Source organism: Motacilla alba, chromosome 5 (assembly GCF_015832195.1).
Source record: "Motacilla alba alba isolate MOTALB_02 chromosome 5, Motacilla_alba_V1.0_pri, whole genome shotgun sequence".
NCBI classification, from domain to species: Eukaryota; Metazoa; Chordata; class Aves; order Passeriformes; family Motacillidae; genus Motacilla; species Motacilla alba.
Window position 1 is genome coordinate 45,207,729 of NC_052020.1, and position 144,179 is coordinate 45,351,907.

At 38.4% G+C, this 144,179-nt stretch overlaps 3 protein-coding genes across 9 annotated transcripts in view; 2 read left to right on the top strand and 1 right to left on the bottom strand.

The window, feature by feature from the left end:
• Positions 1-3,348: 3,348 nt before the first annotated feature.
• EFCAB11 (EF-hand calcium binding domain 11) lies at positions 3,349-52,803 on the bottom strand. The gene is made up of 5 exons (XM_038139280.1): positions 52,795-52,803; positions 52,044-52,109; positions 49,095-49,098; positions 44,081-44,171; positions 3,349-3,448 (listed from the first exon to the last, which is right to left on the bottom strand). Exons 1-5 carry the CDS (start codon positions 52,801-52,803, stop codon positions 3,349-3,351), a joined length of 270 nt encoding a protein of 89 aa, XP_037995208.1.
• Positions 52,804-53,196: 393 nt separating this feature from the next.
• On the top strand, positions 53,197-96,075 carry TDP1 (tyrosyl-DNA phosphodiesterase 1). Of its 4 annotated transcripts, none has more exons than XM_038138789.1 (16): positions 53,197-53,281; positions 54,051-54,601; positions 56,113-56,156; positions 56,784-56,839; positions 58,805-58,901; positions 59,998-60,032; positions 61,119-61,211; positions 62,713-62,883; positions 64,467-64,545; positions 67,333-67,518; positions 68,270-68,318; positions 72,888-72,954; positions 77,844-77,951; positions 79,465-79,567; positions 88,175-88,289; positions 95,599-96,075. In XM_038138789.1, exons 2-16 carry the CDS (start codon positions 54,055-54,057, stop codon positions 95,670-95,672), a joined length of 1,824 nt encoding a protein of 607 aa, XP_037994717.1. In that variant the 5' UTR covers positions 53,197-53,281; positions 54,051-54,054; the 3' UTR covers positions 95,673-96,075. The 4 variants fall into 4 exon arrangements, with proteins under 4 accessions (XP_037994717.1, XP_037994716.1, XP_037994715.1 ...); XM_038138788.1 differs by having other exon boundaries at positions 53,207-53,285; XM_038138787.1 differs by having other exon boundaries at positions 53,208-53,322.
• A 4,419-nt stretch (positions 96,076-100,494) lies between these two features.
• Positions 100,495-144,179, top strand: part of KCNK13 (potassium two pore domain channel subfamily K member 13) — a 56,590-nt gene continuing 12,905 nt past the window's right edge. For 2 of the 4 annotated variants that reach the window (XR_005257203.1, XM_038139047.1), the window contains exons 1-2: positions 100,495-100,965; positions 104,991-105,053. Coding sequence is in view for 3 of the 4 variants with exons in the window: in XM_038139047.1 (XP_037994975.1) it covers positions 100,626-100,965; positions 104,991-105,053 (403 nt within the window). In the remaining variant the exon portion in view is untranslated. Of the gene's footprint in view, positions 100,966-104,990; positions 105,054-133,650; positions 133,728-144,179 lie in introns of all 4 variants that reach the window. The other 2 variants (XM_038139049.1, XM_038139048.1) reach the window with 2 other exon arrangements.

A 144,179-nucleotide genomic window follows, 5' to 3' on the forward strand; every position in this document is an offset into this window, starting at 1 on the left:
TCCTTTAAAAATAAATTACAGATTTCAACAGCTACAGGGAACTGCAGAAACCCCAGGGGAACAAAACAAATATACTTTGATAGCATTTTATGGTTATATAATCTATTTGCTATAAAATGATATGATGGCAATTGGCTAAGCATATAAAGGATACATGTGAAAATAATTTAAACAGATGATCACAGATGATTATTTGGAAAGTAAATATTTTAAAATGGATACTTTTAACAAGGAAATCCTGTTTGTTAAGTAATTGAGGTGTCAGAAAACAAGAAAAAGTTTACGTAGTAAGAAAGCAAATGTATCCCACATTTTAAAGGCAGTATAATATTCTGGCAAGTAAATCCTGAACATCCCCTGTTCCATAAGGTACATGAATAACTATTTGTTAGAGAGCAATGGCTCTTTAGCTACTGCAACTCTTTTTTTTTCCTGTTCTGGAGGTTCAGACAGTTATGCCTCCCAGGGCCAAAGATGGCAGCAATCAAACAAAAAAATTTTATTATCTCGGCCCATGTCACTTTCATCATTGATGTCCTTACACTCTTGGAAATGTTGCAGATAAGAATGTAACCTGCTAATGAGTGAATAGTCTTGTTTTATATCACTCTTGTTAAACTGAGTTGTCAGAGTTGCAGCTTGTAGGTTAAGGTTGATCATAGCTCTTAGCTCTGCCAATCCTTCCATGCTGACACTTGATGTTGAGCTCTAACACCAGCAGCAGAAAACAAAAACTGAGGAGCATGTAGCCTCTTTCAGCCAATAGCTGGGTAGCTATTGCTTTTGTTTCTTTCCCAAACCATTAGGAAGAATAGGCTATCACTTAATAAATGTCACTCCTAATTTTATCCGGTTTTAGCCAAGGCTGAAGTGTTCCTGCAGTTTGCTAGCCAAAACCCAGACAAGCAGTAGCTAGTAATTAATTTCCATTCTATATTCAAAAGGAAGAGTGTCACCATGGCCTACTCAGTTCCACTTCCCTGTGGTCATCCTCAGTTCCTTTCTGTCAGTCCCCATGGAAAGAGAAATGAAGAGTACTTATCATCCTTTAATACAGATCTGCACTTTTCTAAAAAATTCCAACATGGTAAAAAAATGTCATTGGCCTCTCCTGGAGTTTATGTTGACTCAGCAATTCAAGTCCATAGCACCTTTTCAATTCCTCGAGAAAATGAGGATTGAGAACACATGAAAATAAAGGAGATGAGAGCGCTTTCCTCTCTAGAGTTCCTTGCCATATATACAAGATATATACACTACTCACTATTAAAAGCATACAAAGATCTTTCTGTTTGGTAAAATATTTAACAAGATATTATGCATGTACAATATAGCATATACATTGTCAGCTATTTCGACATCAAATCACACATATAGTAGAAATATAAACAGGAGGCCATAGCATTTTTAATGACTCCTTATGAATGAAATAATTATTTTTTAAATAAGTAATATAATAAATAATTATAAAATAATATACCACAGTAAGATAATACTGCATGGATTTAGTATTTAGGACAGGTACAGGGTCTGGGCACCAAAAAACTGAGGCCTCCTGAACAAAAAAATACAGTCTAGGTAATAACACAGCAAGCTGTCATACATTTTCTCATGACTGTGCATAGACCTGTAGCAACTATCCCTGTGGGATAATAATTCAATCTCCTGCATCTCAGAAGAGCATGTGATGATATTGCTAATTAACATCCATGGTGATGATTCTCTTATGAAAACATTCATCTATAGGGAAATGGCATTTCTAAGGCAAAGCTCCAATCTATTAGCATGTCTTACCATCACCTTTCAAAGGCAACACCAGTTTGCTCCCACTGATTAGCACATAAAGCATATTTGAGTTACAGTTCATTTCATCTAGCAGGTACCTGGTTTTTATATACAGAATCAGGTATATCTGCTGATATACTCAGAGTCTCCAACTTCCTCTCATTATTTACATATTACCTGCCTTGGAATTATAGAAGAGAAAGATTCCAGTTTCACTGTACCTAGAGAGAAACATACATGTAACAGGAACAGAAAATACAGATATAATTTTATAAATACTTCACCTGTAAATTGTACTCTGGAATGCCTCACTGAAATTTGAAAAAAATTGGAGACTCTCTTGACTTAAGGGTAAAATTGGTATTCTCTTCCTCTTACTGATCATTATTACTATTTTGCTATTTATTTTCAGCAGTATTAAGTATATGCTACAGACTCTAGGCTCTCTTGAGGAGAGGATTGCTTCTGGGCAGTTTAAAAAAAAAATCTCTACCATAAGCAACTTAATAACTGGCAGGTAAACAGAAATGAAGCCATGGCATGGGGCATATGATCAGAGACAGTACCCATAATGAAAACCCTATTCTCTGTTACTATTAATATGAACATGAGACAATATAGGCAGTGATCACAGATAAAATAAATAGAATTTTAAAAAAATCTCTCTTTATAGCACAGCTTGGATGAGTGTATATAAAGTTACAGCAGGTAAGAACATCTCCCAGTTACTGGACAGAAGAGACTGAGAGAGAGAGAGAGAGGCAAAGACAACTTCATAACCAATGAAAGCTTCTACCTTACACTGTCCCTCAACTATTGGGAAATTCTGTCACCTTGCTAGTGTACATTTATCTGTGTATCTCCAAATTCTTCCCTAAAAGTCAGCTGGAGGTTTGAATACACAGAATTTTCAGCCTGCAAGACAGAGGTCCATGCTTAAAAAAATTAATTTTTAAATCTATTGAAAAATAAAAAAAAAAAGCCAAGTATTTATGCTTGCTTCCTTGCATACACAGTTCTTGGTAATTGTTCAGAACTAAATAATGTAGTTAACTAATAAATGTTAAATTAAACCAAATGTGTAATATATAAAAAAGAACCATACATGTATGTAAAACAGTAAAGGGGGGACAAATATGCTACTGATAAAAAAACCCAAAACCAGCAGGCATTTTCTACCATAAATCCAATATATATCTTTCCATACATGTGAGATATTTTGGTCTATTGAAAAAGTGAACAAGTAAATTTCACAGTAACTGGAAATATAATTGATCCTTTTTTGTCTGTTGAGCCAAAAAGAAAAAATACAGAGTTCCAGTTCCTAAGTAGTGTGATTGTGAATCAATTGAGATTTCAAAAAATTTAAGCATTCTACACACATATACACATGTAAATTAATACACCCAACTTGTCAACAGTAAATCTTCAAAGGCTGCTCTTCAGAGCTGCACTTACAGTCAAAGTTCTTAAAATGCTGGCTGAAACAAATGAAGTTTCATTGATTTTTAAATATCTTGAGATCTGAAGTTTTCACTTTGTCTTTTTACCAGAAAGTATTCCTTAGGCAAAGTACACTGGTGATACTTCATCTTGTCCATACTTCATTGCAGATTCAAACTCTTTGAAGCTGATGTAGCCATCAGAATCCTGATCGACTTCTCTGCAAGGGAAGAGATTTGGTATTTAAAACCCAAAAGACTATGCAAAACAGACATACTTAACTGTAGATATCCAACACCAATATTGTTTTTGAAGAGCTCAAGAGTCCTAAAATTTGAATTCTGTACAAAGAAATTATGAAGTAAAAGAAGTTTTTTGTGTAGCGCATCTATATGAGGAGTCAGTTTTTAAAAAAGTATAATTATATATATTAAACAGGAGATAAAAGTTAATTACAGTATGACCTGTGCAAATTTAGCACTTCTAGCACTAATTTAGATCCTACACCTCATGCCTAATTCCCCAAATTCAATCACCTGTGGCAGAGACCCTCAGAGTTTCATAGTACAGCACGCTAACCAAGACCTCTAGGCCTTAAGATAGGTCAAGCTGACATTTAAAATTTCCCCAAGTGCCCCATGACCTTCCACAAGCTGCAAGCTTATGTTGAAACAAAGATTATGTTAACAGAAGACCTACTTCTTGTGACTGTAAGAAAAATAAGCTAATTTGTATGTTATTATATCCTAAAGTGAATATTCCAATAGTCAAAAAGATCTCTGAAGAGTAAAAGCTGTTAATATTTATTTCTGAGACAGAACCTGGTAGAAGACAGCCATTCAATTAATGACATTAGCACACAGGGCTAAGTTTATTAAATACACCTGGCAATATTATTTGATGCAGTGATAAATTAAGCTGACAAAATGGTATTAATGGTATTCTGTAAAGTATTTGTCTTAGTTCTCCATAGCTTTTCTACTAGAAATACATTTGTACAAAAGTTAAATAATTTAGAAAACTGATTAATTGTTGGATCTCAACATTCATTCATCATTTAGAAAAATATTTCATTGGCTTATACCAATGTCCAGACCATAGCTTTATTCATAATCTAATTCATAATAATTAATTTAATTAATAATTAGGTTTTAGTCATAATTTAATTCAAAATGGATTATTATTACTGTCAACTATTACAGATGACATCAACATTGCTGGAATTATAGTGCTGCAAGCTTTGCCATCTCCATTAGCATTGAATGGTGGTATTCCTGCCATCCTTGCAGCATGCAAAATGGGATGTAATACATCTGATGTTCTACACAGACTAAACTAAAAATTCCAGAATGATCCATGCTCTTTAGCAGAGGCACATTCTATTATCCATTGGATGCTCTGGAAATTTCAAAGAAATTCTATACTGAAGAAGTAGCTTCGTAATTCAGTTTTCAACAAAGCCTTACACAAAGGGATAGGATGTCCTGTTTAATTCCAAAAACACCCTTGAGAAAAACCTACTAACATTTAAAGAAAATAATCTATACACAACAGCCCAAAATGCAGAAATTCAGTTTGCACTATGTCCTTCCCTTTTCCCTGAAGAAGTCCTACTTAGATTAAAATTTCATTATTTTCTCCTTCAATAAATATTATTAATCTTAATTTATTTCAGCAATCCCCCAAACTATCAACTTCCCCCTTTTGGGAAATTTTAACATTGTTTGGTAAGATTCTTCTCATCTGTTGGCAATAAACAATCTGTACCAGTGCTTAATTTCACTATCAATGAACTATTAACCTCTTGATCAGACAAAGCTGAACCTCATGGTGCAATGATGAACTTTACATGGCCATAAGTATACAGAATGACAGCCTGACGTCACAGAAATATTGAAATTAAATTCCTTCAGCTCACTGTTGGCTCTGGCATAAGACTAAAACATGACAACCTTCTACTGCTTTTCAGGTAAGGACAAGTTTGAGATGTGGCCACCCTTAATCAAGTCTTTAGGGGAAACATGATAGCTGGAAATAGACCAGTCACACAGTTTCTTGATGAAAAGGATCCTTTAAAATACCACATATCATAATACAATGAAATGTAAGCTTATTCACCAGTGAAGGATGAATGCAGGTTGTAATTAGAAGATGGAGATGCTGTCCTGGAAGCAGGAACTGAAAGGGCTGAGGAGTCACAGAAAGTAATCAAATGAAGATCATCTACTCTGATGCTTTACCTAAGACTGTGAATACAATCCTTGAATGTATAAGCAGGATAATATCTAAATCTAATGCAAGAGTGATTTTATTTCAGAATACATTGTTACGAAAATTAGGAAGGAATTACTGTGTCTATTTTCTGGTGCCTGTACTTCAAGAAGGACACTGAGGAACTTAAAATAATTGAGAAAAAAAATTAACAGTAACTATACAACTTCCAAAAAACATGTCTAGCATATTAAAATACTCTGTGGGGAAAAAAAAAAAAAAAAAAAAAAAAGAGGTTGAAGAGATTGAAGGACTGATCCATTCAAATCAAGACTATAAGCATCTCTCTAAGAAATGTACTTTGAATAGTAAATATCTTTTTTATCTTTACAAGGAATGACATATAGATAGGTGCAAACTGAAGCCAAAGCTAGAAAAACTCTGAACTTAAATAAGAAGTCTTTTTTTAAAAAAGAGGTTGATGGGCTATTAAAGTAACTTACCAAGGGGCCTGGGAAGTGATAATTCCTTTATTTACCTTCCCTTGGTACATTCAGGAGTCTCTAAACCACACATGTATGTCTGCAGGTCATTATGATGTATATTTATTGAATGAATTTGTCTAACAGCTTTTTGAACTGTTGTGAAGCCCACGGCCTGAACACCTGCTCTATGATTAAGTACTACCTCTTATTTGTTTTGAACCTGTAAGTGATTTGATGCTCTTTATAGTTGAAGTGCCCTTCTCAGTGACTCTATGTGTCAAAGAGTGTATAAAACGCATCTATGTTTAAAGATCAACCACTGAAGAAATTTTTAACAAAAAAAAATTGTTATAATCTATGCTATTTACAAGTAAGTCAGATAATTCAAAGAAATATTACAAACTTAAATATCTGAGTGATTGCACAATAACCACATAGCAAAATTTGTTTTTTTTAATATTACAATGAATTTTCAGAATTTAGCACTGTAAGATCACTTCATGAGTGTTCTAGAAGTCAATGCTGATAACCTGGCTAAACTGAATTTAATTGGGGTTTTGCCATTAATTTTCAGAAAGCAAAGGTTTCACCCAAAATATCTGAGTTATAGCCAGAAATAAAGCAGGACACACACGTTTAATGTTTGGAAGCTGCTCTTGAAAAATGGCCCTCAACTTTACATGGTGTTTGTTCAACACCCTGAAAGCCACTAACTGACTCTCTGAATTAAGAGTCACTTTCTGAATAGCCTTTCAGCAGAGATTAGCAAAATATGTTGGGTGATAAGAAAATGACAAATAAAGTGGTAAGTACTTAGCTGCTGTAATCTGAAGAAATCCTACATTTATTTAAAAGTTGTGGATTTTTGGATTCTTGCCAAAAGTAATCTGAAAGCGAGATGGCCTTGGAGTGTTAAATTTTCATTTTCATTTAGCTCAAGCAAATGATAAATTCATCCCTGTGATTATGAAAATACCATGTCACAGCATATTGATCTTTATTTCACAGGTCACTATTCATTTGACACTCTTAGCAAAATATACTGAGATATTTCAAGGTATGTAGTGCCTCAGGTAGGCTGTCTGATCTTACACTGAAAATTGATTAATAATCAGCATCTCAAGTTACTGACTGTGAGATATAAATTATTCTCTTATACAATTAGGTAATTGAAGTCTTCCAAAATCACCTAAGTGTATTTTCATAGGAAACTGGATTAGATAAATGGCACTTTATTTCTGACAGGAATATTTTAACCATAAATCCGAATGGAGTGAATTAATAACCTAAAAGACTGGTGTTTAATATAAGCTGCCTTTTGAAGTTTTATGTTTATTAGTTCACTGAAATAAGTACTTATTAGAAAGGAATGCACATTCAAATAGAGCCTAGCCTTTTATTTTATAAACAGCTGCATATATTCATCAGTCACTTCTGCTTTTTTCCAACTAACCCCACAACAATTTACATATAGTCAGATCTTCAAGTTCCTGAAATAAAAGCATAAATACAGAATCTGGCCAAAATATTTTTTCTTTTTGTATGGAAAGACTCTCTCATAGGCATTATCTCTTAGTCATGCAGTTAGAAATATACTGTATTTATCTGATAAATAATACTTTTTCATTAATCCATATCAGTATAAAACATGCCAAAATATACAGGAGATATTGCAATTCTACCCTGTAATTATCTTGGATAATTCAGTATCTGTCCTAAGTGGTAATCAGAGAATTAAGCAATCTTTTCTATTACTTAAAAAGAAGAGCAGTGAATGCAGTGCAGAGCCAGCAGAGACTGCCTTTCAGTTGGCTTTCAACAGATTTGCTCAGTAGAACAAGTCTCTAAAGCCAAATAAGAGCCAGGATAAATTAAACTGTGCTCAGATCTCTGATGCCATGGTCATACACCAGATATTTACAAGTGAAGAAGGTAACTTCAAACTAGCTTAGATTTCTCCACTATGCAAACATTCATAGCAATCATTAATTTTACTACTAAAGATGGATGGTCCTTACTTTGACTTTAAAGAAACTGAAGCTGACCTTGGGAAGGAAGTTGTCATTTAATGTCTTTTATGCAGGCAGAAGTTTTTATAGAGATCTGTGAGGAGAAAATGTCCCATATATCACATAAATTACATACAGGAAGACAAATATAACATAAGGGATATACTAATGAGAATGAAAATGTCACGATTCTTTCTCAAGCTATTTCTATGTGAGTAATGGTTCATTTTGGTTACTACTAAAAAAACCCCAAACAAAAGAAAAGACTATTTCTTTATAAGTCTTTAAAATGGCTGCTTGGCTTTCCAAATAATTTCTTGTCTAATGTATGACTTAAAACCTGTAATGATACATTTAAATTGGGTAAAACAGCATTACAAGTTTCCATAACTAAATCCAAAATGACTACTTTCTCTTTAAAAGTCATAGAGTTTGAAATCGGAGGAATTTCATATGGCTGCTTCTAAAAACTTTTGGTTTCCAGTTAACTGAGGTATTATGAGAAACAACAAGTTACAGAGAGAGGCCCCTACCTTCCACACACAGTGCAATTTATCAAATGCCTACATGTGAATGCATAATACCTGGCCTTTTAAGCTTTGCTATTTAACAACCATTTTTTTAAGCAGAAGAAGGTATAACAAGATATATACCATATGTATAAGTAAATTATTTCTGCAGCAGTCTATGAACTAAGTGATTTTCTTAATTGCCCATATTTTTTTTTTCCACGCTGAAGGGCTCAGCAATATTATATACTAGTCCTCCTGATTTAGAGACAGAAGCATGCCAAGCACACAGGCTGAGTCTTCAAATAATGATTTCCCTGCAATTTACATTTCCCTGCTTTTAGGACATGCCATGAATAGCAGAGTTTTCTCCCTATTTATTGTAGGCATGCAAATGAGATTAAGCATTCATAAATATTTCTATCATAATTCTCCAAAATCTATATACATCAAGTTCCCTGCTATCTCATTATTTAGGTGTATACAGTGAGTAAAGAAAAGTTGTGCATTTTCTTTAAATTATTTCAGGAAACTGCTAAGGAGTGCAGTTTCCTGAATTAACACGCTAGATTGTATCTGAACTGCTTTTGAGTAGTGTGAGCCATTCAGCAGTACTGCCTTGTTGCTTTCACAATACATTTATTGTCTCATTAAATATTTTCCACGTTTCAAATGCTATGGATGATTTAGGCCTGGAGTCCTTTTTCCAAGTGTTTCTGCTTCTGCTGCCCCCAAATAAGAAGGGCATGGAACTGTTGGATCAAGTCCAGAGAAGTTGAGAAGTGGACTGGAGCATCTCCCCTGTGAAGACAGGTTGGGAAGGTTAGGGCTGTTCAGCCTGGAGAGGAGGTTGTGTGGAGACCTCACAGCAACCTGCCAGTGTCTGAAGGGGCCTACAGGCAAGTCAGAGGTGAACTCTGTGTCAGAAACTGTAGTGATAGGGCAGGGAGTAATGTGTTCAAACTGAAAGAGGGGAAATTTGGGTTAGATATATGGAAGAAATCCTTTACTGTGAGGGTGGTGAGATACTGGAACAGGCTGCCCAGGGAAGTTGTGGATGTTCCATCTCAGGATGTGTTCAAGGCCTGGTTGGTTGGGACATTGAGCAATATTGTCTAGTGGAAGATGTCCCTGTCCACGTCCAAGGGGTTAGAACAAGATGATCTTCAAGGTTCCTTTCAACCTGGCAATTCTATGATTGTATGATTCTGGACATAGTTCTTTAATGCCTAATTTCAAGTATAATGATGTCTCCCTTCCGCTCTTCTGATCTGTCCATGATAATCCAAAGTCCATTTTCAATTAAAATAATTTTTCTCATTGTATAATTTAATGCTATCTAAATTGAATGTCATAGGGAGCAGCCTACTCAGAAAACCCATGGTGACTTCACAGGGAGAAAGGATCTAAGAATCCTGCTGCCTTTTTCACTAATTTCAAATTATGTTAAATTTTGGTCTAACTTGTATTTTCAAGGAAGTCGAAATACTGAAGAAATGCTACTTACCTTGTGATTCAGTGATTTTCCTTTACAGTTTCTCCACAATTTCTGACACTCTCTTTCCTCTGCTTCATTCTGAAAGTTTGGATTTGATTTCCAAGGGAACCAGCTTTCCTGTTAAAACTTGTATCATTCATTGTATGTAGCCCAGTGATAAAATTTTCTAAATCATGTTTGTTTTCTGTATGAAAATTCTGTTTTTTTCAATATTCATTTTATTTTAGAGCCACTTGTTACAACACTCTCACAGCTCTCCTTGATGCACTGAGCTTCAGAGTAATACAGATATATGATACTTGGCTCTCATATTGTTGGTTCTTCTTTTAATTTATTCCTTGTGACTTGAATTATGCCACAAGGTCTGTAGAATACCACGTTGTCTGTCTGCCGTGATGCAGAAACCTTGCCTCCCAAAAAATCATCTGGAAATAGAAATTCCTGTTTCCATCATGCCCTTCTGACAGGACCATAGTGTAGGTCCACAGAGTTATTACTTAATATCAAAGAGCTATTGAACAAGAACCAGAAACAAAGGTTAAGAAGAGATAAAATGAAGAATAAACCAAAAATGTTTAGGAAAAAAATGAGTTAAACAATATAGCCTATAATGTACAAATATTCAAGCTAATATCTTTAAATAAATCTTAATCACTATACTTAGGTCAAAAGAACATGTAATTCCTCAGCTCTTCTCACTTCACGAAGTGCAACTGCTTTAAAACCATCATACTTGGTGAGAACTAGATGCCTGACTAACTTCAGAGCTTTTAATTACTCAGTAAAAGCCCTGAGGCTGATTCAGAGACTGACTATTTGTTCCATGTACTGACTTGGCTGATGAGGAAAAAAAAAGGAATTTAAAAATAAAATCTTTAGACATATATAAAGTATTTAATATTTTTATCCTTTTATCTCTTCTGAATAGATTTATTTGAAAATATGAAATGCTTCACTTCATGGTTTACATAGTTAACTATTTTTATCATTAGTATTCATCTACTGCTGTTGCCTAAAAGTTCCAGTCAAGCTTGAGGTTACATTTAACAAGGAACCATAAAATACAACAGACAGAACTTGGGAAAGAAATGAGCACATACCTATAAGAAAAGACATGAAAAAAATCTAATCAAAACCAGATGAGTAGATTAGTACATTGAAGTGTTGTCTAACTTGGAACTTATTTAAAACTTCCTTAAATTCCAAGTGGCAAGTGGTCACCCTGCTTTTCAGTGCTGCCAGAACTCTAAGACTGCTCACTAGACATCACTTTGCTGAGCCCAGGGTCCACCGTTTGACAGCATTTACCTCACTCACCCAGCTTTGGAAGACTCAGAGGAGGGCATGTACCCACCTAAAGCTCCGGTTTGAGCAGATGATCACCTGCAATCTCCCCATGTTCCCTGGAGAAATGCAAATAGTTAAACATCATCAAGCAAGTAAATTCAGAGTAGCTAGACAGTGTATAATTTTTGCCTCCTTCATATCTTAATATATTTTATTCTAGCACTGAAAAAAAATACTATTCTCTGGCTGACTTGCAGACTATAGGAAAAAAAAAACCACACACACACACATATATATTTCATGTTTAGCCTTACTATTTAAAGCTGCACTCTCAGATCTTGCAAGCCAGGTAGAATCAGAAATGAAAAGATTCAAATAAAATGTGTGCTCTGTAGAAGAACAGAGCCCTGCTAGTGGTACAATACTCATTCCTCTAAGTCATTTTTGAGACAATGTTCTAGAAGGGACAAAGTAGATACTCTGTGACACAGGATCCTGCTTTTAAAAAAAGATTCAAAAGTTGAGTATTGAAGGTCATGGGCACATGAATAGGCTGAGAGGTGGTCAGTTGAGTTCTCCTATTTGTCCAAGGCTGCAAACCCATGGTGCAAACCATGGGAAAGAAGAGGCAAATGTCCTCTTTGATGAACACTGCAATTTTCTCACTGTCTTAACTGTTTATCTTTCATGAACAGCCTGCTTGGTTCTCATGCTTTCAAATGCACATCTGCTCATTGCTGTGCAGCTGCCATGTTGTAGCAGAGTTTATGCTTCGAGCTTCACAAGTTAAGACAGCACTATAAGCACACATCTGAACCCAACATCACATTCAAAATAAATTCTTGCTAGATCTCAATTATTATATTCTTGCTGCCTACACTTTCAACTGGGTACTACCAAGCACCTGTCATGAACTGAATTTATTTCAGGACATGGGCTAGAAAGGGCATTACTGTCACTGTTAGACAATCCACATTATGAGCGCTGGAGTCTTCCCCCCTCCTTTTAATTCAGCCTCTGTACAACATTTGACACAGCCAATGAACTATAACCAGCATGTAAAAGAGGCTGACTGTTTTGAAACAGTTTATTTCAAGAGTCATAAGCAGAGAGGACCAGTAGGAAAATGTTCCTTGTGGTTCCCTTTTTCTTCAAATTTATTTTAAATACACAGATACTGAAAGAACTAGGAAGATGTCCGGAACCCACTGAAAACACCATGTAGACTGCTCAGTACTTGAGGTCATGGATAAAAAGCAGAAAGTGGAAGCAGAAACTGAGGAAAAGATAAATTACACTTGGTAGCTGGAAGAAACACTTCAAAGAGTTTCTGGCACAGTACCAACTGGCTGATATTATACAACCCCATCTAGACAAGTCAGTCTGCAATTTAGAACTGATCCTGGACATCTCTGTCAATGAAATAGGTACAAGAATTTATCCCATCTTTACTGTTGGTGATTTGGCCTCTGTAGTAAATACTTTTGTCACCTTTCAGCTGTACTACAGCTCAGTATCTTGAGCATGGAGCCATTAGCCCTTGGGAAACTCAAAAGAGTACAGCAGCACATTTCCTCTGCAGCCCAGGGGACTATAAAAACCCCAAATCTGCTTTCATCTTCTGTACTGGCTCCTATGAAATACTGGGTCAAGTTCGATGTCTGTTTGTCCAATAATCCAGGAGCAGAATACCAAAAGGATCAACTGAGAACCTGCAGCTCTATTAAGGACAAAATCTTATTTTGTGCTGTAGATAGAGACTTGAGAGAGAATAGTTTAAGCAGTTGAATGCTGAAAATGTGCCTAACATCCAAAGCATGACCTCTTGTTATTGAGTACAATATGTAATTTTTTGGATCTTAATCTCAGTAACTAGCTCTCTTGTAATAATAATAACAACACAGCAGTTTGAAACAAATTCACAAAAACACAGCAAGTTTTTGCTTGCTGTAAAAGGAGGCAATGAAGGACCATAGAATCACACTTAAGTGTTATCCCTATTTGTTCTGAAAATGACTCAGCTACAAAAATAATAAAGTACATTAAAATATCTGAATATAAGAGAATTCACTGTTTCTTCCAAATGCAGTGGCACTGCCTGTCTTACATGAATACGGATAGTCCAGGTCAGTGATGATTAATCTAATTGTAAAAAAAAAAAAATCCTACAAATGAGAGCAACATATTTTAGAAACTCTCAGGAAAAAAACCACAAAATATTAGGAAAAATAGTAAAAATTTCCAAAACACTTAAAAAGCTTGAGGACCAAAGTGTAATTTATTTTCAGTGAGACAGAATTGTAAATGCCTAACAGACCAAGAAAGTAATACATGTGTTAGGCATTTTTAATAATACCATTTAATATTTATTAGACAGTAACATATTTAAGAATATATAAAAAACGGAATTTCTTGTGCCCCATCTCATGCGCAAAGATTAAATTTTTAAAAGGACTGAAAATCCAGAAACACTACATTCAGCAAAGAATGAATATAAATGAAAATTTCTTGAGGGACATAAGGATCTTAGCAACATTGTACAAATTAGCAAAATAGAAGCCATATAATATTAACCAAAATAGTTGTTTTATCAATAAAAATTGTTCTGTAATCAATTCACGTTAGAAACATTAACAATTATATAATCAAAACGTAACAAAAGCTTTTGAAAACTGGTGCTTATTTAAGTGAAAGGTCCTGTCTCCCATTAAGCCTTCTATGAAACATTAAGTTTCCATTCTCTATGCCTAACTCAGGTACAAAAATATTTTGTAATTTCTTAATTGTATTTATTAGTATCAATATAAGTAAGAGAGTTTGATATTTTTCCCCTAGCATATCAGTACCTGTTGGACAGATTTCTGCTCTGAATGTCACTCAAATATTCCAGTAAGGGAATATTATAGTTACAAGGAACAAGAAGTATATTAACATTAATGGAAAGAAATACACCTGTTTAAACAGCGTTAAAAAGGAGATCAAATACTTTCTAATTCAAATATCTAATCACTTCAAACTGAGTTATCCAGTACCATCTTGAAGTTGATTATAAGATGAAAGAAACACGACAGAGATGATAATCATTTAATCCCTTAAGAACAGCTATTCTGAAGAGCTTTTCACTTTGTCCACAACAGTATTCCAGAATGCTACAATCTAGCTAGAAAAGAAGTATAATGATGAGGAAAATCGTGTTTCCAGCAACAGAACTTTCACAGTAACACCAAGTCCTCCAGAAGAAGCCACAAAGGAAAACGGACCACTTGAACAGATCACAGAGTCTTAATGAATCACAGAGTCTTAGATGAGTGTGTCGATGCAGTCCTTGGCAGTGACAAGTTCATAGCATCAGATGTGGTAAGGATTTGTAGCTTCTGATCTCATGTCACAGAGATTAAAACCTATTTGCCAATCCTGGATGCTGAGGATATATGCACATGGAACTGGTACTGACTGCACATTCACTGATGTGTCCAAATTAAATCCTAGCTGTGGTTCCCCCACTGAAGGTGCAGCAGGTGACACATGAATACACAGCTCTGACTTGGACTGCAGGGAAATGCTGTGCAGTTGCTCAAGAGGGAGTTTCAAGGACCCACTGAGGATGCTGGGCCAAGCACAGCCTTCCAGTCATCTTGCTGGAGTTCCTTGCTGCTCACAGACTGGGATGGAGCCCAAGAGAAAAGGCAGGTCTGGCATGTCCTGAGGTCTGCAGGAACTCTAAGTGTTGTTCCTATGGAACATTAACACTACTTCCTCCATGGTGAGCAGCAGAACACACTGCAGAAATAACTCACTACAGGGAATTCCTTTTCCTACAGTTTAAAAGACCATGAAAATTACTGTGTAACCTTCTTATCAAGTAGTTTTTACTGAGATTGCTTTTACATTTTCAATTTCAATTTTGAAATACTTTGGAGAAACTTGTCTACTACTGTGAAATGTTATAAAATGTTTTAACCAGATGCTCCTTAGTGGTTGAATAAACACAGAACTAACATTGCAATTTAATCAGATTTGCCTGCAGTCTAAAAGAACAGTTTGAAGAAGAAAACTCGTAAAAATGCCACTAAAGCAACCAGCACAGCAACCTTTGATTAAGCTTGACTTCTAAGATCTGCTTTGTATACAGGTTACCAAATATTTATAACTAATACAACTTCTTTTTTGTAATAGTGTATGTGATCTAGGGAAGGCAACATTCAACAGATGGCATTCTTCTCAAACCATAACACAATTTCCTTAAAGAACAAAATAAAACCAATGGAAAAAATGGGAACTAATATCAGTTACTGTGCTACATTAAGGAAACAGTAAACATCATAGAGCTCAGGTTCTAATGCTGCCATGTGTTAACAGCAGCTGGAATTAGTGCGTACCTCTTGAGTGAAGCACAGAGACACAGCTATAATATATTTCTGTTAGTACTTCACTTGGTGGACCTATCACACTGCATCTTCTACCTTCAGATTTACATAGCCAATTTCTTAAACTATGCACTAACTGTAATACTATTTTAAAGATTCGGGTTTGAGTTTTAGACACAGAACTTTTGCTTTATATAAAATGTGACCACTTTCTTACATGCACGATTAGAAAAAGTAAAATGTCAACAAGACCTCTTTTTAAAACACTGGCATTCATATGAGATTTTGTAATTTGTTATGTATTTGGCTGTTAATAACTACGATTTTAATAGATAAGAAAGGTAGTAGGAAAGAGTAAAAATAACAGGATGATGTTTTCAAAACCAGAATCTATGAGACTCAGTGTAAGTTTTCACTGACACTTCAGGGTTTTGCAAAATACATGCACTCCTACCACAATCTATAGAAAACTACTTCACATTTTATGGATGGATGTTCTGGTACAACTGCACCCTCTAACACCATAAGAGGATTTAATGCCAAACCTAACCATTTGCATGGCATCTGAAATGAACTAGCTTTCCCTTTAACCTTATGTATTCACATTTGAAACAAAGAGCCTAACTACAAAAATTGCCACACCAAATCATTGTTTCAGTTTGTACCCAGCCTTTGACAGTTACCAATGCAAATACTTCAAGAAAATATACTAGTACATGTCAATAGTTCTAAGAATGATCTCAGGCATTTAGAGACTACTGTTCTGCTCAGGGCTCATTGGTATGTGGGTCCCTTAAACTCGAAGTGTTCCTATTTTATCACCTAAGTAAAAATCTACTCAATATAACTTCTGGTACTCATAGGTGTAAAAGACCTGAGCCCGTTCTAACTACTATTGAATTTAGAATTTATATAACATGTTTTGTGTTTGCGCAAGCTTCCTTGCATTTTTTTTTCACAAGGTGTTTGTAGTTTTATTACAACAGAAGATAAGTACTACTTTGGAGTTCCTTGACTTTTTTAACATCCTCTCTTTTGTTTAGTTCAATCATGCCTGCTCTAATTCATCTCTTATTTAAGATGACTGATGCCAATCTTTCCAAGTTCTTCTCACATGCAAGTTTGCCCTCATTTATAATAATTTTTCCCTATTTCTGTAATTGTTCCATTAAAAACAAACCCCCTTCCAAGCCAGGGTTTGTGTGGCCTAGCTTGTAATCAAAAAAGTTCTGTATAGCTGAAACCAGTTATCTCAGTTTTATCCAGCCACTGAAGAGAGGGAGAGGAACTTTCTGAGAGGGAATGATCCCATTCTGTGACAGGCATGTACAAGAAGTGGGATGAATCATTCCCCATAAATAATTCTTAAATGAAGATGAGAGATGAGACCATCAGTTTTCCATATGGAGCAACCAAAGGAAAGGAATAACAACAATTTACAACACTGTACTACAAATATTCCAACATTGGTTTTTTCTTGCTCATTTTACTTCCCAACATCTCCATATGTTCCTGATATTGCTGAACACAAGCAGAAATATTAAATGACACATCTAACATCTATGATGGTATGGAGGTAATTTCCTTGGGAGTTGCTGAATTAATTTAGAATTGAGAATGCACATGACTATTGCAAACCTTCTCCTTGGCTATATATAAACCCTAATTCTGTAGGGAGTGGTGTTCATCTCACATTGGGCTAACAATTTCCTTTGCACTGAAGTTTACACTAGATATCTTGATAGACTCACACAGTCTCAACCAGCATATATTATCTGGCATTCTTTACTGAGCAGTAACTTTGTTATTCTCCCCCATTCAGTGAATACATTTATATTAAAAATGCAGGATTTAATAAGATGCCATCCTCCTGTTCAAGTCTCATGTGTGTACACTTCTGTTTTCCACACATAGGCGTGGTCCTAATCCTGAGAGTGCTCAAAGCTTTTATCAACATGGAAACTTGTATGGAGCACAAAGTAAAATGTCCACAGAGGATCTCTAGCATCTTTGTAGAAAGAAACATATTCTTCCCATCCTCAAGTCCCTTTCTGAGTGTAAGTGTGCTTCTTCTCCTTCTACATCGACCAAGGCTAGGTAAAACTGATTTAAATTAAATACATAAAAGCAGAAAGGTACACTGGCTTCCACATGCCCAAAAGTCCCAAGGAAAGCAATGAGATCCCATTATTTAGCAGTGTGGATGTAAAAAGATCATGTGAATAAGGAAGCAGACAATCTGCAATGGTGTATAAGCCCAGAAGATAAGAGGCTGATGTGCATGTCCCAAATTCCGACAGCTGTTTGGATGTGAAGCCAACCATGGACTGTTGGTAATAACAACCAAGGATTGTTGATAATAACCATGGATTGTTATGGGAAAGAACAAGATGTGGCTGGAGAAGGGGCCGTGTGGAGGTAGGCAGCATTTCTCCAGGACAAATGTCCTTGCTCTTGTTCCTGGAGATAAGCGCAACACAGTCCAGTGCAAGCACAGGAATGAGGTCAAGACGTGGGGGGGATCAAGACCACACAAGAGCCCTGAAGCCCTCAGACTCATTTCCAGACAGGTCTAAAAGAGCAGACTGCACATGATAACATTTTGCATAGAAAACAAGAAACATCTCTCCAGGGCAGGGAAAATCTGTCTCTAAAAAGCCTGGGTGGTGCCCCAGGACCCTGGACATCCCATCAGCTGGATTAATACTGGAGCCAGGACTGGTGATCTCCTCTCCTCCTTCCTTTCTTCTCCCACTCTTTGTTTCTTTCTTTCTTTCCCCCTTTTCTAGTACTTCCAGTACTTATTAAGTATTTCTGTGCAGGTAACATTGTTTAAATAATAATTTTAAAAATTAATTATTTTAGAGAAAGATAAACAATCTTTCTCACATATGAATGGCCCAGAAAGCAAATACACAAACTAATAAAAAAAGAAAAATCTGTTTAAAATTTCATCACAGTTCGAAAATATACACTACCTGGTTCTCTTCCATTCATAAAGTGGCATTTGCTTCCCAGTTCCCATTATCATTCTTGATTTTTTTTTTCCCTTCCTCTAAATTAGTATTCATCTTTCCAGACTATTGCTTAAATCTTCAATGCTGTTAAATTCCTTCCTTCCTTCCTTCCCTCCTTCCTCCCTTTTTTTTTTGATGAAGCATACTGCTATGAGGATGAAGGACACACTGAACAGTCACTACACAGTTTTCTAGGTAAGCCTTGTCAGGAGCTACAGATTAGTGCTATAACATGTGAGTGTAAGACACATGTCGTGCCAGAACTGAGGGTCACAACACTCACTGATAGAACTGTCAAGAGGATTCAAGAGAAATCGACAGCAGAATTGAGATTTACAACAAGGAGGGATAAGGAATCATGATCTAAAAGCTTCAGAGAAGAAACTGAGACACTCATCAGCTGAGAGAGAAAGTCATCCAGCCTGTATACTTCCCTACAGAAGAAATTCTCTGAATTCTAAGCAATTTGATATTGAACCTTTTAGCAAGAGATCTGGTTCATTTATTTATCAGTTGTTGCTTTATATGCTTAGTGTTTGGATAAGATTTTTAGAAGGTCTTTATTAAAGCAAATACCTCATTTTGAGGTAGTGAAAAATTCAAGAGAGACAGAAAAGTGATAAATATTCAGATTTAAGGGATAAAATTCTTGACACACAAAATAAAACTGAAAAAGAAGGTCCAATGAAGGATTTATTTTCTCTCAAAATAGGACCCACTTCTGGAAAGCTTATTTTGTTTATATTACCCGGTTTATATTACCAGGTATTCAAACACAATTACAGAACTGAATTAAGAGTATTATTTCACATATGTATAATGGCTTACACCACTTTTTTCAAAAGGCAGAAACATAGTGTTTCAAATGATTCCTTGTCTGACAATAGTAGAATTAGTCTTTTATCTTGCAATGACTTAAAAATCTAAAATTCAACTGGTTAAAGACAGATTATTAATAGATGAATGTGATTAAAACTAAAATGGCTTGCTCTAACCATCTAGGTCCCAAAATTTCCAACCAATAATGCCTCTGATGAAGTAAATTACTCAGTTTGGCTTTACAGCTAATCAATTTTGGTTTTTATCTTAGATAAAACTGCTTTATTTTCAGCAAGATTTGAAGAAATAAGAGCTGCTTTTCCATGGGATAGGTATCTATATATTCATTAAACGTTTTAATGAGCTGATTTAGATAAATGGATGAAAGGCAATGGCTTTGATAATAAAATACTGTTTTACTCTTGGAAAGCATCTCCTTCACTATAACCTTGAATTATATAGTTAAGGAATATCACTCTACATTTTATACTGTTAAGTTACAACAGTATCATTTTATATTGCTTATGTTTGAGATATTTCCACAACGTCAATATATTGCAAATAACACGACATTTAAAAACCTAAATTTCAGTTTAGGAGACTCACTCATAATAAAGTTCTGTGACAAAAAATAAAGGATTAGTCTAATTTCCAAAAATTCACTCCTGGAACACATCCTGTGATGAGCAGTTTACCACTCTGTGGGAGAGCCCAGATGACCACTCATATCTCCCTGGGTCTCAGCTGTGCTAAGGGCTAATTTTTACCTCTCACAAGAAATAAGAGATCAGATACTCCTGTCCATGCAATAATATCTATCATATAGGAATGCTTTTTAATTTTTGTTAATATTATATCTGCTTGAGACAGTGGAAAAAACTCTGATTTTTTTTTCTGTGAGCATTAGCAAATTGCAATCTACAGAGCAGATTAAGTTAGTAAGGGCCTTACTTAAAGATATACTGAATGTATTCCATCCCTCACAGACCTTAGCCCCTTGTAACTAAGAAATCTAAATTTAACAGTAAGGTTAGCTGCTGGTCTAGCTACAAAAAGTAACATTTTCTTTTCATATAGAATTCCATGGTCGTAGATGAAGAACTGAAAATACAATTCCTACCCAGCATCTTTGTGAACCATGTAGAAATGAAAAAACCCCAGACTCTTAGCACTGTATATCAAACTATCCAGAGCTCAACTACAAAACTTGCTTATTGGAGAAAAGCTAGTAGGAATCATCAGATTAGATTCTGGTTGCAAACAGAATGAAATATTTTATTTGACTACTCCCCTCATCAGTCTCACGTGCCTATAACCATAGAGGCAGAGTCTATGAAGGAAAGATGCAAATTTTGCTACTGATTTCATTCAGCATGGCATGATGTTTCTTGCATTATATCTCTCATATGGTAAATTGAAGCCAAAGTTACTTCTTCTGCCTGATGAACAAAGAAAATAGAACAAACCATAAATACAAGAAAAAAGTATAAAGTTGTAAAAAACTGTATCAAAGATTTGGCATAGTACCAGATCATCCTAAGAATGGAACTAATTGTGTACAAAGCCAACATACATAAAGCAAATGATTCCTAGAATGGCAGAAACTCACTAATCAAAAGATTTGCATGATAATCATCCATCTGTATGATGCACCATATGGCAAACAAGACTGTAATTTCACTAAATATGTTTTCCAGGGGAAACAGGTTGCTTGTGTTTTCAACTAAGTGAAAAAAAATCCCCCAACCTAGTCATAAATGGCTGACACACCCAAGTCAGGGAAAACTTTTTATGTAAATATGAGGAAGGCATGGAAAGCAGCATCTTGCAAGAATCACACACTCTGAAAAATATATTTCATGTGTGTAACAGAATATGTAAAAAAAAACAGTTTCAAGAAGAAGAAAAGCAGTGAGCTATTGGCAATGAATTACATGTTCTAATCTTTGTAAGATTTGTAAACATACATAATTCCAAGTTACAAATGTACCAAAAACTGAATTCCAGCTTTGCTTTTCAGAGTTACATCTGTACAAATAAAATGAACACTTCAACATTACTTTCGCAAACATACTTGAAATTGCAGAAAATATAATCAAGATTACATATGTAGGGATAAGAGTCAGAACTCCTGTATCTTTTATGTAAATTCTGAGGATATTAATACTGACAGCTTCTTCAGGAAGAGAATCAAACTGTAGAATATCTATATAAATCATGTACTAGTCTTCCTAAATTTAAATAGCTGTGCTTCACCAGAAACATGAGTTCACTGATTTAATAGTAAACAACAATTTTAGAAAAGCAATACTTTCAATAAGGATTTTAGGAATGCTAGGGAACTGCATGCTTCCTCTTTTTAACCATTGATGAGACAGGTTTTCGGGAAAAGCATTTAAATAGACTATTTTAGGCATTGTAGTACATAAATCCATTGCTTGTCTTTTACAAATTCAGGTGCTTAGAGAAATGTCCAGTCGAGGAAGAAACAGAATGCAGCAATAGCTGAATGGGCCTGTTCTGTGGATATATTTTTGTACATGGGGTATGATGAGTGTGGGGAGGAGTCTCTTGCCTTTGAACAGGAGGACAGGCAAATCTGTTGAAGGCATATAGTCTTAGCTGTTCTGAGTTTTCAACAGACCACTGACTAAGAAGATACAAGAACAGCTGGGATTAAATTTTAAGGAAAAAACCTGTCAAATCTCAAGATCTATGGGATAGATCTTGAAGAACAGGAAGAGAGTAAAAGGTTGCATTGACTAGACCAAATAATTGCAACTACATAGCAGAAATATGTAGGATTCTTTCATTAATCTAGACTTAATGAGAGATCTAAATGGAACATACACCAAAAGCAAGTACCTTATGGAACATGATTTTCATTTCTAGTAAAAGGAAGTAAAAAAAAAACAAACCTAAGAACCTAAGAGATGCTGTGGAGAACATGCTCATTTTGCCTCCACTAATCATGATTTCCAGCATGACAGATCCTCTTGTCAGCTGACCTTGAAAACTCTAGAAACTGCCATAGAAATGAACAAAAAAACAAATTGGAGAGAGCTTCCCAAGCTTATCTAAAGAGAGGTTACTTGAGAACAGAAGTGATTCTATTCCATGTCTTTGGATGAAATCCTGTCCCAGAAATACAATAGGAATTAACAATTGTGATGGAATTAGCCATGCACATTTCTTCACATGTAACAATTTTCATGTGTTCATATTAAAATAGAATCTACTCCAAAAGCAAAAGATTCTGACACTGCTGTGTTGAACACAATTTTGATCAAAGAAACTTAAAAAATGCAACAAAGTATGGAATTTCTGCCATCTTTTCTTACTCTTCATACTAGCAAGTACATTGAACAACTGTCTATTTGGAGGAACTGGGCTCTGTTCAAAGAGATTTGTAATTGGACAGAGGACTCCACCTTCAATTTACCAGATCTTATCTATGTTCTTTAAAATTTTTAAAACCATTAAACCAATTATTCCCCAGTTACAGTGTTAATCTAATTTCTTACAAGTTAATGCCTCTGCCAAAAACCTACCACTTGCAATAGCTCCATGTGCAGTCTCAGCAAAGAAACTAGGGGTAAAAGCCAGGAAAACACAGAAATCAAGCGATAAAATTAGCACAAAAAGGAATTATTTTCTTATTGTTACAATGGGCTCCACTAACCTAGGCTTGAAGCACAAGAAATGGGCAGTGTAGAACAAAACACAGTGGAACTATACCTATAGTAAATAATTCAGTTGAATCAAACATAATTTCATCTAATTTTAGATATGGTCTCTCTGTATGACCATATATTTATGGCATCTCTGTATGCTCATGTGAAATCTTGAGTATCTAAGAGACAGAGATGCCTTGACTTGGATAATTTGAGATTATGGAATTACTTTTAAATATTTGATTTTATTATAAAGAAACAAGAGGTGTGAATTATTTTTCCTTGATTTGTATGACACAAGTTGGCCATGAGCCAGCAGTGCTATTGCGGCCAGGAGGGCCAATGGTGTCCTGGAATGCACTGGGAAGAGCGTGGCCAGCAGGTGAAGGGAGCTGATCCTCCCCTTCTACTCAGCCCTAGTGAGGCCACATCTGCAGAGCTGTGTCCAGTTCTGGGCTCCTCAGTGCAGCAAAGACAAGGAGCTATTGGAGAATGTCCAGCAGGGGCCAAAAAAGATGATGAGGGGTCTGGAGCATCTCTCTAATGAGGAGAGACAGAGGGAGCTGGGCCTGCTTAGTCTGGAGAAGAGAAGACAGAGAGGGAATCTCATTAATACATGCAAGTATCTCAAAGGCTGGTGCCAAGAGGTTGGTGCCAGACTGCCTTCAGTGGTGCCCAGTGACAGGACAAGGAGCAATGGCCACAAACTAAAACACAAGTTCCACCTCAAGACAAGGGAAAACTTGCTTCCATTGAGTGTGGCACAGCACTGGAACAGCTGCCCAGGAGGCCATGGAGTCTTCCTCTCTGGAGACATTCAGAGCTCACATGGATGAGATCCTGCTCTAGGTGACAGTGCCTTGGTTGGATTAGATCTCCAGAGGCCCCTTCCAATCCTAATAATTTTGTGATTCCGATGATAAAATATTGCTAGTGTCTAAAGAATGAATACTAGGAACATGGTTTTGAAACACCTTCTTCTGACCTTTAATAACATTATGTTATTAATTTTCAAAACTGGAGCACAGAATTTTAAGCTGTTACCAGGATCAGCAGAGTCCATAAAAGCTGTACAGTTTCAACCACTTAAAGAATTAAATTGTCATGCTTCTGGGGAACCTTAACATTGCCACTACTTATTTTACAGAAAAAAAAGAAAAAATCATAAATACAAGATAATAATGGGTTTATGTGGACAAGAAATTTCACATATTAAACTTAAGATCCTCAGCCATACCCAGTACATGTAAAAGAAACTGCTTCAGGCTCCATATTTTTCTTAAGTATCTTGCAGAACTCCTGCTACTGACAATGTACCTTTATGAAAGAGTGGATGTGGGTAGGATAATTAGTATTGTCAGGTAATCATGAAAAAATACACACATAAGGCAGGTAGGGGGTTCTAGTTAAAGAAAGTCTTTTTACTGACAGAGTCTTCTGAACTTCTTATATGGTTGCACATATCTATCATGTTCATTTTAATGAGCTCTACAAAAAGGTTACATTTTTGACCTCCAGAGCTCAAAGATCAAGTTATCACAGTTTTACTTCTTGTTAAAAAACTCTGGAATCTATTCATATCATGGGCATTATATGACCAATTGTTATAATGAAAATTGGGGAAATTCTGAAATATGAGTCAAAGTAACATGTTGCCTACAGCTTCAGTGTCCATAATTGATTCATCTTTAAATAATTACCATATCACCTATAACCCTGCCAACACATGTTTTAAGACTCAGGACTCTCTGGAGAAAACTGTGTTTTATTACTAATTGCTGTAGAGAGAAGAAGATGGAAGGAGAAGGCAGCTGACTTTATCTCTACTTCTTCAATGTTAGCATAAAAAAACCAGGTAATTATTTCCTTTTCTGCTGGTCTTCAGTGTTTCTAGGTTTTTTCAGTGCCCACCTTTATGTAACTTTGTAGCAAGACTAACTGCAGGTTAGTTCCAGGTCTCCAATATCAAAACTGCAAACTGCCTAATTTCAGCAGCTATGGTGCAGTAATTTCAGTTTGCACTTTACTTTGCTTTCTGAGTAGAGTTAATGAAGGTGAGGCACACACAGAACGTGAGGCAAAATACAAACCCCCATGTAATTATTTCAAAAAGATGGCAGGAACCATGCAGTAGCTCTGAATTTGGTTTTTTTTCGCTAAAGGACATGGACCCATGCACACTGAGTAACAGAACAATGATGCTGAACGTCTTTGAAAATGGATGTTGTAATGGTTGGTTAAACAGGGGGAAAAAAGACCTGTCCAAGGAAAAGAGAATGACTTTGGGGTCCCTATATCTGTCAACTCTCATAAATTCTGTATTCAGTTTGTTTCACCTACAGATTTCATGTGCTATCTTCTGTATGTCTCACTTCTGTGACTCAGTTTTTGATCTGTCAAATGAGAATTAAACCCCATATTTGTTTTCCTCCTCATTTCCCTCAGCTCTGGTACAATTCCATTTGAGACTATAACAATGTAAAGAACCTGGATACACTGTCATAATTCATATTACCTCTAAATGGTAGTTGTAAAAAGTATGATCTTTCCTGTAACTTATAAAAAATACTAGCGGTACTTTATAATGGTCCAGAAAGTTCAGTTTTGAGCCAAAGATGAATACCAGACACTTCAGAAACTTGTTAACCAAAGAGCATTATTAAAACTATAATTAAATGTCATTCCTTTTGTCCAAGCTACATGAGATGGGAACTCTCAAGGGCACTTATGCTTCATTGCTGGTATGTGACCTTGAATTTAAAGCAGATTTAAGTTGGTTTTGACCCAGATCTGGAAATGAGACATTTGCATCTCACTGGACTGTCTCACTAGCACCACTTACAGTGCTGCTGCTAGGAGAGGTCTTGGCTACATGTCTACATCATCCTGTGAGCCTGCAACAAGAGCCTGAGGAGTATCCTGAAGACATTCTCTGGGAATGGTGAACCATACCTACGGATGTGCTTAGTAGCTGGGTAGACCATTACACACAGCTATACAGGCTGTCTGAGGGTTATCACAGAGATTAATATGTTAATCTGACTAATGACAAGTGTTTCTAAAAGCAAAATGAACTAATTACTTGCCTTCTGCTACTGGAATTGTTGGCCACGTGAGGAAAGGCTGAGATAGCTGGGTTTGTTCAGCCTTGAGAAAAGAAGGCTTAGAGAGAGGACTTTATTATCATGTTCCAGCATATAAAGGATGGCTGCAAACAAGATGGAGACTCCCTTTTTACAAGGAATTACAGAGAAAAGATGAGGGGTACTAGGTACAAGTTAGCCCTAAGGAGATTTCAATTGGTCACAAAAAGAAATTTTTGCACAATGAGACAAATCAGCCCTTGGAATAATCTTCCCAAGGAAGTGGTGGATTCCCCTGTGATGGACATTTAAAAATCCAGATAGACAGGGTGTTGGAACATGTTATCAAGACGGTGATTTTGCCAATAAAGGTTGGACCAGATGACCCATGAGGTCCCTTCCAACGTGGTATACCATGTACATGGTAGAGTTCCTTAAGATAATATTATACTGAAATCACCCTCTTGGAGTAACATAAAATTGGATTCCCATCCAAAACCTACTACTATTCAACTACTTCCTATTCAACAGCAGAAAAATTAGCCAACACATGGGTCCAGGAATGGACACAGAAGCATCACAGTTCTACTTATTCTGTCTTTAGTAAGGACTTTTATAAGCTGCAATTATCACAAGATAGATTATTCCCTCCAAGCAAAGCACATGGCTATGTCTGCTTTAACAAATATATTTTTGAGGAATCTCTTTCTTCTCAGGTTAGAACAACTGTTTCTACAACAGCAAGTTTGTTACTTTTGGAAAGATTTTTACTATAAAAAGAATATATTACCAAGAAAATAAAATGAAAGAGAATTCAGGATTTGGAAATGTTTTAAGTCTAAATTCCTCTTATCAACTCTATAAGAACTAATACTTTATAGAATTTTTACCTTAAACCTAAGACAAAGGTATTTTATTGTGTACCTGTGAAAGTGGAGTCTTGCCCGTGTTTCTTACTGCCCAGTTCAGAGCAGCATTTGTTAACCAATTGATTCTTGATTCAGCATACGCTGCAGTACCAGGGCAGCTGTTAAAATCAATGGAGCTCAGTCAAGAGTGCAGCACTGATTTATCTACGTACAGGCCTACAACTGGAATATATATATTTGTTCAAGATTTAAAGAAAGATTGAAGAGTCAAGATCAGAAGTCAAATCCAAACCAAATAGTCATTATGGCAGTTTTCTATTTGTTGTTTTCTCTTGGCAACAACATGAGTGTGAGCTGGCTAAGGTTTGGTAGCCCAGCCTAAACCCATTTACAACTGACAAATTCTGGCACAAATTCAGATAAAGATTGAATTTATTCACAAGACTGATAAAGAAAGGCTTGGCTTTCTGACCTCAATAAAAGCTGTTAAATCTGAAAACCTTCAGGTTTTCCAACTGAACCAAGTTTTCTATAGAAAATATTATTTACAACCCATCTATGGGTTTGTCTCATTTATGTCAGTGCTGACATTTGGCCATTCTCTCACTATATCCAGGAAAGTTGAAAGCTAGCTCCCAACTCAAAGACCTTTAATGATCCTTAAAGTTTCAATGTTCATACCATAACATTCCTGCACCTTCCAAAAAATGCAAACAAGAGTGAAGAGAAAAAAAAAAAAAAAAAACAAAGCAAAAGAAAAAAAGAAAACACTTTCTTCATCTAAAAAACATTAAAAAGATGACAGATCTTTTACCATGAGATCACCACATTTTACTTGTATGAAATGAAAGAATGACACTCTCTTAGAGAAGGAGATTTATGATGTGCTGATGAGAAGTACTATATAATAAGCAGGTATTTTTTATGAAGTTTCCACTGATCAGGCTCTCCAGAACTATATCTTATTCTACCTTTGATTAACAAATACTCTATCTTCTACTACAGAGAAGAAAAAAGGCTAATATTTGATAGACTTTTAAGAAAACATTCTTAACCATATTTGAAGACAGTTAAGTGAACAAATGCACTATAAAGTATTTTGTCTAAGCATTTGAAAATAAGGCTTTAGAAGAAAAAACATGGACTCATTCTTTGGGGAAGTGATTCAAAGACAGGCAAATTGGATTCTTGCTAAAAAAGAATGCTATTATTTCAAATGCTCATTTCCTAAGTAACTTAAGTAATTAAAACTCTGTGATAATTCTATGTTGCCAAATAAACTTTTATTGTATTTTCCATTTATTATTTTTTGGGAGTGTTTTACATTTTTTATAGTCAATTCACATTTTCAAATTTATTTTTCCTTAGAATAAGCTATATTATAGTGAGGCATTATTACAGAGGAAATTGCTGCCTATTTTTTTTTTCTATCTAATGTTACAGGGAAAAAAATCTGTCTACAAAGAATTTTAAAAAAGTTTCAATATTTTTCTCAACATTCTTTAAATCTGTTTTTTTTCTCATCTTTTTTTGTATTTCTGGTTGTTATCCATACCATGCCATGCACATGCCTTTTTCCTTTAATTACTTTTTTGTACTCAGTTGTTCATCCACACTTTTACTGCCTGTTGCTAAGCAACATGCATAACATTAGGATATACATTCATTTATCTTTGAACACATTCTACTTCCTGTTTGTGTCATTCGTTTCCAGTACTTTATCCCATTCCATCCTGCTGGTATTTCCACATTTTTTCACACCTTGTTCAGAGTAACTTGCCTAAGAATACCCATAGACTTTTAAAAATAATTCCTAAATAGACAGTATGGTTTAGTATGCAATGTTGATGGTATTTCTTTGATTTTTATCTCTATTTAATTAAAAAGAAAGATAATGCAAAAATATTCTGTATGAAGAAATGTATCTGTTAACTTGGACACAGGTGCAAAGTTAAGAATACAAAAAAGAGAAAAACCTTCAAAAATAGACCTGCAGGAAGGGGAGCAGACACCATGAGCTAGTACCCAAGATGGACCTTATTTCATAAAAATGGCAGTCATGGAGGTAGAGAGTAGAGCAAATCTGATGTAGTTAAGACACAGGAGCAAATGTAGGAGAGAAAGCATAGGATGTTTTGGATGAACCAATTGCTTCATCTATTAGGAAACAGAAGACTTTGGTACTGTATGTTTCTTTCAAGACACATGGAATTGGAAACAGGTTAACTTCAGTAAGTTTTCTCTGGAAGACTGCTAAGACTTCCTATAGAGACATCACAGGTGTCTGCTTTCAAGCATTCATATTAACACTAAAAACTGAAAAATCTTGGCCATAAGCTAATACAGAATATGAAAGAAATTCAATCCATCAGCCATCCTTCAGTCTCCTGTAACTCTATTCATTTTTGTTCTCTGACATTCTTTCAGACTCATGGAATATTTAATAAATTTTCTTCAAAAAGCCACTCAAGGTTATAGCAGGCTAGAGAGGGGTTAATATTATCCTAAGGAATTAGCCTTGCCAATAACAGATGCTGCCAGCATCAATCCAATTTTCTCTTCTAGAAAAAAATTACTTAGAGGAGTAGAAACAAGTTGTTTAATGAAGGGAGAAAAAATTCATCTAGCCTTCCACAGACTTGCTTCATCTACCTACCACAATAACATGACTCCTCAGTGACTCCTCACTTTACAATATTTCTGGTTCTCTTCATGCTTCTCACCCTTTTCTTTTTCCTTGTTGTTTGGCTGAGTAAGAGACACTATATGCCATAACTGATTGAAGCTTTAGCTATGTTTTAAAATTATATATATGCAAGAAATTAATAAATACAGGTTTAACAGATAATTTGCTTCTATTTCTCAGACTGAATTTCTGCCTCAGCTGGAAAACAATACATGCTGCTGAATTACAGAAATTTAGGAAGATTTAGCCTCTATTTGTCTCTAATTCAGTTGAAATTAGACAATGTGTTAAAAAATAATAAGGACAGGATAGGCAGAAAGTGGAAATGCATAAGAATTACTTCCCTAGAAAACCAGAATTGTATACAGTGAAAGAAAAAAACAGTGTTAGTATTGATCAAAAATCACCATAGAGAATGAAAAGCCAAGGTGTCTCCCTACTCCAGAGTAGGCAGCATGTTGCAATTTACTCCAGCTATCTGGTCTTAAGTATTTCTTCTACATTTCAGCACATACACAGTCCCTTCACAGGGCTTCTAACTTTGCCTTCAAGTTGGCACTAATACAATAAAGATTGACTTCTTAAATCAATACTATATTCAAGCACTGACAAAAGTACTCTGTGCCCCTCTCTGAAAGTATACCAAATGGCACCATCCGCAGGCAATACACAAGATCTTTAATAAATTGCAGTTATATGATATGTCAGTCATGCATTACTTTTTTGACACAAAGAAGAAAGCTTTAGTCTTTGGCATGGAACTTCATCTCAACCAAGCTTTTCTATTTATTCAAAAAATCTTGTTCCACTTTATACATGGCTTCCTGGGACTAAGAAGTATTAAAACATTAAAAGGGCTGAGGAGGAAGGTAGTAGAAACCAGAAATCCAGAAGTTCCATCAAAACAACAATTTCTCCTAAGATTTTCTCTAATACATTATACCATTCATATGGGAACACGGTTTGGCAGCCCCAGCTTCAGCAAACAAGCCAACCAAATCAAAGGTCCCATATCCCTTTGGCCACCAAAGGTAAATCCCAGCTGAATGTGGCTGGACATCTGCCATCACACTGGATTTTCCTGAATTTTCAGAAGTTTAAATCCACTTAATCTAAATGAACTTAAAAAGTATCAAGAATGCTTCATGATTCCCTATTAAAGCTGCAGTTGTAGATAATATTTTCTGTAACATCTAGAAGGCCTTATACTATTGGCCTGGTTTTGGCAGCAATAATTTTTTTGCTAGTAGCTGGTACAGCACTGTGTTTTGGATTCAGTATGAGTATCATGTTGGTAACACACTGATGTTTGAGTTGTTGCTGTGCAGCTCTTGCCCTAAGCCCTAAGTCAAGGACTTTTCAGTTTCCTGTGATCTGACAATGACCAGGTGCTCAAGAAGCCAGGAGAGAGCATGGCCAGGACAAGGGACCTGAACTGGCCAAAGGGATATTCCATACCACAGAGCATCATGGCCAGTACATAAACTGGTGGAATTGGCTGGGAGTGGCCAATCATTGCTGGGGAACGGGCTTGGTGTCACTCTGTGAGGGATGAGCGACAGTATTGAGCATCACTTGTTCCTCTCAGGTGTTATTCCTCTCTCCTTTTTTTTATTACTATAATTATTTTACTTTGTTTCAATAATCAAACTGTTCTTATCTCAATCTGATTCACCTCCCTACTGGGGGTGGAGTGACCAAGCAGCTGTGGGGTACTGAGTTTCCAGCTGGAATTAAACCATGACAGTTATTAAGTCACCAGACAATGAAGGAGATCACATGACACTAGGAGGCTGCACATGGTATCTTCTTGTTACATTGAAAGTTCATGAAGATTTGAAATAACATATGTGCTAAATGAGCAATAAATGCATATGAGTGCCTCTGTAGGTTTCATTATGCATTCAGTTCAGCAAGATGAGTTCATTTCAACTCATGCCAGTGAAAAAATCTTCATCAAGTTTCATAAAAACCTTTTGATAAAGTTTTATGACATTGTCACCATATTCCTTGACATTAATTATTGACTTCTGGACTTAAATTAGAATTAGTTGTTACCAAAAACTAATTCATCAAAAGAATAGGAAGAAGTTATTTTCAGCTTCTGTGTAAATATTCCACTTCTAAAAGTGCAAATATAAAACAAGATAAAATACAAAAATGTCCACTATTACAAGCCATTACTATGAAGAACTGTTGACATGTAAGAAGAGTATTTTCCAAATCCATTGAAGTCTAACCACAGACACTGCTCAGGGGAAATCAATGATCTTTGAGTACTGATAATATTAGTCACTTGACTTCAGTAGCTACTAAAATTCATACCATCCTGAGTTATCTGAAGGCACATACGTGAGGTATGACTGTTGTTGACTCTCTTCTAAGTGACGGACATAAGCAAAAGGAAATTCACTATGAGAGAGGGCTGATGGTAAAAATCCTGCAGTCCCAAACAGTCAGGATTTTAAATGCATGAGAAACAGAAGAATGAGTCTGTAAAACACTATGGCTGTGCTACGTACATCCATGAAAACAAGCATAGCACATATAAAGCACTAAGATAAACAGAAAAAATAACACTAAGGTAAGGGCCAGAAAAGAAATTAGCTAATTAAGTCTTGTTATTGAAATGCATCTTTGACTCCTTACTGACCATTTTACTAGATGATTTCAGACATGACTCCACTTGAAATGTTTATGAAGCACAGTTTGACAGCATGAAAATGCTTGTCTGAAGAATGTAATAACCTTCAAACATAAGAAGCCAGGAGGAAAAGAACAAAGAGTAGATGTTCTCCTTCTTTCAAACAAAACATAACACGCCCTTTAAAATTACACTAAAATGCTACTGATTTTTTCAGAATTATTATTTTTCCCTATAAAATTAATTTTATTAATATTTTTAAAACCTATTATGTCCCTCAATGGGAATAACACTCATCCTCAACAATTCTAGTCATAGCGCATTATGTATATTTATGCATAAGAAGAAGACAATGACACTATGTATTTACATTCCCTAACTTAGGTAAAGAATTAATACTACATTTGGCATTGTAGTGCATATACCATATTTATGTTACTCAGGGGAAGAAAACACAGCAGATAAAAACCAATAGAAGGAAGAAGAGATTTGCTGCCAAGTTTGTGATTTAGATGTGTAAGACAAACATCTTAGTATTTATTAGATTGAGCAAGACACACAGTTAGTTGCAGTAGATAAGACAAATCAAAGCTATCTGTCAAGAAAACAAGGGCTGTTAATTTGCTCATTTCCCTAGAATTATTTGATTCCAAAAGAGATTAACAGTACTAGGAGTTTATAATCAGGAGACAAAGACACACATAACGCAGTAGACAGACTAACTAAGAATATGCTAAAAATAAAAATTAAAAATCCTTCATACAAGGTATTTATTGAAATATCATCATTTTGCTTTGGTAAATGTACTTACTAGTCAAATTACAGAGATCATTGATCGCTTTCTCAACAGCAAAACTGCATTCTGAATATGGGAATTGGCTTGCTTTCAGCAAGACTCATGAATAGCATGGAGAATAAGACTTTGACTCATGAAGAACTCAAAATAATTTCTTTGCCTGTTTCTGCAGGCCATTTGGGAGTATGAAGTGTTGGGTTGTCTTGATAGTAAGATCTGAATTTGTCTCTGTATGCATTTTTGAGTGTAGAAAAACAACCTCTGCATGTGTCTGAGCAAACCCAGGGCTGTTCTCTACTGCTTGAACAGCATACACATATTCTAATGCCTTCTACTAATTCTGGCAACAGGCTTTCAACAGTCAAGTAATTGATTGAAACATGACAAGTAAAACCTTGATTTTCTTGAAATTGGTTTAAGTTTCCCAAACCAATTATTCTGTAATTCTTATAATCAAGTTCTATAAAAAAATACTTGAACAGATACAAGAGACTCCACAATGGCTAAAATCCACAATCCTATTTACAAGGGAAGTCTTCATGAATTCTGGACTGTTAGCAGCCAGCTGGAAATCTGGAAGGAAAAAAAGAGGGGAATCTCTGCTTCTAAGCTAACCAACAGTCTGGGCATCAGCAATGTGCCTTAAAGCTGAAAGCCTATTGGTACTTGATTATTATCTTAGAGGAAAACATCCTGAAAGAGAAAAAAACCAAATCTAAATTATTGAATGAATTTAGAGTTTGTTAAACACAGTTATACATTCCAGAAATACACCTGCAACACTCATGCAGTATATACAAGGCATATCCCATATCAAGACAGAAAGATTATGTCACGCCTAGTAGTCCTGACAGAGGACCCAGAGCATTGGTGGTATGTCAGATTTTTATAAAAGCTTAATTTTGTCTTGTTAAGATCTATTTGGGTACAAATTTAAGTAATGAGGCCACATCAGATTAATCCCATGCCATATCATGTGAAGGTGAAGATAGAATTGGAAACTTAAACCTTCAACAGCATTGGCAGGATCTGAAAATAAATAAATAATAAGAATTGATTTAGAATGGTCTATGCAGAGAATACAATTTCAGCTGTTGTTCAATTCTAGGATACAGAACCTGAACAGGGACAGTTCCCGACTAAAACGGAATTTTGAGGAGCTAGGGAAAAAGAATGTTTTCCAACAGCAATACAGCAATAACAACAGGGTATCTGATGAGTAAGTAACATACTCCCCCCTTACCCAGCTATCACAGCGGGCATCATCAGATGTTCCAAATAAAGAATAATTATGGAGCAGTTTACTCTCTAACAAATTTTTTTCCTATTCCTAGTTAATAGCCAAAATGGACAGAGAAATAAATATCATTAAAAAAAGTTTTGAATTCATAGGGAGAGGGTGGGATGGGATGAAGAACTAAAAAATTTTAAGACATTAGAAACCAAAGACCAATAGGGTGAGAAATTGCCATGAAAGATTTATTTTGCAAAGGAATAGAGAATTTAGTGTAAACCTTTCCTACAATGACTGCAGTGTAGAAACACATTGAAGAAATCTGACCCAATTTCTGGCTCCATCTGAGAGAAGGAAATCTAGAGTATAGCTATTCTCAACAATGAAGATTTTTTTTTCTCACATTCAGCCAGAATTTTCCCTGTACACAATGCGTACACACTGCCTCTTGTCATGGTGCATCGTCACGTACTGGAAACTGCTCTTCTGTAGTATCAATGCAGCAAGACGCAAGATGCAGCATGCGCTCAAGCAAAAACATAACCTTATTTTTTCTAGGAATCCATGATTAAAAGGGAATCTTCTTTTGAAAATAAGTTTATTTCAAGAGAATTTGAACAAGGTATAAGAGATTTAGAGGAAAAAATCAGGGGATGCATTTCAAAAATTCAGATATTGTCTTAAACTTTCAGGATTTATGGCATTATGCTTTTCAAACTTCTGAGGGAAATATTACAAGAAAAGAAGATAAAGTTATAGATCATATCAAACAATTTTGGGAATAGTTGAACTAGTAACTCCTAATTCCTTGTAATTTGTATGTTATGACTGACAAAGTATCAAGTCTGATGAAATCTTTGTCTAAAGCTTCTCCACAGTTGGGTCTTCATAAGGTCTTGCTTCCATGAAGACTCTGTGGTGTTTGCTGAGATTCATTAACTCATATAATTCCCTTTCCTCTGTTGGGGCACTTGCAGCATCTCTGTTTTCTTCTGTGCTCACCCATTTTTATAAAACTTGCAGAAGTAAAATGATTTCTTTGATCTCAGCTCTCACTGAAACCAGCCAGTAAGCTCCACAGGTATCAGTAAGTGGACACCCATTATTCTATAAGTCTCAGAAGAAGACAGTTAAAAATCCCACAGAAATTCTTGTAAAGTTGAAACAGGAATGCTTTAATAAACTTTGTCCATTTCAGGAATATAAGGATTGCACATAGATCAGTTAAATGCTATTAATAACATCCTTAATTTAAACAAAATACTAATGATGAAGGGACATCATGCAGCTGTGTTATAAAGAATACATGTTGCCACCTAAATTTATTAAATTAAATAATAACTTTGTCACATTAAAAATAAGTGCTGTGTTCAGGTAATTTTTTAAAATAGTTAGCTTAAGTTTTGTTAGGATGTAGTATTACAATATCCCCTTTTTAATTGTGTTACATTTCTGAAGCTGATTCATTTTCTCAAAATGCAGCAGAGACTGCAAGAGGAGAAAAAAATCTAAATCCAAAGAAAACTAGTTAACTATTTGACATAAGACTGTTCTTTTATTATGCCATAGACTAGCTCATTTTTATTTTTGTCATGTTTTTTTTCCCTACTATAAAGGGACCCTGGACTTTGCAAACACTTCTTTGCTACTGCAAAGGAGTTATTACTATTTATATTATTCATACTATTTGTACTATATTATTCTATTGTACTCTCTGTGGGGTTTTGCCTCAGTCTTTAACAACACTGGAGCACCTTGGCCTGCTCAGGCCCTTGACTCAGAGGACCACAAGCATGGGAACAGTGACTTTCCATTTGTGGACACAAAATTGTAAGGGATCAGCTGTATTGGCTGAATGTTCACAGGTACATGAGGCCTGATGGCATTAATCACAGAGTTCTAAAGGAACTGGCAGATATTAGGGCAGGATCCTACTCTGTCATGCCAAGGATCATGGGAGTCTGAGGGGGTCCCTGCTGACTGAATGCTGGTCAATGTTATTTCTATCTATAAAAAGGCTGTGAGGAAAGATGCAGGAAACTACACTTAGTCTAACCCCAGTTCTTGGAAAAATTATTGAGATCATCATACTGGGTGATACTGAAAGGTATTTAAAGAATACCACAATCATCAGGCACAGTCAGTGCAAGTTCACAAGGGGAAAGTCTTGTTTAAACAATTTGATATCCCTCTATGATACAGTCACCCACCTAGTGGATGAAGGGCAGGCAGTGGATGTAGTTTTTCTGGATTTCAATAAAGCCTTTTATACTGTCCCTCACAGCTACCTTCCAGACAAGCTGCCCAACTGTGGAACTGACAATTTAGAATGAGCAGTCTCACTGTGTACTGGGTGAAGAAGCGACAGAAGAGCTGAGCTCGAAGGGTTGTAGTGGATGGGGCTGCATCTGACTGGTGCCCGGTCACCAGTGGTGTGCCTCAGGTTCAATTCTAGGGCCAGGTCTGTTCAATATATTCATCAGTGATCTGGATGCAGGAGCTGAATGCACCATTAGGAGGTTTATTGATGATACCAAACTGGGAGGTGCTGTTGACTCTCTTGAGAAACAGAAGACATTGGCATCTAGAGGGATCTAGATAGACTGGGGCTTTGGACAATGAGTGATGGGAGGAAATTTAACACATCAAAATGCCAAATTCTGTACAAGGACAGAGTAGGGCCAGGCACTTGTACAGACTAGTACCAGGGGGGAGTGGCTGGAGCTCAGCCCAGCAGAGAGGGATTGGAGGTGCTGGCTGGCAGCAGCCCGGTGTGAGTCAGCCATCTGCCCAGGCAGCCAGGAGGGTGAACTCCATCCTGGGGTACACCAAACCCAGCACAAGCAGCTGCTCAATAGAGATGGCTACCCCACTGTACTCAGACATGGTGAGCCTCACCTTGAGTCCTGTGTGCCATTCTGGGCCTCACAATTTAAGAAGGATGTGAAACTCTTTGTATGTGTCTAGAAGAGGACAAAAAATCTGTAAGGAATGTCCTATAAGGAGCAGCTAAGGACTTTGGGCTTATCTGGTCTGGAGAGAAGGAGGCTGAGGGATGACCTCATTGCTCTCTGAGGATGGGAAATGGAGAGGGACGTGCTGACCCCTTCTCACTGTGATCCAGTGACAGGACATTTGGATGGTTCTAAGTTCCATCAGGGGACTTTAGACTGGGCATTCTTTACCAAGAGAGTGATCAAACCCTGCAACGGGTTTCCTAGGGAGGTGATGGATCAGATTTGCAGTCTATCAACATACATCAAAAATTGCATTTCAAATAGAACATGCAGTTTATATTGAATGGAAATCTTTTGTTCTTAATTCTGGAGAAAAATCTGCTTTCAATAACATGTATGCTCTGAAAGAACTTAAGTAATAATTTTCCATTCAGTGTAAAGGTTCAGCTTCAGATGAAAATGAGCATGAGCTGATGTCATCCAATGGCTGTTCAATAGTTTTGTTCAACTCATTTGAAATGAGTTTGGTTGGGTCAGTCTTTTTTCCAGTTTCTATCATCCAATGCAATTAAAAAATCATCAACATCTGTGTGGGTAGTCCCTGTAAAGACATCATCAAACTGAATAAATATAAGCTATTGCTAAAAGAACTGACTGACATTTGAGGCATGTTGGCAGGTGTACTGCTATTACCACAGATGTTAATCACAATAAAAAATAAAAAATCTTTGATGTCTATTTTATAGCTGCCACATTCTAATAGTTTTATTATGTCACAGTTTTATCGAATATGAAGGAAAGTAGCTTGAAAGAAGAGTCCTGATGATATGACCAGCTAAGCATTTCCTATGGCATTAACATATTTTACTAAGTTGTATTACCATGAATGTATTAAGGCAATTGACCACATGCATATCCCTACTTGCAGCAACACAAAATAAAAAGGATTCATGTTAAATAAGAATGGTCTCTTTAAAAACAATTTACGCTGAACCTCAAGGACCAATGAAGGTCAGGGTGAAAGGCAGGAGTCACAACTAAGAGGTGGGAAGCAGTGACTTATTTAAATTTGCTAAAATAATTTTAAATACTTGTTTGGACATACCCTCAAAAATAGAAAAAGCACAAATTTTAAATTTACATATGAACTTAATTTAAATTAACAACTTCAAATATTTGAATACTTATTTCGTTTAGTAATTTTGCTCCAATTAACTATTTAGAAGGGATAAATGTGTGTGGCCCATTGTACAACACTCACATGCTAGGTTTTGCTTTCAAACCTTGAAAAATACATACCTGTACTTATGCAAAAATTTTCTTCAGAAAAAGTGATAAGAAAAAAGGGTCAGATTTTTAAATGAATTTTCTGTGGGATTGGGATAACAGACAGGCTTGGGTTATAACCGCTAAAAGTTCTATTTAAAATTTTTGTTAAGATGATTTAGTGTCAGGTTTATCTACAGTAGTAGTGACAAGATAGGGGCAAGTTTTAACTATTAAGAGGGTCTGCTACAAGGAAGAGTTTTTACAGTGAGGGTTGTGAGACACTGGAACAGGTTGCTCAGAGAACTTGTGGATGCTCCACACCTGGAAATGCTCAAGGCTCTGATCAACCTGGTCTAGTGGAAGGTGTCCCTGCCCATGTCCGGGGAGTTGGACTAGACAATGCTTAAAGGTCCCTTCCATTCGATGATTCTTTGACATCATGCTCAGCAATTAAAGTTTAGAGAACAGACAAGGAAGGAAGGGAAGTTTGTGGTTATAGAGTTTATCTCCCAAAGTAATGATTAGCTGTGCTGCTTTCCAGGAAGCAGCTAAACATCTGCCTGCTGATGAGAAGTAGTGAATAAATTCTGTATTCTGCTTGGCTTGCATGCTCAGCTTTGCTTCACTCATCACAACCCACGAGTTCTCTTGCTCTCGCTCTTCTGATTCTCTACCCCGCCCCACTGTGGGGGCAGTCAGTGAGTCACTGGCTGGGGTCAGCCCACCACAAATAGCAAAGTATGTTGTTAAGTAATTGGATGACAGAATTGGCAACAGAGTTAGAGACAGGAAAAGCAAAACAATACTCATTAGTACTACTACTACCCCAAAAGATACATCTATCTTTAGGTATTAACTGATAAAGTTTTCTTGCAAAGTATCACCACACTTACACAGAGCCTGGGACACACACACTCTTAATTGAAGTGTTGGTTCCCTGTGGAACGAATTATGAAACAGATACTACCTCAAAAAAGAACTTGTGTTGGGGTACAGCCTCTCAATGCAATAAACATTCAATTTGACTCTTGTTCCCCATAACACCCTTAGTATTTTTTTGGTAAATTATGAGGATCTCCTTTTACTTCTCCAATTTTTCCCTCACAAGCGTGAAACAAAGCGGGTATTTTGAGACAGCTGTTGGATTTTTGTACACTTCACAAATACCAGCTAAGGACAGGTGGGACAGTCTGATTAATTTTCCTGTCTTCCTTAGGTGGGATACTGGTTAAAGAAAATAATTCCTAACTCTAGTACCTGACAGGAAATGGTAAGTAAAGATGATGACACAGATGCCTTACATTCTGATGTGCAGTCTGGTCTGCATCTCTTTTTACCAATGTTAGGGCAATGGCATATTATTTTTGGGCATGGGACAAGCTTTTAACCCATGACTGAAAAAAAAAATACACTGACATGTATAGGTAGAGAAAAAATGAATCTTTTCTATCAGATACGGTCCTCAAGAGATAAGCAAAAAGATTTGTATAGGTGATGAAATGTGATAATATGAAAGGCTGCAAGACAGTTGCTTAAGAAACAAGAACAACAAAGGGATAAACTACTGCAGGCATCACCAGAGCTGGAATGACATTGTACTGTGTACTATGTTTCCATAGCAACTAGCCATAGGAAGATGAATGTCTCATATTCACTGTGCTCTGCAGCACATGTCTATAAATCAAACTTGCATAGAAGAGCATAAGATTTCTTTCATGGGGTGGCTCTGAAAAACAGGTTATTTTCTCATTACTAGATAATTACATGAAAGAAAAATGAGACAATTAGGTCATTTTTTTGTATGGAAAGTACCAATACATACAAAAGTACTAATATACCTCTACTGTGAGATACTATCAATCTAAAGGCACAGTAGCATAAAAAGCCGATCATGAATGCCTTCTTTTCTTCCTTAAGATCTGAGTTATGCTTGCTAGCTTTAAAACTGTATGGGAATTTTCTGTCCACTTTTGGTTTGTAAGACATTTTTCATCATTTATAGGTTCATCCACATTTACACGTGGTTGGTTTTCAGCTTACTTCTGTTATTACTCCCATTATCATGCTCTGAGGCTTTAACATACAAATAAAACATTTTTCTGAGCAAATGTTACAGCTAGGACAAATATTTTTTCAGTATATGTAATTAATAATACCATATAATTCAAATATGGCATTCATATTCATATTCATAAAAAAAGGAAAACAGTACTTAAAGAAGTTTTTAAAGAATGTGAATCCCACCTTAAATGACAACATGTTCACTTACAGATGGCCCTTTATCACAAATAGTTGTTGCAAAGGACTTGACACACTTCATATACTTGCAGCTATATGAAGATCAGCAGCACTAGCATAAAGTAACTCTTCTGTGTCTTACCCATTACAGAGAACCCCACCATGGAAGAGCATACCATTTACCTTAGCAGCCTCTTCCACAACTCCTGTGCCCAGAGCGTTGAGTTTCCATGGTTCAATGGCATTCTAATCAGGTGCACATCAGGTGTATAATAAACCCTTGATCATTTTGTTGAATATGACTGCAATATTAGATCAGAAACAAATGTTACTCTACTGTTCAGGCAAGATTACAGTAAGTTATTGCAATCAAATATAAACTGAAAACCTGTCCACATTCTCCAAACTTCAGCAACAGCTGGGTGCAGTATATTACTGACATTTGTAAGAAAACAACCCCTGAGGAGAAAGAGTATCTACATGAATTATTTTATCACTATGAGATGAGATTAGATATGGTCCTCAAGAGATTTTAGTAAATTTAGTACAGCCACTCCAAGTAACAGGCCACAAGCTCTGCAGTGAGTTTGCAAGGACTGAGGCTTTTCAGGCTTTGTCTGAACTTGTTTGACCTGCCCTGGAGATTCTACTTTATCTGTTACAACAGTTCTTTCAAGGACCAGGTGGCTATGTCTAATTTGTTCTTAACTTTATACAGGATAAACATAGCTTTATACAGATAGTAGTAACAAGAATTTCTTCTATGTAAAATTATATATTTATGTAGAGAAATATAGGCCTGGCATGACAGCAGATGTAAAGACATGCATATGGAGTAGTAAAGGCATGGGATGTTAAAGTACAGAGCACAGGCTAAGACTGAAAGACCAAGACTAAAAAATCACTTATGGCCAGTTAAAGACATGCAGACACAGGAACTGGACAAAAATATTTTTATAGGTGACAGGGCAAAGAACAAATATCTGAAAAATGTAGTTTGTGCCATATATTGGAAATTAGAATGTAATGTAGGCTTGCAGACCTCAGAAGAAAGTGAAAACTGGGTGGGCAAATATATTTAAATAACCCAAAGTAGATGCTAGAAAACATGAATATTACACTCCTTCTGGTGAAGAAGTTGAGATAATGGTAATTCACTCTAGCATGCCTGCCTTGAGCCTGTCAGCTTGAGGAGTGAGAGGGACAGTGGAAGATTGAGAGTAACCACAGAGAAAGGGATAGGTAGTAGGAGGCGCATAACAACTGCTTCGAGACATTTTGGTGCATAATATTTTTTTATACTTCTTTTTTTGCAATTATTAAATCAGGACTAAAAATAATTCTTTAATTAGATTGCTAAGATTTTAGTATACAGTAAAGATAAATACTGGTTTAAAGTATCAAGTGGGTCTCCTTTGTAGCCATATAATGACTTCGAGCATAAATGCTCAGTACAGGTAGGTTAGAAGAATAATGCAGAATAATCCATTATTCTTTCTTGCTACATCATATTGAACATTTAAAGATTTTTTATATTAAATATGAATGATAAATAAAAGTATTCCATTTTCAAGCTGCAAGTTTGTTAAAATTAGTTCAACATGTATATATGCCCTTATTATGAGCATTTTGCATACCTACAAATCAACTCTACTTTCTCTGAAAGCTAAATGTCTCTGATGGGGCCCTTCACTCCTCATGCAAATCAATTACTGGTATTATTCCTTCCTTGTGTTCTGCATAGCTCGAATACACTTGTTTTCAATTTTACATCTCAGAATATGTTGAGAATTACATTCCACAGCATAAAATTCCCTGCTCTGTATGGTAAGTAGACAAGCTAAGTATCATGAATGTGCCTTTAACTCTTTTTCTACCTTCCCTCTGTTCTTGCCTTTGTGACACTAGACACAGACTTCACTTATTCTGCAACATTTTACTTAAAGTATAAGAAAATAATGCATGCAACAATGCAGTCCAAATTAAAGGAACCAGTCTGAAAACAGCATTTCCACCAAAGAGAAAATTTGATAAATAAACATAAAAAACCCTTTTCATTTAACAATATCACAGAGCTCTGAATATACAAATTAAACTTTTCCCCCTTGTCTCAATATTTACCTATGTTTTACTTTAGACTCAGAATGCTTTTGACTGTTGAATTCCCCTGTCTTCATCACTGACTGTAATATTGGGAACATCACAGTGCTCACAGTATGCAAACTGCATTTATTCTAGATGAAATTAAACTAAAGGATATGCTCCTGGCATGCACCCAAAGGACTCCACCTTCTAGGGATCATTCAGTCTGTTGACCAGACTAGAATTAGGCCAAGTAACTCCCTCAATAAAGATATTGGGTCCCCATCATAAACTTCTTGCTCTACAGACCTGATTCCTTTGTGCTGTATTAATTGCTAATACACAGATAAATTTAGAACTCACATTTGGTCAGTCATCACATTAAAAAACTCGAAATATCTTCTAAGAGTTGTGCATTATTTTACTTAACATAAATATTTTTAAATTATGTTCAGTCCCAAAATTTAATTTTGATCTCTCTGGTAAAAAGAGGGGAGAATAAGAAATGTGAAAATATATATGCTTCATTTGTTACAACAATCTATTGTACTATAGATTCTGTGTCACAAATACATGAAATTTCTCACAAATATCTGTGACCAAAATATTTCTCATGGCTTTCTTTTCATACAGTCTTAATCCAATTGTACAGATCAATTTAGGACAAAAGTCTTAGCTCTGCTTCCTTCCATAAAGCTCAACATCCAGACTTCTGAGCCAATCTCACCTTGCAAGAAATCTCACCACTAATACATTGCAATATGCACTCCTGTTTAACTAAATTTTTTGAGACAGCTCTTGAACACAGATTTCTTGATTAGAGGGGGAAAATGTAAAAGCAATTAGTTTTAAGCTTCTTAAGAAACAGTACAGGCAACAAATTACCTTCTGTACCTGTTGTTTATTATTTATTGTTTTTAAAATATTATTTATAAAACTTATATTATTACCTTATTTACTCATTAATTTGTGTATATCTTTATTAATAAAGGCACTGAAACAGTAATGGGGTGCTGAAGCTTTTATCTTCAGCTGCATAATATAATCTAATAATTTCAATTAACTGAAACAACAAAAAGACTGCTATCCAGGAATATGGATCAATTTGTTAACCTTACCTGGTGGCTTCAAATATGACTTTTTCAGATAACTTAGAAGAAACAGAATTGAAAGCTCTCTTGAAGTCTTCAAAAGGCAAAAATCCTCTATCTTTTAGATCAAGAATAGGCAAGAGAAAAATAATGTAAATTAGGGTGTTTTTTAAAACTACTTAATACAATGTTTGCATGTAAGCTAATCAATTCCCAGTTTTGAAGTGATGATACACTCTAAGTTACTGCATTAGAAAAATGTTTTCAAAGGCAACTATATAAAGATGAACAATCTAAAACAGATTTTATACTGACTATTCCCTTTTGCCAGTGTGAATTCTTCAAAAGTAATGTGCCTACATCTACAACTCTCTTATTTAAGTTTTCATTTTACTAGTAGACATTTTGAAAAACTGAAAAAATTGAAAATTTCAAATTTTCAAGGCTTTGAAAGTATAGACTATAAGATATTCAAAATTACTTTTCAAATCTACCATTTTCATTGACAACTTAGATATTTTGAACACTGTGTTTCAAATTTTTTTTCACAAATGTTACAATCCACTTATTCAAATTATTATTTCAGTTTAATCCTGCTGAATGCATTATATCAGAGCAATATCAGCTGATGAATCACTTAGGTTATGAATTCACTTCCAGACTCATCTGGAAAATAAAGCATCTCAAACAAGGCTACTGTCGACTGTGTGCAGCAGATAGCAAGGCAAACAGAAGCACAGTGCTTGAAACAGTTAAGTCCTTTGAAATAACCCACTAAAAATAACACTTGAAAAGCTACTTTTAGTTCATGGCAAAAAGCTGAATGCATGCTTATCAGATCATCCCAACATCTGATCTGCCATATGTTTCACTTTCCCTCTTTTTAAGGACCATAGTCCTGTCTGAGATCAGGAAGAAAAAGGCAGAGGATCTGAAAATCCATCAGCTCAGAGGTTCCTGATAAAGTTTTCCCTTTTTCAATTTGGTGATGGGACATCCTCTGTTGTTTAACAGGAATGAGAAAGAATCTCCACATCTACTTCCCAACTAGAATGAGAAAAAAACCTCTCGCTCCTTTGATTTCCCTTCCTTGGTCTGTTATGAGAAGTAAAAAAATCTATAGCAACAACCAAGGAAATTGGTAAAACTTGTGGCATAAATGAGTGGGGAAATATGAGTCATAGAGACACAATGAGAGGCAGTACAGCAAATAGGAGAGGTGAATGGCCAGAGATTTCCTTTAACAGCTGGAGGAGCTACCACAGCAGAGCTACAGTCTAGAACACCGCAGTCCTCTGACCCCGACTTTACTCACAGTCACATCAACACCATCTTTATTGGTCTAGCACTGCATGATTTAACTTTGCTGCATCCAGGACAACTCGTCTTTTTATTTCCTTCAGGTGTTCTGTTTTGCTTAATTGCTTCAGAATTAATATTTCAAATATTAAGAAGAAAAATCCTTATGTTGCATATCAAGAACTGTAAACATTTACCTGCTTCATTACTATATAACTGTGAAATGTTCACTGAGCTCATAAGATTTAACAAACTTTTAAAATAAGGGACCTAGAAAAATGCAAATTAAATAAATCTCCCTGCCAAAAAAAAAAAAAAAAAAAAGCCAGTTTCATTTTCCTCCTTAAAAATATGTACGACTAAGGTCTACTGATTATCAATAGTTTTAATTCTATAAATAAAAATAAAACTGCAATAATAACCTTCAAAGGTAGAGAATAATCATAAAAACATTTCCATATATTAAAATTTTTCTCACATATTTTCTATACTTCAGTATAATACTTCTGTTTACCTCTACTTTTTTCTTGTTACCTGCCATCTTATGTTTCTTTACACTAGAGAGAACCCTGGACTTTTCTAAGCCATTTGCATGCCATGGATAAAGATCCATGCTGCATAAACAATCTATCTGGCATCATTCCCAGAAGCCAAGTCTGAAATTATGTATAACCCCACCTACAGATTCCTGTGAAAACCATAATAAAATTGAGTGTGAAACTGAATTGGTTATTCCTTCTGTATGCTGTATGAAAGACTTGTACATTTATCTTACCTTTATAATGAACAGAAAATAAATTAAAATAAAAATCTACTTTGTAGGCTCTTAATTGACCATTTCTTCTAAATGTAAAATTTCTTCTAAGTAAAATGTAAAATTTCTTCTAAGTAAAACGTAAAAGTTAAGAAACTAAAATCTGACCCCCAAATGTTAAGGCCTCTCTATAAAACATGCAAAATTCCTGATACAAAAATTCAGCAGATGCTTTTTTGGAAAAGGGATCCTACCTCAGCTCAATATGTAAACACAGATTAATATCCTTTTCTCATAACTTCTGATACATGACTTATGTTCATTTTAAACAAATTAGTTTTCTTGAGAAGATGACTGTATCCTACAGGAATTTTTCCTTTATCTAGTAACATAACAAAAGCTCTGCACTTCTTTTTCTTTGATTCATTCATATTCTCTTCTTTCTGCAGTGGTTCAAAAGCACAACTCCTTCAGCTCCACCTGCTGTTTCAATTCAAATCTGTGTACCAGTGTACAGATTTCTGGTGCCTTTTTGCTCACCTCTTCTTGGAAAATCGTATATTAAGAACCATTACCATCTCAGTTTCCAGGATTACACTGTCTTGCTGCTTTCAACTGCTGGGTTCTGTACATGCACCATTTCTATAATAACAGAGGTTGCCCAAACATGCTGAACTTGCCTGCATGAGCAGCTTTCCATTCAATTGGATAACTATGGAAGTGAAATTATAAAAAAGCAGTATAAGCTTTCCAACCATTTATTCCTTCTCTTTCATAGTAACATAAGAGCCCAGAAAATTACAGTATACAATTTTCCTTTTATAGAATGACTCCTATAATAGAGTCCCGCCTATTCATTGATTTGGAGAGCTGCCGATTCACATGCTACTAGAACAGGCTGCAAAGCTATGTCAACACACAAAAAGGACATCTTAAAAATAAAAGCCATTAGGTATTAACAAATCCATGATCCATCTTTTTATCTTACTTCACTATTTCTGGTTCAGACATTCATGTGCTTTTTCTCTTGGAAAAAAAATCCCAAATCATACAATCTTTATTTTGTATTTGATGCCTAAATTAAAGATTTACAAGAAAGGGTGTGGCTTAACGAGCACGTGTTCTAGCATCATAAACAGAATCAGCTTCCATAATGTCTTTCAAATATATTGATATAAATACCTGTGGAGCCATGTGGTAAAAGGGAAGACAGAATTTAGCTACAAAAGTAATGTCAGTTTTTTGCAACTTCATTTTTTTATATGAATAATTTATCCAATAAGACTTGCCACATGACCCCAAAAAACAGAAGTTTGAGTGTAAACTGGTAGTGTCAAGGACAACAAAACCGAAGCAGGACCATAAATTAGAAGCTTATTTATTGAATTGTGGTGCAAGACTCCAGTATGTTCCCAAGTTAATGGTGTATCATTACCAAGAAACTCATAAAAATTTTCATCACTTATCAGCTGGAACACTAAAAATTACTAAATACTTTTCTGTCATTAATGAATATAATGTTGCTATTAAGAAATGCCACTCTGAGTGGCAAGAATAAGTTCAAGCTAAACTAACATAGAAGCACTTAAAGTATTACAAAACTGTATGAAATCTCTTTAATAGCCATGGTCAGCTCATTTACAGAATCAAAGATTAGAATCAGCACCATTTAGGTTGGGAAAGACCCTTAAGATCTTTTAGACCAACTGTCAACTCAGCACTGCCTTGTTCACCACCAAACCATGTCCCTAAGTACTGCATCTATACGTATGTTAAATACCTCCAGAACCTCCACCACTTCCCCAGGCTTCTGTCCCAATGCTTCACAGACCTTTTGGTGAAGGAATTTTTCCTAATATCCAGTCTAAACCTCCTCTGGTGCAACTTGAGGCCATTTCCTCTTGGACTCTTGCCGGTTGTTGGGAGAAGAGACTGACCCCCACCTCCTTTCAGGTGGCTGTAGAGAATGATAAGGTCTCCCCTGAGCTTTCTCTTCTCCAGGCTAAACAACCCCAGATCCCTCAGATATTCCTCCTATGACTGACTCTCCAGACCCTTCACCAGCTGTGTGATTAGGACATATCATACAATAGTAGCAGCTACGGCATTTAAGTAAAAAAATATTTTATTCTAATTAAAATAAACCCACCTTTTTATCCAAAAAAGAAGTATACATGTAGTCCTAATAGAGTCCTAATCAATATCAAAATCTCAAACTCAGTACGTTTAAACAAAGATGCTTAACTTAATAGAAATTTGAGTTCTTCGTACTCAAAGGAATTGTAATATTCAAATCTAACTTCTGGAGCATTGGCACCCACATCTGTTATTTCCTCTAAACAATTAAAGAAATTCCTGGTTTAATATTCAGATTGGAAACCATATTTACTGAAGACTAGCTGGATCAAAATTAATTTGGTAAATCTGTCTAAAAAAACTTCAATAAAAATATAGAAAAACAAAGAGGAAATGCAAAAAATATTCGCATCATTTAGGCTTCTACAGCTTTTCTGAAACCCACCGTATTTTATGCACTATATATTTCCCTTAGTGTCTTTCAGCAGGTTCTTACCTAACAGCTTTACCTGACAGGAACACTGGAGTGATACTTACACATTGATTAGCAAATTTCCAAGATTCACTAATACTAGTGTGTTACCAGGATTCATTAATAGTACAAAGCAATAAACTAAATTACATGATGAAAACAATAAATAAAAGATTTTCCAGAACTTATTTAGGAGGTGACCAAGAGATCCCTGCAAAACAGCTTTAAACAATGTAAGGAACAGAAAGGGAGTATGTAGACAAATAAAGCAGAGAGGTCCACTTTGAGCTTTATTTATATCAGTTTTTGACATGACTGAGTGCTCACGAGTCTAAACTCTTACATGTGTGTTATCAGAGTACAAGACTGCACATAGCTGCAGCACTGAGACAGCCACCTGAGGGGATGCGAGCAGATTCCAGAGCTACCTAAGCTGATACCTCTCTGGAAAAAGGACAAGCCAAACATGATGAGACCACTTCAGCTAAGGCTGCATGTTCCACCATGCCTGCAACATTTCCCCCACGACCATGTCAGATATACAAACAGACCAGGGAGTCCTGTCTAGAAAGCTTTGATAAGATGCGCCAGGAGAGTAGTTGGAAGCAGCCTTGAGCTCAGACTGCCCTTCTCTACTCTGGATGTCAGGGTGTCCTGCTGCTGGCATCTTGTTCAGCAGCAGCTGTCGACCGGCTGGTGTCTTCCTGTGAAGGTACAGCCTTGGGCCAAGGAAAACACTGGATATTGGGGCCTGGCCTCCCAGGAACACTGCAGAGACTGCTTTGAGTTAGATCTAAATGTAACAGTACCAGAAAGGAATCTTCAGCTTGGGAAAGGATGCATTTCAATGACTACAATTCCTGCAGTCCCCTTTTCGTTTGGAAGATTAAATGCTAGCAGCTAGTTAGCTGAATGGTTGCTGAAATATAAGAGCATTTTAGATGACTTCAAATAATTTTGGGGAAAAGAGGATCATTGAACCAAACTGTCAGAGAATGAAAAAACAAAAGCCACATAGACATGATTCCTACAACGTTGCTAGTTCCCAGAAATAACAGTATTTATATCCAGATATACATACTGTATCAGTTCAACAATGAGTTTAATCTCTGCTTACATTTTTCCTAGTTATTTGCCTCAGAAGGTTTAATTTTAAACATTAAAATTACATAAAGTTCAAAATTTCTATTAATAACCACACTAAAATAGCATTTTACTCACAATAAAGCATTGCTATAACAAAATTATTTAGAAAAATCAAGCGGAGTAGGAATGTGATTCAAATTCTTAGAGCCCACCTTTTCCAAGGAAGAGTTCATTCGTGACACCTAGTGGGTAAAGTTAGCATTACTTTCAATTTATAGAAAAAATGCAAACGTGACCAAAAAAAAATGCAGCAACAATTTACTAAAAATTCAGTTGCTTGACTGCAGTTGATGACGCTAAGCAATTGCCATTTCTACTGAAAGTACTATGTTAGTATGCAGTGCAGCTGAAAAACAGTTTCACTTGAAGAAATAATGTATGTGCACTATGTCTTGCAAAAGCAATTAGAAGGACTCTCCGTGCCAGGGCCGTTCTTAATCGATTCCAAAAAATTAGAAGAGCTGTTCCTATAGTCTAGGATTTTGTGAATTTTGACAACAAAACAATAAAATGCTCAAGAACTGAATCCTAGCAATCAACTTTTAATATTGCAGCACCTACATTTGGTTCCTCCCCGGTGCACAGAGAAAGTTGCGTTTCTCAGAACCAGATTAACAACCACACATATGCTGAAAAGAACGCACTCAGGACTTAGTCATCCACAAAAGCAAAACATGTGGCTGTGCTACAAACCTTAGCTAATGCACACTAGCAGAAGCCACAAAAAGAAAAGTATCTGCCTCCCCAGGGACCTTTTAGGGATCTTCACAACGAGCAGTAATTGGGTAAAGGGCAACAGCTGCTGGAATTGGGGCCACTTAAGGAGCTAGCAAAACCACCATAGATGGCAGAATCAGCCCTAGAACAAAGGTTTCTTAATTAATTTTTGTGCAGCTGCACAGACCAAATGGTCACAGTAGTGCCTAAAGCCACAGCAGGTGTGACTTGGCACCTTTTCAGGAAGAAATAACTAAACCTGCATCTTCTGTCTTCCCAGGAGTCCTCTACTTGTATTCCCTTTCCAAGGAGATGCCATCAGCAACTCACATACAGAGCCTGCTCTTGTTTAAATGCCCTAAGCATATTTTGAGTACTCCTGCTGGAAGAAACATCCAGGGAATTTGACAGAACACTTAATTTTTATATGGTAAAAATAGCTAGGAGAAGATAGATAAGGATGAAGCTGAGCATTTTGAGATTCATAATTCAGCAGTTAGGACTCACGTTAGAAGCCTTAAGAATTTTTAGATCTGGCCACAGTTCATTGAGAAAATGTTTACCCATAGCTGAAATGCATCAGAAATTACTACCTTTCATGGTTTACTAAAATATATATTTTTGTGGGTTTTACTCTAAATTATCATAGACACAATTTTATTCACGACCTCATCAAGAAAGTTTTTCTAAAATATGTGTTTAATTTAAAAATAACAATAATTAGTTGCAAGTGGTCATTAGGGAAGAAGATTGCTCAAGTTGGAGAAGAAAGATGATTCAGCCTTTCTATACTTTATATATATAATACACTTTATAGTAGATTGGTCTCATTTATTGACATGGCATGAGAAAGACAGACTCACAGACACAGTGTGTGTATTCAGAAATCTTTTGTGTTCTTCATAGTCTTTTTAAATTCACCTGTACTTATTTGAATAAAAATATGACTTCTAAAACTACACCAAGCCATACAATATCTCCTGTATTTTCCTGTAAGTGTGGAAACACATTATTTCTCTCAATTTTTCTATTCATAAGATTTCTATAGAGCTGTAGATTTACATTTGAGAAGTCATGGCTAAAAATGCCCAGCTATTACCCGAAACTAAAACCAGATATATTTTTGAGAACACACACTCATTACTGGGCGATGTAGCAGTTTCACATTTACTGAAACCGCTGAATAAAGAATTGAATGTACCACTAATAAACACCAATAACAAGCTCAGTAGGTCACTTACTTTATATGTCTTGTACACATATGAAATACAATACAACCTTCTACTCATCACAGTCTTCAACAGAAAAGCCAGGGGTTTGACTATTTTCTTTTGGAATGAATATGCAGAAATTAGAAAATGACTTTTAGGATTTGTGGGTATTTCTGTTTACCACACCTACAGCAATCCACTCCAATTGGTGTACGCCAATGTTCTAAACAGCGAGACATCTATAAGCTGGATCTTCAGAACATAATGAAAAAGTATATATCTTTGAGGGTTTCTAGCAAAAAAAAAAAACATTACTAGACCAACTGTAGAGTCTTCTCTGCTTAAATAGCCTTTACTATCTTCATTGCACAGTTCAAAAACCTACTGAAAGAAAGTGATTTGCATTAAAAACCAAGAAACCTAACCCAGGATTTTTTATTTTGTGTAACTGTTACAGGAAAAACAAAAGAAGCACTTATTGAATCACCTCTATTCGTCTACTCTCTTCCAGAAATATTGCTAATGGGTGAGTCCATCGAGTTTGGGATTTTTAGGTCAAAATAAAATTTTTCATACTGCTACATTTTATGTGCTTACAATGAAAAAGCTTTTTGCAAACTTAGAATACATAGCTCAGACTTCTAGGAAACAAATCACAAGAAATTTGCCTCTACCTTTTTTCTTGAAAAATGCCAGATATCTTTAATTCTCAGTTAAGTCACCATACCGACAGGAACTATGAGGAGAGAGTGTGATGAAAGCGTAGTCAGAAGCCATTAAATTTTCTGAGGTACTTGTAAAAAAAAAAAAAAAAGCATTTCCAGAGCCTATACTTGGAGAAGAGACTACACATACAACATAGGAAACCATCCAGCGCTCCTAAGAGCTCTTCCCACAGAACACCTTCAGCAAGGGCTGAAAACACAGTATCACATCTTACAGTAGCGAAGGGTTTGTCCACAGAGGATTTCAGGGAAAACCGCTATACACAACTCTGCGGACAAGTACTGAGAAAATTCCACAAACCAGCTGAATTTTCAGGAAAGCTTTTCTAAGAGGAGCCTGCCGTTTTCATCGCGTGTTGGCACTTCCAGAATTTGTTAACTGCAGCCACAAGCTTACAGTAAATTAGAGGAACGAGAGCCGAGCGCTCAGTTCAGCGCAGCAGCCGAAGCGCGCTTTGATGCGGCCGCGCTCCTCCTTTGATTAATTTTACACCTGCTTTGCCCCCTCTCCTTCCCGAAGTCCTCACGCACTTATCTCATTAGCGGGGCACTTCAGACACAGTAATTAACACCGCGCCGAACGAACCATTATGCAAATTCCGCACCTGCCCATAACTAACATTAAGGTCCAATGAAGGGCCGTTAGAATAATTCAGCTCCCTGAGACGCGCCCGCTTCGCCGGCGCAGCCCCCGCCGCCGCCTGACCGCCTCACGGCGGCCGCGCGCCACCGGGCGGGGGCGGGGCTGCGCCGGAGAGGGCGGGCCCGGGCCTGGGCCTGCTCTCGCTCCGCATCGCGGGCGCTGCCGGCCGGGCGGCGGGACGGGGAGTGAGTGAGTGCTGGCCGCGGGCAGGGCGGGCGACGGGCCGGTGACTGAGTGAGTGAATGAGTGAGTGAGTGAGTGAGTGCTGGCCGAGGGTAGGGCGGGCGGCGGGCCGGTGAGTGAGTGAGTGAGTGAGTTGAGTGCTGGCCGCGGGTAAGGCGGGCTGAGGCCCCGAGTGCCTGCCGTGGCTCTTTAGTGCCGTGGCCCGCGCGGCGCCTCCCCCGGCCGCGGGCGCTGCTTTCGCTGTGAGGCGGCAGCGGGAGCCGCGGTCGTGGTCGCCCGGCCCTTGGCGCGGTGAGGGCGGCGGCGGCCGGGTTCTGCCGCCGGGGTTTAGGGGGAAGGCGCGGCGGAGGGGCTCGCTGGGGGCACGGGGGTGACGGAGGAAGGCCGCGGTCCCGGGGTGTTCCCGCGGGGGCTGCCGGAAAGCGCCGCCCCGGCTGGGCCCCTTGCTCCTGGATCCGCTCAGCTGGGCGCGCTGGATCACTCAGCCTTGGGGAAATGTGCAGATCACACCTCTGATTTTTAGAATGCTTTCCTATAGGTGCCTCTATCTTAGCCCATTTTCCGTGTGCAGGTGTTCACATTTGCTGCTTCCCGTTTGATGGTTGCCCCCATTGCACGTGTTTCTTTGTTTCCCGGGCGCAGAAACAAGCCTTGTACGCTGTGGAATTTCCCGGAGCTTCTGCCGATTATCAAAGCACAGGTCTTTAGTAATAAACAAATGTGAGCTAGGAAGGGAGACAAACAGACAATTTTTGTTTGGTGTTTTCCTAGGAACATGCTTCAGGAAGGCGCACATGGTAAATGGACAGTATCTAGCAGTGATGAAAGTGCCGAGGAAAATTCTGACGGTGAAAAACCATGTACATCTTCACTGTCGGATGCTGCGTGTGGTGGAACAAGTGGACCACAATATCCATGCTCTGATGCTAGGAAAGCTGCTCACAAGAGAAAAGCTTCTCCCCTGAAGCTCACTGATAAAAGTCTTTCTGCAGAAGCACCTCCAGCAGTAAAACAGAGACCAAGCCAAGAAAGCTCAGGTTGGTGTCTTTCTAGTAGTGATGAAGAGCCTGAAGATCGGCAAAAGCACGTCCACAAAGAAACAGTGAAAGAAGAGAAACATGATGTGTCCAAAGAGCATCCTTTGAATCTTTGCAAAGATGACAAACTCTCAGAGAATCTGAAAGAAGAGGAGTATAATGTAACACCCAGTGAAGCCCAAGATATCTGGGATTTGGTGACTGGAGGCAATCCTTTCAGGTTTTTTCTCACTAAAGTCAGTGGAATTGAACAGAACTATAATTCTGGAGCCCTGCACATAAAAGGTGAACAAGTGGCTTCTACTAGAAGAGGGCTTTTGGGAGAAAGCAAGAGAATGCTTGTTTTTATTTTGTGGGTGTTTTTAAATGCAGATATTTCTTGGTGTTGCTGAGGTTTCATATTCTAAATGTGCAGGTTTGTAGAAATTGGTTCTGTTATCTGGACCTTTCTCTTTTAGAAGTATAGTGTATAAAACGTTATCTGCTGGTACTTTGTTGTTACTTGAATTAGGCTGCAGAAATCTAATATGTATTCAGCCAAGGCAAGCAAGTCACGCTGTTTCTTATTGCTGCTTTCCTTGTGAGCTAGTCTGGGGAAAACCACCTGTGGCACTTTAAGGGGTGCTTTTCCTGGGTGCATAACTCTCTGAGTAGTTGTTTGCACTTGCTTTTGTGCTGCTGAGTGGTTTGGACCTAGTAATTCACTATTACTAGATGGAGTACTTCTGAAGTTCTGTGTCTGGGGTTGATGGATCTGTTTAAATTCAGCTGGCAGAGAGCTGTCCATCAGTCAAGATGGAGTGGAGTCTTTGGTGTACTGTACTGATGCTTCAGGAGCACACTGTTAGTTGTCGTGTGATGTAAGGTGAAAGAGCTTTCTGTATCTGTAAACATCTCTGTAGTTAGAAATAAAATCTTATGCATTGCAAGACAAAATAAGAAACAAGTATTAATAAGAGAATTGTGAACAGAAATACAACAGAAAAAGGCAGAAAAAAATGTAGTTCTTTGAGGTACTAGAAATTACTCAAGACTTATATATACAATTAGGGTGGAACTTTTCCTCGACCTCATGCCTATTAGCACAAGCAGGTGTCAGAGACTTCAGTTGCTTTACTCTAGGATGTTTTTATATGCTTTGTGAATTTGTGGCTTTTGGCCTGTCCTCTCTTGGGAGTCCTGCTAGGTGATTTAGTTAGTGGAGCTGGTAGACAGGCAGTATTCTTTGTTTATTTAACCTGCTAAGACAGATTTCTGTAGAGCTAGGGCATTTCATAATTTGCACATCTTGGAAATTACTTGTAGGGTGTTTTCAAGTTGGTTCTGTGCTTCAGTTGTTGAGGTTATAAATCCCCAGTTGGATTAGTTTTCTGTGTTGCTGTGATTGAACTGTGGATACACATATCCCACAATCAGTCTGCAGCAAATAAATAAGCATTAAATAAGCAAATTAATGAGCCCTTATTGCTGCTACCCTTCCTCAGTTCTTCAAGCCTACTCAACAGGGGAGTGAGTAGTTTAATGTCCCTTTCTCAAAATGGTGGTGGACTTTTCCTAAGCTTTTAAAACTTTTCTTCTTTGAGAGGATTATTAATTTTTGTAAGCATATGATCCTAAATGATTCACAGGAGAATCAATGACTTGAATACTTGGAACAGTAAACTTGTGAATGCCTCTGTTACACCAGGTCTGTGAACAATCTGGCCCTTGTGCTGTGGTAATTATCAAGCTGTTCAAGATGCTGTATGTTTACTTGAAGTCTTTTTTATTTATTTATGCTTTAATATTTTTAATAGATATTTTGTCTCCTCTTTTTGGAACTCTCATATCTTCTGCCCAGGTGAGTTTCCTGTTTGCCAGACTGATTTCACTTGCTTGTTTTACTTCATTAATCTTAAACTTGATAATCCACGCTTGTGCCATGTAGCTGATATTAAATGTTTTCAACTGTTGAACAATTTATTGAAATATAAACACCATCCTATGTTTTGCTGTAGAATTCAGGCAGTTATAAGACTACTTTCTCCTGTTTTGAGGAAAGTACAACTGAGAAGCATGTATTTATGTTCAAATGAGGTTCTTTGAAAGAAAGAATGCCTTGCAATCTAGGAATAATGTCTTTGTTATTGCCTAGAAGTTTTGCTATCATTCATGATATAAACACATGGCAAAGAGATGATCCTTGAACTTAAGCTTTTACATTATGTGCATGTGATTCTTTTTTTCCTGGATGGTAAATTTTATGAGTACTAATGCCCACTTTTGAGAAACTTAAATTCATTCTTGAATTGTTAAAGAGGAATGAAAGAAAGGATATAAAAGCCAAAAATGCACCTGTTTTTAGAATATGCTATATATGAGGTACATAGTAATGTGTGATGAACATAAAAAGCTTTTTGGCTGTAGTTCATTGATATAGTTGTTTTTTTCTTGTTAATGAGTCTGTTTTCTTTTTCTTACATACAAGTTTAACTACTGTATAGATATTGGATGGCTTGTAAGACAGTACCCGCAGGAATTCAGGTATGTTTATTTTACAAAGGTGAAATGATGAAATTTCCAGATCATTTCTGTTCATACAAGGTCCCATTATAATTGAATGTTAAACACTTCTTTGCAGTGCAGATGATTGTTACCAATTTGATATGCACAGACTTATAGTTTTCTTTCTTCTCTTATTCCACAGCTATAGTTCTTTGATTTCTTTACCCTTTTCTAGACTGCAAAGTAGTCAGAGTTCAGGATAGCTGGTTTCTGATTGTTATTAGTTAACGCTGAGGAGGTCCCATTGTAGGCCTCAAAGACATGGAAGTAGATGACCTGTGAAGATGGAACAAGAAGCTTTTTGCCATACAGTTTACTGAGTCAAGAACCAAATAGTGCAAGAGAGAAGAGAAGAATGTAGGAAGGGCACCAGAAAACTGTGTGGAAAGGATTAGGATGATTTCATGGATATGATACAGTAAATTGATGGTTATTGTCATGAAAGCAGATCTTGTTTGATTGAAATTCCTGAAATTTCTTTTCTGATAATTGCAAACTCCTGCAGATGAAGTAAGCATATAATGTGCCTTTTTTCTTTTCATTTTGCTGGAAGTGCAGTAGAATCAGAGTTCACGGAATCACAGAGTGGATAAGGTTGGAAGGGACCACATTGGGTTGAGCAGCACACCATTCCTTGTGGGACCCTCCACTACATGTGTCAGAAAGCTGTCATCAATGCTTTCAAGGAGCTTCCTGTATTGTTTATGCTCTGCTGTGTTGCTTCTCCAGCACATGTCAGGATAGTTAGTCCCCCACAAGAACCAGGGTCTGAGGCTGCTTGCAGTGCTGTAGAAAGCCTCATCCACTTAGTCCTGCTGATCAGATGGCAAGCAGCGAACACCCACAACAGTGTCACTCTTACTTGTCTGCTTTTTTATCCTAATCCATAACATCTTGATTGATATGTTCCAAGTGTTGCCTCATGTAGAGGGCGACTCCACTACTGCACCTTCCTGTCTTTCCTAAACAGCCTGTAGCCCTTCATGACAATATTCTAGTTGTGTGAGCTATCCCGCCATGTCTCTGTAATTGCAGTGAGATCAAAGCCCTGTGACTGCACACAGCTCTCCAGTTTCTCCTGTTTGTTCCCTGTACTGTGGTATGCAGGTGCTTTTTATAGAAGTATTTGAGTGTGCCAGTATCCCAGTGGGAGTGCAAAGGGATGGCCCATAGTCCTGTCTTGTAGTTACGTATTTGGCTGCTTCTACTCTGTGCAGTTATCTCCATCCTGTCCCATCATTCCCTGTAACTGGCAGGAGAGAAGAGAACACAGCTTGTGCTCCAGATGTCTTGACCAGTTGTCCCAAGGCCTTGAGGTCCCTCTCGCTTGTCTGCAGTCTTGTTGCTGAGTTTTCTTGGTGGTCTAGTCTCTTAGTGGACCCCAGGGGGGCAACACACCTTCCTGTGGATTAGATCTGGTTGGCAGGACCAGAAGTTTAGTTTTAGGAAGTGAACACCAAATTACTGCCAAAATAGACCTTCTCCTTTTCCCTCTCAGTGTTCCACCCTCTCTGTAAGATAATAATTACTAAATTGTTTTAGGTCCACATTATATATATATATATATATATATATATATATATATATATATATATATATATATATCAGTGCTTTTGAGAGCTCACATTCGTCTGTTTCGAGCTCTAGGGAGTGAGATTCTTTAATGATCTTGTATTAAGAGTTTTTATTTTGGTGCCTGCTTTACTCCACACTTCCTGTTTCCCTTTTTTTTTTTTCCTGTTACAATTTTCCAGTGTCTATTCTTCAGAGGTTCTGTTGTAGTTACTGCTATTTTGAGTTAGTTAATAAGGCATATTGATTTCAGTGCCATCTTTCTGCTGGACTGTCAGATTTAGGGGCCAGATATCATAGCTACATGAAGGAATGGTTTAGGCTAATTGCTGATTCTCTTGGTGTTTTAATGGTAATCTCCTTTTGTTTAAGGAAGAAGCCATTGCTGATAGTTCATGGCGAGAAGAGAGAATCCAAAGCTGAACTAATTGCACAAGCACGGCCTTATGAGAATATTAGCTTTTGTCAGGTAATTAGCGTTTGTATCATCCTTTGGTTGAAGTTAAGCCTTCTCTTACACTCAAAGTCTTTGTTACTGATGAAAAGACACACTTTATGTGGGAAGTTTTTTGTTACACTTTGAGGAATATCCATACCAGAACCATAGGAACATGGTAACAGTGATCTTGATCAGATGTGATTATGGTAGGCTTCACCCACAAAAGTTTGTACAGGACAGCTGCCCACAGGAATGTCACAGGGCTCACAGAAGAGCTGCTCACCTTCTCCACTAACATGTTCCATTCAAGTTCTTACTGTGACTGAAAAGGAGGTGTTATTTTTGTGTAAAGCACAGAACTTAGTCCTAGTGTCACTATAATCTTAAATCTCATCAAAGTGTTATTATTTCCCAAACATGTTTTACACAAGAAAATGCTGATACAAATAATCTCCATAATACTGTTAAAATTGCTGTGAACACACCTCCTGGCACATGCCATTTTATCTCTGATGTTCTGTTCATTGTTTTGCTGTCCCTAACTGGTGAAGCCATTGGCTGCATTGTGGGGGAGGGTGTGGCTATGGCGACTTGCCAGTGTTTCAGGATTTTGCCAGGTGAAGTATATTAATGATCATGGGTACACTGCTCTTTGTTAGGAGGAGAATTATCTTGGAATTTTGTTCTCTTTGAAACAGTCTGGTAATCCTGAGTTTCCTGTTGAATGTGGACCCAGTACTGCAGGTGTGTCCTCAGTGGTGTTCAACAGTGGGGAAGCATCCCCTCCCTTGACCTGCTGGCAGCAATCCTTCTAACGCAGGCCAGGACTCTGTTAGTCATCTTTCATGCAAGGGCACATTGCTGGCTTCTGTTCAGTGTCCGGCAGGAGCCTTGGGTTATTTTCTGCTATTTCTGAAAATGCTGCTAGTAAGAGAGGCACAATTCTGGAACAGTTCCAGCAAGATTTGCATTACCATTTAAAATCTAGCTTGTGGAAAGTGCATTAGAATTATGGAGAAGGAAGATAATGTATTTTGTGATCTGTCCACTAGAGAGCAGTGAAATTAAACAAAATAAGAAGCAATGCACAATAGTAACTTTTAATGATCAACTTTTAATTTTGTAGGCTAAACTGGATATTGCATTTGGAACTCACCATACGTAAGTAACACTATGAAGTAGAAAGGTCTGAAGAAAAATTGGGTTTCACAGAAATTGTTGAGTCTTAAAGCTTCTATAAACATCTTCTGTTTAGAGATGACAGGGCTGTTCTAGTTTAATAAGACAAATTAGCTATTGTGTACATATGAGATGTGCAGGTTAAACAGTTGAAGTTGAACTGGTCTAAGACAGGTAGACTGCAGGTCCTGGCTCTTAACTCATGCCTTAATACCAAAACTGAAATGCAAACTTGATCAGTCACAGACAGGACTGATGCAACACTGATTTACTGATCATGTTTTTCAGTTCATATGGAGGATTTGGAAATAACTAGCAAATCTGGGGGTCTTCTCAAGAAAAAAAACTTGAATTGGATATAATAGAAGTGTCTCAAAGTGAATTTTGTAGATGGAAATCTACTGATAAGAATAGATCTTATGTTTTAGCAGAGATCGTTTGAGTTTAGTTTGGGTTTCAGATATCCTTTGGGATCACATGGATATGCTGCTGTTACACAGCTAATGAAAACTTGGATATGAAAATTTGAGCATTTTTTTTACAAAAGATACAGATGTGCATGTTTATCTCAGTTACTAGTTTTAAAATTCCTTTGTGCTGTAGCTTGAGTTATGATAAAGAAATATTTTTTTTGCCGTCACAATGGTTAGCTGTATACATACCTTCTTTTAAAATAAAAGTCAGTTTAAGAGGAAGTGACTAGGTTTTAATAAATTCAGTAATCAGTAAAGGCCTTTCAGTGTTCCTTAGTTGTTTTTCTGACTATCTGCAAAGAGATAAGTGTCTAAAGAGCTGTGCAAATATAGGAAGTGTTCTGCAAGTATTCACTTTGTTGTGGGTAATAAGTTGCATGAGATGTTAAGCTGTACTCTGGAATAAAATATGTGGGGATAGTCTAATGACTACCATGGGAGCTTGCAATGCACATGGATTGAAGTCTTAAGTGCTTGCATGATGCAGAACATATTTTGAAAATAATTACCTTGGAGCCTTTTAATGAATTGCTGATTTATCTCCTCCATTCAGTGTACTTGAAATAAATGAAGAGTTCTATATCTTTTTTTAAAGGAAAATGATGTTGCTGCTGTATGAAGAAGGTCTTCGAGTTGTGATACATACATCCAATTTGATTGCTGAAGATTGGCACCAGAAAACTCAGGGGTAAGCAACAATCCCTAGCAGGTAATGTTTAGTACTAAAACACCTTTCCATAGGTGTTTGCTCCTGCTGAAGATGGGATATTAGGTGATCTAGTGTTGCAAGCCTTACATTCTTAAGGTAGAGGTATTCTAAAACAAAAATTTTCGAAGTTGGACTTAGAGTGCTGGTAGCTGTCTAGGTCTGAACTATACTTGCTTTCTCCTATAAACAAAACTATGTTCCTAATTGGCTGATAGTTTAAAATCAATCTGACTGATACAAAATTTTATTATGCTGTGCTGTCTCTTTATGAAAAAACTTTGTAGCTATAAAGTACCATTTAGATAGATCTGAAGCAGCTGTTTAAAACTTGTCGTAATACTGCAAAAATAATGTGGATGTGCAGATGTTCTGGTTTTGTTGTTCTAGGCTATATCTAGAATTTAGTCCGATAAATGTTGGGCATTATTGGTTCTGTAACACAGTAGATAACCTAGTATTCCCCCTGTATCCTTTCCTGGGAAGGAATTTCTTTTCCTGTTTCGTTTTTTAGTAGAAGTCTTAAAACTTAATGACCATCTTAGGACATAGTTTTGTTGAGAGCACAAAAAACAGGATGAAGTGGCAGGTTAATATAAGGGTCATCAAACTCCTCAGTTTTTTGGCTGTTTTTACGGGAGCATTTTTTTTAGTTAGATGACCACAATAAATCAGGGTATAAAATTTCTTCAAACTAATGGAAACTTGCTTTTCAGAGGTTACTGTCACTTTGACATCCACTTTGCTGCCATTAAATATGGCAGGGCTTTGAGGCTTTACTTGTCTGAGACAAGCTCTTTGAGTGGCAAAAATAGACACTGATTTTTTTGCCTTTAAATCTTATGGGTGGCTTTAGTATCTTATGGTAGTTAGCTTTTCAGAAAACTAAGAAGGCATGAAAATACCTACTGGGATACTTAACAAGTTCCCCTACTTGTCAAATATGAGAAATAGATTTCTTTTTTAGCTTTTGCATACTGCAGTGTTATGCAGGATCACAGTATGGTGGTTCTGAATTTCAAAGGGTAGTATCAACACATTGTAAATTTGAAAATGCAGAATCCTTGGTTCCCATGGCTGCAGTAATGTGTGAGTGGAAAGAAATGCTAAATGTTTTCCCTGGTGGTGCCCATCCTATTTTACTCTGACAGAGGTTCTTGAGAGGCAGCCTATTATTGTGGGCTACTCTTCAAATATGTAAACCTTTCAGATGCTTTAATTGGTGGTCTTCTAGGCAGTTCCTCAAACCAGTAGTTTAGCAGAACAGTGTTCTATAGAAAATGTTGGTGAAAGGACTGATGGTTGCTAAGTCTGAGCCTGACCAGTTAGTACAGGCATTTATAGTTAGTATCAAATGAATCCGTCAAGTATTTGTGTAGGACCTTCAGATGTGTTTTACTCCTGTACTAAACCCACATGTTATTAATGCATGGTGTGCTTGTTTATATGGCTGATTTTTTTTCTTTTTTTTTTTTTTTCTAAGAATATGGCTAAGCCCTTTATATCCAAGGCTCCCTAAGGGAGCGTCTGGTACTGCTGGTGAATCTGCAACTAATTTTAAATCTGACCTAATAAGTTACTTGGCAGCTTACAATTCGCCTGCACTCAAGGAATGGATAGATCTGATTCAAGAACATGATTTATCAGAAACAAGGTATATATAATCTTAAGGTTTTTGTAACTTGTGCATGTGGGTTTGGTTTGGTTTTTTTTCCCTAGAAATTAAATATCTGTGTTAGGATCTGCTAGACCTCGTGCTTATTTTGTAAGGTAATCTTGTTTCAGCCTTGAGTGTTCAAACATGACTCTATGTGGTTTTAGAAAATCTCTTTTATGTAGATTATGTCAAATAGACCAACTTCTAGTTTTATAAGCATGCATTTTAAAAGAAGAAAGAAAAGTGCCCCAGCAGCAACTTTACAGAAGGTAGCTATAAAGTAATAAGTACTTGGTTTCATTTGAGCCGGTCTGGCTCAAGTATTTACTCCAGTAATGTTAACAGTGGAAAAAAACTGTGTTGTATAGAGTTTGTCATGTGGTCATATAAGCAAAGGCTACTGGAATGAGGATTTTATTCAGAACAGGCTTCTCTTCGTAAGGCAGAGTTTAATCAATGTACATATCTGCAGAATTTTGCTTATAAGTGGAATGGATTGGTTTTGGTGGGCAATATTGTTTCTAACTGGTCTTGGAATAGTCTTCTCTAATATCACATTGCTGATATTACTTAAAAATAATTCAGTATGCTTAATTTACTTCTAATAAGTAGTTGCACTTAAATATGAGCATTTACTTCAGCAAGTGTAAATCTCCCTGGCAATTTAATTGCTGTTTTATAATCTGAACAAAAATTGTTGGAAAGAAAAGCTGAAAATGGTCACATACTGCGGTGGTAATGAAGACTGAAACCTTGTCTAGATTATACATTAAAAAGTGCTTTTATCTTTACACAGAGTCTTAAATGATTGGAGGGGGTAAGAAAAAAGTATGTACTTTATAATCAGGCGAGCTAACAGGTGCTCTGACTGCATTGATCATCAGCATGAGTTTAAACAGATGAGTTGAGCCCTAGCCGATAGGAATTTATGCATGTGATAGGAAAGAGTCACTTGTTAGGATAAGGATTGCCATTAGATGTGCTGTAGGGGGCATTCAGTCTTGGGTAAAGTTAGGCATGAGATGTATGCAGTAGGGAACAGCAGCTTAAAGCTGCTTGTTTGTTGTGACTCAAGGCAGGTCTCTTCCCTGTTTTCAGGGCAAAGTCAAATAGGTTACTAAACCCCTTAGTAGGAAATGTTGAAAAAGCTGTACTTTGCATCTGAACTCATAGGTGCCCAAATGAAAACTCATACCTGAATCTGCTGATTTGGATGTGGCAGTAGATTGGCTTTACTCAAAATTACGGACCCAGTTATGTGCCAAACGAGCTATTTGTGTGTATTGCTAGTGTTATCTATCTTCTGCTTTTTCACACTCTGAAAAAGGTCTAGTTCTTGTCTCCGCTGTACAATGGCCTGGTGATATATGACAGCCATGTAGGATGCTGATAATACATTATACAGCTGAAAATCCACTCTTTGTATTATAAATCCCATGAGAGACATTAAATTTTTCTGGTTGCACTTCAGTGTTCAATCTTGCTGGTAAGTTTTACTTAAATACCTTGCTACTTTACAAATCAAAGCACTTGAGATCTACAAAAATCTGTTGTTTTTTTTTTTTTTTTTCTTTTTTTAGAGTGTATCTGCTTGGTTCTACCCCTGGACGATATCAAGGCAGTGATAAAGAAAAGTGGGGCCATCTTAGGCTCAGAAAGGTACCAAAACTGTTAACTTTATTGTTAATATTCTTTAAAATGTAAATAGAATTTTGGACAGAATTCTTCAGTTCCTTCCAGTTTTTCCAGCTGTCATCATCATTACAGTTAATGTTAACAATAACATATATAGGCTTGCAACTTAGAACTTAACCTAATCTGTCTACTGATGAAAAATACAATAAAAATGTTTTTATAAGTACATTAGCAATAAAAAGAGATTAACAAGAACTTCATTATTTATTGGATGCAGGGAGAGATGTAGTGACAAAGGATAAGGCAAAGGCTGAGGTGCTTGATGCCTCCTTTGCCTCTAACAGCAGGACCTGTACTCCATGTGTCCAGCTCCCCAAGCTGGAAGACAGGGACAGAGAGTAGAATGAAACGCCCATAACCCAAGGGGAACTGGTCAATGACCTGCTGCAACACTGAAATGTACACAAGTCCATAGGACCAAATGGGATCCACTGAGGAAGCTAGCAGAAGTGCTCATTGAGCCACTTTGAACCATTTATCAGCTGTTCTGGCTAACTGGGGACATCCCAGTTGACTGGATACCCAGGCCATTAGGCCCAGTCAGCATGAGTATGAAAGGCAGGTTCTGCTTTGCTGACCTGATCTCCTTCTGAGACAGCCTAGTGGGTCAGGGAAAGGCTATGGGTGTTGTCTACCTGAACATTAGTGATATCTTCACAGAATTCTCCTGGAGAAACTGGTTGCTTCTGGTCTGGATGGGTGCACTCATTGCTGGGTAGAAAATTGGCTGGATAGCAGATCTCGGAGTGGTGAATGGAGTTACATCCAGCTGGCAGACAGTCACAAGTGATGTTCCCCAGGGCTCCTTATTGAGCCCACCAAGTTAGGGGGGAGTGTTTATCTGCTGGAGGGTAGGAAGGTTCTACAGAGGGATCTGGACAGGCTGGATCAATGAGTGGAGATCAACTGTGTGAGGTTCAACAAGACCGTGTACCAGGTGCTGTATTTGAGTCACAGCAACCCCATGCAGCACTACAGGCTGGGGGCAGAGTGTCTGTAAAGCTGCCTGGTTGAAAAGGACCTGGGGATGCTAGTTGACAACAGGTGGACATGAGCTAGTGTGTGGCCAAGAAGGCCAGTGGCATCCTGGCCAGTGTCAGCAATAGTGTGGCCAGCAGGACAAGGACAGTGATTTTCCTCCTGTACTCAGCACTGGTGAGGCCACACCTCGAGTGCTGTGTTTTGGGACTCTTATGACAAGAAAAACGTTGAAGTGCTGGAGTGTGTCCAGAGAAGGGCAGCAGAGCTGGCAAAGGGTCTAGACCATGGTGCTGATGAGAAGCAGCTTATGGAGTTGGAGGTGTTCAGCCTGGAGACCAAAGGGCTTGGGAAGACCACCTTGCTCTCTACAGCTACTAGAAAGGAGGCTGTAGCTGAGGGGGATTGGTTTCTTCTCCCCAGTAACAAGTGACAGGACAAAAGGAAATGGCCTCAAGCTGTGGCAGGGGAGGTAAAGTTCGGATATTAAGAAAAATTCCTTCAAAGTCTGTCAAGGATTGGAACAGGCTGCCCAGGGAGTTGTTGGAGTCACCATCCTTGAGGATATTTAACAGATGTGTAGATGTGGAACTTTGGGATATGGTTGGGGTGAATATGACAGTATTATGTTAATAGTTGCGCTCTCTTGCCTTTAGAGGTCTTATGTTTATTTAAGCTGTAATGGTAAATCTTCAGGATTGCATATATCAAGTTTCCAGGGACCCTTCTTGTTTGGTTTGGACCCTTCTCTTTTTTTTTGTGTTTGTTTTGGTTTTGTTTTGGTTTTTTGTTGTTGTTTTTCAGCATTTGATGAGGTATTTCATGTCATCTGTTAAATGCTTCTCATAATTGAAGAATTTTTAACCTGCACCTTCTGCTGAAGTGGCATTATTTCAAATACTGTCAGGAATTTTATATGAAAATCTATTGCTGTCTGTGGCAAACTTCTGTGACATACAGAATATTTATGCATCACATTGTTTTTCAACATGAGGTTACTCTTATGGACAATCTTTTGCTCATTAAGAGCTTGTCCTTTCTGGTACGCATTGTCTGATGTTTTTTGCCTATTTAGACATAGAATGAAGAAAAAATGAAACAGAAAAAGCTTGTAAGGGAGAAAGATGATCTTGTGGCAAATGTTTCTGTGATTTTAAAAAGGTTTTTAGTGACAACACAGATAGACCTGACCTGATGATAGTAACATTGATGACTGAAGCCATTAGATTGTGTATTTTCTCTAGAGTGGGGTAAAGGTGGCAACTGCATATAATTTAGTATCTGTTTATATCAATCTGTTTTTAATATGACTTTAAATTCCATTCACAGCTGAAGAACTCCTCTAAAAGGATCATTCCAGTTTTCTCCTCAATTGTTCTTTTTTCCCCTCTTATTGTAGACTTCTTGTCATGGCTTTAGGATACAAGAGGAATTTTATGGCCAACAACCACCAAATATGAAAAATATTTAGTTGTTGTATTTATTGGAACTTCTGAAGCTAATGTTTCATGTTTTTAGAAAGAGCTGCTAACATTCTTTTCACCCATTATTTAATGGTTGGCTTTAGTGCTTTTGGATAAAACTTGTGATGTTTAGTCTTCTCTTGAAGTGAGTTTATTTGAAAAGCCCGATTTTTTTTTTTTTTTTTTTATTGCTAAGTTAAATACGTAGTATGAATGTTAATCTCCTTCTATTATATCAAACGTGATCTCAAACTGATTAAGGTATTCTGTGTGTGTTAAATTCTAAGAGTATTTTAATTCCCCTCGCCAGCTATTGAAGGAGCATGCTGCATCAATACCAGCACAGGAATCCTGGCCTCTTGTTGGACAGTTCTCAAGCATTGGTTCAATGGGAGCTGATGGGTCCAAGTGGCTGTGTTCCGAGTTCCAGGAGAGCCTGGTGGCTGCAGGCAGCGGCTTGACAACTTTCCGTAAATGTGATGTCCCAATTCATTTGGTATGTCTTCTAGATGCTGGTGACCTTTATTTAACACTTAATCATTTGTTTTGGAAATCTTAGTCATCATTTTGCTTTTAACTTTTGGAAGACAGTAATGGAGTTTTCATCATGAAATTATATATATGCCACTTAAAGCCATTTAGTTGTGTGGGGTTTGCTATAAAAATGTACCATCATTTCCATCTGCATGGCACTAGGTTATATGTATCTTCTCATTCTATAGCTTGTCTTCAACTGGGTTTTGTAGATGCAGCTGTTTTTCCTCCTGTGGTGTAACTGAATCCTTAGTCATTAATACCTTTGTTTATTAGCACAATTAAGGGGAGGAGCAGAGAAGTTTGTGGCAGGAGTTTGTTAAATCAAGGAAAAATGATGGTCAAACTATGCCTTTACCACATGCTAATTGCCCCTGCATACTCATATCTAGTATTTGAGGTGTGAGATTAAAATCTCATAAAATAATGTTAAGGACTAGCTTTGGCTGCTGTGGAAGTGACTGAAGTAGTATTACTTGAGACATGCTAGCTAATTTTGGTTAGGTCTGTAAGAGTGGTAAAAATATTAGACTTGCTGTGTTAGTTGCACAGTTGTAGTTGTAGGCTGCAGTGTAAATTTATTACTTCGAAAAAATGAAGCTTTTAATATTTATTTTTTCTCAAGTTTTCTTTAAAGTGTTAGTTTGAAAATTAACACAGCTCAGAATAGATAAGCTGTAATTAAAGTTACCTTTTGTTCTACCTCCTTGAAGGTTTATCCTACTGTGAACAATGTGAGACAAAGTCTAGAAGGCTATCCTGGTAAGCAGATGAATCCCCATTTATTTGCTTTTTGTGATCATGATGTCCTGAAAAATCACTTCAGTGGTTTACGTTAAATGAACATGAAGTTCTCATCTTGCTGGTAATGTAATAGAATAGGTGGCAGTAGAATCTTACTGCTTTTGCTGGAGCTCTGACTCCTGTTGTGATTGAATAGATAAGGTTTTGTGGGCATTGGTTTGTAACGTTTGTCTGTCCTAGCCATGTTCCTGTGTCACTGTATAGGAAAACAACAGCTCCTACCCACTGCTCTTACTCCAGTCATAATTTCATTTTGGCAGAAAATTCCGGTTTGAGTGTGTCAAGTTCTCCTTCTGTTTTGATTGCAGTGTCATTCTGCACATCAGATACAATGGAGGCTAAGGTGTTATTGGTCTTTCTTTTTTAATATTGTAATATACAACTGTTCTGTTCGTCATTCCCATGTTTATTTTCATTAAGTCATATTTGTAAAAGCATAGCCCCAGCCAACCTGAAACAGGAACGGGTACTGTAGTATTCTGATACAGGGAAACTTCTGTTACTCAAAAACGAGTCTTCAAAAGGTCAAGGCAATTGGAAGACATTCATGAGTACTGAAAGAAAAGAATTCTTTTCTGTCTGCAGCGAGGGTAAGAAGAAGGATCTGGGGACCCATAGGCCTACCAGCCTCACCTTGATCCCTAGGAAGGTAATGGAACAAGGAATCCTGGAAATATTTCCAAACATATGATGGAAAAAAGGTGACTTGGAATAGTCAGCATAGATTTTTAAAGGAGAAATTATGCCTAATTAACCTGATGTCTTTCTATGATAAGTGGTTTGATGAACGAGGGAGTGCCCCTGGATGTTGTTTAGCTTACCTTTGTCTTTAAAGACTGTCATCTCCAACATCTTTACAATGATGTGGTTAAGTACAGACTGGATGAGTGGAAAGTGGGGCAGATTGGAAACTGGCTGAGCTGCCAGGCTTCAGAAGCCGTGAGCGTTGGCACAAAGGCCAGCAGGAGGTCAGCCACTAGTGGTGGCATGTGCCAAGCACTGGGTACTGGGGTCGTGTGTTAATGTCTTCATCAGTGACCATGATGGTGGGGCAGAATACACCTATAGGGAGTTTCCAAATAATGCAGACTGGGGAGGAGTGGTTGATGTATTGGATGATCATGCAGTCAGTCAGAGAAACTGTGCAAGCTGGAGAAATGAGCTGACATCAGCCTCCTGCAGTGCAGTCTCTGGCAGTGCAAAGTGCTGAGCTGGGGCAAGAGTAACCCCAGGCACGAGTGAAGGCTGGGGGTTAACCAGGGGTGAACAGCTTTGCAGAAAAAGACCAGAAAGTGCTGATGGTCACTAAGCTGAAGATGAACCAGCAATGCACCCTTGCAGCAAGAAGGCCAGCAGAATCCTGGGCTGTATTAGGAAGTGCATTGCCCGGAAGTGATCTGTCCCCCTCTATTTGGCCCTGGTGAGACCACTTCTGGAGTGCTGTGTCCAATTGTTGACTTCACAGTGCAGTACAGATATGGACATACTGAACCAAAGTACTGCGGAAGGCCACAAAGATGAATAAAGGATTGGAGCATCTGTCATGGAAGTAGAGGCTGAGAGAGCTAGATAATTGTTGGAACTTGGAGAAGAATGCTTTCCTGGGAAGTCTTCTGAGTGTATATAAATTAAGAGAAGATGCAAAGTAGAGGCAGATGCTTTGCGTGTTGACCAGGGAGAGAACAAGAAGCAATGAGAATCTCCTGTATCTCAATTTATCCTTACAGCAAAATTGTTTTCTGATGTTTAAATGGAATAGGTTGCTCATAGAGGCTGTAGAGTCTGTTTTTTAACATACTCAAAACCTGACAGGACACTGTACTGAACAGTGTGCTCTGCTCAACCCTGCTTTGAGCGTGGAGTTACTCTAGATGATCTCCAGAGGGTGCTTTCAGCTTCAACCATTCAGGAATTCTTTGGCTTTGCTGAATCATTAAAAGTGTTCCTGTTCCAAGTTATATAGGATACCTATGCTCCTATGCACAACAGTAGCTTTTGAATTCTAGCAGCTGGTGGATTTTGAACATAGAGCTTTCATGAATGTTTTCAGAAGTTTTTGTCTTTCCTCTAGTTAGTGTTTGGACATACATAGAAATTGCAGCCAGAGAATTTATAGGTATCTGTGGTTCCCAGAATTAAGTTACAGTGTCTTTAAATAATCTGGTTATCTACAGCCCAGTGACTGCTTACTGTAATTTCTTTCCTATTGTGAAATAACTTGGTGTCGTGGTTTAATATAGCTTGATTTCTAATTAAAGAGAAAAAATGCATCAGTTACAGAAGTGATTCTCTGTGGGGACTGCTGACCCGGCTTCCTCCAGACCTAACAGAACCAGTCAGCTGGCTGATTTTGAAAATTGACACATTGTAAAACCACTAAGAAAGCTAGACATGCCTCTGTGAAGACACAGGAAATAAATCAACAAGCCTGGGAAGAGCTCTCTTGCTTCTGGCCTTTGAACAGGTAACTGGCCTGGCTGGCTGGGCCCTGCTCTGCTGCAGCGCTGGCCAGGTCGGCCCATGGCTTGGCTCAGCTGACATTTCTGCCACTGCTGGGCCATGTCACCAGGACTATCCCAGCGCCACAGGCAGCCATGCGCCCGGGATGAGCGGTGGGAGCATCCCCGTGGTCATCGCTGAGGGTGGCCCCGAGGCCAGGAGCAGCCGCGTCCAGGAGGGGTTGCTGCTGGCCTGGTCCAGGAGGGGCCTCGTAGGCAGCAGCCACGGCTATCTCAGCATGGCTCACAATGAACTTGGTTTGCTGTTTTTAGCCAGCTGTGCTGTGGACAGAAGGACAAAAGCAGCACCGGCAGTTAGTTTTTTGTTCTGGAGCCCCACATGAAGGCAAGGCATGGGGTGGCACTGGCAGCCAGCACAGCTTGTGTAGCGCCAGCAGGGACCATGTGATCAGCAGCGAGAGACACAGCGATTCCTCGATTGCAGAGCCTACATGAGACCAACCTTTCTGTAAAAACTGTTTCAATTGATAAAGCTTGAGAACAAATGAACCTGTGAACACCAATTCTCTCCTGAGTCAGGAAAAGGAAAGGGTGAAGACATGTAAAGAAAACAACGTGCGACACGGAGGTCAGTGAAGGAGTCAGTCTCTAGATGGGAGGAGATGCCTTAGTCTTGGGCTGAAATTCTCTTGTAAGGCTATGGTGAAGAGATAATTGATACATCAGACTTCTGTTATTTCCCTGTAACTCATATATTAGGGGGATGTAGCATTATAACCACAGCCATGAACAGAGGCACCTGTGCTGAAGCAAGCAGATGTTGAAGTAGCTGTAATCCAATGAGAAGTTTGAACAGAGAGAGATATGATTCATAAAAACCCTTTGCCCTCAGGGAGGAAGAAGAGGACCTGTTCCCAGAGATGGATGAGAAGAACATCGCTTTTTATGCTCGAATAGCCTATCCTTAAAATAGTACCCATAAGTTGACATGGTCCATGAAAGCAGCTGTGGGAAAGCTGCAAGGTGTGGGAGGGGCTTTGACACTGCAAAACAGATTTTCCTTTCCTGGGTGACTGATTAGCTGTGACATTAAAGCCACGAGAGAACTGTTTCTTGTGGAAAAGTCTCCATGGCATGGCAAGAGAGACTCTTCTCCCTAAGAGAACTGAAGACAATGTTAGAGGTGGTAAACTGACCTAAAGTCCTAGGTCTTGTCTTTTTATGTTGTCAGTGGGAAAGAAAAGACAGTGTAGGGGAAGGAGAAGTGTTCTGAAAGTTTATTCCGATTTCTTAATATTTTTGTTTTAATTATGTTAATAAAGTTTTTTATACCCTTTAAAGTTTGAGCCTGCTTTGCTCTCTTCCTAGTCCTTATCTCACAGCAGAAAATGAGTAAATAATTCTAGTGGGTGAGACCCACTACACTTGGTGAATTACATGACTCTGTGCAAATGAACAGTTCTGTAGACTCCTCAGTTGGTGCATTCCTGAGAGTAGTAAAGCTTTTGTAATGAGTTCTTTTGGTGTCTTCAAGGACATGTTGAATACAGTAGGCTTTGCATCATGCTTTTACTATGCAGCACTAATATAATTCAGTATGCCTGGCTGATTCTTCTTAAATCCATTTCAAGAAATCGCAATGTGCATTAGCCAAAGGCCAAATCAATACAAATATATTTTCATCATAGAAGTTCTTTTTAAAATAACATTGTTTGGGATTTGGAAGGTTTATTCTTTCTTCTGAAAGCTGCTTGGTTTGTTTCCTCTAGTTTGTATGGGTAGTGATTTCAATCTGTTGATATCAAGTAGCATCATATTAAAAAACTACCCATAGTTCTCCCTATATAAAGTTCCTGATTTTCCTAGTGTAAATGTGCTGTGTAGTGTTTAGGAACTTGCTAAATTGGAAAGAACCCAGCAAGTATATACCATTTTATACTACTGGATCACTTAAAAATGTCCTGAAAGTACCTCATGAGGGTAGGACAGATAATTTATTCCCTAAGATGCTTACTGCCTTTAGAATGTACCAAAAAATAAATGTACATGTTCTATTTTTTTCCTTAAGCTGGTGGCTCACTTCCGTACAGTATACAGACAGCACAGAAACAGCTGTGGTTGCATTCCTATTTTCAGTAAGTAGAGCTCAATTCTTTGGGTTTTTTTCTATTTCAGACTGTATGTTTAAAGTTACAGTGCTCTAATGTTTGAGTGGTAAAAGCAAATAAGTGGAAGTGATTACAAGTATGATATTCCTAAACTCCTTAAAATAAAGGCCTTTAGTTCCTTATCTGCTGGGTCTTACCTCCAACAGTTGGTAGAAAACATGCTGTTCATGCTGTTTACCTATAAAAATTATATGGGATAATGTTGCTACTGGATTTAGGTTTCTGTAGACTTTTATATAATGTTTCCTTCTCTGAACAGGAATAATGTTACTTTTTTTTTTTTTCCTAACTTTCAGTTGTATTTCACTTTCCCCACTTGTGCCTCTGTATGAATGGGGTTTCAACTGAGCTGCAACAGGACTAGGAAGGCTTTTTTTGGTGGTCGCTTAATTTTTTTCTTTTAAGTACAGCAGTCCTGCTGCAAAAATTCTCAGTCCCTTGTGGCAATATCTTTTGTTAAAGATGCCTGACATTTTCTGTTAAGAATTTCTATTTCCATATGCTACTAGTTGTGCCAAAATCTAACAGTCTGACACATTCCATGCCAGATGTCTCCCTCAGGCTGAATTGTTAAAAACTTATGCATGTTTAGAGAACAATGGGAAAAGTTGTTTTGCAAAGATAAAAAAAAATTAGTAGAACTTGTAACCTCTTACAAGACCACAACTTCCCATTCCTTTCATCAGAAACTTTTAACTCTTCTGGACGGAAGTTGCTCTGGTAAGCAAATTTACCAAGTAAGATTGTGTTCAGTTGGGTGTGTGTTCAGGGGACTGAAACAGAATTGCTGGTGGCAGAGAGCATCCTCCATTCTAGAGTGAAGGTGATTGCTGTTGTGAACCTTGCTGGTCAATGTCTAAGGAATGGAACTCAGGCAGAAAGCATGTGAGGCTTTGTCTCCTGCCTTTAAACTGTGTCCTCTGAACACATTCAGCAAAGGAAGAAAGCTGCAATCAACTTGCAGCTTTCAAGATTGTTCAGTTGTGATTCAAAAGAAAAAAAGTTATAAATCTGGGGGTGTTTGTGCAGTCTTAATTTAGTTTCTGTAGTCATACCTCATAAAAGTCTTACTAGAAAAAAAATGTAACCTTTTTTCAGTTAGTCTCTTATTTAGTACACAGAATGTTACTTAATAATGATATAATTCATCGATTTATTCCTTTTCACTGAGAAAATGCCCACACAGCTGTCTCCTTGGACGTAGAGGGGCCTGCTCTGGCAGCAAAAGGGCTGTTTCAAGTTCATCTGTGGAATTGGCTGCAGATGGCAGTGGCCCTGCATAACTGCTCTGGAGTGACTACCCAGATGCAGGCCCTTACCCTGCAATAATGCAGGACAGTAGCCCTTGAGGAGAGCCTGCATGGAAACTCTTACCATAGAGCAGGAGACAGACTGCACTTTTTATCTGTGGAACCTGGGACACACAGAAAACAGCAGGTTTCACTAGATGTAGATGCAAGATGAGCTCTTTGAAAGACTTGCTATAATGCAAATCTTTGGGCAGTGGAGGGATTAGAGGACTTTAGAAAATTCTTCTTCCAACAGGAAAATAGTATGAAACCAGCAGGAAACTAGGGATTCTACCAAAGCTGCAAGGAAAAAAACCCAAATATTTTATGCTTACAGTAAAGGAAAATGAATAAGTACTTTTTGCAAGTAGGGAGAGATTAATGGAGTTGGAAGATGGCATCCTGCAGCCTCTCAACTGAAGAGGCAGGATGTCTGCCCCAGGCATGTGACTTCTTACAATGTCTGTGGGCTGTTGTTCTCTTTTCTGCCAGTTGAGTGTGTTTAACCTATAATGCAGCTAAGAGCTTTAATTTTTCAAAAAAGTAGTATGACTAAACTTAATATTGCTTTTACTTTTCTGCTTGTAGCAAATGATGACTAGACTGCTTTGTTAGATTAGCTACTGTGTAAACAGAGTAATTTGCAGAGTTTTCTCTCTGGTATTATTGCTTGTTTTTCCTTCCAGTATTACTAATTTATGAGGATAGATTTGCAATTATTAATAATTTTTGTTAATTGCTGCTTTCAAAACATTTGATCAGCTTTAATAGTAGATGAAGTATTGTATTTTAATGTTCCTTTTAGTTGATTTGCTTTTAATATGGTGTGCCTTATATTTGTGCAGTTACTTTGTCAAATATTTATTTCGAAAGAGTGGAAGAAGTTGGTTTGACAAGAGTTTGACATATGCCTGACAAGTCCATGATGATTGTTGTGTTAGAGCTTTCTGTGTTCTTTAGATTTATAAAGTTTTGAAGAAGTTTTGAGGTTTCTTCTCAGTTTGCAGAAGTACAGTGTTATTCCCCTAAAATCACAAAATATGTGAAACAGAGCATCTACACAGAGATCATAAGTGTTCTCTTAGGTGGAAACTAATGAGTTAGTATGAGTTATTTTAATTTGTCTCAAGCCTTGTCGCCAGTATCTTAAGATAGAAAATTCTTTCAGTATTTGAAGTAAGAGAACTAAATGCTGAAAGAGGTGGTGTTGTAGAAAATTAGTTATTTCTGTCTCTGTTTATATGAATTGTGAATGTCTGTACAGTTAAATTTCTAGGACTGTGATGGTTTAGTCCTGGCCTGCAGCTCAGCTCCACAAAGCCTCACCCTCCTTCCTGCCCCCTAGTGAGATAGGGGAGAGAATCCTAAGAGTAAAATGGGAAAACTTGTGAGTTGAAATAAAGACAGTTTATTAATAAAGCAAAAGGTACTCGTAAAAGCAAAGCAAAATTAGTTGGTTTACGACACCCCGTGGGCAGGCAGGTGTTGGGTCATCCCCAGGAAAGTAGTGCTCTGTTGTGCCTAATGGTTGCTTGGGAAGATAAAGGCCATCACTTTGAATGACCCCCCCATCACCATTTCTTCCCTCAGCTTCATGTGCTGGGCATAATGGTGCACGGTCTGAATGTCCCTTTGCTCAGCTGGAGTCAGCTGTCCTGCCTGTGTCCCCTCCCAGCCTATTTACTGGCAGAGTGATGTGAGAGGTAGAAAAGGCTGTGTGTAAGTGACTGCTGAAATATCTGTGAGTTTGTGCTGTTTCTAGCACAAATCCAAACATAGCCCCATACTAGCCAGTATGAAGAAAGTTATCCCAGCCAAAACTAGCATGCATTTTCCCCTTTGATCCTTAACATGTTTGTGCTGTCTTACTAGGGAAAATATGGCCAAAATATATTTTTCCCTTTCTGATTTTAACTTTCTAAAATAGGAGTTTCAATCACTTTAGATGAAATCAAACTGCAGTTGGAGACCTGCAGGTAATAGATAGAAGTAGTATTACTCTTGCTAAGGCACACTCTTTGTATCTGTCTTCAGATAAGGAGCCAAAAGGCAGTAGACTGAGATAGTATCTCAGAATAAGTGCAGTTAGTGGTGAGGGGAGAAGTTTGTCCCAGGGCAAAGCAGTGAGGTAAATCTAAAGAAAATCAATTTTAAATTCCTAGTTCTACTATTTTTTCTGGTTTTCATTTTTACAATTTTATTGGAGTTACCTAAGTATTTTTGTCCCATAAACTAAAAAATGCTTGTCTAAACTGTCAGTTTTGAGAGAAAAGCTATTAACCAGGGTGGTTGAGTCATGACTCAGCCTTAAAATTTGTATGTATGGGAAGTATGGAGTTTGTAGAGGAAGACAAGTTTAGTCAGCTGATTCTGTATCATATGTATCTTAATCTGTCCTATAGAAAGAGACTTTGATGTGGCTTGCATCAAAATATAAAGAAGTCTAGTTTGCATCAAATGTGCAGAGTGTTTCAGCTCTTGCCCTTTAAGAATACAGGACCAGTTCTCAGAGTTTTTTCCTTGATCAGGGGAGATAGGGTTGTTAAAGTAAATAGGTCCTCACCTATGAAATACAAAGCCTCTTAATTTTAAGTGCACTGTATGTAAGTGTTAGTCCTGAAAGTCAACATAGGTAAATAATTCCAGCCTATCCAAGTCAGTCTGCTCAGGCTTTTAGAGGAACACAGTGCACTTAAGTTTTCCAGAGTTAATTGATTCGTTTTGATTTGTCTATTAAAATAGAATGCTAAGTTAGGGAAGCAGGATTCTAACAGCTGAAACTGGAGTCTTCCTTCAAATCTGTGGAAAGAAATGTCTCTGGGTCAAGGAAGGTGTGTTAAGAAGCTTTCTTCCTGAATTTTGGTGAGGACTAACAGCTGTGAACACAAAGTGCTTCTTAATGCTGTGACTACATAGTTTCAGTTATGTACATGTATTTACTGCTTGCTTACACTTTAGTACTGTAACATTGATGCTGAATTAATCCAGCAATGGCTGGTTATTTTAATCTAGTTTTTTTATATACACATAGATATGACCTCTATTCTCTTAAACCCTCAAATTTCTCAGTGGCTATGGGGCACAGAAGGGGGAAGAGGAAAAGTAGTGGCGACAAACTACCAGTTGCTCCCTGCCTTTATGTCATGGATAATAAATTGTAATAAACTCAGAATTCTGTGAGGTTTAGTTTGGTGCCAAACTCAGTTGCTTGAAGTCATAACCATTGATAGTCTTCAAAGAACATGTATTGTCCAGAAGTTTAGACTTAGTTCCTTGAGTGCTATCTGGAACAGAGAAATGGAAAAAACTTGTTAGGAGAACCTGACACACTGAGGAGAATATCTCTCTGGGTTGGTTGTAAGGAAAAAAACCCTTGCCCTTCTGACTTCTAGTAGAATTGTTAACAGTTCAGTTAAATGTGTGGTATTTTAAGATTTTCTCTAGGAGAAGTAAGTATTGAGTGTGACAAGTATAAGTAGTGTTCCTGAAATCATGGCGCTGTCATATGGTATTTTTTAGACCTCAAAATAAAACCATATATGAAAAGAATTCCTTTTGCTTTTCTAGCAAATGGTCGGCAGAAGTCACGGGTCGAACTCATGCTATACCTCACATTAAGACATACATGAGACTTTCTCCTGACTTCCAGAAGATTGCTTGGTTCTTGGTAACAAGGTAAAAATCTAATCAGTACAGCTCTCACTTAAGAACTTTATAGATGGGGTTTTTTTGTCAGCTGCAGGCCCAGGTGAGTTACTTCCATAACCCACATAATACTTCAATTAGTGATATGAATTTTTGTCCATATTTAATGTTTCTCCATCACATTGCCCCATTTGAGGCTGCATATTGAAATGATTATGTCAGAAACAGTTGATCATCACACTAAAATCTTGTCTGAGTTGTGACTGCCAGTTTTGGGGTTCAACACCAACTAAAGTGATAAATATTTTTAAATTTGGGTTAAGATATGGTGTGCTGCAGTATGAATGTGCTGGTTTCTACAAAATTGGTAGAGTTTAGGTTAGCTGAAGTTGTACTTGGGCTGCCCTACTGTAATGAAACATACAGATACATAGAATTTGGAATCTGATCTTCTGTCAGATTGAGTTGCTTAGCAGTCTGCCTTGAAGTATAAGCTTTATATTTCTGTTGTTTAGTTGTTAAAAAAGCCAGAAGAGGAAGAATTTCTTGACTTGAAGGGAGAATGACTTGGTGTAAACAAAAAACACAGAGATGTTTCAGTTTTTATGCAACCCTATATTCTACAGATTATGATCTGTCCTTACTCTTAAATGCTCAGTTACTTTAATATTATTTTTCTCTTTATATTTGGTCTCTTTAAATTTCACTACTCGTTGATGCTGTTGCTTGCAATAGTGGTAATGATTAGTGTGGTTTTTAAAAGGTTTTAAGTCATTTAAATGTGATGCTGACTCCACCTAATACAGAAATTAATGTTTGCTTTATTTTTTTCTCATGTTTCTTCTGTTCCACCATTTGCTGTTACCAAACAGCATCCAGTATGTCCATCAGAAACATAAGGTGCAAATTTTTTATTGTGGTGTAGAAGTAGGTTTTGACAACAGAATTGCTTATATTTTTGACTCCCAAGTTTATCTTCTTTGTAGTAGATACTGATGAAAGATTAAATACAGCATGGTGCTGAATAGCAAATTGCAACAAAACCTCTTTGATAAGTATTTATTATCATAAATAGATCCAAGAACAAAATGCCAAGAGCAAAAGATACTGTTTAACACTCTGTACTAAAATGTAAAATGCAAACCCACTCTGTACTGGATGTATTGTAACTAGTCCTAACTGAGCTAGCCTTTAATCTTCTTAAGTCATAAAATTGAAGCTGTTTACCAGTACCAAATTCCTTTCTGAAATGTGCAGAGAAGATTCAAAAGTCTGAATTTGTCTTGTAGATCTGTATGACAGAAATAGGCTTGTATAATTATCCACATGTGTTGTATGAATGCCTTTCTACATATTGTCTCTGTTGCTCCCAATGTGCTGTAAAAATAGCAACAAGGAATAACAACCAAGTCACTTTTTGTGAGAAGACTATTCTGATTGAATTTAAGTTCTCCTGCCAGAAGGACATTGCTAGGCTATGATATTTAAATGTTTTCTGCATTGAAGATTGTGCCTCACTAGAATGCTTTGTTTCTCTTCACAGTGCCAATCTGTCTAAAGCAGCCTGGGGAGCTCTGGAGAAAAATGGCAGCCAACTGATGATCCGTTCTTATGAACTTGGAGTTCTTTTCTTGCCTTCAGCTTTTGTAAGTTCTTAGTTCAAGCACAAACCCTTGGATATGACAAACTGAATAATCTGATCAGTAGGTTCTTTTATTTTCAGATAAAAAAGTTATTAGGAAATTGAATAAATTGAATTTGTGAGGTATTCATAGAGTCTTGTTTTCCTACACAGGAGGTATGGATTTGGTATTGCTGTGACTCTTTTCCTCTTACTGACAGGCAATAATATTTTGAAATTGTAACATACACCTAAATGTTATTGGAAAGGATGATCAAATCTCTTCTCTTGTGCTTTTTAAAACTGGGCTGTGAGTGCATATTCACATTGAAGTAAGGTGTGTGTGTTGTAACTTGAGAAATGATTCCTAATGTTGCCCCAGTCGCTGTTGTTGCTCATTCTCTGAAATGCATTTGCAGTCATGTGACTCTCGATATCAAGTTCCTTATTGATCTACACTTGCTGGTTTTTAGCCCTCTATTAAATCCTGTGGTAGAAAGTCCTTAATTGTACATTGTATTTAAGAAAAATGCTTCCCTTCTTTGTTTAGGTTGGGTTTTGTCTTCTCTCTAAAGAGCTGACAGTACCAAAATGTTCCCAACAGCAGTTAGTCTATGATCACAAACCATTCAAACTTCTTGCTGTGTGAAATTTCTTCTTTCTAGGGAAGAAACTGCAATTTTCTCTGAAAAAGTATTTGTATGCTAAAAGTCCTTAGAAATATTTTGCTGATAAAGAGTATTTATTTCCTAGATAATGTTCACAGATGATCACACATAATGTTCTGTCATTTCTGCTGATTAGTAATGTAGTCCCAAATGAATATTTACTAATATTATGGCATTGTAAAAATGTTTGCCTACCCTAACTGGATAATTGATGTCTCCTGAGATTGCATATTAAGACTGATGGTTTCTGAGTGCACCTAAAGAATTCCTGTATCTCACTCTTGACATTTATAATGAGTTTGCGTAGTAGTGAGGTCTCTGATATAATGAACCTCAGAGATGTTTTTCTCCAGCACGGTTTATGGGAAGAAAATGTGTTTATCAAAGAGTGAAACAAGAAAAATCCTACAGCTTCTTGTAGTAGGAAGCATTGCTTTTTATATCAATGAGCTCTAAAAAAAGGAAACACCATTTGTGTAAACAACTATTAATAACAGAATAATGAAGCATTGGGCAAACAAAGCTGTGCAAAAATTTGACTTTTAAAAGCAACTGACCTGAAAGGGATAAATTAATGTTCTTGGAAGTTGGGTACCCCAACTTCCAGTTGGCTATCTCCAGGTGTTGCCAGGCAAAGAATTTATGGTACTGATATATTTGTACCTAGTAAATTTGTTTTGGTACTGACATATTTGTATCTAGTAAATGGGTTTTGTATAAATGTAACTGATCACGAGATGACACAGTCCTGTGACATAATTTGAGTATTCTTGTTCTGGCTTTTCTGTGCATACTTCAAATGGGTAGAAAATCAGGAATATCTGGGTTGTCGTTTTGCCAAGAATGGCCGTACCTGTTTTAGCTCTTGCCCATCTGCAAACTTTTAAAAAACCCCATTGAAACAGTGAAAACCCCTCCCACTGCTACCCCCTCCTCCAAACCCCATGAGAAACATTTGGCTTGCATTCTATCCTGAATCTTTCATTCTACACAGGATTCTCTCTATATGCATTTTTATAAACTCCTTTTAAGTACTGGAAGGCTGAAATTAGGAGTCTTCTCTTCTCCAGGCTGAACAATCCCAACATTCTCAGCGTGTCTTTGTAGGAGAGGTGCTCCAGCCCTCTGATGATCTTTGTGGCCCTTCTGTGGGCTTGCTGTAACAGGTCCATGCTGGAGGCCCCAGATGCAGCACTGCAGGTGAGGTCTCATCAGAACAGAGCGGAGGAGCAGAATCCTCTCCCTTGTCCTGCTGGCCAAACTGCTTTGGATGCAGCCCAGGACACAATTGGCTCTGGGCTGTGAGTGCGTATTGCCAGGTGATGTCTGGCCTGTACCCCAAGTCCTCCTCCACAGAGCTGCTCTCTGTGACTTTTCTCAGTCTATTCTCCTGTCTGGGGTTGCCCTGACCCAGGTACAGCACCTTGCTCTTGGTTTTGTTGAAGCTGATGAGGTTCTCATGGGCTCATTTCTTGAGCTTGTCCAGCTTCCTGTGGATGGCATTCCATCCTTCAGGTGTGTCAACTGCACCACTCAGCTTGGTGTCAAGACAAGCTTGCTGAGGGAGCACTTAGTCCTACTGTCTGTGTTACTGGAGGAGGTGCTGAAGAGCCCCAGTCCCAAGACAGCACTGAGGGACATCGCTTATCACCAGCCTCCACCTGGATATAGAACCATTGACCACAACTTTCTGGCTGTCTTCATTCCCTTAGTTGTACTGGCATCAGTGCTGAGCGGATTCCTTATCCCTTAAACCAGCTCAGACTGGCCAAAACAAAATAGGACAGGTTTCCAAAGTCATTCCATGAACCAGATCAACATGATCAGGTGAGGGCTAATGCAAGGAAGAAGTAGGAAGGACAAATTCGAGGAGCAGAAGGGTAAGTGGGGAAATCGTATTGAGGTACTTTTCTTTCAGCCTGGTTCTGGAACCTAAAGTTTATGGAGAATGATGGTCCATGAAGTTTTGGATCGAAAATAGGAACACATGGCTAGGATCTGGGTAAGAAAACATGATGTGCAGTATGAAGTAGAGCCAAGCTTCCAGACCTTTCCCTTTTTGTCACTCTGGTTACTTCAAAATAGCCATTGTTGGGGTAGTAAAAGGCTTTACTTTATCATATCAAAGGAACACCTCAAAACTCAGTGGTCAAAAGCAGACACTTGAGGGAAAGTATAATGGCCAGGCATTTATGTAGTATTTTGTCCCTGCATATTTCATGACTTAGAGGCCTATTCTGTGAGCATCTCTTGTCTGCTCTTAAATGTCTGTAGGCTTTTGGCAGTCACAGTCTGCTCTGGCTGAGTTCCACAACGTAATAATGTCACATGAAGCAGTTCTGAAAGTTACTCATTTGAAGGTTTTTTCTTCTTGCACTGAAAGATGCAAGAACCATGTGATCCCTAATCATCCTTTTCATACCTCTTTCCAGACACCTTTATCTTTGTCTAGAGTGATGAGTTTTTATCCTGCTCAGTTGTTCCTACAGGGGAGATTTTTTGATCACTTTTACTTTTCTCAATTTTTTTCCCCTCTGTATCATTTGGGTTGAGAGGGTGGTAAGTAGGGACAAAGATTGTTCTTAAAATGCAAATATGATTCTAGAGAAACAGATCCAGATATAAAACGATTACATAATGAGGTTCTCAGGGATCTCCTCACTGGGTCTGTTTGGCCTGCTGTATTTTTACAAAGTGGTGTGTAACAGGTTAGCTAGCCATGGTGTGAATACAATGCTTTCTCTCTACAGCCCTTACCTCTCTTGTCTTTGTGAATTATAGAAAGCTCCTATGCTTTCTATAATTTCTACAGCTTTTAGATGGCTGTACTAAAACCTGTCAGTGTGCACAAGATAGTCTTATGTTTGAGTTTGTGAATTCTCAGAGCACAACTTAATTGAAGCTCATTTAAAACTTGAAAGAATATATAACAGTACATATTTTGGAAGAGAATACTTAGTTCTTCTCCCTGTTGCCTACATATTGATAATTAACTGTGAAGACTGGCAACCAGAAGAGAACGAGTCACCTGATTATCACGTGAATGTGATATCCCACAGTGTATGTGGGAGCAAAGCAGGGAGAGACACTGCAGCTGCTTTCCTTTCTTCACTGATAAGTAAGTGCCTGCAGAGACTCTTGCTAACAAGGAGGCAGTCAAATACTGATACTGGGCTCATGTACATGCAGTCATCTGATACTCAAGTTCCACTGCTTAGTTTATGAATTGCTCATGCATATGCCCTGCAGTTAACTGCATAAAAAGTGCTTCTTTGATAACTTAGTCTGCTTGTCACACTGGTTCATTGTGATTTTAGAATGCTATGTGGCATAGTTTTAAGGGAAGATAACAGAATTGGGGATAGACTAAAATTTTTAGAAACAGAAATGCTTGTTTACAACTAAAGTTATGCAAAGTATAAACTACATGAAGTGCTTTGAAACATAACTGAGTGTTCCTAGGCCTTGAGGGACTCACCATGCTCTAGCTGTCAGAATGCTGATTTAATGCTGCCTGTTTCTGATAGTTCTGTTTCTTTAGGTTATTTCATGCAGTATTATCACAAAGTTCATGACATGTATTCTGGTAGAAGTTAAGACTTAGCATCACAGAATCATTTAGGCTGGAAAAAGACCTTTAAGATCATACAATCCAACCATTAAAATATTCCTGGTAGTGATGGAAGTTGAACCCATTTCCCCGAAGAGATTGGAGCCTTAATCCAGCACCTGGGACTACTTGGCCACACTACCCTGGTGTATTAGCATAGCACACACTTCGTGTCACTTATCTTAAGAACTCCTCTAGCTCTGCAGTTTGTGCCTTCTATTTTCTGCTGAATACAAATTTGGAAGTGGATCGTTCCTCACTTGCTATCAGCTGACTGCCGGTTTTTGTCTTTTTTAAAAAATGCTTCCAGAATTATGCGTTGAGGTTGGGTCTTGGCCTGATGTGCTAATACACATTCTCAGAAATATGTTGAATGGTTGTTCCCAGTATAGCAGCAGCTGTTATCATTTACAGTTTTAGTGTTTAGGGAAAAATCAGCTGATGCTGGCATTAGATCACAAGCTTCTATTGAGTAGAAAATAATGTTTATAAGTAAGATTGTCCTGTGTTTGAACTACATTTCCCTTTCCATCTCCATCTCTGTTTCTCACCTCCTACATCTACACTCTCTTTTTCAACTTGCTCTTTCAGCTGCTGGGGATTCCTTCCCAGAGGCTGAGATAAAGTGCATTTTTAACAGATAAAACCTGTGGTGAGAATGCAATGACCAAAAAGTATGGAGTTCTGGGAAGTATGTTCCAGTAATTATTTTGTTTGAAAAATCTTGGAAGTGACTAATGGAAAGTCTTTTAAGTAAATGGTTCTTCCTAACAGCTTCTGTGTCTGATAAGATGTTAAGGTAATTTGAGCTTGACCTGTAAAATAGTATAAAAATTTGTGAAATACTTGAATCTTTTTAGAGGTTTGTTGAATATGGTACTGGCTCAGTCAGCTTTTAGAAATACAATCTCAGAGAACTATAACAGATGCTATTAAACTGAAAACCTACCTATAATTGCCTACCTAGTGCTATCAAATCCTGCAAATATATCTAGATAATCAAACTCAGACAACTAACAACAGTATTTCAGACTCTGAAGTCTGTATTTGATGTTGAATACTCACTGGAGTGAAGTACTCCTTTGTAGTTGACTCTGGGTCTGGGTGTGTGACCTGGATCTGGATTAGAGATCAGTCAGGCATTAGCATGTGATTTTCAGAACTGAACTGCTTAAATTTTTGCTGTGTTTGAGTAACTGAGACAGGCACCCTCAGTCATAGCTCACCTTAGAGCTGAACCAAAATCAAGTCGTTTAAGCTCTTTGACTGTAATATCAACTTCCAAGGCAATGTAATACCACTTTCTTCTTTGGTTTCTCTAGTTTTAGATTAAGTCTTTCATCCCATATAAAATGGAGTAGGAGTAGGAAAGCTAATACAATGTTAGTAAACCAAGATTTTGTATATAGACTTAAAGATGTTAAGCTTTGCTTCAAGTGTTCACAGAACTGCCGCAAGGTTTTCAAATTCCAGTGTTAAAGACACTCAGACACATACTTTCTAAACCAAGAAACTTTGGGTTTAGATACCTGAGTTTGTCACTGTGGGCTGTCCTTACTTTGTTGGTAGAGGCTGAAGTAGGTTGTGTTTTACACTGTGCTTTATGATAGTAAGAGTTTCGCAAATGTCCAGCTCAGATCGTGCCAGACAGCAGCTTTGTAATTTTGGTGCTGTGGATCAGGCATGTGAAGTTTGTTGTCACACAAGAACCAGCTCACAATACGGCAGAGGAGCCTTCTCTGCTGTTCCTTGTTTCTTCCCTAGGTGATGTAGAAGACAAGAGACGCTCATAGGATGTCTGGGCAACCAAAACTCACACATGTCATATACATGCTGACAATTTAAATGCCACCTTGTGAGTAGTATCTAGGAATACACACCACCCAGACCCTCCTACCAACTGCAACCTGACTGCTGTGAGCTATGAAAAAGTATCTCTCAGCACCACCACCATTTACACAGTTTCCTGTTGTTTGTGAGCTGTAGAATCCCTGGCATATTTCATGTTCTTTCCACTACAGACAGAAGTATGGTTTTTACATTTTTACATGACATTTCTGCCAATCCCCGAGTGATTCAAATTCATTGGAAGTAAGGCTATACAACTTGATTGTTGCATTTTGTGTAAGTAATTATGAATTTTTTCCAGTCGTTTTCAAACCCTTAGATGATTATGAGCTTTTAAAATAATCTTTCATATTTACATTGGTCTGTTTTGAACATATTATTTGTTACCTCAAGGCTAAGCCCCACAAAGTGCTGTAGCCTGTTTTTAATGCAGATTTATCAAAATATCTGACTGAAATTATGTAAGAAAGGGAAGTTCAAACTGGATTTTCTTTCACGCAGTCCTTTAAGCATGAACCTTGTTTGTTTCCTGTGTTCTTTCATTTAAAGGGCAGTGGCTTTTGTCTAGTCCTTGAAATAATATATAATGTTTCTTACATCATAGCCTATAGTTCCCTCTTACTTTGGGTCATGAGACAAAAGATGCATCTATATTCTAAAGGAGATTATTGAACTGACTTGCTAGAACTGCTGTCTGACATTGTCTTTGACAGCTCTCCTTTTTCTAGGTTACTGTTCTCCTTGATAAAGGAAAAAGGCACAAGGCTGCATTGATTTCCATGCTTTGTATGGTCATGTGGATGTTGCTATCTCCAACTTAAAATGATGACATTTGATGGTGTAAAACTCCAGCGAAGAAAGCCTTGCAGTATTGTGTATAGATAGGACTCTTCATTCAGACAGTGTGTGTGTTTGAATACCACGGGATTTTTTGGTAATTAGGACGCTTGCTTGTACTATCACAAAACAGTTATGCGGTGAAACTCAGACTGGTGGACCATAGAGCTTGAATAAAGTCTAAGTTAATAACTAGACATGAGCAGCCCAGAGAACCAGTTGTGTCCTGGGCAGCATCCAAAGCAGCATGGGCAGTAGGGAAGGGAGGGGATTCTGCCCCTCTGCTCTGCTCTGCTCTGCTCTGTTGAGACCCCACCTGCAGTGCTGCATGCAGCTCTGGGGTCCCAGCACAGGAAGGACCTGTTGGACTGAGTCCAGAGAAGAGACAGAAATGGTCAGAGCTGGAGCACCTCTCCTCTGGGGAAAGACAGAGAGAGCTTGGGGTTCTTCAGCCTGGAGAAGAGAAGGCTCCAAGGAAGCTTTATTGCAGGCTTTTAGTACCTAAAGGGGGCTTATAAGAAAGGCGGGGACAGATTTTTAATAGACAGGACAAGGGGCAGTGGTTCTAAACTAGAAGAGGGTATATTGAGACAGATCTAAGGAAGAAATTCTTTACTGTGAGGGTAGTGAAACATTGGCACAGGTTGCCCTGAGAGCTGGTAGATACCCCATCCTTAGAAACATTCAGGATCAGGTTGGATGGGGCTCTGAGCAACCTGCTGCTAGTGGAAGATGTCCCTGTTCAGTGTACAGGGATTGAACTAGATGACCTTTGAAGATCCCTTCCAACCCAAACTATTCTATGATTTTAGAAAAAGTAGTTGTCAGTAATATCTTATAAATAAATAAACTTGATAGCCTTTAAATTTCTAGTTTGTTCTAATCAAACTGTACTTGATTGACAGTAAGCTATTTGAAAGCTTAGAACTAAGAGATTTTGCTTTTGTGTAACTCACTACAGTTGGAATCCAATTTCTCTGAAGAAGTAGCTAAGCAATACCATCTGCCCGAGTTACTTAAATCACTTTAAATCTGTCTACCTTTGTACTGTATTGCATTTTTTTCTTTTTTTTGGTCCTTAACCTTGTTTGACAGTAATGCTGTCATTCTAATATAAGTGTAGTCTTTGAAGTTTTTGTGCAAGCAGTTTCAAATCTTCATTAATTATTTTTGTGTCTGTGGATGATGTTACCCAACATGTCTTAAGAGCACAGACTGAAGATTTGCTTCTATAACACAAAGTGATTTCTAGTTTAGTCCGTGAAACATACTGAGCATCCAGTTAATGTAGTCAGAATAAAACTAAGCAGCAAAGAGAAATTTTAGAAGCTTTTCACTTAGTTAAATATTAAACAGTGAAGGAGTTCACCTAGTGAACATGGAAATAAATTGGTGTATGTGTAGGGGCCTGAGAAGGCAGAATATTTCAAATATGGACCCACATGGCCAAGCCAATGGATGTAATAAAAAGAGCTGAAACAATAGAAATAAGAGAAGCTGAGTTTTGAAGACATGAAGGTGCTTCATGAAGTATCCAATCTCAGTAAAGGAGGCAGAAAGTTTTGTTCATTTAAAATAGCTCACTGAGAAACCATCTGTTGTAGATTGTTTGTCTTTTTCCCCAGAAACTAATTAATCTTTTCTTTTGTATTTTTTCCTTCTTTCATAGGGATTGGACAAAGGTTACTTTCATGTGGGAAGGGAAAAGCTTCCAGAAAGGAAAGATTCAGCAACATATTTTCCTGTACCCTATGACCTCCCACCAGAACAGTATGGAAGCAAAGGTAAGGTGTGACTTCGGAGGAAAAGGAGGCTTGTGTTCTGCATGAAACAAGCTAATTGAGTAACTCTGAGTCAGTAGAATACTGCTGTGTTCCAAAGATTTCTTTTAACTTTTTGTGGTGTGATTGTATGCTATTTGATATCAGTTCCATGTTCTGCTTGTGATTTCAAAGAAAGCTACTATAAGGTTCTTTATGCTAATATTTTCCTTTATTGTTTAAGTTTTGGATCAATAACTTCAGTGCTAGTTTTTATTCCTCTTTTGTGATTCTTATGTGTATTAAGAAAATAGATATTCTTTATGGAGTTCAAAATTTTTTTTTGCAGAACTAATAGGGGAAGGAATGTTGAAAAGGGAGCGTTTGGAAGAGAGCAGGCATGAGCTAAAAACAGTCCTCTGGAAGTGGAATGTGAAAGAAATACTGTAGTGCAAATGTGAAAGAATTGCTGTAAATCAGAAGAAAGAAGAGTTGCTTCTGCTCAATTCTGTATTTCATAGGTTATATTTCATAACACTTGAAGAGGTGTACAAAATTTCAACTGTCTCAGTTTCTGAGATCATCTCTAGAACATGCAAATCAGGAAAATGATAAGAGAGTGTAGCTATGGGCTGATGGCTGAAAAATATAAAAATATGTTTAAGATAATGTTGATGTGCAGCCTGCAGTATTAGGGAAGAGTATTTTTGTCCTTAAAACAAGTGTCAAAATATTGTAACTAATTTTCTTTTTGAGAAGCCTTGATCTAAGAAAGACAGGATCTAGGACAGAGCTTGAAATAGGAGTAACATGGTTTATTGGAACTCAAATGTTTCAGTAAATCTTTGAACTAGTGAATGAGCTCTTAGTTCAAAATGCTCCAAAACTTCCTAAACCCTCTGGAAGAGAACCCTATAAAATAGGGGGGTAAATACATTCTAATAAACAAATTGTTTCTAATTTAATTTTCTCTTTAAGCATATATATTGAGATCAAAAAAGAAACTATTAGCTGATTAATAGTATATAGAAGATAAATGTGTATGCAAGAAAATAAGACAGGTTCCATCTCAGTTGAGACGAATCTAGAGTGAAGCTACATATTATTCTCCCTACATGCCAGTTACATTAATTACTTTAGTTGTTTTGCCCTTTGCTGAAGATTTCTTTCCTGAACAATTCTCACAACTTGTAAAAATGTATTAAGATGTATTTCATTATGTTCCAGTGGGAAATCTACTTTAGCCTTGCTAAATGGGGGCTAAAGCTGTCAAAGCTCATGCTGGAAAAATGGTGAGGAGGCTGGAAAAATGGTGGGGAAATGAGATGAAAATTAGCTTTAATACAAGTTCAGGCATTGTTCAGAAATTGACAGTCCACTTAATTCATAGTTCTGTAGCTGAAGTTTTCAACCACTGAGAGCTGTGATTTTGTTAAGGATGCACAAAAGGATCTTTGACATATCACAAGAACTGTGCTCTCCCTTGTGAAGGGCCCTGTTCACTGTTGCACTGCCACACTTACATGGAAAAGCAAATTACCTTTTTTTTTGTAACTTCGGGTATTCAATGATTGATATTTGTCTGATTTTCAATGAGTAGGAATTGGGAGTATGATGAAATTACATGTGATAAATATTTGTAGTGATTTCAGGAAACCGCATCTCATTTATTACATATAACATGTGCTGGATAAAAGGAAGAAAGACTTCATGGCATATTTGCCTCCAGCTCTGGTAGACTTAGATATTTGTGTTTAACCTGTTACTTAAAGAGTTGAAAGAATTTTCATTTACCCTGCTTTGTGCTAGTGGCACAGTGCTTAAAAGAAGAGATTGGTGTTTTGTCCAGCAAAGCTATAGGAGTTCTTTGTTACTCTGAGCTCACTCACAGAAGGTCCTGTAAGTTCTGGGCAAACTCATATTCTCAGGAGATCATATAAGTTCTGGGAAGATGTCAGTGTATGTGGTCTTCACCTTTCTCTCACTTTTGTTTCTTCTTCTGAGTTCTAGAATACTGCACTACTTTGTCAAGTAGGTAAAATATTTTGGAAGAAATTAAGATAGAAGAACTTCTGGGAAAGTAACTAATATTTTTCAATAACCACTTTTTTTTTTCTAATTATTGTTGCATAGTTGCTTGAAACCTGTGTACTTTCTGAGGTTTGAAAGAGCTAGACTAGCAGCATCCTATATGGATTTTTAGAGAACTTCAAGTGCTTCCAGTGTGCCTAATATGAAGTCTAAGAGAATGTAGTATTTTTCTTAATAGATGACAACTAGAAGCTGGTCCAGTTTCTAGTGATTCTAATACATTGAACAGAAAATATTTCACTTACTTAACATTCAGAAAAATGGTAAATATGAATCAAAGTATGTTTAGAAGTTTAGTTATCAATTTTTCAAGCAAAAAGTGTATATTGTCATTGTAAATCATAGCTCAGGATGAGGAAGCTAGCTAGAGTTGGAACCAATCTCATTTGTTTTGGTCTCAGTTTCCTTCCTTAGCAGAACCAAAAGCATTATTATTGACTGGTAAACCTGCAGTTTGAGATTGAAGCTCTCATAATGCAGCTTGACATCAGACACTGCCTCAGAGGACCTCCCAGAGTCCAAGTGTAACATCCGAGTACACTTGTTGTCCCAGCTGTTTATAATGACTGTAAAGGAATGAACACTTTGCATGAGAAGAAACTCAAGCTACAGAGTCAGTATTTAGTTTGGCCACTTTTGTGTAATGTTATGATTGGGTTGAATACTTGCAGGCCAGAAGGAGCCACTTGACTATCTGATTTGCCAGATGTTACCAGCCACCTTCTTTGAGCTCAAAGCTCATGCTTGGCTAAGGGAGATGTGCTTCAGATTACTAGGTGAGAGCACTCTCATGAGATGGCAAATTCACCAGATGGTCAGTATTTTGCTTCAATAGTTGGTCATTCAAGAATTTTAAAATGCAGTTTGCTTTGGGTATTTTTTTCAGGGTAGATCTATGATGCCCAGTCTAGTTTTGGAACTTAAATGTGATTTGAGCCATCTTGTGCAGAGTGCAGTATTTGTAGCTGAGGTCTGAGGAAATTACCAGTATGACATCCTGACAGATCAGAGTTAAGGTTGCACAGGCGACTTCTGCCTGGGCATTTTTCCTGTAGACTGTTTCTTCACAAATGCTTTAAATTACCAGCACAAAAGAGTTATATTATGCATGATATACATAGCTTGCGTGTTTCCTTGTTGCAGGGAATAACATGCATATTTTACATCTGGCAGTTTTAAAATAAAGAATAAGATCATTCATATTCTGACATGACAAAGGACCTCATTAATTTTTAGCAGATAACATTTGTTGTGTGCAACATGTACAGTATTAACTCTTTTCACATTGCTGTTTTGAGCAGTTGCAGCTGATCGCCTCCCATGGTCAGCTGAACAGCAGAAGGCCATTTGTGGTCAGCAGATGTATATTTAGGGCAAAACATTCAAAGAATTAAAAAAAAAATCTGGTAGCTGACAGTACTACTCAATATCTAGATAAATATATCATATAGATACATCAGTCTCCTGAAGGCCTCTAGTTAACCAACCAGCCAGATTCAGGCTGTCATAATAAAAAACACTATTGCAAAGCTCAATGTATCAATGATACTAAGATAAATGAAACCTATAGACCAGCAGTATGATATGAGAGTTCCTTGGAAGGGAAGTTAAAAATTATCCAGTCTGATATTTGGGAATCATGCACACAGTAGCCTATCTTACTTAGCAATATCATTATAAATAAAATTTCTTTGTGCCTTTAACAGTACTCAGATGTTTATTTTCTTGTAGAATCTTTTTAATGAATACCGAGCTTTTGTTGTATAACGTTTTCATTGTGTAACATTATCTTCTCATTGAGCTCCCATCATCACATCTAGTTGCAGTATTGCTATTATCTCTCTTGCCAATACAAGTTGCTTTCTGTAGTCAAGGAATTTCACTTCATTTGTGATTTAGATATTACACGGTTTACTGACTGAGGAAATCATCTGGTGTGTGGAGGGAACTCGAAACTTCTAATTCATAATATAATAACAATTTGGGGGAGGTCTCAGAAAAGTGCAAAATACTTTTTTTTTTTCCTCATCACATCAGCACTTTGAGAAACAAAGCAAATCCTGTGTTTAAAGCTGCAATACTGGGAATACTGGGTTGTGGTTTTTTCTCTTTTTTTTTTTTCCCCAAACAAGTGGTCATTGTCCTGGTATTCAGAAATCATCACTTTGTTTGTGAATATTCATATAGATCCCACATCTATTCCCCATCTGCATTTCCTCCTTCTTAAGATATTTAAGTATGACTTTTGCATTGAGAGGAACAAGATTATTTCCTTTTCAAATGCCATGCTCATCCAGAGGGAGGGGACAAGACGGTCTGAAGTACAGTGTGCGCCTTTTGCAAATGCTTAAGGAAGAACTTTCCAGATTCATGCATCATGGAGTGAGTTTGCCATGTAGAATGACTTGAAGAAGTCTGGTTATTCGTAACCTTTCTATATATGTGAATACTTGTTGCTTTGGAGCTATCTTTTACAGTTAAGTAGAGGTAAAAATCCAGTCTCTGGGTATAGAATTCAACCAGGAATTCTCTCATCCAGATCTCCACTCACAGTGCAAAAGACACCCATAGGAAGAGGATCACAAAGGTGCTTTCTTTGTGTTTTATACTTTGCTATTCAATTGTGTGTGCCTAGTTTTGACTGTACTGCCATCTGTCATATTTATGAGAACGTGAAGGCTTGAGGTGGCCTGGTAGCATGGATGCTTTGAGTGATACTCGGGTGTTACTCAAAAAGAACTTGTCTTGTTCTCCAGAGCCTCTCTACCTGTAAGTAAAATGTAGTAGTCTATTCAGTTGCAAGAAAATGTTCAAAAATCTGAGTATAACTGAAACAGTGCTCCACCTGAGCTTTCAGACAATGTTTAAGTAGCAGTGGGACTGGAATGGCCCCATTTATTTTACTGAGTGCTGACTCTACTGCTGGAGTTCTGCTGCTTGTAAATGAGGCAAGAGTGAAGCTGTGGTACCAGCCCAGCAGATAACACTAACTCCAGTGGGGTGCAGTTGAGACGACATTGGGGTATCAGAAATGAAGCACTGCTCTTGAAATGTGTGGAAGGTAGGTATGTTAAGGACACTTTAAAAATTGTTTAATGGGGCTTTTTTTTCCACTCGTAAGAAGATCAAAGGAATTAAATTTGAGAAGCTTGGCAGTCATTTTCGTGTGCAACAGTAAACAGCTGCCATCGTATGGTATTTGTGCACAATCATTGTCTTTTTCTTGCTGTTATAGATCCTATTAAAAGTGATGAATAGTTTTAAATTTAATCTGACATTTTATAAATAACTGAATTATAATTTGTATCAGCAATAGTTCTACACATGACTTATTAAAATACTGTCAGCTGTTTTATAAAATCAACAGCATCCCATTAACAGAACAAAGTTCCAAGGACAATAATAGGTACCGTGAGCAAATGTTATTTAGATTGCTACAATTAGAGCTAAATTAGGTATTTAGACCTCTCAGCATGCTTTTAGGAGGTGACTGGAGTTATTTCTGTACATCTTAAGTTTTTCTCTGCCTGCATGTTTTGCTGAATTAAGCAGAGTCACTGCCAGATGGTAGGAAAGTAGGGAAGATAGATACGTCTAAGCTGCATAATGTACTCTTGAGTGACAGATTCCAGTGAATCTGAGTGGGACTGGATTTATTCTGAAGTCATACATAGAGGTCAGTGTTCAAATCTGAAAGTATGTTTATTTGAAATCCTCAATGCTTTTCCCAACATTTGCTTTATTCTGTACCCATTTTTTTAACTGTTAATATTTACTATCTGGCAAGGTATTCTTCTAAAATACAAAAGGTACACATGGCTCTCCAGGAGGAGACTGATAAAACAAGCTTAGGGAAATAATGGTGCTACTTTATTTTCTTTTTAAGAGATAACTCAAAGTCTAGATAGCCTGCAGTTGAGCCAGAAACCTAGAGAGCTTTCTTAGCAGTGCACTGTGACCTAAGTGCTATAGTTTCTTCTCGTTTCTGATGCCTTTTATTTTTTATATGCTTTGAAATCACCTGTCCACTGTAACAAACCAACCAGCTAACCTACTGCTTTCTTCCTCCTGTAAATAGACACGATTTAGAACATTTGCGTAGCTGGGATATGTTTTACTGCAACATACAGAACTACAGTACAAGAATTAAGGACACTCCTGTAGCAAGTAATAATGGATACTTAGTAGCAGTGGTCCCTCTGCCCCATGTTTAATTGCCATGGTACTTGTCACACTGTGCCGTTGTGTACTTTATATAACCCTTCATTACTGATTTTGTCACTTTCTTCTTCTCCTTTCCTTGCTACAGTAATTCTCACTTCCTGTGTTGGCAGAGTTGTCATGGGATCCTGTAAATTTAAAATTGGATAAAAGTAATCTCAATCAATAGCTATTCCTAGCATCCTTGGTAGAATTCAGTTTAATCTATGCATATTACAGATTAATGTCAATGTATTCCTTCAGGGCATATTTTGTACATGGAGATTGATAAAAAGATCTTCATTGAGAAAACTCGGTGAAAAAAGGGTTAAAGGATTTTTCCCTATTTCAGTAGGAGTAGCCTGTAAGGAGTAGAATAATGCCTTGGATTCATAGAACAGCTGCATTTCTGCCACATGTATGGTAGAAGGAAGAGCACAGAGCAGGTTGCAGAGCTAGCAGTTAACTTTTGGTGTGTTGCCTTTTCTCTTTCCCAAGAGTGGAAAGAACTTCTGTATTCTGAGATGTGGGAGGGAGGGAACTGTGTGGTGCAAACCTGTTGCTCATCTGAAAGTGTAATGTTTGAAGAAGTGAGGGGTAAATGTGAACTTTTTGGGGGCCAGGCAGTGTCAATTCTGAATTCTTACTGTCCCTGTGAAAAATATTAATATGTTACAGTACTTATTTATAATTACATTGGGTTAAGAGAGATGCAGCACAAAACTTGCTGGCACTAGGCCATACCAAATTTGGCTGCATTACTGTACTTGTATATTATCTATATAGCTGGTGAGCATGTTGGGTTATAACTATATTTAAAATAATATCTGGGGAGAAAGCAAAGCCTTTTGAAAACCCTGTATCTTACAGTTTAAAAAAAAGAAAATAAAAATGTCCACTAAACTGAAATTGCACGTGTTAATTGAAAAATCAGTAAGAATTTTGACCTTCCTCTTCCCCCAAAGGGAAAAAAAGGAAGAGAACCAAATTTTGCATTTGATAAATTAAATTGTCATGAGTATGTTTCTGTTTTGGTTTACAGATCAGCCGTGGATTTGGAATATTCCTTACACTGATGCCCCTGATACACATGGAAATATGTGGGTTCCATCATAAGTGTTTCCAGTATTCTGTGACGTTCCACTTGCTGACACTGAGCCTGCCATGCTACTTGCAAAAACTGCTTGTTTCTGTTCTGTAGCTATAATGTCTGCTATAATGGCTAATTTGTAGTTGAAACATTAAAATGTTAATGAGGGAGAGATTCTTGGAGCACCTGTAACCATATTATTACAAGTGAACCTGCTTTTTTGAATACCTTTTTATATGCTTTTTCTTTACTGTGGTTCCTAATATGGTTTTCAAGATAACAACTGTTCTCAGGGAGTCTCTCTGCATTTATAGCTGTAATTAATTTAAAAATTACTGTTCTGTGAGACAGTCAATTGACCCCAGTAGCTGGAATAAAAGTTATTATATGTAAAATTCAAATTAAAATAAAGGCAATCTTGATAATATATCCATTGTTCTGTCTTCTAAATGTGTACATTTCAGTTTGGGTTGGAACTTGCATCTTGCAAGTGTACTCCCAGGTATTTTATAAAATTGGCAGCGCCCCATTAAATAGAACACATTGCTTGTATCAAAAATTGTGTGGCCAGCAGGACCAGGGCAGTGATTCTCCCTCCATGCTCAGCACTTTTGTGGCCACATCTCGAGTGCTGTGTCCAGTTTTGGGCCCCTCATGACAAGAAGGACATGGAGGGGCTGGAACATGTCCAGAGAATGATAATGGAGCTGGTTGGAAGGTCTGGGGCACAAGTCTTTCAAGGAATAACTGGAGGAGCTAGGAATGTTAAGCATGGAGAAAAGGAGTCTCAATAGGGATGTTACTGCTCTCTACAATTACCTGCAAGGAGGTTGTAGCCAGGTGGGAATCAGCCTCTTCTCCCAGGTAAAAAATGAGGGGACAAAAGGAGCCTGAAGTTTCACCAGGGAAGGTTTAAATTGGATATTAGGGGAAAATCCTTCACTGAGGGTTGTCAGGTATTGGAACACACCGCCCAGAGAAAGGGTGGAGTCACCATCCCTGGAGTTACTAAAAGATGTGTGGATGTAACACCTAGTGATATCGGTTAGTGATATACTTGGTCGTATTTTGTTAATGTTTGGACTAAATGATCTTAAATCACAGAATCACTAGGTTGGAAGAGACCTTCAGGTTGGAAGATCATTGAACCCATGCCTGAACACCTCAAGTAAACCATGGCATCAAGTGTCACATCCAGTCTTTTTCTAAACACATCCAGGGACAGTTACTCCACCACCTCCCTGGGCGGACCATTCCAGTACTTTATCACTTTTTTCATAAAAAACTTTTTCTGGATATCCAACCTGTATTTCCCTTGGTGCAGCTTAAGACCGTGTCCTCTGTTTCTGTCAGTTGCTGCATGGAGAAAGAGACCAAACTCCACCTGACTACAACCACCTTTTAGGATGTTGTAAAGAGCAGTAAGGTCACCCCTGAGTCTCCTTTTCTCCAGGCTAAACAACCCCAGCTCCCTCAGTCGTTCTTCACAGGGCTTGTGTTTCAGGCGCCTCACCAGCCTTGTTGCTCTCTGGATGCTCTCAAGCATCTCAAAATCCTTCCTAAACTGAGGGGTCCAGAACTGGACGCAGTAAATACTTGTGTGTAGATTCTCTACCTCACATTCAAAAGGAGTCTCCCAAAGATGGAATCTCTTTGAAACTCCTAGCAAAGCAATAGGTTTAGCCTACTCTAGATGCCCATTTTCACATGTTCATGGGGTTTTTTTTTTTTTTGTTTGTTGTTCAAATTAGTTTGTTAGTGTCAAGGTTATGATGTTCCTGAGGAATTTTTGTTCAGTATCAAAGTAATGGAGGGCTGGTTTATTTGGTTCTCTGTCAGGATATTTCATTAGGCATACAGTTGGCTCAGGAGTACATTGCAGCCATTCCATAGCTTCACCAAAGAAAAGCAGTGACTTTTGGTTAAGTGTACCAGCTAATCACCTCTAAAGGAGACCTCTAATTAAAAAGTACTGGCACTGTCAATGAGAGTAACTAAACCTCTGTATGAGTCTTCCAAGTAATGTGATGATGCATTAATAATAATTCTACTCTGACCAGACACTTACTAGTAATCATTATTGGAGTACTCAGTGACTGTTAGCTTTCTAAATTACAGGGCTGTCAGTCAATATTATCGACAGAATTGGTAAATATATTGATTTTTCTTTCCTATTATTTTACATTTGTGCTAAGCCTTACCACCACCAATCTGTTGTCAGCAAATGCCTGCACACACAGACACTAGGGAGCTACTTGTGGTGAGAGGTAGGGAAAGCAGCATGTTCCCTGATGGTGATGTCCAGTGACTGTACTGAGGGTAAAGGCATTGCATTCAGGGCTCAGGCTCGCAAGATGTTCACTGTGATTTGGGGTTAATTTACATGTCAGCAACATGCTTAACCACCTTTTTTTTTTTTTACCTGAAACTAAAAGTTACTTATTATTTTTCTTATGCCAGTGAACACACTGCATTTCTGCATTTCACCTTGCTTAAATGTTATGGATGGCTGACTGATTACACTGTTCCTGTTCTCCGCACACTCCAGTTTTTCCAGCAGCTATTTACTCAAGAGCAGTGGGAGTGGTGACTTGTTTTACAATAAAGTATTCTTTAGAATAAGCCATATTCTCATTTTCTTTTTCAATATTCCGGTCAATATCAACTTGCTTTTGTTCTATCCTTTAATAGGGCATATCCTTAAAAAGCCACCTTCTCAAGAGATCATTAAATCACTGCCAAGATCAAAGTTGACAAGTGAAGGGAATTTGCAATTTTCGATGATCAGTGACAGTAGTACATGTGTCTTTCAAAACTATGCCAGATGATCTTACCTGCTTTAATGCAACAACTATTTCTATGCCCAAGACAAGCACAAAAATGGCTATTCCACACAAAATATGTAAATAAGGAGGAACTCAATAATCTTGAATAATTTGCCTTGGATATTCCTTTGAATACTGTTATTATTGTTCATATTCCTTTGGGCAATCACATTGATGTCATGGTGCAAGTAGCTAAAGGCTCTTTTTACCGCTGTGCTAGTCCAAGCCACCCTTGAACAGGTTTGATGGATGGAGCCATAGGTGTGGACAGAGGGTGCTCACTCAGTTCTGCTGCCTTTGCTGGTTGAGCATGCACTGACTGAGTTCTGTCTTCCTTCTGATTGGCAAAACAGGAAGTATAGGTTGGGTTTTGTTTTTTTCTTCCAATAGGAACTGCCAATAATTTTAAAGATACAGCAGCATTCTTTTATGGAAGCATGTTGTTACCTTTAGCACTTAGCACAGTCTGGTTAGTTTGGCTGGCATCTCATCTTCCTATTTTTGGCTATTTAATGTCTTCCAGTATTGCTGCTAATTTTAATTTCCATGCTAAAGTCTATGCTAAAGACTAATTAAGAGGGAATGAAAACCTGCAGCATGATGTATCACCTATGAATAACAACAAATAGGAAAAAATTAAACACAACTCGCATTTATCCCTGGCTGCTGGTTTACTGTGCAACATAAGAAAAGGACCCATTTTCCCTGTGCCTACTGCTCTAGCAGTTGTCACACAGGTGGTGATCCTCTCTCAAACTGCTCATAGTGCACCCTTAGGGCTCAGACCAATACTCAAATATACCTCAGGCTGTGAAACAATCAATGGCTCTTACATGGAGTGTACAATTATCTGCCATTAAGGGAGATTTCTAAGATCATAGTGTTCATTCCCATTGCATTTTGACTGCAACACAGTTATTAGAAAATGGAGGGGGGGCTAAATGGGAAGTGGATGTTATAGTTCATTAACCTGCTTTTTGAAAAAAATATATGTAGGTTGTCCTTCCCTGGAAAGAATGTGCTTGTATACTAATACTTTTAGCAGAGCTGAATTCCAGCCCCCAATTATTTAAAAGTAGAATTCAGCACTGTAGCGACTATCAGATATTGCTGAGTTTAGCTTTTTCTTCTTATAGTGAGAATGATATTTCCAGCAGATTTGGATCGACAGCTCTGCTCTTTGAACCTGCAAATAACGCATTTTAAAACTTCATTGCAGCTGGAGACGCTGTTTCTGTCTTCCCTAAACAATTTCCCTTCTGCTACTATGCGCTCGCTGGAGAACAGAGATGTAACACGACACCTTGTCGGGAAGGCAGTGGGTAAACCAGACCTGTGGAGAAGGAGGTGCGCTCTTTTGGCAAAGGACGCTAATTTTTATGGCTTTGATGGGAGGGCATATAATCGACTGACGGGTTTCATGCCCGGTTGCCTCGGGCGCTCCTCGGCCCCACAGCCCGGGCCGGGTACCTGAGGGCGGGAAGGGGGCCGGCCCTCCGCCCCTCTGAGGGCTGGAGGCCGCGGGGCAGCCGCCCTGAGCCAGCCCGCCCTGCCCGCTGCGGGCGCTGAGCTTCGGGGCGGCGGCCGCGCCTCTTCTGTGGGGAGCTGCCCCCGGGGGCACTGCCCGGCCCGGCCCGCGGCTCCCCCGAGGCCATGGTGCGGGCGGCCCGGGGGACCGGGCGGCGGAGCCCCGCGGCGAAGGGGGAGGGCGGGGGGCGAGCTGCCGCCGGTCCCGCCTCGTCCCCCCCGGCAGGCAGGAGGCGCCTGGCGGTGCCTCTCCCTGCGCCCCGCTCCGACGTGCTCGGGGCGGGGGCAGGAAGGGGATATGAAAGTGGCGGGGACGGGAGCCCCGAGCGGCAGGCATTGGGGCTGAGGGGCTCTGCGAGACGGGACGGGACGAGCGGCTCCCTCGCCCTCAGGATGCTCGGCAGCCCGAAGCGCGTCCGCCGCGGGGCCGTGCCGGGGCAGCGCCCTGCCTCCGAGGCGAAGGTGCCGGCCGGCTCCCGGGAGCGCCGCTCGCCGCCGCCGGGCTCCGCGGCGCCCTGAGCCCCGCGGCCCCGCGTCCGGCTGGCGGGCGGCGCCGCGATGCCCGGCGGCGGCAGCAGGGCCCCGACGTAGCGCGGCGGCGCGGCAGCCCGGTCCCGCGGGCGGAGGATGGCGTGTCGCGGCGCCTGCTGCTGCTCCAGCGCGGGTCGCCTCAACGCGGACAACGCGCGGTTCCTCCTGCTGGCGGTGCTGATCGTGCTGTACATGCTGTGCGGCGCCGCCGTCTTCTCGGCCATCGAGCTGCCCACGGAGCGGGAGGCTAAGGAGCGCTGGGAGGAACGCCTGGAGAACTTCACCCGGCGCCACAACCTCAGCCGTGCCGAACTCCGGCACTTCCTCCGGGAATACGAGGAGGCTAGCGTGGCCGGCATCCGCGTCGATGACATCCGGCCCCGATGGGATTTCACCGGCGCTTTCTACTTCGTGGGCACCGTCGTTTCTACTATCGGTGAGCGGCGGGACGGGCGGGCACCGGGGCGGCGGCGGGGCCAGGGCTGGGGGCCCGGGGATGCGCTGTTCCTCTCCTCCTCGCGGGCTCACAGCGGGCTCGTGTCGGTGCCCGGGCATGGTCCTGTCTCTTCGCTGCTCCTGTTTTTGCCTTCTTCCATCAAAAAGCCGCTGCCGCGGGCGCGCCTCTCGCGGGAAGCGCTCAGCTCTGGGAGCGCCGCGGAAGCCCCGGGCAGCCCGGCCGGCGCTGGGGGCCGAGCTCCGGGCAGGCAGGGCAGCGGACGCAAGGATGCTCTTCGCGGGTGTCATTCGCCTGCGCGGATCAACTTGTCCTCGGGATACGGTGGTAGACTTTGTGACAGACCATTCGCATCCAAAGCCGAAAGCTTTAAACAGTCCTGTATGTCTTTACATTCTGGGCAATGTTATAGAAAATCTCAGATCTGGTGGTTTCATAGGCTGTACGCTCAGGGCTCTTTCTGAGGATCGTCTGGTCTTAACAAGAGTCCTTAAATAGATTTTGTGGTGTCCAGCTGCAAAGTGTATAACTTGGAAAGATTTGGTTTCAAACCACTCGGCTTTTTGCTCCTTCAGGCTTTTCAAGACAGAGCCATCAAGTCGGTGGGCACAGTTTATTTCACTTGTGAATAAACCCAAGTTTATTCAGGCTGAAGGAGCCTTCAGGGGAAGGTGATACTGAATAGAAATTGCGAGCAGTCTGACAGGTGTACATTAAGATGAAAAGGGATAGCATCAGGAACTGACATAAGCACCCCAGGGAGCCAATGGGTGTCAACAGAAAGGCTTCATTTAGGCATCTGCAGATAGCTAAAAGCCTCGGAGGAAGGGAGCTTTCTTTAGTTAAAGACAGGCAATCAGTATGCAGTTATCACTGTAACAAATGGGATCACTGAATCTTAGTAATGATATAGCCAGTTCACATCGGTCCCTCTCCATGAATGAAATATACATGGAAGTATGGTTATTTAATTCTTCAGGAAATGTCCACTAACAGGGTGGGTTTTTGGTTTTTTTTCTGAAGAGGAGATTAGAGATGCCTTGCTCTATGTGGGATATATAAGAGTTTGCCCTGTCCTGCAGCACACTCCTCTCTAATACTGAGATTTTTAAATCTGGGGTTATTCTATTAAAGATGTCATTGGGCTGGTTTTATATTTCCTCAGTGCTTCAAGATTTGAGTTGTTTGTGTCCTTAGACCTGAAGTCTTTAAGACCTAAGAACTGTGCTTCAGTGTTCTGCTAAACTGGCAATTGAAAATAATTAATAGCATTATTTAGCCCATTTTTGTGGATTGCTGTAGCTTGTTTGCCACTATAACATGTCCTTTGAAATGTGCTTCTTGTATGATCAAAATAAATAAGCAGAGTTTATGCGAATATTTGCTACAGCCATAAAATTGTAGTAAAAAGATGAGATCAGATTGGACCAGATCTCAAAAGTTCCACCTGCTTTGCCTCTATTCCTAGCAGAGGTCAGTTATGTGGGACTTTTTTTGTGATATTTGTGCAAGATGCCATTTCAAACCTGCATTGTTGGAGATTCCACAGCTTCAACAAGGAATCCAGCCTTGTGCATTATTGCCCCGAGGTTTTCCTGATGTCTGCCTTACTGCAGTTCCGTGACTTGCGTTATTTTTCTCTTGCCATCCTTTGTACTCAGAGAATGGCCTCTCAGAGAGAGGCCACTCAAAAACTGTTGCCAGTGTGTCCCTTCAGCCTTCTCTCAGTTCAGAAATCCACAGTGTTGTAACTCCTTTTGCAGCAATACAGTACTTTTCCCAGGTGTTAACTGATGCCAGTATTTCTACATTAATGTATGTCTTATAGAAAGAAGATTGTTAAGGAGAGAGACACATGTGTGATCTTGTTAACTGCAGATGATCACAAACACAAGTATCCACTTACCCACTCACACTTTTTGGTAACTTCTATGACTTGCTGATTTCTATTGCTCACATTTTGCAGCTCTCTTAATGTTTCTGCAGAAATGTCCTCAAGATTCCGTTCTCCTTCAGACTGCATATGGTCTGGAGACTTTGGCAGTTTACATCCTGTCCCTTCTTTTGACCTGACATTGCTTTTCTCAGCCTTATCAGTGATGACACTTTTCTCAGTGCATTTTATGAATTGCATCGTTCTTTCTTAATCTTGTCAGCAGCATTGCACTTCATAGTATCGATAGCATGTCTCTTTTTTAATCTTCTCAGTAGAACTTCTGCTTTCTGGGACTGATTGTGCATTTCAATGCTTTAACTTAGCTTGTGCTGCAGGCTGGACTCTCCAAGCATTCACAGGATAGTGCTTCAACCAGGTCTCCTCAGATGTGCCACTCAGGAGTGTTCTCCTGCAGGCAACCACACGCTCATTTGTATCAACCATATTGGCATCCTAACAATAGATTTTGTTTCACAGCTCTAAAATCAATATTTTGTCTCTCTTCTCAGCTCTTTCCGAATGGCCCATCTCTTCTTTCCTGGCCTAGTCAGTGCTCCAGTATTAATGTGTTATTCTAGCTGCAGCCTTGCTAGTTCTGAGGAAAGTATGATGGCTAATTTCATGTGGTTTTCAGTCTATACTTCTGGTGGCTCTGTACATTCCTACAGCTAAACAAAATGTGATGTCTTCAGTTAAAAACAGTTTTTTAGGAATAGGTGCTTATGACATATTCTTAATATCAGTTTACGTTCTACACTCAGTACTATGTGCTGGTATAGAAGCTTTATATTTAGCAGGTAGGTTGCTGTAAAAACAATTTCTTTTTGGTAAACTCTATGGGGTTTTTTTTTTCTCTTTTGCATAATACAAATTATTTCACTACTCCACCAGAATAAATTTATTTCTTCCACAGTAAATAAGGTGAACCTAGCCATTTTGATTTACTGCTAAAGCATCAGTCAAACATTACTTGTTTAATCAACTGTTTCCTGGACTTCAGCTAGAAAGAAATACCACCATGTATTTCAGAGGAAAGTAGAGTTTTGCAGTAACTAAGGGAATAATCCTGTCTTTTTAATTAAGATTTGCATTAAATGTTAGACACATGGATTTTGGAACATGGTATCAGTGCATCAAGTCAAGAAGTCAAAATTAAATATAACCAGCCTTTTTTTCATTTGTCAAGAAAATACAAAGCTAAACAGAGCTGAACTAGTAAAAATAATTAATTTCACAGGTTAGTAATTAAAGGGTTTGTTCCATAAAAGTGTTTATTCCTATCAGTGCTCAGCCTGTAACCTCTAATCTTGATGAGTCTTTTGAGCAGCGGCATCCAGTGTGACCCAGTACTAAGGGTTCCTTTGCAGTGAGGGAAATGTTAGGAATGAAAGAACATAACCACAAATACCTGCCCAACTAGGAGACTGCCTAGACTGTCCAGAAAGTAATCCCAAGGAATTAGATGATGTCAAAGCCTCTCAATCCCATTAAGGCAGGTGCCTGACTATTCTATACATGTCCAGTGGGCTCCTCCAAAAGCTCACTTTGCTTTCAATCTACCCTTTGTCACATAGTGTAGTGTCCCTTTTGCCTAGAAATCAAGTGGTACTACTAATATCTCAGGATGGAAGAGTTCAAAGCCGCTTCTTTCTCAGTCAGGACTTGAAGAAGCAATTCCTGTGTCTCATCCAAGTGCCCTGCCCACCAGTCTGGGGAATAATTTTAAGGTGGAACTCTCAGTGTTTTCTGTTGAAACTATTCCACTTTGCATAGCCTAATAAAACATCTGCAGACCAGAAAATAAAACAAGATCAAAGTTCCAATTTGTAATTCAGTGAATGTTTATGTGTTTTATACAGAGACATACTAGGTAGGCTCTGGGTATTCAGCAGCCTTAGATTGTAGGTTCACAGTCATCATCAGGTGCTCTGATATCCAAGGACTTCTGTGGTACCTTGGCACAGTAATGCCTCCAAGAAGTAGGGAGCTGGAATAAAATGTATCTTGTTAAAAACACCTAACATGAAGCAACCTCTCAAACTGACTTAAGATATTCCTGCCCTTTTCACAGGCCGCTGGAAGTTGGAGGGGATCTCTGGAGCTTGTCTGGCACAACCCCCATACTCCAAGCAGGGTCAGTGACAGTCAGCTGCTCAGGGCTGCATCCTGTTGCAGTTTGGGTATCTCTCTTGGTGGAGACTCCACATTCTTTCAGGACACCTTGTGCCAGTGTTTGACCAACCTCATGTTATAAGAGGGTCTTTTTTTTCCAATTTAAATGGAATTTCCTGTATTTCAATTTGAACCTGTTGCTTTCTTGTCTTCTCTGTGTGAACTATGTGAGCAGTGAGGCAAAGGAGGAAATTATACCATCTTCACAAAATGGATGCATTTTCTGGAGAAATTGTTAAAATTTGCATCCTTCCTCTCTGCAAAAAGTTGCAGCAAATTGGGCTGGAGGTGTAAAGTCCGGATACAAGGTGAGAAAAGAAATTTGTCAAATGGTACATTACCTGAGGCCCAAGAGATAAAATTGCCTGGAGTGAAGGCTGGGATTTTTATAATAGACAGCAGTGAGCAACCACATGGTGTACTGTACAGAAGGGATGGAAGGAGTCTTAGCATCTTCTTTAGGCAGCCTCATAGAAAGGGTTGCTCATGGAAGTGATGTTTGCTAATGGGAAAGTCTGTATGGGGCGAAACAACTGCAGTGTCCATGTTACAGCTGTGTCATGGAGTGAAGGAAGGAGTTCTGAAGTGTCACGAAGTGCCTGTTTCCTCATTTTCACCTGTTACTGCAGTTCCTGCTAAGTGGAGTTACAGCTGTGCAAAGGAAAAGCGTGTGTGATAATGCCCAGCAAACCACCAAAGTCGTTAAACCCAGAGAGCTGCTGCTTGTAGCCTTGAGGTCACCCTGTCTTTCCTGTGAATAGACTGAGCAGAGAGTAACAGCTGCAGTAAATACTCCACCTGGGGCCATGGCCAAGCTTACTCCTGGTGTCACAGACACCAAACTATCTGCCCTTACCTAACAGTACCATGCCTGAAGTATTTAGAATCACAGAATTGTAGAATATCCTGTGTTGAAAGGGATCCACTAGGATCATCAAGTTCAGCTCCTGACACTGCACAGGACAGCCCCAAGTGTCACACCATGTGCCTGGGAGCAGTGTCCACACACTTACTGAACTCTGTCAGGCTTGGGGCTGTGACCACTGCCCTGGGGAGCCTGCTCCAATGCCCAACCACCCTGTGGGTGAAGAACCTTTTTCTAATATCCAACCTAGATCTTCCCTGACACAACTTCAGGCCAATCCTTCAGTCCACTCAGTGGTCATGAGAGTGAAGACATCAGTGCCTGAGCCTCCCCTTCCCTTCGCTAGGCAGTTGTAGGCTGCAGTGGGGTCTCCCCTCAGTCTCCCTCTGGCTGAACAGTCCAAGTGACCTCAGTTGCTCCTCATAGAGCTCCCCTCGAGGCCCTTCATGATATTCATGGTCCTCCTTTAGACGCTCTCTAACAGCTTAATGTCCTTTTAATATTGTGGTGTCCAAAACTGCACACAAGCTGCAAACAGCTCTAATAATTCAAAATGGCCTGCCTGCTTTAGTCATTAAGCCATAATTAGAGCAAGAAAGGCATCTCTAGAGCAAAAGGCTTTTTAGGGAAGCTGCAGGTAAACTGAGACCATTTACTTGCCTTACAGAGACTACTATGTAGTTGTCAATTCACTGAAGTTGTAATTGCCACCAGCCTTGGATTGCATCTGTTAATAAACTAGAACATTGCCCACCTTTGAAAGACAAGTTAGAAGGTTTACTCTAACTTTACCAAAAAGCTTTCTGTAATATATGACAGATCTGTATAAAGCAAAGATGTAGAGAATATGTGAAAAGAAGAACACTGGTTATAATGATAGGATTGTCACCAGTCTCTGCTATATGCAGAACAATGTAGATAAGTTAAAGCAAATCATGTTGTAGAAAGGAAGTATAAAATTAAAGCAACCTGGAAATCTTGCTTTTATAAGCAAGATCTAAAAAAGTTACATGTGTGACAGCTTAGCATGTTCTCTCTTGAACACTGGTTAAAATAAAAGTTAAGCCACAGTTAAGTTAAAAAAAAAGTTAAGCCAACCAGTTACCCAGGTTGTAACCCTGACAAGGTCAGGGGAAAGGCCATGTGTGGTCTCACGTGTAAATTTTCTAACTTCTGTTACTGCCAATCATCCAGTTTTACAGAAGATATCTAAAATAAATCACAGGAATTCATATGTCCTAATGTGCCTGTTCCCTGAATAAAATAATAAATAATGAAATAGAATAAAGAATAAATAAAATAAAATAGCTGATGTGTCAAGTGCAAAGGTTCATAATTCTACTATTAGTGTTGAAATTTTGGTGAAATAAATCCCACCCTATCAATCTACAGGTGGACACCCAGGCAGCAGCAGAACCAGATCAGCACTGTTGGCAGTACTGACTGTAACTTGTCTGCCACAGGTTCTCTCCCTCTCTCATTTAAATGAGATTAGTAAGTAGTTAAAAACACTTGAATTCTGTAAAGGAAATAATGTTATCAGTTACACTCTCTTAAAAAGATCAGGATTAGGATTTTTCTGAGGATTTTTGGCATTTTCCAGGGCGTGACTTTATACTAACATGGAGATTTCTCTGTTTCCAGGTGAATATGCTGGGACCTGAGCACTAAGTCCCTAGTAAGTTTTTGAAACATATAAGCAGTTTAAGAAAAAACCTTTCTGGATTTGACTTTAACCTACTAAGTGTAGAAGGCAACTTCTATGATCTTGCAGCGGGAGAGTTAATTATTCTTCGGAGGGAAAGGAAGAAGTATAGAAAACCAGGGGATTTTGAGAGCAAAGCTTTAAATACAGATCTGCAGTTTGGAATCTCAGAGAAACCAAAACTAAAGAAAAAGTATTTAAGGGAGACTTTCAGTTCCCTGGACAAAAGATATGAATGATGCTGGCTCAAGCGATCCAAATATGAAATATAGAAGGACAGGAACTGTAGTAAAAGACAAATGTATAAATTTTAAGTTAATTTCTGTCACAGTAAGAAAGTGTACAGAAAACAGATAGAAAATTAGATCAGTGAAGGCAAATAAAAGGAATAAAATGGAAATACATGAACAGATACAAAATTATGCTGTTAGCAAGGGGTATCATAGGTGATGTGAACCGATTCATCAGCAAAATAGTGATGAGGAAAAGTAAGAAAAACATTCGTCTGCTGTACGGAAAAGAGGACTAGCTCTCAACAAATGATTCCAAGAAGGCTGAAATGTGTAATGGCTTTTTCTGTATCAGTCTTCTGAAAAGGTCAACTCTGAACTGTTGTGTGGTACAATTAACACTTGTAAGAAAGGGGGAAGTAAAAGAACAGGTTAGAATCCCTAAATCTGTCAGATCTCTTAAAATCATTTAAGCTAACTCAACTGCATTCTAGAATATTCAAAGAAATTACTAAAGCAATAATGGACACTTTGGCAACTTATAGAAGGGTGTGAAATTCCAGGCAAGTTAAAATGACAAACATTTTGCCAGTCTTTAAAAAAGGAATGATGACAGGAGGAAATAAAAGCCAATGGGCTTAAATTGCAACAAAGAAGATTCAGATTGTGTATGAGAAAAAGTTTTCTAAATGAAGTGAAGCAAGTATGCAGTCTGCCTAGGAATGGCATAGAGATTTCATCATCAGAGTCCTTTACACTCCAGTTAACCAGACACTCCACAAGAATTGTGCAGAATCCTTAATTCCCTCATGGTGCAGTGAATGGATGAGATTACATTTTTATGCCTCTGCCAGGGCTTTTTTCCCCAGGTGCAGTGAGAGTATGTGTTCATTATTCCTGTTATCCTTAAAAACAAAACAAAAAAGGCAGGGTGTTAATCACACTGCATATAGAGTCTTGTTCTTTGGCTGTTTTTTACTTGTATTTTTAGAGTGCAGATAAAAAGGATTTTTTGACAAATTTACACTAAACTTCTTAGATTTTTTTTAACCTTCAGGAAATAAACCAACATTTTAATATTAGAATCAAGCAGGCCTTGAGATATGCCATTATGCTACCCTGGTTGGTATATGTCTCAAATTAAATAAACTTTAAACCAGCCCAAAATAGAACTGACCATGGACTGAGAAGTACTTAATTAATTAAAGCAGATATAACAATATCTTTACTGCTGCTGGAATGAAAAAAAACCCAAAAACCTGGATGAAAAAATAGTCTTCAAGAAAACCAGCTAAAAATAAACAGAAGGTTACTTTGAAGAACTTTATTCCGGAAGGAATTAAGTACTTTGCTGGAAGTCTCTGTTCTAGCAGCTGTATCTCCTTCTGCTTGTGTTTGATATACTGGTATGGCTTGGAGACAAAGAGCATGAGGAAAGTACTGTTATTGTCCATTTTTTACACAAAACGCTGCTGAAAATTGAATGTAGTCCTTCAGATGACATGCAGCAGGAGCCCTGTGTGTCTGAATGAATGTTGCCAGCTCTCTGGAAGGAGCCTCCATCCCCAGGCTATTGCAATGCAGCCCTTGCCAGAAAGGGGAGGAGATCAAGGCCTTTGCAGCTTCCTGGCAGGCTGGGCATGAAAACACCAGGCCAGGGAAAGCTCCAGGAGGTGTTGCCTTTCTCCAGATAAGCCACCTGGAGAATGCACCCATGCCCCAGCCAGGCCACTCTCCAGCCTGCTGGCCTCATGAACTGATAGCCCTGCTATTATCCTACTGCTTCTGCCTAACACTCACTTCTAAGGAATCTCTAATTTTCCAAGCCAAAAGTTCCCTAAGGAGCCTGCTGCAGGCTGAGCTGGAGATCCGTTCTACCTGTGGCACTCAGCACATGAGGGTTTTCCGACAAGAGTGGTGACACAATTTTCCTATTCTCTGGAGGAAAACTTGCTTTTCTAAATGAAAGCAGAAGCCTAATCAGTGCTGAGAAGACTAGACATGCCATGAAGTGGGATAAATTGGATGGGGAAAAGAAAAACATTTATTTAAACAAATTACTTGCTGGTTACAGGAGCAGTCTTAATTTGTCCCGTGGATGAATTCTAGGAGCAAAGAGGGTATGCAGAATAGTGAGGCTGGTAAAAAAAACCCAAAATTATATTGACTTAAGTGATTATTAATTAATAATCAGTTTAAATAATGATACATATTATAGTTATTAATATAAAATAATTATTTTGACTTGGATTAACCCACATATACAAAGAAGGAGAAATTTGTTCTAAATTATATCATAAATGCTGGGGGAAGGCTTGCAAACTTAAATCCCAGTGTTAGCTGACTGTCTTTGACTGTCTTAACTGAGTTTCAGAATAATTTGGTCAAGATATAAAATACTGAAGATAAAGGCTTTGTTACTATTTATGTTTATTGATAGATAATACTTTTGTCCCATGGAATTATTTCTGCTGTTAAAGGTTCTGCTGATTGTTATACCAGCAGCTCACATATTAAAGCTTTTACAGCGCATTAAGAATATTTAAAACCAGAATTGTTTCAAACAGAAATTGTTTCAATATTAAAAATGAAAAAAAAAACTTTTGTGGCTAAATAGTGAAATGTTATTTTATAATTTAAATTCCCAGGAAAAATATTCAGTATTATAACATGGAGATTTTTATAGCATTCATGAGACAACAGTGTTCCATTGATTTCACACTGCCATCCCTGAAGGCAGAATATGGCTTGTGGATGTGTTTCAGACTTCTTGACAAGTGAAAATTCAATATATCAGTAGGTGCTGTTGGTTGCAAATATAGCCCAGGCTTTTTGCAACCTCAAACCAGTTTTGAGTTTGAGGTGGTTTTGTTCTCACAGTGAGAATATTAATAAGATCCTAAATGTGATCTTATTCACACAGAACTAATATGCCTATTTTAAGTGTGACTGTTTTTAATAGAAAGTAGTTCTGCTGAAAATCTGATAGTTGTCAGTTATTAGAAAACTAAAGAAGTGGAAAGCATGCATTCCTTCAGTGTAAAAATGTACATTGCAAAAAATCTCCAAACCAAGTAGCAAAACATTGAATTTAAAAGTACTAAAGGCATGTGCAGACTTTAAAAAACACAGTTTCCTATTTTAAGCATGTATTTGCATCCATTTTGTACTTTTCTGCAAGACTCTTTTTTTTGGTAAGGGGTCAGAACTTCGCAGAAGCTACTGTCCAGCCTTCTTGCTAAAATGGACTGTTCCTCATGCACATCTGCTCTAGTGATTCTCTCATTCATACCTGCCTGTAGGGGCAGCTTAGCTTGGTTGATTCTCTCTGGTAGAGGATAATGCCCACCAAACAGGCACAATACTGAATTCCATATTCTTATGCACACACATGAACTTACTAATATAGTCAAGCTCAAAAATTTAAAACCACTTAGAGCAAAACCATGTTCCATTAATGGCATGGAAAATAAAGAAATATTATAGTCCAGTTAGGAGCAGAATTTTTTTTTTCTGAAGTTATTTCCATAGAGATATAAATAGAATAGTGCTGTTAGGGTAAAATAATCTCTGTCAATGCAATTTTTCTTTCATATGCAGAGCAATTCATTTTTATAATGTCTCCCTTTTGTAGTGTTCCTACATCACATCTCTTTCCCTTTCCCTGTATGCTATGTACTGCCACTGTTTTGCACTGTTGCTCTAAGAAAAATATTTTGTAATGGCCAGTTTCTCTTATTTTTCTAAGTAGGAGTTAATTTTGTTATACAGGCTGCTCTTCTTCCTTTCATTTTTCATGTATAATGCTTTAAATAGAAATTCTCATCTGCTCAAAGAGCTAGAGTCTACCTCATCCCTCTCAGGCAGCAATATTCCTGGTTTATCAAGTCAGCAGGTCCAACTGGATTGTGCCTTAATGAGAAGGTTCTTAAGACTGTCTGAGTGCTCCAAGGAGCAGTACTGGCCATTCTTTCCTCTTTCACCACAAATTTCAACATCCTTGTGCTGAAGGAGATGCTGCCTTTCAGACAAGCTGTAAACCAAAACCCTGTAACATTAGAAGAGTCCTGGCACCTCTGCAAAACTTTGGCCTTGCCCATAGTTTAATTTTGATCCTCCAGGTAAAGGTACATAAAAGGATTCTCACCATGTTTTTGCTGGATACTGTATTCTGGCTGTTCTCTGACACCCCATGGGGTACAACTCTCAGAAGTTATAGTATTGAAGTATTGCAAAAAGAAATAACATATTTACTCATGGGTGTCCTTAATTATTCTTGACGGCCTTTAGTGACAGTTTCAACGTTCCTACATTTGTCCCTTCCAATTTCTTTGTCTGGACTCCAAAAGAGCAGAACAACAGAAGGTAGCAGATAATAGGCTTGTCATAACAAAACACTAAATATTTTGTAATTTATGCAGCTGAAGCTGTTTAAAAAAAAGCTTTGCAAATTGTCCTTTTATAAGGAGAAATGTTCCTACTAGAGATGCTTTTTCTCTATTGCTCCCCTAGAATGAATTATCTCCTGCCTCAAGAGCTCATTCAGGAGAGTCCTGGAAAAAGAAATTAACTGGATGAGGTTTTATTGTAGAAACTTTAGAACCATTTTCCTGTTGTGTTTAAAATTGAGCATCAAAGTGGGTGAATTTTCAATCACTTTAAAAGCCATCTATTGCACTGTACTTCTATACAGATTGAAAAGTGTTTCCCTACTCAAATCAAGGACAAAATACTGAGTTTGGAAGTAAGATTTTATTTAGTATTTAAGTCCATGTCTTATCTTGGAACACTGTTGCATTGAGGCTATTGCCTATAATTTTAAGATTTTTTAATCTTACCAGCATTCAAAGTGATAAATACTGTGTCATACAGCCTGTCTGCAGAGCTTTCTCACCCTGAAGAAATCATTAGTAGGACTCAAAACACACACAGATCTGCTTTGTTTACTAGGTGATTTTACAGTCATGTTTTATAACAAACTTGCACTTTTCATTTAGTTCCTATTAAATAAAAAACATCCAATATCATCTGCCAATACTAGTTCATGTATTTGCTCTTCCTATAGTTCTTTCCTATTATCACTGAGGCTCATTAGCCTAAATATCACATCATAAAAGAATATTTCAAATGTCTGTCCACATTAAAGGCAGAGCTGCAGTTATCTGGCTATCATCACTCTTTAAACAGACACCTGAGCAGCAAGCTGGCAGAAATTAGGAGAGAAGGACCAGTAGAGGTGATCAAGGCAACTGCAGACAAAAAGGACATCCCTGTAATGGGCCAGGAGGCAGGCAGGTGTTAAGGATGAGGATCACAAGCTTGGAGTCACCTGCGGAACTGCAGCAGCAGCAGCAGCACAGGTGCTCACTATGCCTTGCTCAAACTGAAGTGATCTAGCTGTCTTTTAGTGCCACTGAATATTATCCAGGTTAAATGTCTTTGTCCCTCATTCACAGGTTCTTCAGATATTTTGAAGACATAGGCCTGAATAAAGACCATGTTCAGTGTGGACACTTGCCTTTCAACAATGAAGCTATGCTCCAAAACTTTCTGCCTTGTGTATTCCTGGACCACTTGTTGTAATGGTTTAGTGATGCCCTTGGCAGTGTTTGCTTAACAATTAGACTCAATGACCTTAAAGGTCTTTTCCAACCAAATGATTCTGTGATTCTATAATCAGTCCTAAGATAGACTTTTGTCCCTTACACGTCAGAATTAAGGCATTGCACAGGTGCTTGCTCCTACAACATTTAATTTCTTTATTAATTATCTTGAGCTTGAGCCTTTGTTGCTAACTTTCTAAAGAGGAAAAGACCTTTAACATAATGAAAGGATCAATTCATTAATGATGTAATTTATTTCACACAGGAAATGCCTGGTTTTTTTCTCACCATTTCAGTGGGAAGTGTTTTAATCCCCTTCAATTTGCACAAAATACCATCACTTGGAGTAGGTGCAGTTTGTGTTTTCTTTGACTGTGGCAAAGGCTTAAAATTGGCATAATCTCATTGTAAACAAGACCTCTGAACTTAAAACTTCATCTACATGTACAGATAGGGAGAGACCCATCCTATGACTGTTGTAAGAATTTATTGAATAAGGAGCTTATGTGATCCAGGAACATATTTAGGATAAAAATTATCTCTCTATATATATCACTTCCCTCTTAGCTTCAGCCTGGCATTCCTGCTGAGAACCTTCTCGTGTGCTGTCCTGAATATGCTGGGAACCTTCCTAAGGATGTAGAAAATTGTGCAGATTTCTGCACAATCCTTGTTGAGATACAGCTCACATTGCTGCAGCTACACCATGAGTGCCACTGGTAGGATCTATCTTGATGGCAGAAAATTCTCCTCCAGGCTAAGGTAAATTAGGCTGCAGAATATCTGTGACTTCATTTCTGAAGTGCTACTGCATCATACAGGCCAAGGTATCAAATGGAAGTGTTTCTTAGCAGAAGTGTTCACAAAGCAGACACTCAAGTTACTGACTTGAATGGAAGAAAGGAATAGGCTGGTAATTGGTAACTGGCCAGTAAAGTCCTCAACTCTGCAGCTGTTGCAGGGCACAGTGTTGGTGCTCACAGTGCCGCAGGACAGTTTGCAATAGCACTGTCTTCAAAGGAGTCCCAGGAAGCAGGTGACCTCATGGAGCTAGTTCAGGCTCAAGATACCATTCAGATACAGAGATTCCAAAAGTTTCTACAGATCATACACAAAAATTTATCTGCAGGGATATATGTTTTTTCTTATTTTTCAAAGCAGCGTGGAGCAGAGAGATATGTTATGCCAGGGATTCTGCACACTGCCGAGTGTTCCAAGGACTCCACTTGCTGAATCTAAAAAAGAGAGTGCTTTCTGGAGTCTTTCTGGTATTGGGACAGCTGGGACCTTTTCCTGGAATAAGGATAGTTTCTCCCCATGCAAAAAGGAGCCTGAGAAGTGCTGTGTGTCTGAGAACTGCCAGCACAGCTGGGCTGTCATGAACTTTTGGCTCTATGACAAACTTGTGTTGGGGTTATGAGTTGCTTATGACTGGACAAGCCACAGAATGGGGCTGTCCCTGAACCACACACAAGAAAACCAGGGCTCTTTAGCCACTAAGGATGATGGCTGCTCAATTGTCAGGATCCTGTTTCTGTTTTGGGAAAAATATGTCAAAACCAAAATGTGTCTGTGAATCACTTGGGTTTGAAGCTTTGTTATAGTTATAGCCCATGAAAAAATGCTTTGTTAGAAAATTCCTAGTTTATTGTAGTAAACAGGAACAATTCTAATGTAAGTAATGGTCTTTCTTCGTTCCCTTATTGTTTTTCATTTTTCGAAGACGCTCTATTTTTAAAATTAGGAAAGAATCAAGCCAATGCAGCATGGGCTTTTCTTCACATCAAGTAACTATTATGGGACTTGGTAAGAAGTCAGTTTGTTCTACCTGGTGAAGTTCATCTATGGTGGCCAACAGAATCCTACATAAATCCAGAGAAAGCAAACAAACTTTTTTTTGTTTCATAGAGAATGTTAGAAACCTCTGCCTTAAATACAACACCAAATTGAAATTCTCCTTGGCAAAAAACCCAACAGTGCTGATCAACATGAATATAAGAAAATGAACTCAGCCTTCCCCACTGTTTCTGAGGCTTGTGCTCTTGCAGAGCTCTAACTCAGACTAGATAACTGAAACTAGTGGTAAAACATGGATGTAGACCTCCAGAGAGGTGTGTAGCTCCCTTCCATGGCTTTAACAAAGCTTTGTCCGGAGCAAAACAATAGGATCCTGATATATTTTAAGTATTTTGAAAACTTGGCTTGTAAGAAGCATCCTGGGAGTCATGAGTTATGCAGACATTTCATCTCTTCATATATAATTGCCAATTAATAAAAATGTTAAAATGGAAGAAATAACTTGGCTTGAAAGAAGCATTATGAGAGTCATGAGTTATGCAGACATTTCATCTCTTTGTGTATAATTGCCAGTCAATAAAAATATTAAAATGGAATAAATAACTTTACTGATTAATGCTCCCAGCAGCAGTGAGACAGAAAATGTTAGGGTTACAACATTGCGTTAGCATGCAAGAAAGGAAAGTGGTAATGACAAACTTTAACAATATGCTTTGAGTTAGATGTAAATGTAATTGGTTGCCATTACTTCATTAATTAGGAGGTGATCAAAAGCCCTATAGATAGAGAGAGGAGTAAAAGCCTCAATTAAATCAGACAGCTTTTAAATAATGGGAATAACAGCCATATCAAAAGAATGACAAATACTTTTGAAGCATATGACTGCTGTTTTTGTAGCTGTGTACTGTCTTCAACACTTGCCCTTTCAGAGGAAATCCAAAAAAGTAAATCTATGCAGGACACCACAAAACTAAGCAATGTAGAACAAAAAGGTACTCAGCAGAGTAGATGAATAATCAGACACCGAATCAGACTCAGAAATAACATAACTAGTTAGGTTTTGTTTCCTAAAATAATGAAATTCAGTTTTGTGTCAAATAGCAGCAATAGTAGTAGGGTTTTTAATTTCAGAAGTTTATTTCTAAAATGGAGAATGTTGTGTTTGCCATTAGTTTGTGCAGAGAAACATATCCCTCTCAGAGCCTTCCTGAGTCTTGTTTTTTGTTTCAGGACTTGGTAAAGCTGTAGGGTCTGAAATCAGCAGAAGTTCAACAGACACTGCTATGAATGGGGTTTTTCTGCTTTATATGAAATTGCTTTCAACAGCCACAGACTTTGCACTCAATCTTCCTTTCCCCCCCTTTGTTTACTTCTTCATTTTGTCCTGAACATTACCTTGCACCGACGACATCACAGGCATGACTGAGGGTTTCAGGCTGTGTCGAACTGGATCTTGGCTTCCCTGAAGAGTGCTTTTCTAGGGCTGAGGTCTGGAGAAGCTCCCTCAGGCTTTTACCTGAGCCACTATTCCTGTCTTGTGGAATAAGCTAGGGGACTGACAGGAATGGTTTTTCCAGAAGCAGATTCATGTGAAGAACCTAATTTTCCTAGGGCAGGGATGAAAGATGACCCCTCAACAGAATTTGTAAGTGGTTATAGTCAGTGTAATATTTCTCTATACTGGTAAAATGAAAGAGGAGGCAACACAATCGTTGCCTTCCATGGCAGCTCTGTGTCCATGCTCCATGTCTCCTCCTGTGAAGTTAGCACCATGGCACAGGTTCCCTAAGAACGAACAGAAAAGGCTCAGTCCCAGCCTTGTGTTCAAGCTGGTTGTTTTAGGTACCACTCTGGGGAATGAAAGCAATGCTTGAAGCCTCCCTGTGGCCAAGCAGGACTTAGAGCTGAAGCTTCTGACGTCCCAGGTGTTCGGTTATTTCAGTCCTTGCAATACAATAAATTCAGGCAACACCACTAGTGATTTTGAACAGAATCCATAATTGCCAGTGCCTAGTAAAGTCAGCAAATATAAGTCAAGGATACAGAGAGAGCTTGGACATCTCTCTCCATGACTCCGAGCATGCAGGATTTGGAAGTCTGGCTGAATTGCTGTAGGTTATTCACAGCAACTGATATTTAGGTGCTTTGGGTACTTTATGGAGGAACAATGAAATACAGTCTGAAATACAGTCCAAATTTACGCAAATGCTTAATCTTATGCATCCTTAGTAATGACCCTGAAGTAACAGGACTACTTGTTTTCTTACTTGGGGTAAGTAAAACATATAAACAGGTGTCTGCATAAATGAATTTTATTTTTTTCTTCTGCAATTACATACAAAATGTAAATGTAGTTAAAATTTCCTTTTTTTTTGCCTTTTTTTCTCCATTAATTTCTTCACAGGACAATGAAATATTGCTCATTTTCTTCATACTAGCAGTTTTTTACAGCAAGGTGAAACAGAAAAGGAACTGGAATGTTCTGTAAAACCTCAATCTCAGGAGAAAAAAGTAGCTATTTTTTAGATTTATTAGATTTCAAGTCTTTAGTGTCCATTTAATTTTACATTTAAAATTTTCAAAGTATTGTGACAAAATTATATAGGCTAGAAGTTCTGATGTGTGAAGCAAAGGAAAAACCCCAGTGTATGCTCTTGAGTAAATCCTCCTAGTGCTAGTGTTGGTCTGAGGACTGCAGAATCTGCCAAAACTTCTTATAGCAGCACCGTGGGAACCTCTGGGACCATCACAGGGTTCAGTGATTACTGTCAAAATATGCACAAATTAGCAATTAAAACAACAGCCTTGCAGCATTTGAGAGATTATTATCTCCTCTGAACCTTTCTGGATTGCAACTGATACCAGTTTAGTTTCATTAAATCAAGAGCATTTTGCTGGAAAAACTGTCATTGTCCCCTTTGCCGTAACATAATGAACCATGGCAATAACAGTTTCATAGTCATTAGTCAAAACCTATGCCTGAAGTGTGAAGCCTAAACTGGGAGCCTTTCTGCCCTTATGTCACAAGGCAACTGCCAAGGGTGCCTGAACGCGTCACCAGGAGCCAAAGTGCCAAGGCCACCATGCCTGCAGACTGTGCTGATCTGCAGGTGCAGGGCTGTTATTGGTTTAGTCTTGGGTAGAAACTACTTTTTTCACTGCATCAGCTCTTAGAAATGAAGATTTCTTATCTTACAGATTGCTTCCTTGCTGGAGTTACAGAGAAGGGCTGCCCAGGCTGTTGAGACACCTCTGTGTGAATGTGTATTTGACATGTGCCGTGATGTAGAAGACCTGCATTCATTCACACACCTACACAAGAAAGTGAAATAATACATAAAAATGAACCAAACCTGCACATCTTCCTTCAGATTTATCAGTACTGTGTAGGTGCACAGTTTGTGGTAGTTGGGAGTGGGGCTGTGGCTGAGCCTCGTCCCCAGTGGGTCCAGCTGTGAGAAGCAGGTGAGCAGCACTGACAGCAATGAGCCATGGAGTGCCCAGGGGCACTGACCAACCACAAAGGGAACAGAGGGCACAGAGGTGCAATGCATGAACATGAGGGGTATAAATGTTGGGCTAAAGAACAAGGAATGGCAGATGCTTGCAGCCTTCTGTGGTGCTAGGATGTTACTCTGTATGGGTAGATGCCTGAAGCCTTCTGTGGTATGGTGTTACTGTGTATGGGTGGATGCTTAAAGCCTTCTGAAATTGTATGGAGATACTCTGTGTACTGTGGCTATCTTGCACCAACTTATGCTATGATAGTACTTGAGATGAGATTTTCTGGTTTTCAGGTAGGATGTTTTTATGTAGAAACCCTATACATCATGTAGCTGACTTCTGTGTTTGTTCAGCAATCAAAATGCAGGAGTAATACCATGTATTGAACATGAAAATGTAAGTACTTTATCAAAGTCATACTGAGTCAAATGATGATTGTCACGTCCTTATAGAGGAGCTGAGTTTAGGGGTGATTTTAGTTCTAGCTGTACCTGATGCACTCGCACACCTGGTAATAACCTCAGGAAAGAAAGCAGGGTTGTTACTCATGTTTCAACTGGACTGTGCATGTGTTAACATCACAAATGGCCTGGTGTTTGTGAGGCTCTACTGAAACTTGATTGAGATTGTATCTATTTGATCAGATTTGTTTTTAATTTTTACTTGAACTGACTTTCCGTTGATTTATTCCTTTCATTCCTTGAGCTAACCTTCTCTACAGAAACTGTAAAGTACCTTCTGATCCCCTTCATTTTACAAAAATCAGCACATGCTGTGTTATGAAGTTACATTGCTAAATGCTAGGCAATGTGAATATGCTGATCTCTGTCAAACATATATAAGTTTTATCAGACTGCTCTTCTTTTACAACATGAATTAGCATCTCTGTCTGTCACCTAAACTCAAATTGTCAGAAAAAGTGTAGGATCATAATTATCTTGGAGAATTGACAGAGACTGATCAACAACTCCAAAAATTACTGAAGCTTAGTATGACTGACAGATAATCAGAGAGATGGGGGTAAGTGGGCACATAAGCTCCATTTCATTGCAAAGCCCAAGTAATACTATAAATACACTTTTTTGTTCGTTTGTTTTAAATGCTATCAGTCCTGGATTTCTCCTATGCCAAGATTTTCTTTAGATTTCTGAAAGCTTTGAGCCTCACAACATATTTGTGGGTGCAATTACTCTTTCTAATACAAAGCTAGGCATAAAAAGAATAGTTTTGCCTTCACATGTAGTATGTAAATGTACTCACATAGGTTCAACAGAACTGTAGGGGGCTTCTCATGACAGAATTAGGCAGGGAAACCATGATCTTTGTCTAAATTTTTATTTTTTTTGTAAATAATAATTATCTAAATACATGAGAATATAAAGGATGAGAAGGGAGGCTATAGACTGGATATTCACATATACTTGGATTAAAACTTCTGAGCTGAAAGCAGAAATAGGTAAGACGAAGCTGAAATCTCTTGTGAAAATGACTGAGATGAAACCTTGCTTTCATTTTTAGAAACCAGTATACGGCATCCTTATTGTTACCTTCATCAGTTTTTCTGCTGAAATATTCCATTTCTCCTCATTGGTATGGGACTATGAGAAAATTTGCTGTGTTTAAATGGAACAGCTGTGTTTCTCTCCTCCATAAAATCTAGTGAATCATCTTTCACTCTTACACATTGCTCATGATCACATTTAATGAAAATCAAGAGTACAATGGATCTTCCTCAGTAGTTGTAAGATAAGAGTTACCAGAGAAAGCAGCCTTTGAGTCAGTTGAGGGAAATTCTGTGGGGGAGATTTTCACTCTTCCATTCCCCAGTATAAACCTCGGGCTCATAAATTATCTAGAGCTTTCAGTACTCGGTAGGGAAAATCCAGGACAAATAATAAACCCTAAAATGGAAAAAATACACCAATTCACCCAGATATTTATAGTTTTAAAAATATGGAGCCACCATTTAGAACCGCCGTAACATACCAGCTAGAAAGAACAGTATTGCAAGTATAGGCAAGAAAGCCTGCTGTCTTTGTAATTTTGTCAGTTGCTAGGAAGAGATCACTGCTAATGCAGTGCTAATAATATGAGTGTATGAAGCTGAGTTTACAGCTCTCAGGTTCTTGTTTCCATATTGAAATGCAAATCATCCTAAGACGTCTCTCTTCACTTCAGGAGCCATATTGCAATGAAATTAGTTGCTGTGCCATTAGGGAAAAAATGGTGATAGCACCTTTTACAATAGTAATGTTTTTGCTTAGCACACTGGGATATGAAATTTGCTGTTAATGGTGATTTTAGTTCCTCTCTTATAGAGGCAGTGCCACTGATTGTTGCTGGGAATTGAGTGTGTTTTGAGTCACGAGTCTATTTTCTTAGGTTAGAGCTTGGTGGTAATTACCTAAGCCTAGAAAGTCCTGAATTTGAGAACTCAGCAACATTTTTATTTCTTGCTAGTCAGTTTATAATAGGTAAGGGGAAAAGGACATATCTCAGTTTCTCGCCTACGTGAGTTTGGATTATGTATTTTTTCCTTACCCTAAACTCTGCATTACTGGATGTATTCCTTGAGAAGTGATGCTTTGTTCTTAGAATTAATCATGGATCTGGAAGGAAATAAATGTATTTAAGGAATGGGTAACTTAATATTTTCATGCTGATGCATCCAGTTGTGTTAGTTGTGGTGATTTGTATTTAGTGCTGAAATATCTTAAGATTGACTCAGTGCTTTGGAATGGGAAAAATGCCAAGAAATCAGCAAGCTACACTTGCAGGATATTGTTCAAATGGGTGACTTCATTAAGGTCTTTACAATTCTGCACACAGTGTCATCTTGCTAATTTTCCTTCTTTAACAAGGTATTTTAAGTAGAAAATTAGAATAAAATTTCCCTTTTGGACTATATGGACTTGATTATCTCAGTGCAAGAGACTAGACCCTAAAATTAATTGTCACACTTAAGCAGATGTGGCAGCCAAGATGTTGCTGTCAATTTGTTACAGATGGTCTTGAACATTAAAATGTACTATGCTATAATCTGAGTTTCAGTCACCATACAGTTCCCGTTTATATAAGTCAGGAATTACTTGCCACCTACTGAAAATTAGTTATCTCTGAAGTGATGTTTTCCTGCACATCTTCATGTATTTCCAAATTTGATCTCATACTACAGTGATGTATGAAATATCACTACAGTGATATTTCACCCTTCTCAGAGTGAAAGCACTGAGGCAGACAGGAAGGTGGGGGTATGGGTAGGGCAGCAGGACTTCCCCACACCTTTTAAAAGCTGTGGGATCTTTACATCCTGCTTCCACAGCAACCATATATGAATAGAAGAAACACTGGCTTAATGTCTCAGCACGAGGCCTTACAGAAATGCAACAGGAGTAAAATGCTTGTATGATTTTAAGATATAATATATGAGAGATACATAAGATAGTATACATATGTGTGTGTATATAGCATTTATGATGCATTTGTGAGGGCTGAACAGGCAGCTGTTATACACACATTCTTCATGTTATGCAACATGCACAAATGCTGTTGATTTAAGACCCCAGCCTTTACCACAGTAGGATTAATGGTCTGTTAGTGTTACTTTTCCCTGCTTTCCTAGAAGCTCTAACCAATAGAAATAATTTGTGATATTCTGCCAAGATAAAAAAGAAATCAGGAGAAAAGTATTCACCCTCATGAAGTTGTCATCCCATGTCTTCTCATGCAAGGATGAAGCATTTTTTCACAGTATGCCCTTAAACAACAGGCAAGAAGACAAATTGGAGCATTAGGAGGTTTGCTCCTTACCTGTTGTGATGGCTTTGCTGCTTGCTTTTTAGAGCTAAACCACTTAATCACTTGGAAACTAAAGACAAGAGAAAGACAGAGTGTGAAGTTGTCCACTGAAAATGAGCAAGTGCACCAGAAAATTTGAGGGAAAGTATTTTGTGATTGTTCTCTTGGAAGAAAACCATGGAGTTTGACTTAAATTCTCAAGGAATGGCTGGGCATAGTTCGCTGAAGAAATAATTTGCTAGTTAAGAGACTTACATACACTGATGCATTAAAATAGGTTTTTTAATATATTTTATGCTGCTTCTTCTATATATATTTTCATTTTTTCCTCCAACGGCCTGATGATTTTTGTTTCTTCAGGGAGACCCTTTACCTGAACCATTCTCTTGGCAAAATTCAAGGTCCAGTTGTGGTCTCTCTGGCCAAGGGTAAAATCAGGAGCACAGCCAGTTCATGTATGCAGTTTTAGACAGAATCAGAACCAAATGCCATGTTGAAACTGTCTTGAAAGCTGCAACCAATGAGGCCATGGGCTGGAAATGTTTATGATGGCATGTTTGGGGTTACTATTTGATGTGGTGGTCTTTAGGGTAGTTAGGATTTGGTGAAGGGAAGGAGAGATCTTGACTCTATTTTAGAAGGCTGGTTTATTATATTATGATATATACATTAAAAAGATTACACTATAACTATACTATAAAGAGTAGAGAGAAAGATTTATTAGAAGGTGAGATAGGAATAGAAAGGAATGAATAATAAAGTTCTGTGACTCCCCGAGAGTCTGAGAGCTGCTGCTTTCTTGATTGGTCACTAAGTAGAAATATTTTACATTGACTAATTAGGAAAGTACTTGTATTTTACATTAGTAGAAAATAAATTGTTTACACTTGAAGCTGAGGCTCTCTCAGCTTCTCAGGAGAAGAAAATCCTAGCAAAGGGATTTTTATAAAATATTATAACTACATGTTTATCCACAAGAGAAAAGTCAAAGGTGGATAGAAGAAGTAATTAATATATTAAAAAAGGGTTTAAGTATCTCTGAGATAAGGATTTGTAGCACTGCAAAATCCTGCCTTAAATAATGGGAATGCTTTCTCACTTGCCATAGTAACAGCAAAATTACTAGTGATAAAATTAACTCAGCCTCTCTATACTTTGTGTTATTGCCATTTTAGCACTTGGTTTGCCTTTTAATTTTGGCCATGGTAGAATATACAATGAAATCGGAAAGGCTGCAGTCTGAGTAGCCCTTGTTAGTCATTGTAGCACATAAATATGAATGGTGGTTTGGAATAGATGCTTAGAAATAAAGTTTTAGTTCAGTCTGTCTTCATCAGAAAAAAAGACTGAAAAAATGCCATTTAATCTATAACACAGGATATTTGGAGGGATAAATTTACTGCTGTTTACCACTGAAGCTCTGGATTTTGGAGAGTCACCCAAGCTTTAACAGGGGCCTACATACAGACTTTTCTCCTAAGTACTGGTTAGAGCTGCCCTGAGTTAACTCTAGTAGATCATTGTTCAGAACATGAACATCAATGGAAATTGAGTTTTAGAGCAAATAACAGTATTTATTAAGCATGAGTTTCCTAACAAAAATCTTAATGTGATTATTGTAGGTATGAATGCATCACACATTCCAGTAATTTTGAAAGAACTCTGAGGAATCAAAGTGACTTTTACAGACTTCTAAAAATAAGCCCACACTTTTCTAAGGAAGTATTTTCTTTAAAATAGAACCCAGCAGTTCCCTTCCCTCTCTGAGTCACAATCACTAGAAGCGCTAATGGCATGTCCTCAAGATAAATGCTTTAGTAGCAAGGAAAATACAATTGTTTTTTGCAAGTCAAGTTATGTATTTCCACTGTACTTCTAGAAACCAGAAAACTCAGTTATTGCTTAGTCAGTTAACAGAGTTTTGTGAAGGTGACAAGGAAATAGGGGAAAGATGTCATTCTCCTTGCTCTGCAGATGTCTGCAGTCAGGAGCTCTGCCTCCCTCATTTAGGTAGTGGGGGTAGTGCCAGTAATCATTGTACTGCCTCTCTAGCTCAGAGCCTCCCTAGAAAACCCTCAGGCTGATGCCTCTTGAAAACTCCTAGAAGCTCGTCTGGATACCAGAGGGCTGCGCAGGGTTTGGCAGTGGAGCAAACAGATCATCTGCCACCATCCCTGTCCAGAGCCAGGCAGAGGAGCGGCAAATGGTGCCAGAGGGTGGGCAATGAGCTGGGGCAACTCCCCACTTCAACCAGCCCCAACCATTTCCTCACACACCTGGCCAAAGTGGAGGAGGTTTCGGGGCCCTGAAGTGCTTTCTCATGACTTCATCTGGGTAAACTCACAGAGCTTTTTGACTTTTTTTTTTTCCTATTGTAAACAAAATTATTACCAAATAAAGAGAGCTTAAGAGAGAGCTATGCTGATTTCCAGCAGGTCGAGGTGTGAATAGATGACAGGATTAAAAAAGGCAAATATTAACTGCATGGTAAGAGTTTGTTATGTAATAGCCTGTAAATATTTGATAGTACAAGATAAACTGGTGACAATCTACAGGTATTTGAAAACATAACCTAATGGGAAGAGTGGATTTAGTTAACATGAAAAAGCATGATTAATAGTAATGGACTAATCTTAAGCCAGAAAACTTATAAGATAAATATCAGGGGGAAAATGATAAATTTTATTAATCATTAGATATCAGATTGTGGTTTTGAATCAGCAGTGGTCTAGAGGATGCTTAGTGTTGAGTGTCCCAGCTATGTGGATTGTGTGTTAGGTTCTGGGCAAGATAATTAAAATTTTTGCAAATGTTTTCCTTACAAGTTTTTAATTGTGCCAAGCAGAGTGTGAGCTGGACTACAATTGCAGATGGTGAGAGAACTGACGTGCTCAGTCATAAGCAGAAGAGCCACCTATGTAACATCTCTTCTAATAAGGTGTAGCTCTTGCACAGGAAAATATTTTTGATTATGTAATGAGTCCATGAGGAATGTTTCGTTAGATGTTACACAGATCCACAGAATGTTACATTTTAGCCAATTTAATAACTTTAGTGAGTTAGAAATCTTGATGTTATATGATCCTACTTTAAATTCAGTAATACCATGTAACTTTATTTTAACACAAAAGCTATGTCCAACATGTAGCTTTCAGAATATTAAATCTTTTCATATTTTTCTATGTAATGTAAAAGTAATGTAGCTGAAATACTATGTAGCTTATTACTCAACTAGGCTGTTGAAATTATTTGGGGATTTTGTTGTTTTCCCCCAATTTTTGTCAACCTTATGAGATAATATTTATTTTGTTTTCTAGATACTGAGTTATTCGTGCAAAGTTTTAGATCTTTTGTTGACAGCAGATGTCACCAAATATGTCACCAAATTTTCTGTTTTGGTGTCGGACTCACCATTGTGTTTCCCCAGCATAAACAGATTTTTTTTGTAATGGAGTTACAAAGACACAAGAAGGAGATGACAAACTCTATAGCTGGTGTAAAACTTTCCACTGTGAATATCTGTACATGGTGGATGAGAATGCATACAAACACCATAATGCCATATCTATATTCCCTGGGACACCAAACACTCCAGTAGCACTGGAGTGGTGAAGGGAATGTAATTCTAAAAACATGCTTTTGCCTTTTTCATGCCATTTACAGTCTTTTCCAGCTGGTGACAAGGGGCCCCCATGTTGAGCATGTTGCCTTGTACCGTGTAGCAGGCAGAGTGTCTGACAGTCAGTGCCTGGGCCTCTCTTAGAAGTGCAGAAGCACTTAGGTGGTGCTAACCTGGGGAACAGCACACAGGCCTGCGGGCAGCCACTGAAAGTGGCCAACAAACCTGGCCTGGGCTGCAGGGTTAACATGCTGCCTTGTTAGGGAGGCTGGAAATGTGGGAAAGGCCAGGAAGATGTGAGGCCATTGCTGCTGATGGCCTTTCGCAGTACATCCTTTCTGTCCCCGCTGCAGCAGTGCAGGGCAGCTTTACCTGTGGACATGCAGTCACATGGAGAGTAAATTGTCCATGGGAAGTCTATTAGAGGTCAGCCAGTGGGGTCAATTTGTTAGATGCTAGGAATTGAAGTGGTTTTGTTGCTTTTACTATTTTAATATGCTTTCCCGATAAGCACTTCTTTTATACTCCTGGTACATATGTTTAGTCAGGGAATTAGTGCTTTAAGTTGTTAAAAGAGAGTCAAAGTTTTACCACTAGCTGATAGACTTTGCTTCTCCTATGTCTTAGTTTTAAACATCTGCCAAATTAGACAAACGCTTAATTATCTAATATAACTGCAGCGAGAGTCAGTTTAATCACTACAGAATATACATTCCATTTCCATTCCAATGGAATATAATGTTTGAGTTTATGAATTATGAAAATTACAAGCAAATACCAGTGTGAAAGCCACGTGAATAATAATTTCTTTAGCTTCTACAGTTTTCCAAGTGATTCTTTGCCATTGAGTTCAGCCAAGCCAAGATTTTACTCCAATGCAGGGGTTTTTGTACACTTAACCCAATGGAATAGGTTTTTAAGATACCCCATGAGAATTTAAAATTATTAGAAAATATTTTGGGAATTCTGTGCCTCACCTGGTTTGAGAATAAGTAACGTGAGGGCGCTGAAACCTTTGTTATGACAGACTGTCTTTAATATCCTGCTTTATTGCTTGTTGTTTTCCACTTTGTCTTTTTTTCTTCAATAAGACACCTGAAGTATGTTACACAGACCAGGTTTCTCACCCTTGGTCAAGTTTATGCTTTGTCTTTATTGCTTCAAGCTACGTACAAAGAGACAAGATAAAATTTTTAGGAAAAAGTAATGGAAATAATAGGGTATCATGAGATTTGTTTTCTAAGAAAAGTCTAGAGGTTATTCTAATTTATGAAAAAGGGGGCTGTGATCCTTTTGTGCCTGCATGAAAAACAGAAGAGTGATTTTAGATACAGCCAGTCAGTTGGGTTTGTGTCATTTGACCAGCTTAGACTTTCAGAGTTTCTTTCATTTCAGCTGTTGGAGTTATGGCTGAATTTGTCCATCAGCATTGACAGAGATTCATTATTATAGAATTTATGAAGAAGGGGTTCTTTCTCCTGCTGAAAATTTCATTACTTTTCCATGTCAAGAAGTATTGACAGCAAGAATATTGATATAATTCCAAGTAAATGACTATTACTTTTCTTAATCTAAACAGTTTTGTTGCTTTAAACATAATCGCCCATCTTACATAATGTGTTTCCTTTCAGACATTAACAGATTTTGCTTTTTTTATTTGTCATGTTTTCTGAACTTCATGTGATACATAGGGGGAAAAGTGACTCCCCCCATATAGCTCTACATTCTAGGCATCAAACTACATGAGAAGATGCTCTGTGGCAGGTATTTGTCTCCAGCTTCTAAAATAGAAGTCTAAATAACAGAAAAAATGTTAGTTTAATGTTTTACTCTGGCCTTTAATTATCACTCCATCTGATAAACACATTATTGTAGCAGACATGGTGATTATTTAATGGAAATATTTTTAAATTATCACTTTTTTAGTGTTTGCAGCCAAAATATTATGGCATTGTATATTGCTGCTCAGGAATCTGCCCAGATGTAAAAGCAGAACTCGCTTACTTTCTCTAAGTGCAAACTAACTAAAATTTCTCCGAAGAGCCACAGATGGCAATTACTGAAATGCTTTCTTCTTGTTGTTTTTCTCACTTTCAGTAGTCTATGACTGTGTAATTAACAATGAAGAAGAAAAATCAATGCTTGAGTTGATTTTGAATTTGTATTGTAGAGAAAAAAAGTTCTCTGAGAGAACCAGTTATAAGTCTATCAGGATTGGTTTAAACCAGTAAAAAAATAAAGAGAGCAGAAGATCAGACTTCTGTATCACTGAAAGAAAATATCAGATCCATCCATTGAAAGTGCAGAGAAGAATTATCAGTGGGATTGAATGGCCATCCATTGGTGGATTCATTTCTTGAAGTGAAGACCCATGCACTGAAATTTGTCATGGCTTCAAGCCTGCAATTTCTCACCATAGGGTAAACTAAGCAAATATGCAAGTTTTTGAAAGTGCTGACAATATTTTCAGTCATTCATATTTTGGTGAGAAGCTCAACAGGAAGTCTGTCTCTTTGAGCCTCCACCTTCCTGTGCACATTGCACACTTGCTTCTTAGCTGCACATGCCATCAACAACTGCTTTCTAAAAAGCTGAAGTTCATGCTTCCTGTCTTCACTTTTTTCAAGGCATAAGCCACACACCATCTGTGTGTGCACATTCCATTGAAAGGCTCTGATTTTTATCTGTCAAGCTAAACTGAAGCATCCCTTCATAGCAGTCCAATATTGCTTGTTGACACTTAGTGGGATTCATCCTGGAAGGCAGGAGAAAGTTTTGTCAGAAAAAGAGAAATCTTAGAATGTGTGAAAAGAACTCAAAAGTATCCATTGCCCATGAAGGGATGCATAACTTCCTATGAAGAGTAAATGTGGCAATTTCCTGCATCTTGTTACTTTAAATTGGCAAGACCAAGCTTGCATTGATGGAACTGTTCACTTGTTCTACAGTGGGAAGTGTTAGCAATTATTTCTTAATTACTGGTGTCAATATTGCATTTTATCCAGGATGCTAAACACAGCACTTCATCTGTAGATGTGCACGTGCTGTGCATCTGCTTTGAAGTGAAATCTTGTTCTGTTCTGTATTTTGTATAGAGCTGTAATTATCCCTTGCAGTGTTCCAGTTAGTTTACCTGCACATGAATAGTAGGGAGAAGAATCTTAAAATGTGAAGAATGTGAGATTGTTGATTTCTAGCAAATTATGCCTGTATCAAATGTGAGAAGAGAAAAAATAGGAGCAGGAGAGCTGAATGTTGTCTTCAGGTAGAATCACATCTACTTGGAAGCTGTCTCAGGTTTCTGTGAGCTAGCAGACTTTTACTGTGTCTGTATAATGATGATGATGGGAAATGTTTGGAGACCTGAAGAGGTGACAGTTCCTGAGGTGATTTAGTTCAATTTATTGGAGTTTGGCTTGGATAAAATCATCCTTTATTGAAAAATGGCAATGAAATATAAACTGTCAATGACTATTTAACTATAACTTCTTCAGAGAGCTTTATTCTATCCTCTGGGATATAGAAGAATAAAATAAAATATTATATGGTATTATAGACCTCCTTGCAAATTTCAGAATAAGTTCTTGTTAATCTTTGCAGTCAATTTCTTGTCTTAGAAATAAATAAATAAAGCATGAAACTCAAAGCTACACGTGAATAAGGTTTGGCTGAATAAGATCCCAGGAGACTTTTGTCTTACTTGGGTTTAGTTAAAAAGTGAATAATTTTCCATACTTAAAAAAGGTGGATTTAGCTGAACTGCCATCATATAAAGCAGAGGTGGATGGAGTGTAATCTGAACAAGTGTGTCCCAAAGATGACTATTTGTGTAATGTCCTAGTTCCTCCCCCTGCTCCTGAATGACTTGGACTTGTGCCAGTGAAGTGCCTAAGGAAAAATAAAACAGGCAAGCAAGCTAATCTAAGCTTTACCTTGGATCTGGGAAAAGAAAGGAAACAGCAATTGGATGGATTATTAAAATAAGGAAAATCAATTATCTGATTGTCCAGGTGGCCTTTGGGATGGAAGCAGTGGTACTGCACTCCTGGTTCCCCTGCACCAGTATCCACAGGAGAGACCAGGACAGCAGGAAAAGGCAAACTGAAGGACACAGAGGAAAAGCACTGTCACAGGTTTCCAGCAGTAGCATTGCCATACGTACCTGTTACCTTGCTTTCGGGAGCTTTCTGGCTCACTGCTGTAGTCATGGAAATGTTACAAAGCTGAGGCATGGTGGCATACATGAACCTGTCTATCTTACATTCCTAAATACAGTTGCAAAAGAACTGGAGATAAAAGCTTTTAAACTCAGATGTATAATAGCTGTTTCTGCTACTTTTTGTGGTAATGGAAGGACTGAAATTTTTTCTTCAATGAAGGGTTGCATGGGAGGGTAACCTCCTCTTTTCCTGGACAGCTGAACTGTTCAGGTTAAACTGGCTTGTACAAATGCCTGTTTCACACTGTGCAAGAGAAACTAAATTCCTCTGAAAGAACCTCAGTGGGAATTTCCCTGATGGTTACAAAATAAAACTTAAAAAAAAATTTTAAAAGTGCCCTGTTCAATGTGAGGAGGGTAGGGAGGGTAGTAAATTGATATCTGCAAATGTCAGCTTCTTATCTTTCACAAGAGGAGAGAAGACATCAGAGGAAGGTGCAGAGCTGACTGCTTTGCTGGGCCTCCACCTCTCTGTCTGCTCCTCATCTTTAGCACCCTCATTTTAGAAAGGATGAAAACTCACATGTACCTCCAGGAGCAATAAAATAACTTTTAGACTGCTGGCACATTGGCTGTAGTTTTTTGGAATTGCTAAAGACTGCTTGAGGTTTTATCAGCATTTACAACCTGCTCTGATAGCTGTTCCTGCTGGGCTGTTGTCTCTACTCTGCTCCATCCCCCTGGCTTTCTCAGCCTCTGCCTGTGTTCTCCTGTACGCAGTTGCCCATAGCAACACCCATGTGAAAAGGCCCCCAGTGCTGTCATCTCCCCCGGCGGACAGGAGCTCTGTCAGTGCCAGCAGCAGCACTGCCAGAGCTCAGCTCTCTGGGCCTCCCCTGCTCAGCAGGACTGAAGGAAACATGCCTCCAGGAAACAAGAGTTTCCAGGAATGAGAGGACGGCATATCCAGCACCAAAAGCATTTGATGAATCACTTACCTACTAGGAGCTGGTGGAAACACCCTCTCCCTGATGTTCTTCAGAGTCAGTGCTGCACCCATTGTCTCAAGCCCTTCCACACCCAGAACCACCTCTTCTCTTACATCTGCCTGCTTCTTGTGGGATTGTGCCATTAGCTGGATCAAGGCTCAACTAGTTAAAAATACTCTGACAAAAAGTTCATTTTTAAACTGGAAGAGATTAGGTTTAGATTTGGTATGATGAAGAAATTTGTTGCTGTGAGTGTGGTGAGGCACTGGAACAGGTTGCTCAGAGATTGTGGATGGCCCATCCCTGGAAGTGTTCAAGTCCAGGTTGGATGAGGCTCTGAGTAACCCAGTCTAGTGAAAGATGTCCCTGGCCATGGCAGGGGGATTGGAATGAAGTGATCTTTAAGGTCCCTTCCAACCCAAGTCATTCTATGATTTTTAACTTCTCCTTTGCATCAATGTGAGGCTACAGCTGCACTGGCACAAGAAAGCCAATGCCACGGTCAAGTGGGCAAGAGCTGTTTCTGCTGCCATTGCCACTGAGATAAATTCTTATCAAATTTCAGTGTAAATTGAGAAAGCTACGGTTTATTATCAGTGTATCTGGCAAGTTCTGTATTTATGTGGCAATGCTGGCAGAACTGCAGCAACAGGGCTCAAGCAGAACTTGGTATGTGGGATCCACTTAGAGTGAGATCCACTGCAGTTCTACACTCAAATTTGCCATTACCTGAAAGTATAAAGGATTTGGTATAAGGTGCCCAGTGCTGATACAGAGCCAGCATCTCTCAAGTCTGTTCCCAGAGATTCAAATCCCAGTCTTTCAACATTGCTGTTTGGATGTTTGGACTCAGATCTGCACTCTACATCAGGTCATTTATCCTCACTCCAGCTCCTTCTGCATTCTCTTTCTTTTCTTCCTTCATCCCCAATATATTCTTGTTTTTGTGAAACCTTCAATCTGTAGCTTTTGACCCAGAACTGCAACAGCATTTAATGAAGCTGGATGTGGCAAGGTCTCTGGTCAAGAATAGCTGAAGTTGGCAGTTGACTCAGAATAGTGGTGCAGCTCAAAACTGGGCATTGAGGCTTCAAAATCCTCGAGCCTGCCCCCATCAATGGTAAAAATGCCTTCATTTTCTTATTTAGTGTGCATTGCCCTTAATTTATCTTAATAGGAGGGAGTTATATTATTACTGTTCTTACAGCTATTGCTGTTCTCATGGCCAAATACAAATTAGAAAGGAAGTGTGATTGGCAGATCTCTAATAAACATGGTGAAATGGAAGTATATTATAGCATCTCAGAATGAATGTGAACTCCTATTGGTCATGTAGTGCATGGGTTTTAGAGAGACTTGGAAAATACACACCAGGTGTGTAAATCTTGGAAGAGACGCTTATGGAACCAGTAGTGGGAACCTAGATTTTCCTTAGCCAGTGCAGTGGGCAGAAAAGCTTACTCACAAGATACCTTTCTAGTCAAAGCAGTGAACCCATGGTTTAAGGTTTTAAATTTGTTCAGCCTGTCAAATTGTTTGTGTGCCTGACCCAGCTCTCGGGGATCAGTACAGGCAGCACTGCATGCTTTGGCTCATTCTAAAGAGAGCACTACTGCAAAAGTTGTGTAAAATGGGGAATGCAGGAGTTTTAAAATTATGCATTCACATTTTACAAGCCGAAGCAGTAAAGCATATTTCATTTTTGGAGACATCTATGCTCTACCAGTTGGTACCATTGTGTTGAGGAAGACCTGATCCTTGAGCAGACTGTGTTGGCATGTGCTTACTCACATAGCACTGGAATAAAGATGTCATTTTCTCACACCTGCTCACGGCAGTAAGTTGTGACTATGCTGAATTACCTACCCTCACACTGATGAGTTTAAAAACAATCACTTCAGCCTGTTTAAAATAAAATTAATTGGGGGATACCATAATAAAACCTCAGAATTTACTGAGTAGAACAAATAAAGCAATATTAAATTGTACTAAAAGAAGCATAACTGTACAGTCTCCTTAAAAGGGTACTTTTTATGGTGATATATAAAAGGTGGCAGTTTGGGGTATTTTAAAGTTACATTTTCTAATCTACCAAAAATAATATACTGTAAGCATTGATGTTTTCAGTAAACCTGAGTTGAACAACATCCCTGAAAAAAATAATTCCATGTGCTGAATGGGTTGCAAAACAAACAGTGTCTTTGCCTGAATCATCAGAGATCTCCTCAGATGCAATAGTTCCAAGGTAAAAATGGCAAAGTCTTAAACTGAAATTGTGAATGTTTTGTAGAAAGACAAGAGTGGAAGAACTGCACATCCTCTTCCCCACAAGCTCCAAGGCCTCAGCTGTGGCAAGACATGTAGGAGGTAATCTACAGAGCACTCTGTGTTTTCATAATTGAGTTGTGAATAAAACTGAAATACATATAGTCATTATTATTTTGTGTTGAAGAGAAATATGTACCCTAATAATGTAGGGAGAAAATTTGCCATTCAAACTATATATTTTTAGCCACAGAATCTTGTTCTCAAATTTAAATTGGCATGCAGTAAAGTAAATCTGGTTTGCTAATATCCCTTAATAATTTTATGAGGACAGATTGGTTCTCACATCAAAACTTGTTTGGGAGGAGGTACCCAAAATTCAATCATGTGCATGATGTCAGTTAGCCCAGCCTCCCTCATGTCTTTGGTTTTTATTGTGTCAGTAAGTATGTCATGTTAAATCTCTATGAAATGCTGGAAGCTCATTAATGAGATGTTTCTAAGAAGTTTTGTAGTAGTTATTTTCTAATACACATGCTTTATTAAGTAATGAAGCAAGGTAAAAAGGGTTTTCTAAGCTTGAATTTTTGCTAAGGAACACAACAGAAATATGGCATCTAACCCAAAATGAAAGGAGAAAGTGGGAGTGAGGAAGGACAGAATGTGCAGCAGAGCTGGAATAACATACAAATCCTGACAGAGCAAGTAGGGAAGCGAGGTTCCTATAACAACTAAAAAAATTCCCAGCAAAGCCAGATCAATGGTCCCCTTAGTCCCCCAGCTATTCCAATAGCAGTAGGAGGTGATGCCATTTGGGGATGCAAGCCTGGTCACAGTCATCAGTCTATTCCCCTGGTATGCCCTCAGCATGCGCAGTCATTGGATGTGGATGTTTGAAGGTATCTTCTCTGCTTGTGGACCCTCTGTCCAGCAGCAGGTCTTTTTCAAGACAAGTTTACTAGACACGGAAATGGAAATTAATATGACTTCCAAGAAGCTCATCTGCTCAGTGAAGATCTAACCAAACACAATAATATATGGGCTGCACCCCTACCAGGATTTGGGAAGGAGGTGAAAGAAGGTATTGCTAGACCTTCTGCACTGCCAAATTCTGTGTGGGGTATGTGGTAATGACTCACAGATGGTCAAGCAGCTGGACCAGTTCCTGAGGTACTTCTTGAATCTGGGTGTCAGGGTTTTTGTGAGTTCTGTTTTCAGTAGAAGGTCTGCTAAGACATCTTCAGCTTTAAACATGTTGTCAGTTGTGAGTCTTGTAAATGGATGTTGAAAAGGTCCTGATATTGAAAACTGCAGATCAGAGGATAGAAGGAAGAGAACATGAATTGGCTATAACATGCACACGAAACTGCTGCCATTGCTAGCCAAAGGCTGTTCAAGTATATTCAGATCTTCTGTCTGGTGACACCTTATCATCGATGTTATATGGGCAATAATAGATCTTACACAAAACAAAACTTTTTTGGGGTGGCAGGGCATCTTAATATCCTCATCTGTCAGTGCACATTCACTCAGATGGATGGGGTTTAATTTGCTATTCACTCCTGAAAACATCTTCATTCCTCTTTCCCTGAACTATGCATGCTCTACCAGAATAGCCATTAAATGTTCAAACAAGGATGGATTTTATGTTTGATTTTGCATTAGATACTTTAAATGCTTTTTAATAATGGACAACATTGGATGTTTTGTTTCTTAACCAGAAGGATGTATCATTTCATACGATCACTGAATGATTTAGGTTGGAAAGTATCTTAAAGTGGCATCTTAAAAGTTCACCTAGTTCCAATCCCCCTGCCATGGGCAAGAACAGTTTTCACTAGACCAGGTTGCTCAAAGCCCCATCCAGTCTGGCCCTGAATATTCCAGGAATGGGGAGTCCACGACTTCTCTGGGTAACCTGTCCAGTTATAATAACACATTTTTTCCTAATATATAGTATAAACCTCCTCTCCTTCAGTTTGAGGCCTTTCCTCCATGTCCTGTCCCTGTATTCCATTTTGAAAAGTCCCTCTCCAGCTTTCTTGTAGGCCCCCTTTACATACTGGGAGGTGCTGTAAGGTCTCCCCAGAACCTTTTCTTCTCCAGGCTGAGCCACCCCAATCTCTCATCCTGTCTTCACCAAAGAGGTGCTCCAGCCCAGTGATCAACTTAATGGCTCTTCTCTGGGCTCATTCCATCAGGTCCATGTCTTTCTCGTATGGGGACCACAGAGCTGGACACAGCATTCCAGGTGGGGTCTCACAAGAGCAGAGAGGCAAAAGCACCTCCCTCAACATGCTGGTTATGCATCTTTTGATGCAGCTTGGGATCTAGTTGCCTTTCTGGACTGCAAGCACACATCACCGAGTCATGTTGAGGTTTTCATCCACAAACACCACCAGGGTTAGTCTCCATCCATTCTCTGCCCAGGCTGTATCTGTGCTTGGGATCCTCCTGACATGTGCACTTCCTTGCACTGGGCCTTGTTGAACTTCACGAAGTTTACACAGATCCACCTCTCAAGTGGTCACTTGAATTACCTAAAGCTCGTCATTCCAGTTCTTCTGTTAGGAGAACTATTTGCAATGCATTTTGAAAAAGATAAATCATAAAGCCATAAACATATCACGATTATATAAAAACACATTTTAGCAAGCCCAGACAAACACCTGGTAAAGAATGTCACTGTCATGTTTGTAAGCAAAACATTACTCTTGGGACTGCAAAACAGCTGGTGGCTAGTTTTATGTTTTTGCTAGTTTTTCTTTAACCGTTTTTTAGAAAACATTCATTGTGACACTTGAAAAGCAAAATTTTATTCAAAGTCAAACTTTAAAATCACATAGTTAAATATATATATATACACACACACACTTATAGATACACTGAGCAAAAAGTACTTCAGCCAATTTTCATTTCACAGGAAGCCAGAAAGGAAAGGACAGTGGTGGGTTTTGTCAAATCCAGTATCTGTGATACAGACTTCTGTGTATTCCCAAAGGTCCTGGAAGGTACAATACAGCACACAGTAAAATATGGCATCACCAGTCAACCATAGGTTTCATTAAAGAATCAGCACCCCAGGAGCTCTAATAGCCTTGATGAAGCAGAGTACTTTGGAATAATTGCTAGCCAAATTTTTAATCCTTTGTTATTTCACAAAATAATTTTGTACTGGACCAGCTAATTTGGTCATTCAACATTCTTATGTTAATAGATGCTTAAGTCATGTTATACTCCTGACAACAGTCTGGTGTGGTTTTGGTTTTAGGGTTTTTTCCTATCTTTTGCAGTTGTGGGAGTTTGGCAGCTGTGGTCTGCCTGTGCTGCTGAAGCAGGGTTAATTTTTCTCTGTCTACATCATTCTTCATCATATGTGTTGAGAATTTTTTGAAAACTTCACATAAAAGTATAATCTTTTCCTCTTCATTTAAAACTAATTTGGAGAATATGACTTATTTCTCTACCTGTTAGGAAAGTTGCTGTGAGTTTGAAAACATTAATTTCTTCAGCTCCTGGCTGGGTGATTTTTTTCTGTATAGTTCAGAACCCTTTCTTTCACAGCCTTTCTGTCTCTTCAAGTACTTCCCTAACAAGTTTTTATTTTAGAAGAGAATCCTTTGTGGCACAGGGTTTTGTACCTATTTTTCAGCATGTAGGTTATATGCTGTATCAAAGCGGTATTGCCTTTTCATGTGTGGCAAACTGTTTTGGACTTAGCTTCCAGGAAGCCATTGTAGAGAGACAAAAGACAGCACAGAATCCTTCTAGTGCAGAAAGGACTTGATAAATGGCCTCAAAACTTTCAGATTTCTTTTCACGCAGTTAACCACTGGACACTTAGAGTCCTAAGAAATCCTATCATTTAATTATGTGCTTCTTTTCCAAAGCAAAAGATGCTGTTCAGCTGGGGAATAAGTATTGTGAGCTATGAGGTTAGAAGCCTTTAAACTTATTACTAGTACAAGTGGCATCTTCAAAACATCTAGAAAGAGCCAGGACTTTGTCATTTTTTCAAGAGTTTTAAAATTTACAAGTAGATTGTGTTTGGAGTAAACTTTTTCTTCCTCTGGAAGAATACTCAGTGAATTAAACAGGCAATACAACTGTGGTTTTGGATAAACATATTTAGTAAAAGCTTTCTCAGCTTCACTATTTTCATAGGCAGAGTGTGAAAAACAATTTAATTAAATTTTGTTATTTGACTGATCAGCATCAACAGTATCAAATAAACCACTCCACATCTGTGAAAAGCATATTTACAAAACTGAATGTTGTACATAAGCTGCCAGGCACTGAACCTTCCTGCTTCCAGGTTTAACAGCTTCTCAAAGACTGGGACAGCTATCTTCCAAAATAATCTGAAATCTCTAGGATAATTCTTATGATAAATTTCTCTTTGTGCATTTTAAAATGTGTTTCCTTCTTTAAACACTAATGTTTGAAAAGATGGGCCTTTCTGAAGTCCCTGTTCCTTTGCAGGAAGGCCAGGACATGGCTTCAGGCTTCAAGAAAATGAGCACCACACTATGTTGCACTCCAGAGTGCATGTAACCTCTTAGAAGTTCATACAGGCATTTCACCCAAAAAGTTTTTACTCTTATGTTTTTCAGCCTTATCATTTCCATTCAGGGAATGTCATCAGAGAAGAGCTCACTTTCCCTGGAGGCTCTCAAATATTTTGTTAGAAATAGTAGCTGCAGATACCTCTGGGCAGAGAGGAGAGCTTCTCTAGAATGGCTTGCACTTCCAATAGCAGTGCAGTGATGGCTCACAAAACAAAAGCTGTTAATTCAGTTAACCCACTTGCAGAGAAAAATCTCATAAAGCAGAGAGAAAATATAGAAAGATTTCTTGAAATAATTTAAATAAAGATGTCAAAATCTATTATGGGCCATTTAAGCTTTAATCAAAAGTGTTTCAGAAACAGTTTCACAATTTTACTTCTGAAAGGATTCACTGCAGTTTTATCTTTGCATATATGAACATTTCTTTTTCCAGACATCATTAAGGTATGATTTTTATTTCCGCAAATCTATAAATATCTGACTGGAAAGCCAAATATCCCTGTTAACCTCTAGACAAATTCCCATCTGACTGGGCACCTACCATGCAAGGGAGGCCCTGCTGAGCAAGGGGGCTGGACTGGCCACTCTCCAGAGGTCCCTTCCTACCTTAGCCACTGTCTGATTTTGGGATGCCCACCGTACATCATTTGTTCAGTTATATCAGAAAATGCCTAGCTCTGTAGCTTTTAACTACTCCTTAACATCTTGCTATAATCTTGGAATCTCATTCAGTTCTCCCCGCCTCTGCATGCCTGTCTTGTCCTTGTTTAACTGTTTGCGTGGGTAAGGCAAATGCTGAGACTTTGAATGTGCGCAGAGAGCAGGAGTGATCATCACCCAGACAGGTGAGAAGAGATTCAGCCCTTGAAATAGGTATTGTGTTGTGGGTGTTTTTCCATTTGCAATGGCACAACACTTAGACAGCAAGCCAAAGTTACTGTGGAGGATTTGGAGTAGCAGAGTGTTGAACCTCCCTGTCATATTTTACAAATGGCCTCCCTGTTTTACATAAATGTTTGGACCTCTTAAAATCATGTGAGTAGGCTTGATCACTGAATTTATGCTTGTCTTACAGACATTTGCCTTTAGAGCTGTCACTAAAAGAGCATCTCTGGCCTCACAGGAAGAGACATATGCATTAGATTTAGGCCAGGACTCAGCAAGTCCTTTTGCATTTTCAAAAAGACAGATGTTTCAAAAACAAAGGTGCACACCTTGCTGTTGTGTGGATAGAAGCCAGCACAAGATTTCAGCAATGACTTACTCTTTTCACTGATCCAAAATTCACTGTGCTTTCTACCATTGTCACATCTCTTTGATTTTTTTTTTTTTTTGCCTTCATTATGGTATCCTAAGTTTGTCCTGACATTTTTGCACCTGGTGCCAAAAATGCTTTTTTTTGGTAGGTGATATAGTCTTTGGAGAAGCCCAGCATTATTCAGGTTGAGCAACCGGGTCTGGCAGAAGGTGTCCCTGGCCATTAGAGGGGGACTGGATGAGATGATCTTAGAAGGCCCCTTCCAACCCAGACTGTTCTGTAATTCTATGATTGCTTGAAAAACTCAGACTTTTTCCCCAAGTGTCCATCCATCAGCGCCTCCCACCCCAGAATAAATGTTTGCTTTCAAAATGTAAAAAAAAAAGGAGAAATAGCCTTTGTCCCCTTCATAATTCCTGGCTTTTGAGACACAGATTAATGTATAAGAAATTCAGAATTAATAAAACCACAGTCAAAGTTTATCATCATATGCTCATCACAACCACTCTCAGATTTGTCATTTCTCCGTAACCAGTTGTCCAGCGATGAATATTCACTGAAATGTCTGATAATGTTGTCTGTCATCGTCTGTCAGTTTTTAAAATTTTAATTACAGTGTTAATATCTGCTTCTGCTTTTATATGGAATATTTCAAAATCCTTATTGCACACAATACCAACAGCCTTTTCTATATGGTGTGACCTCATGGGCTTTGCTTCATATCTGTAGTCCCTGCAGCACCTGCTTGAGTACTATGATTTTTTTTTCCTCTATTCCTAGTTTTTGGGACTTTCTGTCAGTCTCCAAGAAGCTAAAGTCGTATCTGTACTGTTTTTTATGCCATGGTATTTTGATCTATCTTTTAGTTTGATGTATCCAAGCATCAGGCCAAACTAATTTTCTGGATGAGGTTTTTATTTCCTGGGAAGTAGTGATGCTGAGGCCCTTGACACATGGTGGTTCTGGTAGCAAGGCTACCAAACTTCCTCTCTGACATCCAGATAAGGCTTGAAATTGGTTAGGAAAATGTAATCTCACACAAACACACCTGCACATATAATGTTTCTTCAACTTATCAAAAATAAGTTCTCATCTGTGTCCAACTTCCTTACAGTCTGTAATATTGCAGATTTCTTTTTCTTCACTTTTCCTTTTTGAGCTTAATACTCACAGCTGAGATATTTTTGCTTCAGTTGAATCACAAGTGACATTGTTGTTTAAAATTGTTGGTATATAAAGCCAGGGAAGAGCTTTAATTTTACAAAATCCCCTCCACTTAGATGTCCCTAACAGTATGTCCCCAAGCTCAGGTTACCAAGAGGATTCAAGCAGGCACCACTTGTTTTTGTCCCCTGAGGGGGCCAAAAAGCCTGCCTTATTTTGCATAGTTTTACCCCTAAAGAGAGAATAAATGCTGAAACTTTATTCCAGAGAAAAGCTGTATATGTCAGCAATAAAGTAACAATAAGCAATTTTAAAATAACCTTTGAAAATTCTTGAAGTACAGGCAGCTTTGTATGATTTAAAAAGGAAAATTTTAGAGTAGATGAAGTTATAGTTTAATGAGTACACAGTATTATGTTCCTCTTCCATGATAGTTGGGGGTTATTATGTTTACACAGACTGAATGACTGCAAATAAACCATTGAAACAGTGTTAATTAGATTCATGATTCAGATAAACTATTATCCTGCCAAGATGAATTATGGTTTGAAGTTACTGCTATTTGTTAGTAAGGTAGACTATTCAACAGAAATGTTTCTATTCAACAAAAAAGAAGGTTTCTATATATGTATATATATCTGACTCAGATGTAATTTTGTATATTTTTCAGCTATGAACCTTGTCCACAGAACTACCACTCATCAGTGTTACTGTACCTATACCAAGGCAGACGCTGTTAAGCACATTTGAGCACAGGATTTCAGGTTGTCTTGGAGCCAGGCACATGCAGGCACAAGTGCCTTTTCATACAACATACTAAAATGAAATTATGATTGAATATTAAATACAAAAAATTTACTTAATATTCAAGGTATACTATTTAATTAGATAAATGTTTATATGTTTTAAAGCTAAATAAAAGCCTTTAAATGACTGTTCAACAGTTATGAAGTTTGAAAATAGTAATAAGGCTTTTCAAAACTGAACTTTGTTCTATCCCTATAGTAACCCAAAAACTGTACAGAGGTACAAATCTATCTAGGGATGATGGAAAGGCACTAGACCTAGCACCTCCAGCATCAAAAACTATGTAAAAATTATAAACAGAAACCTGAAGGTAGGCATAAAATGTTTATACATTGAATTTATGATCACACAGCAGCTGTAATAAGGCTGTGAACATTTCTTATAGAAGACCTTATGTGAACTTTAAATAAAATATAACCTTAACTATATAAAACAGAATGGCAAGGTTTCCATAAATTATCTTATGTGAAAATCTTGTAATAATGAAAATTACAGTCATGTATTTTTTAAGGACTGCACAGACATGAAAACAGAGTTGTCAACAGGCCCCTCAAGATGTCTATTGAAACTGATTTTTTGATGACATTGTTCATTTGATGTTGTCCCTTTAGCATTCCTTCTGCTTTTAGATTTCTAGATTTCATTTTCTTTAGATGTCTTTTAGATTTCTTAACGTTGGAAGCTTTTCTTAAGGTAGGTTTCTCTTCGAGGCAGAACATGCAGTTTCCGTATGTGAGATGAGAGAAGAGCAGTAACAGGCATCCAGCTCTCCAGATAGGGTTTAACAATGACTCTCTGAGCTGAACTTTGCTGTGTTGAATAGAGACATTGCCTCACACACTAACACAAAACCAGTTTTTCTTATGCCTTCCAGAACAAATCAGTGAAAGCCCAAGGTTTTGCTATTTCTAACCTTGAAGTCCCATTCACACACTTGGTGTGACACCAACCTGCATCTGTGTCACAGGGTTGGGTTTACAGAAGCCTTTTCTCAGAGGGCGAGGAATGTTATGCCCAACCTCTTACACAAGGCTCCTGCCCCAGTGATGGCACAGACCAAGCACGGCATCCATGCAGTCCTCAAATCATTATCTCCAGCCAGCCCTTCAGCCTCACTGAAACAGTGTCCAGAGTCTGTCAGCCCTCTGTGATGAGTCTCCAAACAAGATAGAGAGGGAAAAAGATCTCATATATGTATTGTTTCATCAAGACACCATTAGTTCCAGCATCAGTTCTTGTCCTTTTGGAATGGACTGAACCCTGCCAGGAGGTCTGCTGGAGGTTGCATCCCCCTCATCCTGCCTGTGCATGACATAGCAGGTGCACCCTGACACAGATGGAAGCAGCTGCAGCAGCACGCAGGGCAGGTCCCAGGTCTCCAAGCAGCTGAGCACTCATCAGAGCAGTCTGCAGTTATGACTCAGCTCAAATAGCCCTGGAGACATTTCCAGGTTTTACAGCTCTGGAGTGCTGGAAATGCTGGGCAGAAGGTGCAGACAAATCTGGAAACAGAAGAGCATGGAGCACAAAGGAATGCTGTCACAGCCATGTATCCCTGCCTCCCTGGGCAGGATGAGTCTTCCCCCACCACTTAGCCATCTGCACAAGAAAACAGCATTGACAATTAAATAAATTATACCATGATACCACACCCCAGACTGTCTTGATAAAATATTCTTTTGTCAAATAATTGTTGCATTAAAGGAAAGTTTTATGGCTAGCTCATTCTCCCTTCCTCATAAGAGGCAAAATCAAGATGTTGGAATTAATGTTTAGGACAACATGCATGGATGTACGTCTCACCAGCCAGCTGCACAGTTCAGATGCTGATCTTCCAGTGATGGGAAATCAGAGGCGCCTGCATGCATGTGTGTGTGTGTGGGCTTTTCTGCATAGACTTAGCAAAATCAACAACACTAAAGATATTTTTTCATATCAGAAATTGGACCCAAGTGCAGGTTTGTTACCATCAGGTAGCTGTGACAGCACCCTGCCTGCTTCTATCAATGTGTCCTCTCATACAGTGGAAGTCTTCACATAAATGAGCCTTTTTCTTCTCTTTCTGGAAAGAAGGACTTTGTGTCCTCCTTCCTTTCTGGAACAGGACACTTTTGCAAACTTGCTGACATAGCAGTGTCATGAGGGCAGCAATGTGACAAGATTTGAGTGTCCTTTAGCTGTTCCTATGGGAGTCTTTACAGGTGAGAATTACTCCAGCAGAAGTAGTTTTGTTAGGAGTACTTATCCTACTCAGATAAGCACCAGAGGAGGTTATCATGGCAGAAGTTAATTTTGCCAAAGTACTGATGTCTGCACTCTTGGAACAGTGCAAAGTACAGGACATTTTCTTTGAAGTACAGCTTCTGTTAGAGTTATTTCTTCTGTCTCTTTTAGAAGCACAAAACATCCTTATATAGATAGTTCAGTACACAATGTGTCTGAAAAAAGAGGGTCAGCATCTTTGCAGGTATCTAAGTCTTCCTGTATTTCTCTTTACTAATTACTATTTTCTTGATTTTTTTTTCACTTCAGTTGAAACTCTTTGTCCTATTTAGTTTGGTTCACACCTATCATGAACCTCAATTATTATCCATTGTCTATTTCACTGGAAATTTATCATTTCCCCAATGAGTGTCTAAACTGAACTGACAGAGAAAAAGAAATAAATATAAACTACATTAGGAGTGGAGACACAACATCACAAAGAGCTCTCATTGTAGGCTAAACTGGAATCAGTTTTGTGTTGATATTTGTATT

Coding starts and splice junctions, on each gene's coding strand:
- EFCAB11 (XM_038139280.1), bottom strand. Junction 3,449..44,080: donor GTCATATTTGAAGCCACCAG/GTAAGGTTAACA, acceptor CTTCCCTTGCAG/AGAAGTCGATCAGGATTCTG.
- TDP1 (XM_038138789.1), top strand. CDS start 54,055: ATGCTTCAGGAAGGCGCACATGGTAAATGGACAGTATCTAGCAGTGAT. Junction 56,840..58,804: donor CAGTACCCGCAGGAATTCAG/GTATGTTTATTT, acceptor CTTTTGTTTAAG/GAAGAAGCCATTGCTGATAG. Junction 88,290..95,598: donor AGAACAGTATGGAAGCAAAG/GTAAGGTGTGAC, acceptor TTTGGTTTACAG/ATCAGCCGTGGATTTGGAAT.